The sequence below is a fragment of the Elaeis guineensis genome, chromosome 3 (genome assembly GCF_000442705.2).
Source record: "Elaeis guineensis isolate ETL-2024a chromosome 3, EG11, whole genome shotgun sequence".
Lineage (NCBI taxonomy): Eukaryota > Viridiplantae > Streptophyta > Magnoliopsida > Arecales > Arecaceae > Elaeis > Elaeis guineensis.
The window spans coordinates 17672454-17781095 of NC_025995.2; the positions used below are offsets into that span (position 1 = coordinate 17672454).

A 108642-nucleotide genomic window follows, 5' to 3' on the forward strand; every position below is an offset into this window, starting at 1 on the left:
CTTTCTTTTTATGGTGAGAAACCCTTTCTCATGCTAAAAACCTCCTCCATATCACACACAAAAAGGGATTAAAAAGGAGGTGTGGATCAAAGGACTAGATTAGATCAATCTTAGGTTTGAATTCAAATCCAATTCAAATTCAAAAATCCATTTGAATTTAATCTAATCTCATCCAAAATGGGAAGGGAAAGGCATGGCATTTTTCTTATGCAAAAGAGGATGGCGTGAGAGGGTTGTGGCGCAAGAAAACTTGCATGCAAAAAGTTAGGCATGGCTCCTTTCTAGCCATAAGAGAGAGAGAGAGTCCCAGTAGACTGGGACTCCTCCTTTTTGGTGCTCAATTATTCCTAACCAATTTAGGAATTGGTTACACCCAAGAAAGGAAACATTCTTAATCCAATTAGGAATCCAATCCCCTCAATAAGATCCTAATCTAATCAAAAAATTAGTTAAACCCAATTCCTAATCAAATCAAAAATTAGTCTCCCTTACAATTGAGTTATCTCATAACTCAATCAGATTTGATCTAATCAAATCTAAACCAATCAAAATTGAATCCAATTCAATTAGACTTGATTTCAGCCCTATTTCTCAATCAAATTGAGTCAATTAGCAATCCAATTGCTAATTAATCTTCTTACAACTTACTAATTCTTAGCAAATTACTTTATTGCAACTCTTGTACTGGATTAATCATCAATCATATTGATGATTAGACCCAATAGCAATTCATAATAGCTAATCACTATCTGATCGAATAAAGATCTCTTTTGTGTGTGACTCCATAGGTTCTATTTTGTCTGATAGTCAGATATACTGTAATCCCCATCCCAATATCATCGAAACTCCTTTTGATGTATTGAAATAATTCCAACTCTACCCATCAAGGATCATCGATCATCAAGATGATGCTCGATGAGTCTCACAATCCATCAGTGACACCTAACAGTATGTAGTGGCAACTCAGCAGAATAGAATATTGAACCTCTAAGTGCAGTTATCATGTAGTTTGATTCTTTTGTTGTGAGTCCCGACAAGATGCAGATCAAGAATAACTCATCAAATCCTTCATCAGTCATATGTCAGATTCAATCGATTCGAGTCCATGTAAAATCTTATAGAAACTCTCTTTTATCATTCACCTACCATGGCTATGAATTTTAGGACTCAGTCTCATGAACTGCATAGGATCTCTCTCTATCTATCAGGATCAACAGATCCCATCTTGATGTACACCCTATTCCTATAATGGACCTATTATAGTCAACATACACCTCAAGATTTCAAATCGTTAGATAATCAAGTGATTGTGTAGTCAAACTACAGCAACTCTATTGAAAATAGTCGAGGCACCGTAGGTCAAAGAACTATCTACATCACTGTAACTTTAAGCAAGTCACCAATGAGTGGGTAGTCATCCTAGTGACTTTTCATATTGATCATGCTCAGTGCCCTTAATCTCTATCAAGCACCTACACTCTCGCTCTAATATCCCCACACTATCAACTTGAGATTCGTCTATCCATGAAAAAAGTGATCCAAGCACCGCTCTATCTAGATCAGTCATCGTCCCCATGATGATCTATCGATCAAAAGTATTTAGAAATTAACCACTAATGATATATACCTCAAATTCTCAATTCTTAAAAATATGTATTATTGCGAAAGATTTTTGATCCTATATGGAAACAGCTAAAGCAAACAGAAGACCACCGGAGTGATGTTCCTGCAAAATAAGTTTCGATTGAAATTAACTCCAGTGAGGACCCTCTGATGGTCAAGTCAGAAATCTGACACAATAGAGGAGAGCGAGAGACTGGGAGAGTAGAAAATATTTTTTGAGGTGCACATGCGAACATACTTGGGGGTTACCCTCTTACCTCTACTTATAGAAGAATCAATGATGATGAGCCATATAGATCATGTCAATTGATAAGTTATTCTTCGCTCGTCATGCAGCTGACAAAAAGAGATGACATGACATAGGCTTAGTAAGCACATGGGTGATGCATCCTGACTTGACATGTTCAGACAAAGGTCATTATTAACCTTTTGGCCCTTCCGCATGGTGGTTATCTGCGGTCCGATGCTCGATTTCTTCATGGACATCAAAGTCAGGATTGCAATAGGAGTCTCTACTATTAAATAGAGGGCATCAGCCAAAGAGGGGGATCGACTGATTAGCTAGAGTTTATTCGTCCATCGGTCGATAGGGCTCAAGATCAGCAGTGGAGATACGGACATCAAAAGGCTTTTAACAGGGTTTTGTATGGAGGGTCAATATTATAGAGGCTGACCTCTTAGAAATGATTAGTTGTAATAGTAAAAGACTCTTGGTTCGATTAGGAGTAAGGATTGACCAAATATCCCAGAGAATAGTTACCTTTTCTAGTTCAATAGACGATGCCTTGAAGTTACTTTTAGGGGAGATCGGCCGATGAGGGGTTCGGAAGAGGATGGGATCATATGGTCGAGTTGGAGATCAGTACCGTCACTTTAGTTGGGACGGCTTCAGGAGAATTACAGTCAACAGTGAAAAGATGGGAGTTATTATGACTGTCCTGTTGCATAGAGTCATGTGAGGCACTTAAATACCTTTGACAGTGATCATGAATTGGCTTGGCGCATAGCTAGCCATAAAAGTAATGATAAGACATGATGTGGGATAGATGAGTAGAGTGACACGATTGCATGATAAGGCCTTTTGGTCAACAGGGGACTCGTCAAACATTCTATAGCTTGAACCCCGAGTAAGCATTGGGTAGGACGTGATAGCACCTAACCTCCTGGAGGGGGGATTCAATTCTATGTGGCGAGACCGAACCCCTCTCTGTGTGGCGAGATCGAACCCCTAGAGGGAGGATCGATCCTATTCGGCAGCTAATGGAGGTGAGCTCTAACTGTAGTGAGGCATCTTTCATTTAATAATTTTGTGTCATCTATTTTCTTTTCCCATAGATGGTTCTCAGGAATATCCATTCGGTGATTCTTTTAGACCAACCACTAATGAAATCCTGATGGTATTCAAGATATATCTCACCGAATGAGGCCAAGAATTTTAATAATTTTTGTTAGCCTGTAATGGCTAACGTATCACCCCCCAACACGTATCATCATTCATTAATTCTTCGGATGATTCATGGATACAATTTAAACACAACATAAATGAAAAAATAATCCAAATTTATTTATTTCAAAATTTTAATTATAAAATTATGCCTCTAGAATGTGTATATGTATCAACCAATATAGCTTCTAGGACACACATCTAACAAACTCTCACTTTACCTAAAGCCAATTGGCATGAATCTAAGCTCCATCTTCTCAAGATGAGCTTTAATCTTTTGTTGGCTTAGCGGCTTAGTCAACGGTTCAGTCACATTCTCAGTGGAGTCAACTCTCTACACTTCGATGAATTTTTTTCGAGGTATTTGCGAATCAGATGAAATCGTCACTCGATGTATTTAGACTTCTGGTGAGACCTTGATTCCTTAGCAAGCGCTATGGCACCATTGTTATCGTAGAAGAGTAGAATGGCATCTGATGGTATCACACCCAGCTCTGCAATGAACTTCTTGAATCAGAATCTTTCCTTAGCAGCCTCTGACGCAACAATGTACTCTGCCCCATAGTGGAATCTGCAATGATTGATTATTTGAAACTTTTCCAGCTAACCGCACCACCATTATGCAAGAACACAAAATTTGATATAGACTTTCTATCATCAATGTCAAACATAAAGTCTAAGTCTATGTATCCTTGTACCCACAAATCTCCTCCTCCAAAGATCAAGAAGAGATCCTTAGTCCTTCTCAAGTACTTAAGATATTCTTTACAGCAATCCAGTGTTCCTCATCTGGATTCGATTGATATTTGCTTGTGACACTCACAGCAAGAGCAATATCAAATCGAGTACATAGCATAGTATGCATGAGACACCATATAGTAGAAGCATAAGGGATCTTGCTCATATGCTGAATCTCTTCAGGTGTACTATGGCACATCTTTTTGGAAAGATGAACTCCATACCTAAAGGCAATAGACCTCTTTTGAAGTTTTTCATGCTGAACTACTTTAGCACTTTCTCTATGTATAGTTACTAGGATAAACCTAGCATCCTCTTAGATCTATCTCTATAGATCTTTATTCTTAGAATATAAGATGCTTCTCCAAGATCTTTCATGGAGAACTCTTTAGACAACCAAGCTTTCACAGAAGTCATCATAGAAATATTATTCCCAATTAGGAGGATATCATCTACGTACAATATGACGAATGTAATAGCCCCACAATAACCTTCTTGAATATGCACGGTTCTCCTCGTTCTTGATAAAATCAAATGATTTGATCGCATGATTGAATCGAGTATTCTAACTCTGAGATGCTTGCTTTAGCCCATAGATGGATCTTTGTAGTTTAGACCTTATGATCTTCATCACTAGATGTGAAACCCAGAGACTACTCCATATAAATATTTTTCTCAAGATATCTATTCAAGAAGATAATTTTAACATCCATCTATCATATCTCATAGTAATGAGTTGCTGCAACAGCAAGTAGTGTTCGAATGGACTTCAGCATGGCTACTGATGAAAAGGTATCTGATAGTCAACACCTTCAAGTTAACTATAACCTTTAGCCACAAATCTCACTTTAAAGGTCTCCATCTTTCCTCTGAATCGATCTTTTTCTTAAGATCCATTTACACCTAATAAGGATTATTCCTACTGGTGGATCTACTAAGGTCCAGACCTAGTTAGTATGCATGAGTCAATTTCTGACCTCATCGCTTCTAACTATTTCTCAGAGTCGATATCTGACATCACCTAATCATAGATTTTAGGATTATCAACATGGTCCACATCACCTGTGAGAATATTTTCTCTACATCTTCTTCCACATACCCATGTATCTTTTAGGAGGACGTATGATCCTACTGGATCTACAAGATGGAATGGGTTCACAGGCTCTATGGCTCATTGCTCTTCAGAGACACTCTCTTCGAGTTGAATTTTTCTCCCACTATCTCCATTCTGGATAAAATCTCTTTTCAATATTTGGCTTGCCGGCTCACAATCACATTGTGATCCTTCGGGAGGTAAAAATAGTATCCCAAAAATACCTTTGGATATCCTATAAAATGAGCTCTCATAGACCTAGCCTTTCACTTATCCGTCTGTTACGTTTGACATAGGTCGAACATCTCCAAATTCTAAGATAACTAAAATTTGGCTTCTTATCATACCATATTTCATATGGTGTAGTAAGAACGAATTTAGAGAGAATCTTATAAATTAAATAATTGACAGTCATTAAGGCGTGTCCTCAAAAAAATAAAGGAAGGTCAGTGAAGCTCATCATGGATCGAACCATATCTAATAGGGTCTAATTTTTCTGTTCTGAAACTCTGTTGAGCTGAGGCATTTCAGATGGAATCCATTAAGCTAGTCTATGCCATTTTTCTTGAGATAACTAAAAAAATTTTTACTCAAATATTTTCTTCTTGATCTGATCGAAGTACCTTAAGTGATTTTTTAGGTTACTTTTCTACCTTATATCTGAATTTTTTGAATTTTTCAAAGCCTTCAGATTTATGTCTCATAAGAAATACATACTCATATCATAATAAATCATCGATAAAAGTGAAGTAGAGATAACCTCCTCTGGTCGGCACATTAAATGGACCGTACACATCACCATGTACCAAAGTCAGTACCTCAGTGATCCTTTCTCCATATCCTACAAAGGGTAGCTTAGTCATTTCTTTTTGAAGGCAAGACTCCCAGACTGAAAATAACTCATCCGAGAATGAATCTAAAAGACCATCATTCACCAATCTATTAATCCTTTCTTCTCGATATAATCTAGCTTAAGGTGCCACATGTACTTTAGGTTACCTCATCTTGGATCTCTCAGATCCACCGACACTCACAATTTGCTCGGATAAATTAACTGATTTATCTACATCGACATATAAATAATAGAGACTATTGATTAAGTGACCACGTGCAACTATTTTATTTTCATAATAAATGGTATAATGGTCCTTATTGAAACTAATTTCATAATCGTCCTGTGCTAAGCATGAAACAGAAATCAAATTTTTGCTCGCATTAGGCACACATAATAGTTCCTTAGTTCTAGATAGAAATCAAATAGTAATCGAAGAGGATATGTTCCACAGCACAACAGCAACTCTTACTCCATTGCCTACTATAGTATTATCTCTTCTAGCCTCAACCTTCAATATTTCTTAAGATCCTGCATCGAAGTGCACAAATATATACTAGAATCAGAGTCTATTACCCAACTGATAGTAGAAAAAATCATAAGGTTAGTCTCAATCATGAGCTGGTCTGATATACCTTCTAAAGGTGTGTCCCTTAAATTTTTTAAGATCCTTATCGGCATTTTTCGATCTAAGATACAACCTAGCTTCTCAAAACACCTTTCAAGTTCCTTAGTCAATCTTTATAGTTGGAACTGAACAATTAGTTGATTTCTAAGATGCCGGTAGATAATTAGAGGCAGATAATTTTCTACAGAGAGAAGAAGTTTTAGTTAAACTTTTGTAATTGATTTTAGTTTATTTTAAAAAAATATTTTAAAAATAAACTTAGCTTTCACTATTTCTTCAAATCTCAACACTCAGATTGAAAAGCAGAAATCCCTTCATGAGTTAAGATTTTTAGTGGGCACTGCGGTCTCACCGACTGGCACACTATCTCATCTGATAGATCTTGATTAATGTATCAACCAATGAGTGGACAACTGTTGTCTAATACTTCTCCAACAAATTACAGTAGACTTAGTCTCTAAGTTCTGAAATCTCACCTGACAGATCTTGACCTCATTTTTTAGTTAAGTCAGATCCATCATAGAGTGCGAGTGAAGCCGTCATTGGATCCTCACCTGGCAGATCTTAGGTCCAACCCAATCTCCATCTACTATAAATAGAGTGGTTGCTTCTCCTCTGATGCAACTGAATCACTATATCCAGCCAAGAATAGTCAACATCGGAGAGGGCACGGTACTCTATAATGATGGAAGACCCCTTGACATAATATTATTGAGGAGGTTACTAATTTAGGTCTCTTTAATCCTTAATTAATCATAACTGTTATGACTAACCCTAAGGGCGTGGGCTAGTTTGAATCACCGAGCAACCACATCAAGACTAATCAACCAAATTGATCAAAAAAATATAAGATCAGTGGGGTCTCCCCTTTGCTTTTCTTAGACATCAATAAATTAGCTATGTCAGCGAACAGAATTAATTAAATAACCATCATTTTTTAAATCGAACCAAACCACTTTTCTTAGATATCAATAGGTCAATCAATTTCAAATAGGTTAGCTTGTGTAACTCAAACTCGAGTCACTGAACCAAATTAGATCTTTGAGTTAATGGATCCAATATGAGGCTGTTAATCGATGTGACCAATCTACAACTATTGGGTTGATCTCGTGCACTCTTGACCTAATCCTAATCCAATCTTGATTGAGTTGGATCAATCGCTCATCTCGATTAAACTCTATCATATACTAATCGATTATCCAAAAGTAATCAAATTATTGGACCTAATTAAACTACCCAAGCCCAAACCCTCATATTTTATACTTAAGATTAAGATCTTAAATTCATAATTTTAGATTTTAATCTAAATTTTAGATCATTAATACTTAATTTCAGATCTTTAATTCATAATTTCATATCTTTAATTAAGTGCATTATGAACATAAGGTAGTGTAGATATCGAAAATGCTTTGAATCTAAACTAACAATCTATGTATCTCATACATGATCATAAAACTTGATCTATACATGATCAAATATATCACATATATTCATCAAAAATTAGATCTAATTACATACATCTTATGTCACTTCAAATCTGCATCTCATACAATTTTTAGATCTAACAAACATGCATCTAATGCAATTTTCAAATTTATTAACATGCATCTTATATAATTTTTAGATCTAACACAACATACATCTCATGCATATTAAAATAGATTATGTATCTCATGCATAACTAAATAAATTTTAGATTTATTAACATACATCTCATGCATCATAAAATAAATTATTTTCGTAGTTCTTCTTTTTGATTCATACAGGCACTCCTTCCACCATAGTCCTCTATAGCAGGACGATCTTTATTATGAATGTCAAAGAGTACGAGGCTACTAATAATTATACATATCATATATGCATATCTAGATTATTTATATCTAATATAAAAATAGATCCTAGCATATATTTAAATCTGAATTTCAGATCTTAAAAATGCATGTGAATGGCAACCTGGCTCTAATACCACTTGAAGGATGTCGCACATCCAGAAACATGCATGCAGAAATCAGAATATACAGATTTTAACTTTTAAAAATTATGAACATAATGGAATAAAAATCTGATCTAGATTAAATCTTTTAATCTATCTAATATGCATGAAGTAAATGTAATCTACATGCAACATAATTGATCACATGCATTTAAGATGTTGAAAATAAAATCAAATTTAAATAAAATAAAAACTCGAAGATCAATCTCCATACTTTTGCATGGGTTGATGATCTCTGCTGTTGATGATCATGGTAATCCGATGAAATCCTGCAGAGCCGTATACACGTCCAGCCTCTATGGATATCCACAAAAATTTTTATCCGATCAAAAGCTTCTGACTTCACCAGGGATGCTAGCTTTCTTGCAAAAGTCATCTCCTAATAGTTGATTTTAATTTCTTCTTCAGATCTCTCAGACTCTCTCAGATTTCTAAAGAGGAATAGAAGGAAGATGAAGAAAAGATTAAAATCAAGAGAACCATTTCTCTTTTCTTTCTTTTTTTTCACGGTGAGAAACCCTTTCTCATGCTAAAAGCCTCCTCCATATCACATGCAAAAAGGGATTAAAAAGGAGGCATGGATCAAAGGATTAGATTAGATCAATCTTAGGTTTGAATTCAACTCCAATTCAAATTCAAAAACCCATTTGAATTTGATCTAATCTCATCCAAAAAGAAGAAGGGAAAGGCATGACTTTTTTCTCACACAAAAGAGGATGGCATGAAGGGTTGTGGCACAAGAAAACTTGCATTAAAAAGGTTGGGTGTGGCTCCTCTCTGGATGTAAGGGAGAGAGAGTCCCAGTAGACTGGGACTCATCCTTTGTGGTGCTTAATTATTCCTAACCAATTTAGAAATTGGTTACACCCAAGAAAGGAAATATTTCTAATCCAATTAGTAATCCAATCTTCTCAATAAGATCCTAATCTAATCAAAAATTTAGTTGAACCCAATTCCTAATCAAATTAGAAATTAGTCTCCCTTGCAATTGGATTACCTCATAACTCAATCAGGCTTGGTCTACTTAAACCCAAACCAATCTAAATTGAATCCAATTCAATTAGACCTAATTTCAGCCTCATTGCTCAATCAAATTGAGCCAATTAGTAATTTAATTGCTAATTAATTCTCTTACAACTCACCAACTCTTAGCGAATTACTTTATTGCAACTCTTGCACTGGATTAATCATCAATTATACTGACGATTAGACCCAATAGCGATTTATAATCGCTAATCAACCATCTGATCGGATAAAGATATCTTTTTTAAGTGATCCCATAGGTTCTATTCTGTCTGGTAGTGAGATATACTATGATCTCCATCACAATATTATTGAAACTTCTTTCAATGCATTGAAAAGATTCCAACTCTACCTATCAAGGATCATCGATCATCAAGATGATGCTCGATCAATATCACAATCTATCAATGATACCTAGCAATATATAGTGACAATTCAATAGAATAAAATATTAAACCTCTAGATGCAGTTACCATATAGTTCAATTTTTCTATCGTGAGTCCTAACAAGATGTAGGTCAAGGATAATCCGTCAAACCTGTTCGTCTGTCATATGTCAGATTCAATCGATTCGAGTTCATGTGAAATCTTATGAAAACTACTTTCCATCATTTATCTACCATGATCATAAATTTTAGGACTCAATCTTTTGAACTGCTTAGAACCTATTTCTATCTATCAGGATTGATAGATCCCATCTTGGTGCACATCCTATTCCTATAATAAACCCACTATAGCTAACATACATCTCAAAATTTTAAATGGCTAGGTAACCAAGTGATTGTACAATCAAACTGTAACAACTTCACCGTAAACAGCTGAGACGCCGTAGGTCCTAGAACTATCTACACCACTGCAACTTTGAGTAAGTCACCAATGAGTGGATAGCCATTCTAATGACTTCTCATGTTAGTTACGCTCAGTATTCTTGATCTCTATCAAGCACCAGCACTCTCACTCTAGTGTCTCCACATTGTCGACTCGAGACTCATCTAGCTATGAAGAGAAACGATCTATGCACCAATCTATCCAGATCAGTCAACGTCTCTATGACGATCCATCAATTGGGAGCATTTAGGAATTAACCATTAATGACACGTGCCTTAAATTCTCAACTTTTGAGAATACGTGCCATCATCTGTTAACTCTTCGAATGATTCATGGATATAATTTAAATACAACATGAATGAAAAAATAATTCAAATTTATTTATTTTAAAATTTTAATTATAAAATTATGCCTTTAGAATGTGTACATGTATCAGTCAATCTAGCTTATAGAGTATACATCTAATATACTTCACAGCTATCCAGAGCTCCTTATTCAACTGATATTTTGCTCATGATAGTCACAGCAAGAGATATATCGATTGAGTATATAGCATTCGTATATGAGACTCCCTGTAGTAGAAGCATAAGGGATCTAAGCTCTTGTACTTATTCTTCTCAGATGTGCTAGGGCACATCATCTTGGAGAGATGAACTCATGCCTAAAGAATAATAAGTCTTCTTTTAGAGTTTTTCATGCTGAACTCCTTCAGTACTTTCTCTATATATATGTTCTGTGAGAGACGAAGCATCTTTTTAGATCTATCTCTATAGATCTTTATGTTGTGCTCTAATACCACTTATTGAGAGAGGAAGAAAGAAGAACAAAGAAAAAAAATATCATAAACAAATCAAGATAATATGGATTACTTCAAGCTTACCTCCATAGAGCATGCAAGCTTCTTAATGAGAGAAAGAAAATCAAATAAATATAAGAGAAACTCATCACTTAGCCCTTGTACAAAGATCTCTCAAAAGGAAGCTCTAAAACCTCATAAAAGTTCTCTAAAATCTCTCTTAAAGCCTCTCTATACAATCAAGATGTCACCAGCTATCCAATGCAATAAATGACTCATCAATCGAAGCTATATAGGCTCCAAAATCATCAAAACGGTATTACATTAGGATACCGAGTCCAAAACAAATCCTAAATCAATTCTAGACCATCCGATAGTGATCAGCTCAAACCAGAGCCATCGGATCATGCAATTAGGATCCCCAATCTCCTGATCAACTTGGAATTTCACCATAGCCATTCGATCATGATCGGGTGTGCCACCAACCGTTAGATGGCACTCCGATCCATGGTGGACCATGCGAAACACCTAGGAAATCGGTGCCTGGTCCATACAGCCTCCCATGGACCATGCTACACGGTAGACCATGGTACACCATGCCCACTCATCCGCTAGGCCGGCTTACGTGAGCCCGCATGCTGGGTAGTGCCTGATCGGGCTGCACCTGTGGTCCTGGGTCCCTGTTGGCCTACAGGCTGGGCTTGAGCCCTGCTCTCACTTTCGTGGGTCTTCTCATGTGTATCTCCTACATCTGGACTCCGTTTGAGCTATTTTTGGGCTCGTTGGATTTTGTTTATCATCTTGAATCTCATTTTAGATTTATTATGGATCGAAGCTTGAGGTATTTTTCTCAATAATCTCTACTTTGACTAAATATTCAGCTTCTACCTATCTCTGAGAGCCAATGATCTATCTCGGCCCCTTGCCCTAGGGACACCTGCTATCTCATGGATGGACAAAAGTGGGAGTCGAGCCAGACCGCTCGATCACACCTTCGTCATGGACTATATCCATTCTGACCAAAAATCTACTCGAAGAAGTTTTCTGCGGTAATAGAAACTTCACTCTACGATGTCACCACTCATTCTCTTGAGTCTCGTATCATGTGCCCGATCCACCTCCACCTGGAGCTCCAAATCACTCTGGACTTTCTTTGACTCCTGAAGCTCCATCTCGCACTAGGCTCCCTACCAGGTAGTAATATCCTCTCGTCCTCTTTTTTTCCTCCAAAATAACCCTATCATCATGCATAATGTTAAGGATTCTATCACCAACTACCCACCTGTAGTCGTTTGAGTCCAGTCTACTCAGTGAGATAAGATTTCATTTGAAATCAGATATGTATTAGACCTCACCCAATATCTTCACTATACCATCATATGCCCTCCAGCTGACCATCCTGATGCCTCTAATCATGTAGCTCAATCCATTCGATAGATGAATAGTATCCTCACTACTCTCTAAGGAGTCAAATAACTTCTCTCTACAACCAACATGATGGGTGTATGTAGAATCTAAAATTCACTATTAGAAGAAGTAGGTACTTCATCAGATATCACTAAGACATCATCCTCGACTCACTACTGACCATCACTGCAGTAGCCCTCGTTCGATTTCTAAATTGAGGGCAATCTCTGATACGATACCCTAACTCATCACATCAATAGCACCTGACCTTGTTAGGGTCCCTTATCTTGGATCTGGATCATCCTCCTCATGATCCTCTGTCGCTCCGTCTACTGCCACCTACTCCTTCAAAAATCACCAAAGCTGAGCTATCGCTATTAGAGCTCAAAGCCTGGTTCTCCCGCTTAAGAACCTCGTTCTGAAGAATCACCATGGTGACCTTGTCTATCTTGATGGTGCTCTTCTTCACTAGAAGAGCAGTCACCAAGGACTCATATGAAAGAGAGAGCGATGCTAGCAAGACCAACATCCTGATCTTCTCCTCAACCTTCTCACCTACACTGAGAAGATCGGTGAGAATCTTCTAAAAGTAGCTGAGATGCTTCTACACACTCTGTCCCCCATCCATCTGTAGTTGGTAGAACTATCTCCAGAGAAGAGAGTGTTGATGAGGAACTTCATCATGTACAACTCCTCGAGCTTTGACCATAGTACCATTAGAGAAATCTTATCAAGTACATGAATCACTAACACATCTGTCAGATATATACAGATGGTACTCACTGTCTGTATCTATAGTCGCTCCCAGGTCTTCTCCTCCATGGTGGCCAGTTTTTTTTCGTACAAGAGAGTGTCGATCAACTCATGTTGGAAGAGCACGTCCTTCACCCTCACTTGCCACAAGAAGAAATTGCTCTTCTCGTCGAATAGGTTGATCTCCACCCTGATTGTATTTATCTACTTCATCTTTTATCTCAATCAACACCACCTCTATCTGGATCATCTGGTACCATTTGTCCATGATAATCAGGTTCTAATACCAATTATTATGCTCTAAAATCACTTATTGAAAAAAATATTACAAACAAATCAAGATAACATGGATTGATCTCAAGCCTACCTCCACGGGGTGTGCAAGCTTCACTATGAGAGAAAAAAAATCAAACAAATACAAGAAAAACTCACCATTCAATCTTTGTACAAAGATCTCTCAATAAAAAATTTTAAAACTCTTATAAAAGTTTTTTAAAATCTCTCTTGAAGTCTCTCTGTATGATTAAAATGTAACCAGCTATCTAACGCAATAAATGGCTCATCAATCAGAGCTATATAGGCTCCAGAATCATCAAAACAGTATTACACTAGGATACCGAGTCCAAAACAAATTCTAGATCAATTCTGGACTATCCGATCATGATCAGCTCGAACCAGAGTAGTCGGATCGTGCAATCAGGGTCCCCAAGCTCTTGATCAACCCAAGATTTCACTATAGCCATCCGATCGCGATCAGGTGTGCTGCTATCCATTAAATCGCACTCTGATACATGGTAGACTGCGAGAAATGCCTAAAAAACTGGTGCTTGGTCCACACGACCTCCCATGGACCGCACTGCAAGGTAGACCATGGTACACCGCACTCTCTCACCCACTGGGCCAGCCTGCATGTGCCCACGTGCTGGGCTGTGCCCACAAGCCTAGATCCCTGCTGGCCTGCAGGTCGGGCTTGAGCCCCTCTTCTCGCATCCATGGGTCTTCTCACATATATCTCCTCCATCTAGACTCCGTTTGAATTATTCTTGAGCTCGTTGGATTTCATTCATCATCTTGGTTCTCATTCTAAGCTTATTGTAGATTAAATCTTAAGGTGTTTTCCTCAACACTTTATTCTCAGAATAAAGGATGCTTCACTTAGGTCTTTGATGAAGAATTCCTTCGACAATCAAACTTTAACCAAAGTCATCATGCGAACAACATTCCCAATTAGGAGGATGACATCAACGTACAATATGAAAAATGCCAAGTACTCCCACTGACCTTCTTGAAGACTCTTGATTCCTCCTCATTCTTGATGAAATCAAATAATTTGATCGCATCATTGAAATGATGACACCATCTCGTAATAGTTTTAGAGATCATCTCCATATTCCTTATCTCCCATAAAGAATATTTTCTCTATATCCTCTGTAAGCATACCCTTGTTCTTTTTAGAAAGACAGAAGATTCAATTAGATTTACGAGGTGGATGAGGTACACCATCTACTGGCTCAATGGGTTCTATAAGCTCTATGACTTGTTGTTGCTCTTAAGAGACTTTCTCTTCGAGTCATAATTACCTCCCACTACTTCCATCTTGGATAAATTATTTTTTTAGAAAAATAGCATGTCAGCTCACAATCATAATATGATCCTCTGGAAGGTAAAATTAGTATCCCAAAAATTTTTTTCAATACCCTATGAAACTAGTCTCATAGATCTAGCCTCTAACTTGTCCGTCTATTGTCACTTGACATGGGTCGGACATCTCCAAATCTTGAGATGATCAAGACTCAATTTCTTATCATATCACATCTCATATGGTGTGGTAAGAATAGATTTAAAGAAAACCTAATTCACAATCTAATTAATGGTAAGCAAATCATGTCCCCTAAATAAATAATGAAAAAGCTAGTGAAGCTCATTATGCATCGAACCATATCTAATAGGATCCGACTTTTCTATTTTAAAATCTCGTTAAGTTGAGACATTTTAGGTGGAGTCCATTATGAGACTATGTCATTTTTTTTGAGATAACCAAAAAAAATTTTAGATATTAATCTCTTCGATTTGATCGAAATATCTTTAGGATTTTTTTGGTTTGCTTCTCTACTTCATATCTAAATTTTTTGAATATTTCCAAGGCTTCAGATTAGTGTATCTCATACATATACCTGTACTATAGACAATCAACAGTAAGGGTAATTAAATAGAGATAACCTCTTTGGACTGCCACATCAAATGGCCACACACATCAATGCATACTAGGACAAGTATCTCAATAGTCCTTTTAATATATTTCATAAAGAGAAGCTTGGCCATATTTTCTTAAAGACAAGACTCACAAACCGGATATGACTTAGTAGTTATCGAGCCCAAAGGCCCATCTATCTCCAGTTTGTTAATCATTTCTTCTTCTATATGACATAGTCTAAGGTGCCATATATACTTGAGGTTAATCTCATCACTAGATCTCTCAGATCTTATGGCACTCACTTATCTGCTCGGATATATTCACATCAACATGTAAATGATGGAGACTGCTAATCATAAAGTCATATCTAACTATTTTATTTCCAAAATAAATGGTACAGTAGTCTTTATGAAAACTGAATTCATAATTATCCTATGCCAAAATAAAAATTAAATTTCTGCTAGCAGCAAAAATATCATAACAATCCCTAAACCCATACGATAATCGCAAAGAATAGGTGTCTACGGCCACAACAGCAACTCTTGCTCTGTTACCTATTCGAAGGGTCATATCACCTTCCCTAAGCCTTCTATCTCTCTAAAGACCATGTATAGAAGTGCAAAAAGTACACTAAAATTAGAGTCTATGACTCAACTTGAAGTAAAAAAAATCATAAGGTTAATTTCTTTCAAGATTAGATCTAACATACCTTCTAAAGGTGTGTCACTTTCTTTTTTTTCAGGATTTTTAGGTATTCAGGACAATTTCTCCACTCCACAATGAGAACTGTATCTCTTGAACTCTTCAAGATCCCTAAGTGGTCACCAACATGTCTAATAACTCGATCAAGGTGCAATCAATCTTTTTTATATGGTAGTTTACTATAAACTGCTCATACGAATGAGTAAGAGATTGTCAGATCAAATCCACTTACAATTTCTTATGCATGGTCATGTCGAGCTTCTCAAACTCCTCCAGATCCTTCATAATTGTCAAATGATAATCGTAGACTGACTGTCCTTGATTCATCTTAGTATTGAAGAGTCTCTTAGATACTTCATAACACGTAGATCGGTTTCCTCACCATACAACCCTTGTAGGTGAGTCAACATAGCCCAAACAGTCTATATGACCTCATGCTAGCATTACAACTCATTTGACTTTGATGTCAATATGTTACCCCTGACCTTGTTATGATCATCCATCCAATTTTTCAGCACTTTCTATTAGTCAACAGTTGGACGGTTTGGTAAACTAGAGTTTCCTGTTCTTGACATAGCTAAGCTTCTCGGAACTCAAAATAATTTTTAAGTTCTTGAGTCAGTCCTATAATTGGGTCTGATTAGTCAATTATTTTTAAAAATAAAAATAGACTTGAAGGTAGAGAAATCTGAACAGAGAGAAGAAGATTCTAGTTAAACTTTTGTAATTGATAATTAGTTTATTTTAAAATTTTATTTTAAAAATAAACTACCTCCCATTATTTGTGTGAATCCTTATACTTCTCGGGTAAGAAAACGAGAACCCCTTCGTGAATTAGGATTCCTAGCAGGTGCTGCGATCCCATCGATTGGCATGCTACTTCATCTGATAGTTATTAGTAAACATGTCAACCAATAGGTAGATAACTCTTGTCTAATGCTTCTCTAGCAAATTACAGTAGACCTGGTCTCTAAGTCCTAAAACCTCATCTGACAGTTATTGGTCTCATTCCCTAATTAAGTTAGATCCATCATTGAGCACGAGTGAAGCCGTCATTCGGACCCTCACCTGACAGTTATTGGATCCAACCCCATCTCCACCCTGCAGTATCTCATACCAATAGAGTGGTTGCTTCTCTCATGATGCAACGGAATCACTATGTCTAGCCAAGAACAATCAACATCAGAGAGGGCACGATACTCTACAATGGTGGCAGGCTCTACGATTTAATATTAACAAGAGATTTATTGAGGTCTCTTTTAATTTACATCTCATGCAATTTTTTAATTGATTAGGGCATGGGTTGAGCTCAAATCACCTGGTAACCAAATCTAAACTGATCACTGCTGCTAGGTAAGTAAGAGATTGATGGGAGGCTCTCCACTGCCAATGGCAATAGTCTTAATTAAATAACCATTACTCAATTACTTGCCTTAGACATCAACAGATCTTGACCGATTTCAATTGAGTTAACCTAAGTGATCGAGGCTCAAGCCACTGAGCCAATATCAGATTATGGGTCATTGATTTAGCACACATGCATGTTAATCAATTTGATCCCACAACTATTGTTTTGATCTTGAGCAGACTTGACCTAATTGCAATCAATTCTTTGATTCGACTCGATCAATTGCCTATCCTGATTGAGCCTAACATGTACCAATCAAAAATCTAAAGGACTATAATCTGATTACAGATCCAATCTAGTCTACCCATGAACCCAATGTGCAGAATTTTCATATCTTGAAATCAAATTTCAGATCTGATTTTAAATCAAAAATAAATTTTAGATCTGATTGAAACTCTGCGAAACATCTTCAGATCTAAAACTAATTTCAGATTTGAAGCAAACCTGATTTATTTTAGATCTGAAATAATTTTAGATCTAAAACAACATGACAATCATGTCGAATACCATGCAAAAATTTTAGATCTAACAATTTTTAATATTTTACATCATTCTAGGACAACCATGCAGCATAACCAAGTTATACTAAAACAACCTTATGTCAGAACAATATCGAATAATTGATCAATTTCATATCTGATTTCTACAGATTAGATTTCAGATCTAAATCAATTTCATGTTCATATCAGAACCTGCCTCTGATGCCACTATTGGGTTATCAGGTCGTTACACGCATGCATTTTAAAACTTTTATTAGATCTAATTTAATTACAGTAGAAAATAAATTTAAATTAAAACTATTTTAATCTAACATGCATCAGATCTAATTTGCTAACTATCTAGGATCTATCATATGAACATGAAACTATTCAATCTAAAATCTGATCAAAAAATAAATCTAACTGAGATCTGATCTCCATACCTTTGTGGGGTTAATGAACACTATAGCTGATGATCGTAGTATACTCTAAGATCCTCGATCAGCCACACATACATCTGACCTCTATGGATATCTACACGAGGTCCTTAAATTTGATCAGAGGCCTGCGCCTTCACCTAGATGCTAGCTCCCTTGTAGAAGATGCCTCTTGATGGTTGATATTACTGATCTCTCAGACTCTCTCAAAGAAGATTTAGTAAAGGAAGAAGAGGATGAACAAGAGGAGGATGAAGAACAAGGAGATCTTCTCCTTTTCTTCCTGCAATCCATACATAAGATCTCTACACTAGAGATCTTGATGCTAAGAAAGAACTCTTCTTTCTTTTCTTTCCTTGACAAGAGAAACCCTTTTCTCTTCTTTCAAAAACCATGTCTTCAAGAAGGAACTCTTCCTTCTTTCTTCCCTTTCCATGCTCAAGAGAATCCACGCACAATTTGAATATTTTTTAGATGTCTCTCACTAAAACTCATCTAAAACCCCATGCACAAGAGGCCCTACTTTTATAGGGTTTAGGTAGTGTTTAGTGGAGTTTGGGGGTGTCCAACTTTTGGATGCCCTCCTATTTTATTGGCATGTAAGATTTCTTTTGGCATGAACTTCTTCACACAAATTAGAGGAGCGGCGTGAATTCCTTATGGGGCTTCTATATGGCACAAGAAGAGAGAATCTCAGTCAAAATGGGATTCTTTAGGAGGCTGATTAAAACCCTATTCAAATTCTAATCCAATTAGGAATTGATTGGATCCAAAAAGAATGAAATCCTAGTCCAACTAGGAAGCCAATTTCTCTTGATTAAATCCTAATCTAATTAAAATTAGATGGCACTCAAATCCTAATTAAAAATTGGTTTCTCTTGTAATTAGGTTCTTTTATAATCCAATTAAGCTTGATCTAATCAAACTCAAGTCAAACCAAATTGAATCCAATTCAATTAGACTTGATCCAAGCCCATTGCTCAATCAAATTGAGCCAATTAGCAATCCAATTGCTAATTAATCCTCTTACAACTCACTAACTCTTAGTAAGTTAGATAATTACAATAATTATATTAGATCAATCATCAATCATATTGACAATTAGATCCCTCTATGATTCATAATCACCGATAAACCATCTGATCGGACAAAGATCTCTTTTGTGTGTGATCCATAGGTTCTATTCTATCTGATAGTGAGATATACTGTAATCTCTATCACAATATCATCGAAACTCTTTTGATGGATTGGAACGATTCTAATTCTGTCCATCAGAATCATCTATCATCAACATGACGCTCGATGAGTCTCATAATCTATCAGTGACATCTAGAGTATATAGTGGCAATCCAACAAAATAGAATATTGAACCTTTAGGTGAAGTTACCATTGATTCGGTCCTTCTATCGTGAGTTCTGACAAGACGAAGGTCATGGATAACTCGTTAAACCTCATCTCTTGTATATATAATATTCAATCGATTCAAGTTCATAAGTGAAGCCCTATGAAAATTATTTTTCATCATTCACTCTGCCATTGCCATGGTCTTCTGAACTCAGTCTCGTGAATTACATTGGACTACTCTTTATCTATCAAGATCGATAGATCCATCTAGATGCGCATCCTACTCCTACAACAAACCTACTATGGTCAACATACACCTCAAAGCTCCGTATGACTAGAAGATGAGTTATGGTGCAGTCAAACTATAGTAGCCCCATTGTAAGTGACCAATGCATCGCAAGTCTAAGGACTACTCACACCACTGCAACATCGAGTATGTCACTAACAAGTAGATAGACATCTATATGACTACTCGTATTGGTCACGTTCGGTACCATTATTCTCTAACAATCATCTATCTCTCACTTCAGTATCTCCATACTGTAGACTCGAGATTTGTCTATCCAGAGAAAAGTGATTCGTGCATCAATCTTATCAGATCAATCACCATCCTCGTGATGATCTATTGATCGAAAATATTTAAAAATTAATCATCAATGACACATGCCCTAAATTTTCAACTCTTGAGAATATGTGTCATCATCCTATTAATTTCTTAAATGATTCATGGACACATGACTCTACATGAATGAAAAATTAATCTTTTTTATTTTATTCAATTATAAAATTATACCACTAGAAATGTTACATATGTCAGCCAACTTGACTTCTACGATATACATCTAACAGTCCATTAGACTGCTTAAACTATATGGATGTCTATAAGAATATTGATAGATATCATGACAGCTTCAAGAACATTTTGACAGGCCCAATAGACCGTATCCTTATTTCATAACAATATGATCAAACAAGATTTGACCATCAAGCTAATTGGAACAATTTAATCATATAATATCTTCTTAATTGGTCAATTACTATTCATATCAAAAAATTATTACTTCCTGACCACTTACAATAAATTGATTGATACATGGCTAAGAATTAATTAGTCAACTATGATCAACTATAATTAACTATTATGCTTTAACATTACATTGACTAGCATCAATTACGGTCTATATGTGACCCTTTTTTTTTGTATCTCTTAACTACTATTTTTTGTAAATAAGTTATAAAATAAAAAAAAATAACTACCAATTTTTTATAAATAAATTATAAAAATAAAAAAGACTTACTGTAGAAAATGCATTCAGAGATGTGGAGAGTGGGCCGAATGAGGGACGGATGGCGATGACACCAAGAGAAATGATCGGGTGGGCCAAAGGGAGTCATCCAACTATGGTGGGGCCGGAGGTGGGGGATCCGACTGGGGTGGGCCAGAGGTGGGGGATCCGACCAGGGTGGGGCCGGATGGGGGGTGATCCGATAAGGACACACCAGTCGATCGAAGCAGGGGCCAGATTTGGGTGATCGGATGAGAAGGTGGGGTCGGGTGGAGAGGGGAATGACAGAGAAATGGAGAACAAGGGGAGATCGATGGGCCAGATGCCGGTGATCGAAGAAGAAAGAGGCAAGGACTATCGATGAAATGGCGAACAAGGGGGTACCATGGGGTGGGGGGTCTTAACGATGAAATCGTGACTTCAAAAAATGATTTCATGAAATTCTGACTTAAAGACATGATTTCATGAGATCGTGACTTCAAGACACGATTTCATATTTGATGCCACACGTGGCATTTGCTAGGACACATGGTGCGCAGTGGGGACACGTGGCCATGAAATCATGGGTTCAATCCATCATTTCATGCTGATACAGTAGTTTTGAAAATAAGTTTGGAATGGAGGTATTTTTGAAATAAAATATTAAAAAAATATTATTTTAAAAAAAATCCTTGATTTCTTTGCTTTTTCTTTGTTTTTTAAGATGATCTATTACTAATTTGCCAAAAAAGCATAATCATTACAACTAAGAGATCAAAGACTATACAAGACAAGATTTCTTCGGCACAAAAACTAAGATTACGAAAACATAAACAAAGGTGCCAAAATGGTTTCCATCACCATATGAAAAACAAACTACAGTCATCTATTGAAAAGAAAAATAAACAAACTACACCCAAGGTATGTTTCGTACTGGAACTTAAAAGACTAATATATAGCAGAGTAAGCAGACTATCTGACTTAATTATTGCAGAGAACAACCATTAGAATAATCATCTGGAAGATATTGCATTAGGCATGAAGGGGACAATATAACATAATCGATCTTCCCAGCCAACCTGAGATTCAACCAAAATAAGTTCCCACACGAAGCTTTTAATGCACTCAGAAATTTAGCTGCAACAAAGAAAAGAGAGAATTACAGATAGAAAACTAAATAATGCACCATTAAATATATCAACACTTACCACTATTTTCTAAATTTAGCTCATAATCCTGATGGTGAATTCAAATCTATCATTGGAGAAAGGCTCGTACTATTCACTTGACTTGAAAAAATATGAGCGCTCTGATCTGCAGTAGTAGTTTTCCTGGACAGTTGCTTGTATTATGCCAGGAACTCTGCATAACCCATATTTTCTAAGATTTTCTACAATTTCAAATGCTGAGGGATTATGCCTGGTAGAACTAGTTTTCTTTTTTTTCTTTGATCCAAATGGATGACCTTTGTGAGGCTGTACTTTAGGTTCAAGAAGTAAAGGAGTAGAAGTATTAAGTACTGAGAAATTTGCTTTTGAATATTCTCCTTCTCAAAAAGAGGTAATCATTGATACTTCCACTGCAGTTCTTACATCAAGTTTCTAAATTGGTCATCTTCATCCAAGCCATCATCAAAGTTCTTAAAAGATCAGTTATCTATCCTCCATTGAGGATTATAAAGATGCTTGTATTTAGATTAGCACTAGCCACAGAGATAATAGGGACCTGTTGGGCACCTGTATCTATAATAGGGGCTATAGAGATGTCTTGTATTGATATCTCGGTGCATCTATTTTGGCGAGATAGTTTGTCTTTGAGGTAAGATTATTTTTCTCTTGTACTCTGTAATCTCTGCAATTCAAGAAAGTAAAAATCTCTGTCCTTCTCCGCCCATGGTTTTCCTCTTGTTTTAAGGGTTTTCCATATAAATCCTGTATGTTTGCATCATTCTTTGTCTCTTTGATTTCTTGTTTATTGACGTCTTGCTACAACAAGGATGCACCTCAACAAGTTGCATTTGACTACCCATCATCTTCATCATATGTGCACAAGGAAACCCCATTGTCTTTGAGAAATGTCCTTTGCATATTGGTAATACAGAGTTGGAAGATGCCAATTCATATTGCTTCAAGAGTGCATCCAAAGCATACGTGGACACATTAGTAACAAGATCTTTGAAGAAAGGAATGCGATAATGATGAGGAACCCGAATTCTTTGGCTGGAAAGTCATGCTTTAAGCTCTTGGAATTGACTTTCAATGGCAACTTTGCATGAGCACCTTCAACCTTTGAAGTCACACGATTTCCAAATTGTAAGAACTTATCCGTCCAAGCAACAATTAATAAAATGCTCTTTAAATGGAAGCCAAGTATTCTTACAGTAATTGAGAACTAATTCCTTCTTCTCATATTGCACTTCAAAATCACGTAAAGCTTCATTAAATGATGATTCATCCAAAGAGTTTATCAAATCAGTCAATGTAGATAGAAAGATAATCCAGTCTTCCTCTTTGTCAAAATGCAGCTTACAATTTGCTAGAATATTTTTCTCAATATGCCAAACACACAAGAGATTACCTGGTCTTGGAAAAACAACTCGAATGGCATTCATTAAAGCCAATTCCCTATCAGTTACAATCACAGAAGGACAAATCTCGTCCCCTAATATTTTGCTAAACATGGTCAAAGCCCATACGTAATCTTCCACTGCCTCCTTTTGCATAGAGACAAAGCAAGAGTAAAAAGATGCATTGAAACCATCCTCACATTGTAAGTGAAACCACCCTCACCGAGCTCTTCAAATAAAGCTTCGATCATTGTTCTACTGACTAAACTCTCTTTAATTATTTTAGCTTTTGCGTTGTAAACTATCTTTGATAATGCTTGCAGCTTCGGATTATCTTGCCGCAATGAAGAAAGAATTTTCCACGTACTTGCACCAGCCATACTCATTTTCCTTATGCGTACCACCTCTTCTTTAGAACAACGTCTGCAAGATGGATGTCCGACTATGTCGCTAGATGGTTGATGATTATGAGACAAGTTTTTTATCTCAACTTTCTAGATTCTGTCAATTTGCCTTTTACCCAATATCTTAAATGGATAATTTATGAGTCTAGAAGCCGACTTCCTCTTCTTTTGCCCCATAGGAAATTTGCAAGGATGATAAGTTCCTCCTCCATCGCAACCAATGGTGATATATTTATTCTTTATAGATCTTCGAATAACTACGGCATATCCTTGCGATAAAGCAAGACCACGAACAGTATCAAATAATTCATCTCGAGTCTGATAATCTTTAACCAAAAAAGAACGAAATTCATGGCAATTACCGGCATCATCTTCATGGTGTGTATCCTTTTGTTGGTTGTCCTCTATTTAATCATTAAATTTAGAACCGTGAATGACAAAAAATTGCCACACTTATTCAAATAAGCTATGACTAGTGCAAGAAGAAATAAAACAAAGGAATAATCGTAGATGCCAAAGGTTGATAAAGATTTTAGCAAACAGAGACACTTCCTGTCAACAATCATGCCAAAGATTTTCAAATGTCAAACCTCCTTTTTTTTTTAATATAACAAATAAGAGAATCAAACCTTTATATATTATATCATTCATTTTTGAAAAACTGAAAATGAAACTAGAGCTATTAGACTTGGGACTTACGAGTATTAGGTGTGGATTCAACACTAGGTGGGTAATTGAGGTCTGGTAGCAGTCCCCTAATCATTTTATTTGCTAATTGAGAATTTCAGTTTGTTGCTCTATCTTGATGATGATAACAATGGAAATGCCACATGCAAGCGCAAGATTTTTTTTTTTTACACCAGGAGAATGGGAGGGGAGAAGACGCATGTTTTTGTTTTTTAGCTAGTAAAATGGAGTTATTTAGAAGTGGCAGGAAACATGTGAGAAGCATTGGAATCATCTACACCAAAAAATAAAAAATAAAAAAACATGGAGGGCATTGTTCAAAATACAGAAGGCATAGAGCAGTGTAATATTTAATGCGGCTTAAATACCATACTAACCTTGGATGAGGGTATTTTAGCCGATCCATCGAGCATCTGATCCAATCCGATCCGAATATGATGGATTTTATCTGATCCGATTGGAACCCAGATGAATATGGATTCTAAAAAAAATATCTAAAGTAAATTTGGATTAGATATGAATAATGGTATGCTCCAATCCAAACCTGATCCGATATAATATTAACATACATCTCCTTTTGAAAATTATAATAATTTTTATATTATTTATATGCATCCAATCTGATCCGATCCACCCAATCCCTCTTACGTACCCGACTCAATCCAACCTGTGTCTCTACTAGATCTGATCGATCTAAAGCGGGTACGGGATGGATATGGATATGAGATTTCTACTTGTGGGATGGATATGGCTATGGACCAATTCGATCTTTATCGGATCCGTTGCCATCCCTAAGAGAAACTGATATCAAGTGCCTGCATGCCTCAGTCCTATCAAGCTTCTTCCTCACAAATTTCTATTATTTTTTTTTTCCTTTTAGAAAGGAGCAACCGCTTAAATTGGAATAAAGAGAAATTACAAAGTACAGAAGCCAATAGCATACTTTTCGAGATAAACTATGGTCCATTGCCTCAGCTAAAAGCACAGGATCATAGAATGAATACGTATAGGGCTAAACCCAGCTGCCATGAGGAATCAACCTTTTGTGATAGCCAATATATAGCCCCATACACCCCCTAAAGTTGCTGTCCGCTGCTCAGTCTGTGGCCATGTTTCTTTCTTTGTATACATGAGTGATCAAAACCAAAGCAAGCCCCTCTCTTCCATAGCTGGATGTCTTGTAACAGAGGATATTGGTGATGTGAGTGAACAGCAGTATTGGTAAGCGACAGTTGAGTCTTCTTCAATCCATAGACTTTGTAGATCAAGAATATTAATGGCACTATGCAATCCCATCCATACTGCATTCAATTCGGCATAAGGTACAGAGCCTAAGGGTAAACATTTCTCCCCTGATAATAGCATTCTTCCCCTACAATCACGTATAACAAAATCTCTTATTATCAGATGCTGCTGAAAGTAAATAACAGAGAGAGAAGATTTTTAAGTCTAACAAGATGAGAAGGTGTTGAGACCGTGTTCTGAAACAACCTTGAGTTCCTAGCAGACCAAATCAGCTAAGCCAAATGTGCATACTTAGCTTGCACCTACTTCTCTATCATGGCTTCAAATAGAAACTATTTAAGAGCCGATAAGGTTTGCAGCACGAACCTTGTCAAGTAATTCCAGCATTGAAAAGCAAAGGGACAAGCCACAAGTAGATGGTTGAGATCTTCAATAATATTTGCACACAGATCACAATATAGGCTCTCATCATGTAACAAACCCCTATGAGAAAGGTATCTCTATATGGCAATCGCATCCATAATAATTTTCATAAGAAATAACATAGGACAGCCAACTGCCAAACCTACCGGAAAGGGATACAGGATGATGCAATGACCTCTGGTCTCAAGAGATGAATCATATCTTTTAGTGAGACATGAGACAATAGATTGGTACTCCAAGCAACCTGATCAGGCTATGGATGATGCATCACAGGGATTCTGCAAGCCTGGCTCATCATGTCAGCTGAGAAAAAGATGGCTAGTTTCTTAATATTCCATTGTCTATCAGGGTTTAAGAGAGAGCTCACACAAAGATTGCCACAGTCAGAATTAATATTTTTGTAGGCCGGTGATTTGGAAGAATTTGAGAGATCTAGGGGGCAGTCATGATTTGAGTACTTTCACCTAATCCCACAATCCACAAGTATTGGAATTGAGTATAGAAATCAAGATGACATAGCTTGGACCAGAAGGGAGAGCATTTCGTTTGGCCACTTATAAGAAAGCCGAGAGCCATTGGAACTGTATTTAGATTGGATTACTTGAGCCCAAAGAGAGCCTGGCTGAAGAACAAGAAAAGCAGCCAATTTGCAAAGCAATGCTTATTATCTAAGTTTCAAGGAGGTCAGGCCTAATCCTCCTTCCTGGATTGGAGAGAAGATGGTTTCCCAAGCAATAAGGTGGAGGCTTCTTTTGTCAGGTTGATGCCCCCATAGAAAGGCCTTGAACTCCCTTTCCATTTTATTAATTGAGATTGGAACATGAAGGCTTGACATTGTATGGATAGGAATGAAACACAATACTGCCTTTAGAAAGGTTGCTCTTCCCAGTAGAAGAGAGCCCTCCCCTTCCAATTTGTAAGTTTGGCTGCCACTTTATCTAGGAGGTAATGAAGTCAATAGCTTTGAAACCCAATAAAGGAATTCCGAGATATTTCCAGACCATAATAGTCATAGGAAAGATGACTCGAATTTGACTTTTGATGTCCATGGGAGTATAGGGGCTAAAGATTACTAGATTTATCGATGGCTTGCCCTGAGTAGTTAAGCTTCCAAGAGTACCTTTAGGATAATGGCATTCTTAATCAAAGCTTAGAGAACCACAGACTATAAAAAAGAGGTGCGAGATATGAGGTCCTTGACTTTTGAGCTAATAGGCATGCAATAGTTGCTGCTCACTGCATCATGAAGGACCTTCGAGAGCATCTCAAAGCAAAGAATAAATAAGTATAAGGGGCATCTTTGCCTTAGCCCACACAAGGTATGAAACTAGGGGGTAGGAATGCCATTATCCAATAAATCAAATTGGGATTGTAGAACACAAGCTTGGATCCAATGACTAAATCGAGAGCAAAACCCACATTGGATCAATACTCGAATTAGGAAACTCCATTGGATCTTGTCAAAAACCTTTTCCATGTCAAGCTTTAGCATCATCAAAGCATAGTTGATCGATAAAAGTATTTGATATTAGCATCACCCTCCCACATCCATGTAACTCTAGATTTTTATCTCCATAGAACCTCATGAAGTTAGAGAATATGATGATATTGCTGAAGAAGATCCAGGAGCTTCAAATGATTATGCATATCAAGGCCTCCTTGTTTAGCCTCGAGGGTTTGAAGAAGAAAAATATCCTTTTGGAGGTTTTCAGTACTCCAAAAAATACTACCAATGCTCCTTCTACTCCATTTTCGGAGAGCAATTTTAGTATTGTGCAAAAGAAGAGACAGTCTGACCCCTAGAGAATGGTATGCCAGGCATTACCATGATTGTCTAACCACCTGATTGACACTCAGCCGAAACAACAAGAGTTTTTCAAATCTAAAAGATGGCTTGCCTTCAGGCATTCAATCATTGATTGATAATAATAATGGACAATAGTTCGAGGCAAATCTAGCAAGGTGTTGCACTTTGGATTCTGGGTAGAGATCAAACCAAGAATTGGTGGCAAAGGTTCTATCCAACCTCTTCAAGACTCTAGCCAGCCAAAACCTATGATTGCACTAGATATATTTCGATCTTGAAAGCCAAGATCAATCAAATCTGAAAGTTTTGTAAATGTTCTGAATTATCTTATATCTCTATCAGCTTTGAAAGCTTTGCCTCCTCTCCTATGCTCAGCTTGCAGGATGCAATTGAAATCACCCATAAGCAAAAGAGGATGCCCAAGAGACAAGATATTTAGCATAGAACTCCAAATGAAGCTACATTAAATCCCACAATTAACACAAAAACAACTCCCAAAACCTATGTTGGGCCGTTATGAGAGGTGACTATACCACAGACAAACTGTCTATCGACATGAGTAAAGGTGACCTCCCCAAAATTCTTCCTCTAAGTGATAATATGCCCCTGAATAGACCAATAAAGGGCACTATATAAACATTTCATTGAGGACCCATTATTCTATTGGTACAAGGTAAGGAATCAGAGGATAGCCTCATCTTCAAAATACAACATATTGTAGGCCAGTGCTATTTGAGCGTAGATTTGAAGTATTTAATAAAGAAAGATGTGGCAATATCTCAATTGATATCAGCACCCTAATTGCAAATTCAGGATCCATAAAATGGTTTAGCTTGATCTACCCCCTCTCTTGGTTAAGGGTCCTCCATGGTTTGTCCAATCTTGTCACATGCATAGCATATGTCTAACAAGTCTCCATGAATAGTATAGATAGCCTCATCTTTGAACCAGATCTTGGCTCCAGGATAAATATGCTTTTGCAAATCAATTTTATAGATAACATGCTGTAGTCCTATCAAGCTTCTTCCTCACAAATTTTCTTTTTTTTTTTTTTTTGTTCTATTAGAAAGGAGCAACTATTTAAATTGGAGTAAAGAGAAATTACAAAGCACAGAAGCCAATAGCATACTTTTTGGGAATAAACCATGGTCCATTGCCTCAGCTAAAAATACAGGATTATAGAATGAATACATATGGGGCTAAACCCAGCTGCCATGAGGAACCAACCTTTTGTGATAGCCAATGTATAGCCCCATACACCCCCCAAGGTTGCTCTTCCCGCTGTCCAGTCTACTGCCATGTTTCCTTCTCGGTACACATGAGTGATCAGAACCATGGCATGCCCCTCTTCCATAGCTGGATGTCTTGTAATAGTGGATGTTGGTGATGTGAGTAAATAGTAGTATTGGTAAGCAACAGCTGAGTCTTCTTCAATCCATAGACTTTGTAGATGAAGAATATTAATAGCACTATGCAATCTCAACCATACTGTATTCAATTCGACAAAAGGTACAGAGCTTAAGGGTAAACATTTTTCTCTTGCTAACAGCATTCTTCCCCAACAATCACGTATAACAAAATCTCTTATTATCGGATACTGCTGAAAGTAAATAATAAAGAGAGAAGATTTTGTAAGTCTAACAAGATGAGAAGGTGTTGAGACCATGTTCTGAAACAACCTTGAGTTCCTAGCAGACCAAATCATCCAAGCCAAATGTGCATGCTTAGCTTGCACCTACTTCTCTATCATAGCTTCAAGTAGAAACTATTTAAGAGCCAGCAAGGTTTGTAGCACAAACTTGTCAAGTAATTCCAGCATTGCGAAGCAAAGGGACAAGCCACAAGTACATGGTTGAGATGTTCAATAATATTTGCACATAGATCACAATATAGGCTCTCATCATGTAACAAACTCCTGTGAGAATAAATATCTCTACATGGCAATCGCATCCATAATAATTTTCACAAGAAATAACATAGGACAGCCAACTGCCAAACCTACCTGAAAGGGATACAGGATGATGCGATGACCTCTGGCCTCAAGAGATGAATCATATCTTTTAGTGAGACATGAGACAACGAATTGGTACTCCAGGCAACCTGATCAGGCTATGGATGATGCATCATAGGGATTCTGCAAACCTGGCTCACCATGTCAGCTGAGAAAAAGATGGCTAGCTTCTTAATATTTCATTATCTATCAGGGCTCACATAGAGATTGCCACAGTCAAAATTAATATTTATGTAGTCCAGTGACTTGGAGAAATTTGAGAGGTCTAGGGGGCAGTCATGATTTGAGTACTTTCACCTAATTCCACAATCCACAAGTATTGAATTGAGTATAGAAATCAAGATGACATAGCTTGGACTAGAAGGGAGAGCATTTCGTTGGCCACTTACAAGAAAGCCAAGAGCCATTGGAGCTATATTTAGATTGGATTACTTGAGCCCAAAGAGAGCCTGGTTGAAAAACAAGAGAAGCAGCCAATTTTCAAAGCAATGCTTATTGTCTGAGTTTCAAGGAGGTCGGCCTAATCCTCCTTCCTAGATTGGGGAGAAGATGGTTTCCCAAGTGATAAGGTGGAGGCTTCTTTTGTCAGGTTGATGCCCCCATAGAAAGGCCTTGAACTTCCTTTCCATTTTATTAATTGAGATTGGAACATGAAGGCTTGATATTGTATGGATAGGAATGAAACACAATAATGCCTTTAGAAAGGTTGCTCTTCCCAGTAGGAGAGAGCCCTCCGCTTTCAATTTGCAAGTTTGGCTGCCACTTTATTTAGGAGATAGTAAAAGTCAACAGCTTTGAAACCCAATGAAGAAATTTTGAGATATTTTCAGACCCAATGCATAATAGTCATAGGAATGATGACTCGAATTTGACTTTTGATGTCCATGGGAGTATGGGGCCTAAAAATTACCAGATTTATCGATGGCTTGCCCTGAGTAGTTAATCTTCAAAGAGCACTTTTAGGATAATGACATTCTTAATCAAAGCTTATAGAACCAACAAACTACAAAAAGGATGTAGGAGATTTGAGGTCCTTCACCTTTGAGCTGATAGGCATGCAATAGTTGCTGCTTACTGCATCATGAAGGACCCTCGAGAGCATCTCAGAGCAAAGAATAAATAAGGGGCATCCTTGCCTCAGCCCACACAAGGTATGGAACTAGGGGTTAGGAATGCCATTGACCAACAAAGCAAATTGGGATTGCATAACACAAGCTTGGATCCAATGAATAAATCAAGAGCAAAAACCAAATTGGGTCAATACTTGAATTAAGAAACTCCATTGGATCTTGTCAAAAATCTTTTCTATGTCAAGCTTTAGCATCATCAAAGCATAGTAGATCGATAAAAGTATTTGATATTAGCATCCCCCTCATGCATCCATGCAATTCTAGATTTTTATCTCCATAGAACGTTATGAAGGTAGAGAATATGATGATATTGCCGAAGAAGGTCCAGGAGCTTCAAATGATTATGCATACTTGAAGACATAGAATAATTAATTAACAGAGTATTTTAATACCTTTATTTTAGAGCTGCAAATTTTCTGCCTGTTTCCCTTATTGTTCCTCATTTAGACATTGTATACAGGCTCTCCAATTAAAAAAAAATTATTAATTGCACAAGTTGATAAAATTACATCAGAACCAGACAATCTTAGTGAGTGTTGGATTGGGCTTTTTCTTATTCAGTTGTTAGAGAAATTCCTACAATTTTTTTCAAAAAACTTTATCAGAACCACACTGTATGAAGCTTGACCCGAGCTTTGCAATTGTTCCCCTCCACAATGGTAGCAAGGCCACGAGGGCACTGTTAAGCCTTTTTAAACTTCTTCCTTGAGGTTTTCAAACCCTCGACATCTTCACTGGCAGTCAGGTCCGGATTTAGTGGCCTAAGGCAAGTCTCTATTGGCTTGCATGAGAAGCCTTTAGCTGTGTTGATGATGGTCAGCTTCAATTTTGTGGATATGTAAAAAGTATTCAATTTTGTGGATATGTAAAAAGTCTTCAATTTTGTGGATATGGTCCTCCATGGTTTGTCCAATCTTGTCACATGCATAGCATATGTCTAACAAGTCTCCATGAATAATATAGATAGCCTCATCTTTGAACCAGATCTTGGCTCCAGGATAAATACGCTTTTGCAAATCAATTTTATAGATAGCATGCTGTAGTCCTATCAAGCTTCTTCCTCACAAATTTTCTATTTTTTTTTTTGTTCTATTAGAAAGGAGCAACTATTTAAATTGGAGTAAAGAGAAATTACAAAGCACAGAAGCCAATAGCATACTTTTTGGGAATAAACCATGGTCCATTGCCTCAGCTAAAAATACAGGATTATAGAATGAATACATATGGGGCTAAACCCAGCTGCCATGAGGAACCAACCTTTTGTGATAGCCAATGTATAGCCCCATACACCCCCCAAGGTTGCTCTTCCCGCTGCCCAGTCTACTGCCATGTTTCCTTCTCTGTACACATGAGTGATCAGAACCATGGCATGCCCCTCTTCCATAGCTAGATGTCTTGTAACAGTGGATGTTGGTGATGTGAGTAAATAGTAGTATTGGTAAGCAACAGCTGAGTCTTCTTCAATCCATAGACTTTGTAGATGAAGAATATTAATAGCACTATGCAATCCCAACCATACTGCATTCAATTCGACAAAAGGTACAGAGCTTAAGGGAAAATATTTTTTCCTTGCTAACAGCATTCTTCCCCTACAATCACGTATAACAAAATCTCTTATTATCGGATGCTGCTGAAAGTAAATAACAGAGAGAGAAGATTTTGTAAGTCTAACAAGATGAGAAGGTGTTGAGACCATGTTCTGAAACAACCTTGAGTTCCTAGCAGACCAAATCATCCAAGCCAAATGTGCATACTTAGCTTGCACCTACTTCTCTATCATAGCTTCAAATAGAAACTATTTAAGAGCCAGCAAGGTTTGCAGTACAAACCTTGTCAAGTAATTCCAGCATTGAGAAGCAAAGGGACAAGCCACAAGTACATGGTTGAGATGTTCAATAATATTTGCACAAAGATCACAATATAGGCTCTCATCATGTAACAAACCCCTGTGAGAATAAATATCTCTACATGGCAATCGCATCCATAATAATTTTCACAAGAAATAACACAGGACAGCCAACTGCCAAACCTACCTGAAAGGGATACAGGATGATGCGATGACCTCTGGCCTCAAGAGATGAATCATATCTTTTAGTGAGACATGAGACAACGAATTGGTACTCCAGGCAACCTGATCAGGCTATGGATGATGCATCATAGGGATTCTGCAAACCTGGCTCACCATGTCAGCTGAGAAAAAGATGGCTAGTTTCTTAATATTTCATTATCTATCAGGGCTCACACAGAGATTGCCACGGTCAAAATTAATATTTATGTAGTCCAGTGACTTGGAGAAATTTGAGAGATCTAGGGGCAGTCATGATTTGAGTACTTTCACCTAATCCCACAATCCACAAGTATTGGAATTGAGTATAGAAATCAAGATGACATAGCTTGGACTAGAAGGGAGAGCATTTCGTTGGCCACTTATAAGAAAGCCAAGAGCCATTGGAGCTATATTTAGATTGGATTACTTGAGCCCAAAGAGAGCCTGGTTGAAGAACAAGAGAAGCAGCCAATTTGCAAAGCAATGCTTATTGTCTAAGTTTCAAGGAGGTCGGCCTAATCCTCCTTCCTAGATTGGGGAGAAGATGGTTTCCCAAGTGATAAGGTGGAGGCTTCTTTTGTCAGGTTGATGCCCCCATAAAAAGGCCTTGAACTCCCTTTCCATTTTACTAATTGAGATTGGAACATGAAGGCTTGATATTGTATGGATAGGAATGAAACACAATAATGCCTTTAGAAAGGTTGCTCTTCCTAGTAGGAGAGAGCCCTTCGCTTTCAATTTGCAAGTTTGGCTGCCACTTTATTTAGGAGGTAGTAAAAGTCAACAGCTTTGAAACCCAATAAAGAAATTTTGAGATATTTTCAGACCCAATGCATAATAGTCATAAGAATGATGACTCGGATTTGACTTTTGATGTCCATGGGAGTATGGGGGCTAAAAATTATCAGATTTATCGATGGCTTGCCCTGAGTAGTTAATCTTCAAAGAGCACTTTTAGGATAATGGCATTCTTAATCAAAGCTTATAGAACCAACAGACTACAAAAAGGATGTAGGAGATTTGAGATCCTTCACCTTTGAGCTGATAGGCATGCAATAGTTGCTGCTTACTGCATCATGAAGGATCCTCGAGAGCATCTCAGAGCAAAGAATAAATAAGGGGCATCCTTGCCTCAGCCCACACAAGGTATGGAACTAGGGGTTAGGAATGCCATTGACCAACAAAGCAAATTAGGATTGCAGAACACAAGCTTGGATCCAATGAATAAATCAAGAGCAAAAACCAAATTGGGTCAATACTTGAATTAAGAAACTCTATTGGATCTTGTCAAAAATCTTTTCTATGTCAAGCTTTAGCATCATCAAAGCATAGTAGATCGATAAAAGTATTTGATATTAGCATCCCCCTCACGCATCCATGCAATTCTAGATTTTTATCTCCATAGAACGTTATGAAGGTAGAGAATATGATGATATTGCCGAAGAAGGTCCAGGAGCTTCAAATGATTATGCATATCAAGGCCTCCTTATTAAGCCTCGAGGGTTTGAAGAAGAAAAATATTCTTTTGGAGATTTTCAGTCCTCCACAAAATACTACCAATACTCCTACTCCATTTTCGGAGAGCAATTTTAATGTTGTGCAAAAGAAGGGACAGTCTGACCCCTAAAGAATGGTATGCCTGACATTACCATGATTGTCTAACCACCTGATTGATACTCGATCGAAACAACTAGAGTTTTTCAAATCTAAAAGATGGCTTGCCTTCAAGCATTCAATCATTGATTAATAATAATAATGGACAATAGTTCGAGGCAAATCTAGCAAGGTGCTGCACTTTAGATTCAGGGTAGAGATCAAGCCAAGAATTGGTGGCAAAGGTTCTGTCCAACCTCTCCCAGACTCTAGCCAGCCAAAACCTATGATTGCACTAGATATATTTCGATCTTGAAAGCCAAGATCAATCAAGCTCGAAAGTCTTATAAAGGTTCTAAGTTCTCTTATGTCTCTATCAGCTTTGAAAGCTTTGCCTCCTCTCTTATGCTCAACTTGTAGGATATAATTGAAATCATCCATAAGCAAAAAAGGATGCCTAAGAGACTATTTAGCATAGAACTCCAAATGAATCTACATTGAATCCCACAATTAACGACAAAAACAACTCTCAAAACCTATGTTGGGCCATTATGAGAGGTGACTACACCACAGACAAACTGTCTATCGACATGAGTAAAGGTGACCTCCCCAAAATTCTTTTTCTAAGTGATAATATGCCCCTGAATAGGCCAATAAAGGGCACTATATAAACATTCCATTGAGGATCCATCATTCTATTGGTACAAGATAAAGAATCAATGGATAGTCTCATCTTCAAAATACAACATATTGTAAGCCGATGCTACTTGAGCATGGATTTGAAGTATTTAACAAAGAAAGGTGCGGCAACATCTCAATTGATATCAGCACCCTTATTGCAAATCCAGGATCCATAAAAAGGTTTAGCTTGATCTACCCCCTCTCTTGGTCAAGGGCAGTCCTCCATGGTTTGTCTAATCTTGTCACATGCATAGCATATGTCTAACAAGTCTTCATGAATAAGTTCTTACCAAATAGCCTCATCTTTGAACCAGATCTTGGGTCCAGGATAAATACTCTTTTGCAGATCAATTTGGACATAGACATGGGTGAAGCCCATTCTTGAGCAAGCTTCTGTCCATTCATCCTGATAGAGGGGTCTATCCACAATAGACACTATCTTTTTTATCATCTCCTTATCCTAGAGCTCAAAGGGTAGGTCCGAAAGTCTGATCAAATGGAAGCATATCAGATCTGATCCCTACCCAACTTAAACTTAGGCCTCCAGCTTTCAAGAGCCAAAAGTTGTCCCACAAGAGTCCAATGCCCTTTTGATAGAATCCTGGCTTTGATCTCTTTGATGGAAAAAAGAAGAGAACAAAACCCTCAGAGAGAGGTAGAACTTGAAATTCCCCTTCAACATTTCACTTAGTTTCTCAAGAAGTGGGAGTTTCCAGACTAAAATCCAAACTAAAAAATGAATCCTCCATGCATCAAACATGTATCGCATTGTCTTAGTGAGGAGCTTACAGCGGAGCTCTATTTCAGTCATCTACCATCCATGCTATCAGTGACGTGGACTGTTCTGAGTATTGTCACTAAGGCTTGGTATTCATTTAGAGCTATTAGGTTCATTAGGCTTCTAAAGTATTCCTTTCAACTATTCTGCAGAGTAAAACTTCGGCTTACCAAATCATCCTACCAGAGAAATAGTTGCTACCCATTCCCTACTATCACAGTTTAGCACCGACAAAATAGACTAAATACATTTAGCACTCCTTTCCCGAAGGATGAGGTAATATTGTTGTATTTTGATGGCTTTGTGGATAGTTTGAGTAGTATATCTTCCTTGCTAGAGTGCACCAAGATTTTCGATGTTCTGTGTTGAACTTCTACCACCATTTATTAGTAGGGTATAGTCGAGGGTTCAGAGATTAGATATGCCAAGGCCGTCGAGTGTTTTTTGATGGCTTCTATCTTTTGGGCATTCTTTTCTAGTGGTGGTGTGTTGTGACTTGCTAAAATCTATTAACAATTTATTTGAAAAATCTGATAGAATTGTGCTAGATCTTCTATAGACCTATCCTAATCTTAGCCCAAAACCCATCTATGGGCATGCTAGCCTGAAAGACCTCCATAGATTCTTTTTTTTTAATTTTTTATACAATCTCCCAAGATTTTTGGGCTGAGAACATATTGGATTGATATAGCCTTACTCAAACAGACTACCCACTCTATGAATGCAATGGAAAATTCAATTCGGGGGTGTTTGATTGGGAGGACTAGGGGTCTGAAATCGAAATCGGAATGGGTAACTCCCATTCCAACCGTTTGGTTGGAAGGAGTCCCATTCCAATTTCGATTTCAGGGTGGAATAGAAATGGCTCAATCTATATAGAACTCAATCCCTACTCTCCTCTGTGGATTCAAATTTTCATTTCAATTTCGATTCCGATCACGAACCAAATGATTTGGAGGATTTGGCCATTCCAATTCTGATTCCGATTCCAAGCTATTCCGATTCTCATTCCCATTCCGATTTTGGTTACGAACCAAACACTCCCTTCATTTCTACTAGAATTTCCAAACTTATCCTAAAATAAAAAATCCAGGGAAGAAAATAGAATTAAGTATTGAATATATAAAACCCCTGCACTCCTATGTACAAGCAACTCTCTTGATTAATGAACCATATTACAGAAATTTTAACATTATCAACCAAAAAAATGATCATAAATGTTTTTATAATCAATTTAAATAAGTTTTCTTAAAATATGTATATATGATCGGTGGTATGATCAACTGGACTCAGTTATTGGATGGGTGATACAATGCCTACTCTTGTGACTGGCTGAATGTCCAGTTTGTTCTCAAAAAAATCACTTCTAAAAAAATGTTGCTGAATTGTTTTGAACCATTCACTTTTCTTCACCACATGGTTGCATTTTTGGTCATGGTAATGATTCTTTGATCAATCTCAGATTTATTTACTCTTAACCCTGAAATTTAACAAACATAAAAAAGATAACCCTTAAATTGCTTGGATATATATATCTGAGGATGTTCTGCAACTTTCTCTGTTGCCTTTTTATCTTTCTTAAATTGCTTGTGGTTTTCTTTCAAAAGTTTATTAATTTAAATATACTTTCTTTTTCCCATCTTTCCCCTGGCAAGGAGGTGGGTGTTTTGATCATCTCACTATACTCTGCATTCTATCATCTTGCCTGTGAGCCACATGTATCATCCCCCCTCCATATTCCTCTAATTTCTTTCCTTTTGACTTGGGGCTAGAGAGGACTGAGCACAGCAGCCTATCTCCATCTTCTGCCATAAAGACTCCATAACCCTGCTCGGACTTTTTTTTAAAAGCATGGTTTCTATTGTCTCTTATGGGTCTGTCTGGATGATTGGGTCCAAAACCTCTACAAAATTTATAGATTAAGTCAGTACAACCATCAAAAGATAAGTTAGACCTATATTTATACATACCCAGAACTATTTATTGAGGGGACTGGTCCACAGAAAAAAGATCTCAGTAGGTTTTTTTTTTTTTTTTTTTCTCTCAATGGATTCAGATCAATCCATTCAAAAGGTGATTCTAGGCACGTGTAAGCAAAGGCCTAGCTTTGCTTATGATCTAAGCTTCTAACCATCATATCAGCCTAATCCACAAATCTTATAGAATTTTGATAAAACCATCCAAACAGACCCTATATATTTAAACAGTCAGAACTTGCTTTGTTATCCTCTAATATAATGGCAATACTTTCCAAAAATTTTTAATACTAGGGAACGAAACAATGGGCTGGGAGGGCTTGGCTCCAATACAACGGATGTTTAAATCTCAAGGCCCTGCCAAGCACAGTACGAGGACATGGAAAGCTTGGCCAGGCAATTCCTTCAGCTGCTTGAAATTAATAATTTCAAAAGTATAGAACAACATGGTGAAAATAGTAGTACAGATGGTGGAAAATGTAGGCGAGCAGAGAGCAGGACATGACCTTTGTAGGGAAAGAACCTTCTAATATATTGTACCAATTAATAAGCACTTTGGACTTGGGAGGGTACCAAATAAAGCTCTCCTAATGGCTAGTTTGGTCGTAGAGGCATCTCCAACCGCTAGATAAGTACTGTAGTTGAGCCTAAGTTAAACACTGAAATAATTTTGGAATAAGTTAAAATTATTAGAAGTTACCGGTAGGCTTCTCCATGCACATAGCCTGCGTAGCACGGCTCATGCTAACTTTATGCACAGCCTGGCCGGCTCAGCCGAGCATGTTTGCGTGTGGTGAGTAGTCCAAAATCCCTGATATCCAATTAAAATCTAGAGCCGATAAAATATGATTTGATCCATCAATTTAATCTATATTCGATCTGTCATAAACGTATCTAAATTTAGACTAAATGGATTTGAATCATAAATAGATCAACTTATTTAACCTGTTTTAATATTTGAATCAGATTTAACTTTTAGATATCTGATCCGTGTAACCCATTTAATATTCAGATCGGATTGAGTAAGATAATCTATTTAATTTATTTAAAACTTATTTAACTTGTTTCTGACCTATTTAACCCGGCCTGTTTAACATGTTTAACCGATTTAAAATCTGCTTGACATATTTAAAATCTGTTTAATCTATTTTTGATCCATTTAATCCGATTTATTTAATCTACTTAACCTGTTTAACATATTTAACTTAATTTGATATATTTAATAAATGAGTTAAACGGATCGAATTGAATAACTTGTTTAATAAACAGGTTAGATTCAAATTTGAATTTTTAATCTATTTAATAAATAAATCGGATTTGGATTGATGATTTTCCGACCCAACCCATATTAATCTGACTGATATCCGATCTGACCCGACCTAATTGCCACCCCTATTAAAACCCACTAACTGAAGAAGTATTAAACATAACACTACTTGCATTAGTCTTTCCTAAGACTTGATAGAAACTACTTTGGCCATGATGGATAGAGCTAGAGAGGATCCAAGAGTAGGATCTACTATATTGGAATGTCGAATTGTAAACCGAACTTTCAGAAGCTATCACTTGGTCATAAGTTTAGATCATCTTTTTATTTTTAAATTAGATAATTTTTTGAGCTTTACAATATAATGCTACCCTTCAAATGATGTAGTGGACCAAGCGAAGATGCCAAAATCCTATCATTTAGGCCCTAAAAGGGGCCGATAAAATTGAAATTTTTCTTTCAAGAAAGAATTTGATTAGATGTATTTTTCAATCTGAAAAAAATTAAGCAACACAATTGAAGGCAAAATTGATGTAGAATCAAGATTTATCTCATATAAAATTTTAGTTGTTTCATGTTTATTTTCACTACTAATAATTATTTTCAAAAAATTTAATCCATGAGAACTAGAATGATAGATCTCACTATTATAAATATAGACTATGTATCTCAATTTATAATTATGAATGAAAGAAAAAAAAATGGATCCTATTTCTACCAAATTTTCTACTTCATTTTTTTTTTTTTTTTGAGAGATTAGAGTTATGCGGATTGAAAGAATTCTTCTTTCATGCAAATCAAATCAAAAACCTAAGTTATTGAACTAGTTGAAAAAATAAATAGTTTATTAAATGAACATATTCAATAAAAAATTAGAAAATATTTAAATAATTAATAATCATCTAACATGATGAGCGTTGGACTCTTGAGTTCTAACATTTGTCCCGTTGGTGTGCCAAGCCACCAGCCTACCATTTTGGTTTTGCCTATTATTTGAGCCCTTTGGACTGGATGTATTAATTGCAAGCCTAAAGCATATCACTTAATTCAATTCTCAAGCTCACTAGACACTAGAAGCTAGTTAGGTCGCAAGTCCATCTTGATTAATTGTAAAAGATTAAGATTAAAGACTTACTGAATCGAACTCCAAATCTAAATTGATATCTGGTGACTTAAATGAGATCACCAAGATGATCTTAAATTACTGACGATCTTATCTTAGGATAATTTGATCTTCGATGATCTAAAATTACCGTACTTGATATATCAATATACTAATTTTTTTCATGGGATAGAGAAATTTTTTTTCTAAATTAAAGTTTACAATTGCTATCTTGAGATGATCTTAAATATTGGCATCAAAGATCAATTTCTCACCTCAAGCTATACGGTGATTTAAGAAATAGGATTGTGTGTGTTTTTTGTGTGTGTGTGTGTTTTGTGATCTCAACACCAAAGCCAACATCATTTTTTATTCTAGGATCATCATGCAGTGCGAAATGCCCCCTAAAGCTATCTTATGGAGGTCAACGAGGTGGGTGGGTGCCACACCGGTTGACAAAAGCGGCACTGCGTGCGATAGCGGAGCACCCCATACTCATCCTTGTCACCGGAAAATGATAGCTTTAATATCCCCGCAAAACAGAGGTGCCGTCCTCCCACCGCCTGCGACTTTTCTCCGGGAATAGGCGAGATTCTCCCATATTCGTCCCACTTCCCAAAAACAAATGGATTCTTCCACTTCTTCGGAGTCCTTCGCTATCTTTTTCTCGGTGGTCGAAGAAGAGTGCGTGAGAAATGAGGAGGAGCTCCTCCGACGAGGAGCAGCAGGTGATCTCTGAAGGAGGGAGGGGTACATGGAGGCACGCGGCGTTCCACGTGGCGACCACTATCGCCACGCCGGCGGCCTATGCTCCCTTGCCCTTTGCTCTCGCATCCCTTGGCTGGCCTCTTGGTATTATTCTCCTCTTCCTTTTTCTCTTCCTGATAATTTGTTGACAAAATTAGATGGGTTTACTACCACATCAATCCGACCTTAGCTCAGTTGGTAGAGCGGAGGACTGTAGTAGTTGAGCAGGTTAATCCTTAGGTCGCTGGTTCGAATCCGGCAGGTCGGATTTTCCTTTTCCCGGGAATCTTTTTCTTTCTTCTCTTCTTATTAGCTCTGTAGAATTTGTTTTTTTTTCTTATCTTCTTTTCTTAGAAATGCGAGGTACTGAAGTGAAGATTTCTCTTTTTCTTCCTAATAATAACTATTATAAGTCATTTTCTAATTTGAATGACCAGTTTAAAATTTTAATTTACATGTATGACTTGTTTTTTTTTTTTTTCTTTGTTCTTTTCTTAGAAATGCGAGGTACTGAAGTGAAAAATTCTCTTTCTTCTTCCTAGTTCCTAATAATAACTATTATAAATCATTTTGTAATTCGAATGACAAGTTTAAAATTTTAATTTACATGTATGCTTGTTATTAAAGCATCAAGCACTGTGAAGGAATGCATTGTTGTTTCCAATTGGCATCAGTGATAACACATTGACTGGCAAAATACAATAATTTAAGGACTAGATTTTAAACTTTTGAGGTTATCTTCTTCCCAAGGAATTTCCTACATGAAAGGAAAGAGAAAGAAAATAAATATGGTTTATTGACCTGGAGCATTTGAAAAAAATAGTTCAATGAACATTAGATGCAAGGTGAATAATAGACCATAATAGGACTAATAGTAAAAATAGTTCACCTGCATTGAGATTCTCTGATTCGGGCCTTAGCCTTATACTGGTGTTGATCTTTATTCCTGATCTACTTACATTTGCTATGGATGAATAATTGTTGAAAATAAGGAATTTTCAGGATATGATATCTGCAGTTGATGGTATTGTACATGCAAACTAACATTTAGGAAGAAAGGCTATTGAGAAGAAGGGTCCAAACATTAACAGAATCATAATATGTACAGTTTGTGCAATTTAATAAGGAGTTAAGAGAGAAATGATGATTCAGAACTCTTGCTCTGTTACTGGGTAATGGATTGTGTTGAAATGAAATGAGCTGGATAAATGAAATGAAGAGCTGCTGCATATGGCATACCACTTAGTATTGACTCTTGAATAATGACTCTATATGATGATGGTTCATTGCTTTTAGCAATGGAACAGGTTTATGCTCATAAGTGGGCATCACAACAATGAGACCATTAAGGTGGTAGTTTGGTAAATGGTAATGGCAGAAAGGATAAGCTTAAGATTGAATGCAGCAGAGACAAATGGTCATGCTGGTTATAGATGAGTTCCTGCATTTATGATCATATGGGATGGATACTGAAGATCAGTGGAAGCTTTCATAATGAGGGCTACTAATTGCCAAAAGGCCAAGATTGGATGGCAAGACCTAAGATAGTTAAATGAACAAGTTTGGAGAAACAACTGATAAATCTTGCATTGCTAGATAGACAGCCCTCAAAGGGAACGGTGAGAAAGAATTTACTAGTCTAATTTAAACCTAGTACTTGGCTTTATGGAAACTGTAATTAGCAAACATTGTCCCAAATGGATTTCTCTACTGATATTCAAAAGCGCTATACTAAGCCCCCAGTAAGATGGTGCAGATCGGATCTCACAGCTTTTATACAGGTTTTGCCAAGTAGCTTTCAATGCTTTTATTCAAATATCAGCCCTGTTCTATAATTGATGTTTCGCCAGTTCTTGTTGTCATCCACATCACTTTGCAATACCAATTTTTCATCTTCCTTCAAGACATGTACACCTGGTTTCTTTCTTATTTTCTGACTTTGAAAAATCAGTCATCCTATCTTTATGCAGCTATGCATGCCCAACATTTAAACCCATGGACACTATCCTCTTAAGCAATCAGTAACGACATGAGTCTATATATTTTTCCCATCCTCCATTCTACTCTAAGATATATTAGATTTTCTTTTTCCAAAATGATCTTGATTCCGGTTGCTAGGAAAAAAGTTGACAAGGATATGATACTAGTTGCACTGATCCTATTGAACGTAGATCCAAGAACACAATTTATTAGAAGATGAATCTCCAATCTGAAAATGCAACATTAAGTAGTCTTATATTCCTGAAATATGGGAACTTCGATTGCTTGATTCTTCATGAATCTCTTAATTTCCATTAAGTGCTATAACTTTTTGACTGAATCCTTCATATATTCGGTTATTAGAAGACTAGAATTAAATTTTGGCCATTCTGTTTTTAATTCAGGTGTTTGCTGTTTGGTTGGTGGAACACTCGTGACATGGTATTCCAGTTTATTAATTGCTTCATTATGGGAATGGAATGGAAAGAAGCACACTACTTATCGTCTACTTGCAAAAAGTATATATGGTTAGTTCCTCTTCATTAAAAAATTAAAGTCTTTTACAAGGATTAGTAAATTAAAGAATTTCTTCTTGATTATGAAGTAAACTAGTGAAGTGTTTTTTACCATTTTAATTGCTTTGTAATCTGTTAGTTCCCTTAAGTTGTTAAAAACAGTGATGTGTTGTCTTCCAGAAAAAGACCATCATTTAATTAGTCTTAAACACTTCCCCACACCACAAACATATGCATATGCACAATGTAATTAAAAGAAAGAAGAGCTTCATAGTTTGGCCTCTATTTACTAGAAAATAAAGAGGAAGAGGGGAAAGAATGAGGAAAAAAAAACAGGAGTTTGAGAAAAGGGAAGATGAGAATTCATATGATTGATATGGTATAATGTGGCTCATAATCTTTTGTATCTAAGCATGGGTTATACAGCTGAAGTCTACTCCTCGTATGGCTAATCGTACACGTAAGATAAGAACATTTTTCTCTTGCGCCAATGACTAAAGGTCCATCTTTCCTCACTTGTCTGTGTTCTTGAAACTTTAGAAAGAAAGGTACCAAAACATACTTGTGTTGGGTTCCGGCCACGCAGCGGAAAGTAATTTTTAATTTTTTTAAAACACTCAAATCAATAGCTTTATCAAATAAAACTATTGAGCTGAACCCAAAACCCTAGAATCACCTTGTCGAATATGATCAAAGAAATTCAAGCATGCAAAGAGATAGAATATTATACTTTAACCAAAATAGAAAATGGCACATAGGTGTTCTCCACAAGACCCCAAGGTAGAAGTCCTCCAATGGTGATCCACACGGAAGTTGGCCAAGTCCTTCCCAACCGGTGCGCAGCGGTAGCCTTGTCTTCTCAAGAAACTGTCAGCTTCTAACTTACGTCACGATCGCACCAAAGCCCAGATGCTTTTGATCTTGCCATCAAAATGACACAAGAAGACACTCTTCAGATATCATATGGCCTAGGATTTAATTTTTGGCTCCAACACATGAAGGAACCAAATCCTAAGACACTCCAGCAACACTTGCTGAAAATCTCACCACTCTTGTGGAACTTTTGCCACTCAAATTCTCCTCTTTTTGTTTCTCAGAATTTTTTCAGATTTTTTCCTATGATTTCCACGTTCTTCTCTCTGACTCACCCAAAAATCTCAGTCAGAAGCCATCTGGGGCATCCCCTATAAATAGGGACCAGGGGACGTTACATGGGATGAAGAGGCGCCAACTTTTGGCGCTCCAACTTCCCACGTGCCAAATAAATTCACCGAGTGAATTTTTGGTGATTCAGATACTTGGAGCAGAAGACTCTTCCTTCTCTACATGCCATAAAAATTTCATTAATTTTTGGTGTTAAAACATAGGATTTCTGATTTATCTTCTAAGGCAACTCGTTTAATAAAGATCCTTCTTTAAGAAGGACTTTTTATTTCTCATGTTGATTTGAGGTGGGCAGCAATTATATTTTTGCATGGCTTTTGGTGAATGTGGGAGTCTTTCTCCACTTAAAACTGGTCTAAGTTGGATAAGGATCCAATCCAAATTGACCCAATCCCATTAGGTCAAAGCCAACTGGTGTAGGTTAGCTTAAATACTTTGAACTAAACCAATTTGGGAACTTGGATTAATACAATATGCTAGCATATCAAATTAACCCATAGAATTTATATTAAACTCTAATTAAATCAGACCAAGATCAAATCCCAAAGTGTGTGACCCATTGGGTTCCAAATCTAGCCAGCATGGATCTGAACTTTCGACGTAACCCTAATCCGATGAGATTAGATCACCGAAGAGTCCCAATCAACTTGGAGTCTTTCAAATTGATTCCAGAATCAAATTCTTTCAATTTTTGTCAAGTCCACAAGTCAAGATTGATGTCTAGCAATATATCATGACTATCCGAAAGATTTGAAATTTTGGTGAAAAATTATCAAAATATCCTTCATGGTAAGTTTCATGTAATTCAATCTTCAATCAAACAACATCCCAGATGAGCTGTGGGTATAAAAATATGTCAAACTCAATCACTTACTTTATGTATCTCGATCTGAAGGTGATGATTCAGTTGATGATACATTAAAAAATTTTTCTAATTATCACCCGCTTTGGTCAAAGACTTTCAGAATCACCATTCTATAAGATCACATAGGATGTTTGCTCTCCTTATTAGGAGTGATGATCCCTTATTGAGCACTCACAACCTCCATACATACTTCACCATATCCAGAACATCCCATACAAGGATCAGAGAACCAAGTTAGGTAGTGAACTAAAATATGAATCTATATACACAAGGTACCATGGTGACCTCAAGTCAAAGGATCACTTACACAACTCCCACTAGAGAATTATCAGTTGAATATAAATAAGACTCCATCTAATTATTCTCTCGCAGGTCAATTCAGTGAATTATTTCTAATGAGCATCCATATCTTTGTATTAGTGTCACCATACAAGTAGTTGTGAGATCAACCACCCTCATTTCTGAGCATACATATGATATGCCAGTCTTACCGTATCATTAATCCCCGACTCAATGTATCAACGACTAAGAATTTTTAGATCAGGGCTATCAAAGATTTAGGTCTCACTGGCGTGATCTCATCACGGTCCTAAAATCATTGTCAAACCTATGGGGTTCATTATAATCTTAAAATTAATAAGATGCAGCATATAATGAATCAAAAATTTAATTTTATTAATAATATTAATGTCAATTATATGAGTTTGAAAAATAAATTACAATAAACACCCTATCGCATCCCATATGCGATTGGCTTGTAGGGCATAATTCTTTCAATCTCCACTTGCACTAAAGCCAATTGCCCCTATGCTTGATACCTATGCTATCTAGATGGCGGTCAAACTGCTGCATTGATAAGGCTTAGTGAAAGATCCGCTATATTGTTCTTGGTGTCAACTCGCTCCATGATCACATTGCATCTTTCGACTATCTCCAAACGAGGTACAACCATCTTAGGATGTGCTTGGATTTATGATGAAATCTTGACTCTTTGACTTGAGCAACTGTCCCAATATTGTCACAATAAAGAGGCACTGATTGTTCAATCCTGGAACCATATCCAACTCTGTGATGAATTTCTTATCCAGACGGCCTCCTTAGTAGCCTCACTTGCAGTAATATACTCAGCCTCAGTGAACGAATCAACAACAGTTTTTTGTTTGAAACTTTTCCAACTTACTGCACCACCATACAAAGTGAACACATATGCAGATATTGGTTTGCTATCATCCGAATCAGATTGAAAATTAAAATCGGTATAACATTCCAGTTTTAAATCAGATCCACCATATATTAGAAAAACATCTCTAGTTCTTCTCAAGTACTTGAGTATGTTTTCACAGCTTTTCAATGATCCTCTTGGGATTACTTGAAATCTGCTTACAATGCCTAAGGCAAGTCTGGTACATAACATAGCATATATTATTGATCCTACTGCGAAGCATAAGGAATAGAACTCATTCTATTTCTCTCTTCAGGTGTCTTAGGAGACATCTTCTTAGAGAGTTGTATGCCATGACCTATGGGCAAGTAACCTGTTTTACTTTCCTTCATGTTGAACCTCTTCAACACAAGGTCAATATACCTAGACTGGGACAAGCCTAGCATCCTTTTCGATCTATCCCTATAGATCTTTATACCAAGTATATAGGATGCTTCACCCAAGTCTTTCATGAAAAATTTTTGTGATTGCTAAGTCTTGACCGATTGCAACATCGGGATATTATTCCCAATGAGCAGTATGTCATCCACATACAAGACCAAGAAGACAATAGCACTCCCACTACTCTTCTTGTACACACAAGGTTTATCCATATTTTTGATGAAGCCAAATGATTTGACTGTCTCATCAAAATAGATGTTCCAGCTCCTCGATACTTACTTTAATGCATATATGGATCTATTCAGCTTGCATACCTGATTTGCTCTCCCACTTGAGACAAATTCCTCTGGCTGAGTCATATAAACTTCTTCTCAAGATTTTCATTGAGGAAGGCAGTCTTAATATCCATCTGCCAGATCTCATAGTCATGGTATGCTGTAATAGCAAGTATTATCTGAATAGACTTGAGCATGACTATCGACGAAAAAGTTTCTTTATAATCAACATCTTATTTTTGTCTGAAATCTTTTGCCACAAGCCTGACCTTATAGGTCCTATCTAGCCATCTGTTTCAATCTTCTTTTTGAAGATTCATTTGCAGCCTATTGGGATCATACTCTCAGGTGCATCAACCAACGTCCAAACTTGGTTGGCATACATGGAGTCCATTTCAAATTTTATGACATTGAGCCATTTGTCAGAGTCACTACTCATAACAGCTTCCGAATAGGTCGTAGGCTCATCATTCTCAATGATGTGGATTGTGTTGTCATTCTCAATGACAAATCCATACCTAAGTGGTACACTACGCACTCTACTCGACCTTGAAAAGGAGGTGTGTGTACTGGCTGCCTCAACAATGGGCATATCTGGTTGAGAACCATCTGATGAATCTGGATTAATTGTAAGTTTTGAACTTTCTCAAGTTCAACAGACCTCCCACTGCCTCCTTCTTGGATAAACTCTTTTTCCAAAAAAATGGCATGCCTACAACAAACATCCTTTGTTGAGTAGGGTTATAGAAGTAGTATCCTATACTCTCCTTGAGATAACCTACAAACCTGTATTTTTCTGATCTAGCATCCAGCTTATATCCATCAATATTTTTTACATAAGCTGGGCAGCCCCAAATCTTAAGATGCTTAAGATTGGGTCTTTTTTCTTTCCATATTTCATATGGAGTGCTTGAAATAGATTTCAAAGGTACTTTATTTAAAATATACGCTGCAGCCTCGAGGGCGTATCCCCAAAAAGATAATGGAAGATCCGTGAAACACATCATAGACCGCACCATATCTAATAAGGTGCGATTCCTCCTTTCCGATGGAGTATAAGGAGATGTCTATTGAGAGAGTATACTATTTTGTTTCAAATAATTGAGAAACTTACTAGACAAGTATTCTCCTCCTCGATCCGATCGAAGAGCTTTAATACTTTTATCAGTTTGTTTCTCGACCATTCTTTGATACTCTTTAAATTTATCAACGGCTTCAGATTTGTATTTCATTAAATACACATATCCAAACCTAGACATATCATCAATAAATGTGATGAAGTAAGAGTATCCACCTCTGGCTTGAATCGACATTGGACCACACACATCAATATGTACAAGGTCCAAAATGTCACTCGTCCGATCTCCATGTCCAGTAAATGGAGTCTTTGTCATTTTTTCCATAAGGCAAGATTCACAAGTTCTATATGATTTATAATCATAAGAATTAAAAAAATTATCTTTGTATAACTTGTTAATCCTTGACTCATTTATATGGCCAAGTCGGCAGTGCCAGAGGTATGTGACATTCACATCCTCTCTCTTTTTTTTCTTCATATTATCAACATGAAGCACATTATCATTAAATGAAAGAAACATAAGATTATTATCAATAAAAGTACTTTCATAATATTCATTAAAAAAATATATAGAACAATCATTGTTCTTTGTAATTATTTCAAAATCTTGTTTCAATAATAATGGTACAGAAATAATATTTCTAACAATATTTGAAATATAATAATAGGTCTTTAATTTCAAAACTTTTTTCGAAGGCAACTTCAAAATTCTGGTTCATACGGCTTCGGCTTGAATGGACTCTCCACTTGCGCTGAATAGCTCGAAGTCATCTTTATTCAGATTCCTTATTCCTTGTAGACCCTGCAACGATTTGCAAAGGTGTGAACCACAGGCGGTATCCAATACCCAAGAATCTGATATTGAAGTACTTAATGATAAATTGTTTGTATCATATACAAACCTTTAGCAACGTTTGCTGATTTCATGGTTACAAGGTACTCCTTGCAATTTCTCTTCTAGTGGCCCTTCTTGCCACAGTGATAATAAGTACCTTTGACGGAGACCTTCTTCGCCTTTTCTTGGAGATGCCAGTCTTAGGGTTCAGCTTTTTCTTAGAACCCTTCTTCGTCTTCTTCTTGCTGATCTTATCAACATGAAGAACCTGAGCCTTTTCACCCTTAAAATGGCTCTCTGCTGTTTTTAACATATTCAGCAGCTCAAACAAGCTGATGTTCAGTTTGTTCATATGATAATTAATGACAAACTGAGAAAAGGAGTCAGGAAGAGACTGCAGGATCAAATCCTGGCTCAGTTCACCATCCATAGCAAAACCCAGCTGTCCCAGACGAGTGATCAAATCAATTATCTTTAGGACATGCGTTTGCACGAAAGAGCCTTCAGTCATATGGCACGGAACAACTGCTTTGATATCTCATATCGAGCAGTTCGATTTGCTCCCCATATAACTCCTTAAAATTAAGGAAAATAGAGAGAACGTCCATGTCCTCATGCTGCCTCTGGAGCTCATTCGTCATGAAGCAAGCATGATACATTTGACAGTCACACTGTCATCTTTCCACATCTTGTATATGGCCCTTCTCCTCGAAAGCATCTTCCCCAAGAGAAATTGGAGCAGATGTATCCAGAATGTAGGAGACTTTCTCCTGAGTGAGAACAATTCTCAAGTTTCTTAACCAGTCGACATGGTTGGGTCCGGTCAACTTGTTAGTATCTAGGATACTCTAAGGGACAGTGAGGATGTCATAAGTATAGTTAATCTACAATGACAAGAACACAATATAAGCGGACAACTCATGAGATATTCACAACTAGACTAGGATTTTATTTAATTGTGTCTTCCACTATTTTATCGAACTTCATAGCCTCAAATATGAAAATCGAGAAACATACTAATATTCTTAGCGGGTTGAGATCTCTATTCCTCACAAATACTTTGTGGATAGCACAATAAGTATTCATGAGTTCAAGAGTAGGTAACTCTTTACCAACTATACCTTTAATTCTCAACATCTTTTATTCTGGCCTCTAAATCATATATAGTCTTGTGGATAGCACAACAAACTATAGTGTTCTAGTTAAGTTGACCCTTCAATCCCATATAATCATACTTAAACAATGCTGCCATTATAGATAGCACAACAAAGCAACACTATTCAAATATGCCATAAGCAACATATGCACTTGATCAACATCATGTCAATTTCTATAGTAAGCCTTATGGATAGCACAACAAGCTCACTAAGATCTTGACATACTCTATCAACCAAGTTTGAAGGAAGCCCTTGTAGTGTCTACATCACTAATCAATCTAAGTCCGAAATTCAAAAGACCAAATTGATCAGTAAGTACGTGGGAGGCTCTCCGTAGCTTTTCTAGACACCAACAGAGTTGGTCAGGCCAGCATATGGACCTAATTAGAAAATTATCTTTCACACTTTTCTCAACACCAATTGATCTTAAGAATTTGACTTTTGATTTAAAAATGAATCCCGACAGTACAACTTAATATAATTTTACGAGGACTTTAAACTAATCTCGACACATCCTAACTATATAAGCGCATAAAATTACACTACAAATTATGCAAATTTGCATGCTTCTACTATTCAAAATAGCAATCACATTATTATGCCAAAAAATATATCAGGGTGCAATCAAAGTCATAACATATGACTAACAAATTCATATAATATAACATACTCTAATCTATATAGGCATGCATAACACCCTTATTAGCTATACATCGATTTAATCATCATGCAAATGATAATAAAATTTAAATTATCATAAATTTATAATTTAATAATTAAAATTTAGAATCATGGTTAACAAAAATTAAAAATATTTTTTTGAGTTGGAAGAATCGATGCAAAAACAATGCTATATTTTTGGCAGGATATGAATAAGAACAATTCTAAGCTACTATATTGCATTGTTTGATCGAATCAGACAAGGATGGTTCTGATACACTATTTGGTTCCATCCACGCAGCGAAAAATAATTTTTAAATTTTTTAAAATACTCAAATCAATAGTTTTATCAAATAAAACTATCGAGCCGAACCCAAAACCCTAGAATCACCTTGCAAACATGATCAAAGCAAATTCAAATATGCAAAGAGATAGAATATTATACTTTAATCAAAAAATAAAAAAATGGCACGTTGGTGTTCTCCACAAGACCCCAAGATAGAAGTCCTCTAACGGTGATCCACACGGAATTGGCCAAGGTCCTTCCCAACCGGTGCACAGCCGCAGCCTTGTCTTCTCAAGAACATTGTTGGCTTCTAACTTGCGTCACGATCGCACCAAAGCCCAGATGCTTTTGATCTTGCCACCAAAATGGCACCAAAAAGATACTCTTCAGATATCATATGGCTTAGATTTAATTTTTGGCTCCAACATATGGAAAAATCAAATCCTAGGACACTCCAGCAATACTTGCTGAAAATCTCACCACCCTTGTAGCAACTTTGCCATTAAATTCCCCTTCTTTTTTTTTCAGAATTTTTTCAGATTTTTTCTATGATTTCCACGTCCCTTCTCTCTAGCTCACCTAAAAATTTCAGCCAGAAGCCATCTGGGCGTCTCCTATAAATAGGGGACCAGAGGACGTTACATGGGATGAAGGGGCGCCAACTTTTGGCACTTCAACTTCCCACGTGCCAAATAAATTCACCGAGTAAATTTTTAGTGATTCAGATACTTGGAGCAGAAGGACTCTTCCTTTTCTACGTGCCATAAAAATTTCATTAATTTTTGACGTTAAAACATAGGATTTTTTATTTATCTTCTAAGGCAACGGGTTTAAAAAGAGCCTTCTTTAAGAAGGACTCTTTATTTCTCATGCTGATTTGAGGTGGGCGGCAATTATATTTTTGCTGGCTTTTGGTGAACGTGGAGGAGTCTTTCACTTGAAACTGGTCTAAGTTGGATAAGGATCCAATCCAAATTGATCCAATCCCATTAGGTCAAAGCCAACTAGTCTAGGTTAGCTCAAATACTTTGAACCAAATCAATTTGGGAACTTGGTTAATGCAATGTGCTAGATATCAAATTAACCCATAAAATTTACATTAAACTCTAATTAAATCAGACCAAGATCAAATCCCAAAGTGTGTGACCCATTGGGTTCCAAATCTAGCCAGCAGTGGATCCGGACTTTCGACGTAACCCTAATCCGATGAGATTAGATCACCCAAAGAGTCCCAATCAACTTGAACTCTTCCAAATTGATTTCAGAATCAAATCTTTCAATTTTTGTTAAGTCCACAAGTCAATATTGACGTTTAGCAACATGTCATGACTATCTGAAAGATTTAAAATTTTGATGAAAAATTATCAAAATACCTTCAGTAGCAAGTTCTCGTGTAATTCAATCCTTTAGTCAAACAACATCCCAGATGAGCTATGAGTATGAAAATATATCAAACCAATCACTAATCTTTATGTATCTCGATCTGTAGGCGATAATTCAGTTGATGATACATTAGAAACCCTTTTCTAATTATCACCCTGCTTTAACCAAAGACTTCCAGAATCATCGTCCTATCAAATCACATAGATATTCGCTCTCCTTATTAGGAGTAACTAATCCCTTATTGATCACTCACAATCTCATACATACTTCATCATATCCAGAACACCCATACAAGGATCAGAGAACAAGTTAGGTAGTGAACCAAAACATAGATCCATGTACACAAGGTACCATGGTGACCTCAAGTCAAAGATCATTACACAACTCCCACTAGAGAATTATCATTGACATGTAAATAAGACTCCATCTGATTATTCTCTCGCAGGTCAATTCAGTGAACTCATTCTCTAATGAGCACCCATATCTTGTATTAATATCACCACACAAGTGGTTGTTAGATCAACCACCCTCATTTCTGAGCATATATATGACATGCCAGTCTTACCAGTATCATTGATCTCCAACTCAATATACCAACGATTAGGAATGTTTTAGATCAGGCTATCAAGGATTTAGGTTCACTGGTGTGATCTCATCACGGCCTAAAACTATTTTCCAGACCTATGGAGTTTATATAATCTTAAAATTAATAAGATGCAGTAGATAATGAATCAAAAATGTCAATTTTATTAATAATATTAATGTCAATTACATGAGTTTGGAAGATAAATTACAATAAAACCCTATCGCATCCCATATGCGATTGGCTTGTGGGACATAATTCTTGAAATTTAGAAAGAAAGGTACCAAAACATGCTTGTCTTATTTAAAAAAGAACAATTTCCTTTATTGCAACTCTGTCTGTCTGTCGACCTGCCTAGTAGAATAAATATTGAATTTTATAGTTTTCTTGCAAAATAAAGTAGGAACTGTTCTTCAAGTTATTAGGGTTTTATTTGGGCTTCAATAACTTAAGTAGGTTACCTGTCAACCACAGTAGCAGGCCAATTGGGATTTATGTCTTTACTGTCATGTGATCATGATTAGTAAATATTTTTTGTGAGGATTATAGACATCCTAGCATGCAACTTAGGGTGAATCAAAACTTTATGAAGCATGATTAATTGATTAGGACCCCAAATCTTATGCAGTGGTATTAGGTATGGTATTGATCATTCTCCCAACTACCAACTGGACAAACCCTCCTTTTGAAGATTTTCTTCAAATTTTTATTTCAACTTGAGTGGTGTTCATAATGCGTCATCTTATCTTGATCTAACTTTCTACTTCCTGAGCAAATATTTTGTGTACCCAATTTGGACATAAGAATTCCATTGTTAGATATAACTCCTTGCAAACCTAGAATATACCAAATGAACCATATCTTAATTTCTAATTTCTCTTCTTGAGACTTTCCAGTCTGGTGAACTTCTGCAAATTAACATTAAGCCAAACAATGAGGATCTGCTGGTCTCCATTTGCTTAACAATCAAGGTACAATTAATTTGACATTGAGTTGAGAGGCATCGAGATTAATATTCTAGAAATCTTTCTTTTCATGGTACTTTTGGAGTTTGTGTTGAAGCTCAATTCACAGTATCTGAAGAATCGTTGTGCATTAGTGAATATTGGTCATGAACACAATTTCTGGATGCTGATGATAAACAGAGCATCTTAGGAAATCAAAATTCAAATGATTTATATTATATCCAAAAAAACTTTTATTGTTTGGCTTGTGACCTTCAGTCTTATAATTAGTTGAAAGTTGTCCTTTTGAACATTATGACTGAATGATCATGATCTTTAATAACATCCTCTCTATATGAATTTTGAACCAAAGGCACATTGCAAATGTGCATGTGGAATGCAGCATTATCACCCCATTAATTACTCTTCAATGCATACCAAGGTTCATCTTGGTACTGGACTCTTATCGGAATCATCCTATTATAGTATCAATATACAATATGGTATAAAACAGCAAAGCATACCAAGTGTCGATATCGTACGAGATTGTTATCTATTCGGTAGCGGTATGGTAGGTACGACACTGATCAGTCCGACGAACCATTGCTTACAATTCCTATATTCCTAGCTGGGTTATTTTACTATTCTTGAATAAAGTGAGAGGTTTTGGTCCTATCATACATATATATATATATATATAAACAATACTCTGTGAAGGAGTATTGGAGTGTTGCCAACTCAGCTTCTCAAATGAGTTTTGTTGTGCCATCTGGAAGGAACACCTCATCACATTAAATTATGTTATTAATGTATGGTATTATTATATTCTGACAATTAAATCCTATTTATATAGTAGTTAAGAATATGAAGTGATCCTAAGAAGTTGAATGAATATTATTTTATTATTTAGATATAATTTTTTTTTCAATCTGATCAGATCTAGAAGAAAAATTATTTTCATACATCCGACCTTGTGCAATGCGTGGATCTTTGACTAGTTATGATTTATAATGAGAAAAGGCCCTCTTAATTTGAGCATTCATGTATGCAGACTTCGCATTTAATAGCTATAACATATAATAATGAAAAAAGCATTCCTTGGTAGGATTATTGGATACAAACTTTAAAAAAAACTTAAATGTTCAAAATATTTGATATCATGTGATTCGTAGAGATAAATGATTAGTAACTGTAAAATAGAATAATATTTTAAATATCAAAACATAAAACAGAAAATAATAAACTCATAATATGAAATTTATTCTATGAAAAATTTAAAAAAGGATAAGTTAAAGATTCTTATTAGTAGTGGAAAAGATAGTTAAATAAAAATATATATAATTTTCATAAATAAAATATGGAAAAGAAGTTTTCTAAGAAAAAAGTAAAAGCATAAATAACATGAAATAGATAAAAATAGAGAACTTTTTAAAATGTAATTTAGGTTATAAGCAGCATATGAGATGTCATGATGAAAAATATTTGTTAAAATTACAAATATATTTTAAATAACACGAGAACGAAAATGTCTATCTACTGAAGTAAAAAAACTTGAAGAAAAAAATAAATTTATTTAAAAAATTAAATGTATATTTTGTATTATAGTTTTTAAAAAAAGAAATAGCAAAATAAAAAAAAAAATTGGATAAGCATTCTGCTCAAAACAGGGAAAGAGAGGACTGAATTAAATATATATTTTGTATGATATTTTTATAAAAATAAAAAGAAGTAGCAAAATAAAAAAAATATCAGATAAGTATTTTGCTCAAAACAGGGAAAGAGAGAACTGAGGCAAAGTAGAAATAGAGGGATGGTTGTTGGGTTATTTAGAGACAGGTTTAAGAGTCCAAAATATTGGGAGAGATAAAGAAAAGATAACAATTGTTAAGAAGTTGAACATCTTTTTAAGACTGATAGAAACATGGAGAGGGAGGGTAGGGTTGTTTAAATGGACAAGGATAGCAAAAGAATACTTGTATTAGGAGATTTGAATTTGAACAAAGAAGAATTTTTTTTCTTTCATATTTACATATGCTATTGATTCTATTTAATAAAGTTTTATATGAATAACTAATTGAAATTCTAGCAAGGGTCAATTTTGATAGACCTAAAACCTTCATTTCAAGAGCCATGATTTTATATTGTCTCTCTGTTTCTCCACTGAATGTATTATTGTTCTTCTAAGGATCCTGGGGTTATTGGTCTGTAACACTCTTTCAACAAGTGGCTTCTTTGGGCAATAATATTGCTATCCATATTGCTGCTGGAAGCAGTCTTAAGGCAAGTCTGCCATATGATATGATGCATTTATTTATCCTAGTGGATACCAGTTAACTAACTTGAATCATTTCTGTTTTTTCTCAGGCAGTGTATAAATATTATCACAGGGATGGTACTTTAACATTACAGGATTTCATTGTTTTCTTCGGGGCCTTTGAGCTACTTTTATCACAACTCCCAGATATTCACTCACTACGGTGGGTAAATGCCTTGTGCACATTTAGTACCATAGGCTTTGCTGGAACAACCATTGGTGTGACTATATACAATGGTAAATTCATTATACTTATTTGCTCTTTGTTAATTCACAGATATGACATATTAGTTCAAATCAATGAATACAGCTTAACTTTGCTCCCGTACTTTTCAGTTTAAAGTGCTAGAATTATCATGTAATATGATTTGCCTTTTAGGATCATTATGTTTTTTGAAGTTACTATTAACATTTTTTGCATTGGTAGCTACATCAATTGTAAATTTACTTCTATATTGAGGATATTTAAGCTGGCAGGAACTTCTAAAGGGCTTCTCAATTATACTTTCTAATTTCTATATCACTGTTCAGCCAACAAGGCTTGCCATATGTTTGTATTCGAAAAAGAAACAAGGGAGCATATATGAACTCCGATATACATATAAAGGGAAGTTATGTCTATATAAGAATACCCTTTTTTGTTATGTAATCTTATGATTACTGATATTCTGATACATTTGCCAAGGGCATGCAATGCTGGTATATTTTTTATAATTTAACCAAAAAGTTAGTATCCTAGTTACCTGTGAATTTCTACATTTTCTTTTCTAATCTCAAGTTCTACATGTTTAACTTATGCCCTACTGAACTCTTTGCTCTATTTTTATTGGTACCCTTTATTACCCTTTACATCTCCATTTCTATCTTATGGAATCCTCATTATACTAGGTATCTACTACTTAGAACAACTACTAAGTATATACTAGGGAATCTCAAGAACTACAACTAAACTACTTAGGTTCAAGCATTGCCTTTACGGTTGTCTTTCTGTTTGATAACTATTTTGACTTAGGATGATCCTGTTATAATCCTACCGAGTTTTACTTCCCGTCTGAGTGGATGGATTTGATGCACACACGAGTTGTGAGACTGATACTTAAGCATTTCTCAAAAGGAAAGAAAGCACAGAATTGGGTCCATAGTCCATAGCATACCTTGACTTCTGAAAGCCGGCTTCCTCCCAAATAGAACGATAGCATGTGGAAGATCCATGGATACTGAACTACAATTTTCTTGAGGTCCGAACCTTGTGCATTTACTAATCTCTGCAAATGGAACTTACATTGACATTGCTGTGGTGAAACTGCGGGCAGGCAACCAAACCAACTGCAGCCAGTGCAACCACGCAGCTCTCATTAGATTAGCAACCTGAAAGGAAGAAATGAAAAGCTAAAAAACTCAAAGAATGGAGACTGAAGGTGGCAGGACAAGACATCATGCGGTGGGAAACTTTTTTTTTTTTTTTTTGGTTTCATGGGATTGTATTATATAAACAGGAATGTATCCTTAAAACACTGCATTAAGTGGCATTGCTGTGGTGAAACTGCTGGCAGGCAACCAAACCAACTGCAGCCAGCGCAATCACGCAGCTCTCATTAGATTAGCAACCTGAAAGGAAGAAATGAAAAGCTAAAAAAACTCAAAGAATATAGACTGAAGGTGGCAGGACAAGACATCATGCGGTGGGAAACTTTTTTTTTTTGGTTTCATGGAATTGTATTATATAAACAGGAATGTATCCTTAAAACACTGCATTAAGTGGAGTTCAACAATTATCACATGAATCAAAGGAGTCAGGAATTTATTTCAAAAAATAAAAATAAAAATCAACTTAAGAAGCACTTCAGGTATCAAAACAAGTAAATAAGGCAAAGATTGGGACCAGAGGAGGACAGAGTGGATAAAACTAATTCAAAGACATCAGACATCTGTTTGCCCTTCATGATCACTTGTGGATGGGACAATTGTCATTATTTCTGCCAAAATGTATGGACCAACAAAAATATAGCACCAAGATGGTCCAATTATTCAAAGGAACAAAGAAAAAGTAACCTAAGGGACTAGAGGAGATGAAAACAGGAGTATATGCATTCTTAACCCAAATAGGGGAAAACTCAAAAGAGAGTAAAATAATAAGAGTTCACCAATTTTTTCACAAGAAATAATAAAAATTAAGTTGTAAATTTCACAATGAAACCGTCAAAAGGAAGATTCAACATAAATGAGATAATGCAGAGACAACACAAATGACATTGATATCAAAAAGAAGAGAATACAGAACCTCAGTGGTGGTGGCAGGGGATAGAAATAGAGAGAGGGGGGGGGCCTAAGATATGGGAGAGAGAGAAATGGAGGGAGAGAGGGGAAGGGAAAGAAAATGTAACACTAAGATAGGAGAGATGGAGAGGAAGATAGGATTGGGACCAAAGCCATGACAGAGGATAGAAATGGTATGTAGAAGATATGGATGACCAAATGCCATGTGCTATGCTGCAAATGTACTGGCACTCTAAATAGCATCAGCAAGATCACCAGCAAAAGGAGGACAATAAATCAAGATTTTTCGTATCGATCAATACTAATGCATATTGAGTACCGTACAATACTAGTATCGAACTTATACACAGTACGGGGATTATACCGAGTGTCGGAATGCTGAACTGGCCCCCAGATTAGGTGGACCAATATAGTAATATGATGGTACCTATAGGAGGTTTGGTACCGAGACAGCAAACCTTATGACAGATATCCAATTTTTCACATGCGGGCCTTGGAAGTTTTTTTTATCCTCAACAAAAACTATTCCAGCTCCATCGTCTCCTTCCTCACTCTTTTTGTGTTCTTCCATCCATCTCGCCCCCATCATCTCCATCTCCATTTGAAAATGCAGATTCCCACGTAGCTTCATCAAGTCTTCACAAGCCATGGAAACAAGAGATGGGGCTACAAGAGTCCAAGATCTTTGAAGTTAATTTTGTCTTCTTGGTATCATTTCTGATATAAGTGAAATTTTCTCATGCCTCAAAATCAGGCATTTGGAGCATGGATTGGGGACATGGCAAATTGTCCCAAGGTTTGGCTTTTGTTTCGAAGATTTGAATGTTATGAACTTCAAACGGCAATCATTATGTTTGAGCAACTTCTTGTGTCTATCTGTCTTCTCGTGCACATGTATACCATGTACATGTATATTGTGTGCATATGAATTGGTCTATGTATGTATATACATATATATTATGTCTCTGTTGTGTGCGTGTGTGTGCATCTGTGTGTGTATGAGAGTGAGAGAGAGAGAGAGGGAGATAATACACAGTGTAAAGAGAAGAGTTCACACCTGCTACAAAATCTTAGAACATATTGTGAACTAACAGTGGTATAATCAATGTTGCTGTCTTTTTACTCTTTAGCTTGACTATCTCGTTGATGTTGAATCCTGAGGTTGTTTGCTCCTTTGTATACAATTGCAAAAGGAAAATGTTGGATACATTTGTGGTTTATAGCACATCTAAACATGCAGGCTGTGAAACTAGTAATCCAATGCCGTAAAATTTAATCAAGAAACAGTAGACAGGACAATAGATAATTTGATCTCCAAGTTTTCTTTATGATGGTGGTTACCAATTTTTACTTTTTTCTGTAGGAGAAAATATTGACAGGAAGTCAATCAACTACACATTGCAAGGGAGCACTTCATCTAAAATTTTCAAAGCCTTTAATGCTCTAGGTGCGATTGCTTTCTCATTTGGAGATGCAATGCTTCCAGAAATACAGGTGGAACATCTCGGCATGATATTTTCATCAGCATTTTCTGTTTCTGGTTGCATTGAGCATATTTTTTTATCAGTAAACCTAATGATCTGCATTTTACTGCTTAAATTGTTGTTGTCTACAACTGAAGAAGTGAGCTCAGCAGATTGTATGCAAATTGAGCAAATCTAGTACAATTTGAGAAGTATAATATAACAACCAAGGACCTCATCCAAAAAGGCTAATCGGAATGTATTATTTGGATTCCTTAGTCCTATATAAGTACTCAAGATCTTTCCAGCGAATAATCAATATAGGACTAAATACATGTCCACATGGATCCTCACATATAAACTTTATGTGAATAAGCTTGGCTATAGGAACTATATTGGAAACTAGCCATAATAGTGGCGATGCTGTATAACACATTAGTGTTAGTACGTAAAATCTGATGGAAGAATTGTGTGTCATCTTTTATTAAGAAAAAGAAAGATATCATTATTTTTTTTTTTTGAAAAGTGTTGAACACTTAAACTAGATGCCTCAGTAACTTAAAAGGAAAGTTCAGCTATTATATTCATGTCATAATATAGTTTAGTTGAATGATGTCTCCTATATGTAATTAGACACATGTATTACAAGAGAAAATGTCATATGTTTAGCATTCATGGCCTTACAGCTGCCTCAAATTATGAGTCTTCTCCTTTTTTCCTTTTGATTATCTTCTTTTTCCTTTTATTGGGATTTGTCCTAATGCAACAAGAAAGAACTAAAAACCAAGGTTTGCTAAACCATGCTGAGCCGGTCAGTTCGAGGCATACTGAACCAGACCAATCAGTAACCAGCATGGTTCAATTCATCGATTTCAAACGGAGGGAGAGGGAGGAGGGAGAGGAAAAGTGAGAGAAAGGGAGGGAGAGGAGAGGGAGAGGGAGGGGAGAGAAAGAGAGGCCATGAGCGAGCAAGCGAGAGAGAGAGAGAGAGAGAGAGAGAGAGAGGGCTCAGAGCACTCTTAGCTTGTCGGCAAAGGGTCCCTCTATTTTGAAACAAAACAGGGGATACCCTGTATATATATTTTTTTTGATTATTTAAAATTGAAGTTGGCAAATGGTAAACTATTTGTTGATTTCAATTTGAAATCTGCAAAAAATTGAAATCAACAATTGGTTTGCCGACTTAATTTTGGTGAAGTTGGCAAACCATTTGCTGACTTCAGCTTGAAATATTCAAAAAAAAGAAATTGGTACATCTTGGAATGGCACTGTTCAGACCCGTACCATATTGTGCTAGTTGCTGACCGGTACAAGTCCCAGTATCGGTTCGGTGAACCTTGCTCTAAGCTGAATTAGTAATACTTGTATGAGATCTTAGTTTCAAATGATGTGCTTGTGATGCTATTCAGATATCTGACATTGGTTTAGGTGCTCGAGCATCAAAAAAGAATTAATGGACACATGAGCCTTCAAGAAACTAGACAGCAGAGTGAAATATCTCTAAATTCAGTAACTATATGTTTGCAACATTTTTCAAACAGGTGACCAGAGTCTCAAGTCTCCAGTTTTTTTGGGAGAACCTTCAAGAATTCCAACATAGGAAAACAAATAGTGTATCTGCAAATGTGTTTAAAGATCTTTTCGTATGTATATAACATATAAGCAGTTGAACCAACTGTGGTACAATTTGATAAATGTGACCTTACCAAATATTATGTTAGAGTTGACTATTTTACTGAAAATTGAAAGAAGGTGACATAGAATAGTGATAATATCATGGTTTATGTGATGAAATCTCAAGGTATATGGACGAAGTTGAAGTGTACAACTTCCTGACTGGTCAAGAATCGAAAATTTAAAGCATCCAGATAACAGTTAATGTTGTTTTGTTATTTTTATAATGAATCTGGTATTCCAATTTAAGATTACATGGACACATGCTAACTGATGTCAATTGAATGCATGATGTATTCATTTAATAATATATAAATATGTGATTCTCTTCCAGAATACTGTAAAGGAACCTGCAAAGAAGAACATGTACAAAGGTGTATCAGCTGCATATGGGATTATTGTTTTGACATACTGGCAACTGGCTTTCACTGGTTATTGGGCATTTGGGTCTCAAGTTCAGCCTTACATCTTGTCCTCCCTCACGATTCCAGGATGGACCATTGTCATGGCGAATATATTTGCTGTTATTCAAATATCAGGATGCTTTCAGGTACTTTCCCTTCATCCCTATGAAAAGATAAGTTAACACATATGCTTTTCAATGAAGTGCAGTTTGCGGACAATGCAAGCAATTTACAACATATATGATGAATTTTTTTCACTTTATACTTCTTTGGAGATAAGCAGAATGGTCCCAATTGCCATCTATTAGACCAAAAAAAACAAACAACCATTCTCACACGTATTCTGACATATTTTATATTTTCAGATATACTGCAGGCCAACTTATGCATATTTTGAAGAGCGAGTTCTGTCTAAAAATACAACTTACGGCATGCGCATCCAAATGCTCTATGGAGACTTGCTCTTACCTCAATCTATATGGCTTTGATTACTCTAACTGCTGCTGCCATGCCGTTCTTTGGAGACTTTGTTTCCATCTGTGGAGCTATTGGGTTCACCCCTCTAGATTTTGTGTTCCCAGCCTTAGGTTTTCTAAAATCTGGAAGAATGCCCAAGAACAGCAGACTAAAACTTCTGGTGCAGATACTAACATGCCATTGTTATTTGGTTCTCTTTTGTTGCAATACTGGGTTGCATAGGTGCTGTGAGGTTCATTGTCATTGACATCAAGACATACAAGTTCTTCCATGACATGTGATCTTATATTTTAGCTCATCCATGTCCCCATCGCCAGGGTGTTGATTAGCTTTCTGGATTCTGGGCTTAAGCCTGCAGGTATACATTGAGTTGCAAAACATTTAAGTATGATGTAGCCCTTAAAATATTTTTTAAAAAAAATCTTTAAACACTTGCAATCTATAGCCTTTTAAGTAGCCCAAGGACACATCACTTTCATTATATCAAATATTTCCACATTATCTTGCCTATAGGTACTTAATATAGTTTAGTGTTGCAGATTATGCTGTTAGACTGAATGGCCGTGAGTTGGACACTTCAAATTGATTCCAGACCATGCATGGAAGTGTTTGATCTTACCAAAGCTTGTTTGACTAGCTGGGGAATTCAATTTAAACCTTATTATTTGTATTGTTTAAGTTTTTGAGATAATTGTATTATGTAATTTGTTTTTTTTTTTTTTTTTTGGAGATAATTGTACATGACCATCTTGTTTAATGAGGCTGTGATTTGTGAAGATATGCATCAACAAATGATTATATGAAATCAATTACTTTTCTTGTCTTCTTACGTAGTCATAGTCCTGCAAGTAGAATCCAAATCACATGATTGAGTTGGGTGATTATGCAACAAGAGGTGGTGCAGCATAGCTGGATCAAATTCAACGGGCTTATCTAAAAAGCTCAAATGGATGGTGAACCTAATGAGCATCCTATAGAACACTCATCTTGATTAGCAAGTGGGCCTTCTTTATTTATTAAATGATTTGAGGAATTTTATGGTAGCCAATAGCATGCCTTGTTTTCTAAGGTGTTGGTTAGCATCCATAGCAAGTCTCTATATATTAACCACAGAAGGATTCTGGCTAGACTCAGCATGTTTTGTAGCTAGACAGACTGATTCTGTAAATTGTATTCCACCAGAAAAATTGAGTAGAATTAGAGCACATATTGAGTCAAGACAGTAGTGCCATGGGATTCATGGATGTGAGAGGCATTACAGTGAGTAACAAGAGAATATCAATGAGATTGTGCAAGCAGTGGTAGTTGCCTTGGTTTCTTTGATTTCTTTGTTGCTATTCTTTTTTTAATTTGTGGTACAGATTTTGCAATTTAATTTTGTAATTTTTATTTCTTTATATTTTTATTAGAACTTTGAAATTGCTTTTTAATTGATACCATATTTTCCTATGTTGTACTTTTAGTGTAAATGTTTTCCTTTTCCTTTACATTTTTTTCAATCTTCCAATTTTTTTCTTTCTTTTTGTACATTATATTTGTAAGTTTTATTTTCATCTTAATATTATGTTTAGTTTATTTTATTTTTGCTCATTTGTAACATAATTCATTGAATCATTTGTACTTTTTTTGCTGACATTGAGTAATGCGCCCTCCGGATATTCGAACATCTGATGAAGCTCATATCACCCTCTAATGCTATTCATGCAACAATAAGCCACCATCACCTGGGCAAGAAAGTCTAGATTCTTTAGTAAGTTCTATTTCTTTTCCTAGACCTGTATAGGACTGTAATGGACATTACAGTTTGATCAAATTGATCTAGGAGTTCCCTTGACTATATCTGTTAGACAGTTTAGTTATTTTAGTACCAACAGGCCATTTTCACATGCATTTTAGCAAATTCAGGGCATGCTGAATAAGGTTTCAAGGGTGTGAAGTAGAATGTAGATACAATGAAGGTGGGTTTGGGTTTTATCTTTTAGACAAAAGAATAATTGATCTTCACGTCGGCCGTTGGATCAACCCCTGTGCACATCTCGAAGCAATCTAAACTTTTTCATCCATCGATCTTGAAGCGACCATCGCACGATCCAATGGTGGATTCATGCAAAGGAACGGAATCTTTCTTTCGTGAGATGGACACAACCCCTGTCCGATGAAGATACATTCAAGGGAATTTTAACTTCCCAGGGCATTTTAGCCGCTCTCACAGTGCATATAATTTTACGCCCGTTCCTAGATACACAGATGAGAGGGAAGATGGGCACTGGGTGTAGCATCAATGGCAAGTAAAAATGAATAAACTCTTAAATGAATCAAAAAAATAATTTGGCTCCAACACACATTTGATAGCCTACAACACTGAGCGACAAGGAGTCTAGACCAAAACGAAGGGAGCAGAGAGAAAAAGATCCATGTTTTTGTCTCACAAATTTAAGTATGACTTATCAAGGCTTGAGAGCTATCATTTGGTAGTTAATTCTCAGGTAACATAAATGAAGAAAGCCTCTAAAATTCATGCGCACTGTGAAAATATCAGGTGAGGCCAGAGGGCCATATTTTATATATGAAATTTGTTCTCTAAAGTCAAATAATCAGACAGCACAAGTGGAAATAAAACAGTACACCCATTCGATTCAACACCACATCATTATACCATACTTGCTTTTCACTAACTCACCGAAGTGACTTTTTTGGGGCATTTCTGGCTAGCCTGCTCGAATTTTGGATTTGATTTAAGTAATTAAAATGATAATTTACATAACAATAATTGTTTATAGCTGTAGATACATGATCATATTTCTTCCACTTAAGCCCCATTGGTTAGAAAAAATGGGCCATATATACAGCCTATCAGCAGCAGTTTGTCATTCCAGTTTGCTAATGCTGGATGAAATTCGTGGATGAGTGGATGAAGTCAACTGAATCTTGTTCATCATCTTCAAAAATATTAGACTCATCATCTGCATCACTATCACTATCCTCATAATCGTCGTCACCACCACCACCAGCCCCACCATTGTCGGCATAATTTTCAACCCTGCCATCTTCATCACCATCAATGTCAACAGCAGTATTGAAGGTATGAAGATAAGCCTCATCATCCTCATCCTGCAAATAACCAAAATAAGAGGATCACTCTTTGGCTATTCCATTTGCTTAACAAGCAAAAGATATGCTAGAGTTAGTCTTTGGTTAAAAATTTATATATAGCTCGAATTGGTCCACTGAAAAAAATGACTGGTGGAGATCAAGTATGAACTGTTGCAAAATATTTGGCCCATTTGATAGAGTGATTTTCATGCAATCAGCTTCCATTCTCACCAAATTAACAGCTGATAGCAGATGCAAGTATATCTACCTCTGTATCTTCATCTTCAGTGGAATATGCAGAGTCCAGTTTGGCATACAAGTCCTCATCCCCTTGGTCTTTTACATTGTCCATTTGGACCTGACATAAATGAAATTTCTTAGTGAATACACCAAAAATATTTAAGTATCCAGATTTTAACAAGAACCTCATATTAGAACTTAACCATAAATTCAGCCCATACCAGTTCAGATCTTAACTGCTCCACCCTTTTCTGTAAATTTGAGATATGATGACTAATAGCCTGTTCGAGAGAAAAAATTATAGAACATCAGAGCACTCCTGAGATATAAACCTGTTCTTTGCATATAGCAATCAAAATTATGTGACAATTTTTAACTGGACTCACTATTTTGTTTTTTCTTCTTTTTTCCTATCACATGTTCACGCTTGCATAGCTAAGACTGTTTTTTTTTTTTTTTTTTTTTTTTTTTTTTTTTTTTTTTTTGTGGGGGCGTTGTGGTGGGGTGGGGTCTAACATTAAAGCTTACCTCATGCCTTTGAAGCTCTATAGACCGTGCTAGAGCTTTCCTTTTAGTCAATAAATTCTTAGGTCTCAAGGCAGGAGGTCGCTGATAGTCCTTTCCTCGGTACACAATAATAGCAAACCCCTTAGATACCTTGTCCACAGACACTAAGACACCTCCACTCTCAGATTCAAGTGATAAAGCAATGTGCTTAGCCTGTTCAAAAGTTTTTGTTTTCACAATGACTTTAACAAGTTCCCTGTACTTCCAATGCAAATGCATGTTTTCCACCGTACCAGCAAACACTCCTCTCCTCCCTGAAATCATTACCATAATTAGAACATAGGATAGATTAATGGAAAACAAAAATTTTTGCAGATGATAAAAAGTACAATTACATGTATGGTGTGTGCGTGCGTGCTGTGCGTGGTGGTGTGTGTAAAAGAAGAATTATAAGTAAATGTACATTTAAAAAAAAAAATCAAAAACTTTATAAATAATTTGTTACTTGTCATCAGAAGAAAGATGAATGCATAAAACATGAATAGATCATACATATTATCCTCTGAAAACTATTGATCAGGCAAAATATCCTTTCTTGGCATGATAAGCAAGATTCTGCCTAAGTCTGAAGAACAATGACATCATTCTTTGAACTTCCAGCTCTGAAGTAAATAAATGCATAGACCAAAGAGAATATTAGCTGCAGTTTTGGTGCAAAAGTTACCAAGGAGCAAAAAAGCCTTCATCCTTAACCCAAGCTTGCGAAACATAAACCTCTCCTCATCAGTTATGCTTTCAGGATCTGCAGCATGTTCAGCTGGCTTCAGGGATTCTTCCACTTTGGATAAAGCTTTTTCAGCTTTCATTAACCTGCGTTCAGCCTGTGCCAAACAAAATATAAAACAACATTAAGTCAGAAATACACAAAGAAAATGCAATGTGATTCAGAATTAGAGCCCAGAAAATTTTTATTTCACCAGATACATGAAAATTGTCCTTGAAACATGTTTGTACAATTAAATCTCCATGTCCCTTAAATGTGCTTCATAAAGAAGATGCTAATTGCTGTTCTTAAGCAGTCTAGATAACTTCTCATTTGTAACATCAGAGAGAACATAAAAAACTTCTAGTATTCTTCTAGAGTGCTGCCTGATCTAAGAACCAAATGAAACCAGCTTATGTTGGGTAACAGAAAGACAAAAAACAGAAGGACAAGACGACATTGATATGATCAAGCCATATTATATAATTTGACTATAAAAACCCTAGTGTATTCCTTATTTCAACAAAATCATGAAGGGCCAGCTCAATCTACATGCACTGGCTCCATTTTAGGCTGGGCAATCCTAGAATAGACAAGACAGAATATGCAATACCAAAGAAAGCCAGTATAGCAGGCTGGAAATAAAGTGATATATAAGAGAATATAAGAAAAGATCTGAAATTTAACACAACTCCATTCGTGTTATATTGCAACACCAACAGAAATGTATAATTTAATATGGTCTATGGTTCATCTTTGAATGGATTAAGATGGACCCAGCTATAAGTTTAATTTAGGGTGCCTTGTAACTCTAAAGAAATTATGGGGACCACATTAGATTTCCTATTAATGCCTTGTACTTGGGAGGATTTCTTTACGGCAATACTCTCATTTTTGTTAAAGCTGGGTTTGATTGGAAAAAAATTACAAAGATCAAGTTGTTTGATGGATATTCTAGGGTCTGTTTAAAATCTCACCCTTCCATTGTAACTATATTCTCTATATCTACACTCATCTGCATCAGGTGATATCTAGACTATCTTCCTCTAAAGCTACCTAGTTTATGCCACTGCAGGTTTGCATATGAAAGCGGTTAACAGATGGGAATCCTTATGATGTGTGGTCAAATGCAGGAGAAGGTAACAAGGATGGATTATTACATAGTTCTAACAGGATGTAAACTTCCATTTAGCAATGTTTCCTCCTTTTATCTAACATATGTTTCAATGTAAACCACTGATGGTAGAGAACCCCAAGATACTCTGATAAAGAAGCAGGATACAGAAGCAAGTTCAACTGTGGGAGTCAAGAAGTTAGAACCTTTTAAAAAAAGAAAATAATGAAAAATGAACTGATAAAGCCTGGGAAAATTCGACAATATAAAGTTAAATTACATATTATCAAGTGATGTAATCTAACAATCAGGCTGATTTAACTGGTTTATATGTGAGAGTAGCCGGCTATGTTTAGCACATGGAAATGAACATAGATTATAGATAAAAATAAAATATTACATAGCACAATCTTAATACTGTCCACAGGATAAAACTGCAACAGTTATCATAATAATGGGCTTGAAGCATTAGAAAATGGTTGCAAGTGCCAGTTCTGAAGGTGCTGTGGTACCCAAAGTGGAATCTTCCGCAGACAAGCCAAAGTACCAATTAGACAAGTACAATGATTTCTAAATATCAAGTGTAAAAATACCTCTAATCTTCCATTTGTAGAATTGGAACAGGACTAGCTATGATCATCTTCACCAAGGTAAGAATCATGGATTCTCTTATATCATGTCAAATATTGCACATAAATATGACTTGAGCAAAAAGGTTCATATATCCTGTAATACAATGATAGCTCATGAAGTAACCTATCAGGGGGATTCTACATTGGAAAGCTATCTAATACGATCATACAGGAAAAGAGTCTGAGAGTCAAAGGTAGCAGTTCTCAACGTGCAATTTAAGGTAGTAAATTGAAACAAGGTGACTAGTTAAGAGAAAATTCTTCAAGTAGAATCAGCCACCTGAAACGACAAAGGATTCAGTTTAATTCTGCAAAGTTCAGGGGTACCACCAACATGAGATGAATGGGGAAGCATGAAGCAGACACAATGACCAACAGGTTACGGTATCAAAATATGGGACAAGATGAGAGCCCCTTCAAAAGTAACTTTCAACCTACTTAATTCTGAATGGCCCCTTCATCTCCAGTTCCACCAGCAAAAAGATGACATAGTTTCACAAGAAGCATGTAGTCGTATGCGATTGAATAGGGAAAGATCAAGACATTTAAACTCATTCTACTAGATATATAGTTCGCTCCAAAACAGCATATGAGATTATATCTTGCATTTCCAAATTTATACAGTAACCGATATGAATTACACTGCACACCAACTAAAAGAGAAACCACAAAACCTTTTCCAGACAAAATGCAGATTCAAAAGCTTTAGGTAAGCAGGATGACTCCTCAAAGACAAACAAAGAATAGGTGTGAAAGGGAAAAAAGAAAAGTAAGTGCTGACAACAAGTTGATTTCAAAACTTTAGTAGTCAAGTTCCCTTTGCTTCTTAAATATGAGCTTAAAATCCCAAAGCAAAAAATCCAAACAAAAAACAAGGAAAAAAAACAGACACCCCAAATGGTCTTCAGACTTAAAACTTTGTGATGGTAAGTTATGCAAGAAAATTTTCAATAGCAATAGAAAAAAGTATGTCCTTGTCACAGCAGTAATCAATAAGATAAGATGAACTGATGACATTCATAAGAGAGTGCAAGGCAACTCGTTCGTTGGATGACCATGAAAAAATAGGAGCACAGTTCAATTTGTCAATGTCTAGTCACTTTTAGTTGGTGAATCAACAACAATCAGGTCCCTTGCAATGTTGCACAAATGTTAGCCACAAGGACAAATGTTTGTAATTTGTCCGAAATATAGAGTTTAAAATATAAGATGCATTTATTCTAGTGAGAATATTAAAACAAGTAAATTCATATTTCATATTGTTTCATTTAAAGAAGTACCAAGAAGATCTAACACAGCTAGTTGGCAGGATTTTCCTAAAACAAGACAGAGAGATCCACAAAATCATATTATTACTTGTTTTAGTGAATAATGCAAGACCAACTAGGGAAGGCCTGCATAGGCACAGGTGGACCAATGAAAGGAATTTAATTAGGACTGATGATCAGGTCGCTTGATGTCTTCAACCTGTATACAGGACCTATGATAGGAATTTAATTAGGATTAGGGATGAACAGATTGCTTGCTAACTTCAACCGGTATGAAGGACCAGTGATGGATGTTTGAAATTAACGCCAAGTAAAGGTCAAATAAACCTGCCTTATGAATTTTGTGATGTGAAAAGACAGGAGGAATAAGGTTCTCAAAGCTTTTAGTAAAAAAGAGGTTCTATGATTGTTACATATCTAAAATTCAGAAAGCAGAGCATGTAGAAATCAGAATAAAAATGATATGAGTGAAGATCAAAGAAGCTAGAAGACTAGAAGTCTATAACATAAATTGCCGGGGGAGACTTCGGAAGGGCAGGTTGCTAATAGGCCTTCAAACTGTCATTCTTGTCCAAGTTACATTGAGATCAAGAAATTTGGTTATTGCAGGAACTTCTTCATGTGCTCAGTGCCTTGCAAGATTTTAGATAAACCAGGCATGCTGGAAGTATTTAGGGTATCTTACCCTTAATCTTATAATGCTCAGGTAAATATTTCAAATTTAGGATACTCACAATAGAAAGCCTCCTCTCTAGCTTCCTCACAAGGTCAGCATGCCTTGCCATTTCTGCAGCTCTCATCATTTTCTCCATATGATCTTGGTCCAATCTATTCCCCCATCTGGCATCAGCTTCCAGAGTCTCTCCAAGAGTACCAGCTGTCCCAGGTTCATCAGCTATTTCAAAATTTGAAACAACTGAAGAGGAGGCTCTTAGTCGGGCTTGCTCTTCCTTGTCTTGTAGGGTCTTAGCTAATCTTTCCCTCTCAAGTAATGCTTCTGTCACTTCTGGGGCCAAGAAATCCTTCCCTCTATAGAAAACAAGGTAATCCTTGTTACTAGAAAGAATCATACCCCCTGTTAATTTCTGCAATTGATAATAAGAAGAATTAGTACAACCTTTTTTGTTTTACAATTTGCCCAAAAAAAAATTCAGAACAAACCAGTGAAAAGAGGAGAAAGACAAGGACAAGTCACAAAAGATTGAACTTTGATAGCAAGAAGAAAAGAGACAACATAACAACTAAGAATGCTGCAATGAAGGCAAAAGTGCAAAATAAAAGAAAATGCTAGCCTTCATATTCCCTAATGGAAGATGTAATGCTCTGAAATTTGATCAATCTTGGAAAAGCATGACTCAGAAAATTCATTAAACAATCGGAACGGGGTTTAACAATCTTTTATTTTCTTTTAAAAAAGATGTCAAGAACAGGAATTGGAGTAAAATATTTTCTTTTCAAATTTCAATATGGTATCTAACATTAGAGAAAATTTTAGACAGTCCATTCCCAAGCAGTATATTTGCTTCCTTGCCCATGTAGTTGTTTCAAACTTGGTTGCTCCATGAAGCAGACTTTCGAAGTTGTCAGCTTAAAAAGTGGACAATTATGATACTGTATGCAGAATATGCAAAATGTATGAGAAAATTTTCAAAATTTTCCAGTACACTTGAGGCAATTGTGAAAACATGGAGAAATTTTAATGCTATATAATTGTTAGTTTTCTTGTTGAACCCTTCTCAAAAGTGATCTTATCATAATTGCAATGGAAACAAGGTGATCAACTACAAATATGAAGCCACTATGAATGGGTATAGACAGGTGTTTTAAGGGATCCTAGGCTATTGATAGTTTTATGAGGATTCATTGAGCTACAATAATGGTTAGCTGGAATCCTCTAAATTCTTTTTATTTTTTCAACTGGAATCAAAGTAAAAACTATGGGTGTCAGATGAAAGTAAGGTAAAAGGTCCTAAAGCTTTATTAGAATTTGGAAAAGCCATGGAGTAGGACTGGTGATTTCTGGTTCGACTGATGTCCGACGTATAATAAACAAGTTTGGATTTGGCTAAACAGATTTGCATCATAAGCAAGTCGATTTGTCTTGACCTATTTATTAAATGGGTCGGGTTTAGATTTCAGGATCATAACCTGTTTAACCCGTTTGATGTTAATTAAGTCAGGATGGGTTACACATGTTTAGCCAGTCTGTTTACCTGCCCATGAAGGACTGAACCAAGCTCGTGCCCATGCCCAAATCTGACTGCTCCTACCAGCTACATGTTTACTCCAAAATGGCTTCTGAGAATTCCAAGACCTTCTAGAGTTCAAATAATCGATTCTTCCTCTTCGTGGTTAGGGTTAGGGCTTCTCGGTAAACAGGAAAGCATCATTGCCCGGTCTCTTTAAGTGGTCACTATCACCTGGTCTTTGTCGCCCAGTCATCGTTGCCCGATCACCACCGTCCAGTATCTTTGAGTGGTCTCTAGTTCCCCCACTCTCTAGCCACAATTCACCATGGCTACCTCTCTCCAGAGCTTCGCCACCCTCCAAAACCCTGGCCCAAACCCTAGAGACTCTAAGGCATCAAGGTGCAGCAGGCTTTCTAGCGCCTTTCTTGCTCACCCTTCTTGTAGCCATTCCTCCCTATGGGGTGGGTCTGGCTCAATCCTCCCTCTCTAAGAGAAGTCTCAGGTTGCATCTCATCACAGTGGAAAGATGGATCTCGAGGCCCATCCCCTTCGCAGCTTCGCATGAGGAATCAATGAGTTATTCTTGAGAGATCTCCACTGTTTCTGGAGCTTGCTCGGTCCTCTGTTCTTTTGAGATATTTCCATTGTTTTTAGTGGTCGCTCTCGGATATTAATAAACAAGCCAAGTTCAGGTTTGGGATTTTTTGACACAATTCGTATAAGACCCAACCCAATATGATTGCCACCCCTACCATGGAATAGAAAAAAGAAAGTTATTAATTGGAGTTATTAAGGTGAACCCTGACATCCTTAATTTAAAGGTTTGAATGGAGCCATCAACAAGAAAAAGCAAAATTGCCTCTCAAAAAAGGAAATAACAACTAAAAGTAGTCAAATTAGGACTCCTCTTATCCCTACCATTCGATAAGTATCTAAAACATTACAAAAATCCTAAAGTCAATCTTATGGGAACCAAAATTTCCCTAACATATTATGTTATCAAAGTAGGGCACCTTTGGATTCAAAAAATATTTACGGGCTCACAGAAGTCAAATGGAGGACTTGGGTACTTCAATGAAAAGTCACATATATATTTAATTAAATACTTGTCATATAGTAATTAATTTTAGAATTAAAACAAAAGTGTGTTGTTTGAGTTTCTATGGTATTCTCTAATACCCAAATTAAACTTACAAGTTGTAAAAACAAACTGGTATGCAATGAAATGATAGGTAAAAGGCTACAAAAACAAGGTTAAATTAGCATTTTAACAAATGAATAAAGTTAATTAACAGAGGAATCATCACCAAGGATGAGCCTCAAGTTGAAAAAAAAATACATTCTCTGCAAAATGAATAAGAAATCTTTAAAAATCTGCAAACTAAATTCATATTTTCCCTTACATTGGTACGTAAGAACTTAAAAACCAACCCCAATCTTAATACTAGAGGGCCAACATTTTTCTAGCTGAATATATAATCTAAGTATCATTTCTTTTAGCACTTCCCTCCCCACCCCCCACCCCCCTCCTTCACAATAGAGTTTCAAAGTTACACAAATCTAATAGGTAAAAATTACTAGCTGAAGATTCACATTAAGAAAACACATCAAAACTTAATTATCACAAGTCAACTCACAAAAATGACCTAATCAATAGATATGAGAATTAAAAGAAATGAGAACTGTAGCAAATCAAAATGCCAAAAAAATTATTAGAGTCCATATGAATTCTTAACCATTGAAGACCTTTGAAAATCTGTTGGAATATTCCTTCTGTAATTGGATGGACTAGGACATAGGTTCCTCCACAAACAATCCTTCAATGATATACACTCCTTAATTTTCCAAGAGGATATTTTTAGCATCACAAATGGCAAAACCAGATATTTGATGGCTGAATCTCCACTCATTTGTTCCTTAAAGCTAGAATTAGGTGTTGTCAACTTTTGTGAACTTGATAACTTCTGTTCTCACTTATTAAATCATTATTTATCCTTAACTAATAAGTGGGTCCCATAATTTTAAGCATAATCTGAGTCTACAAAATAATATTATTGATTCTACTTATTTCTCTAGGCCAACTAAAATCCAAGTTGAATCAATTCCCTTTTTTTATTAGATTTTCTCTTTCAAGTCCAAGTAAAATCAAATTCTGCAAAGACTACTAAAGTAAATCATTTATTGGACCTTGCTTGCTCAGTCCCTCATCCAAAACCAAAGTTGATAAGTTGATATATAATTCTACCAAATCAGTTTGTTGATTGGACAACATGCTAGGGAATTTTAAAATGAAAAAGATCATTTTTTTTGTATTTTTGGAACTTTTATTGAGGTAATTCTTAGAATGGGTCCTAGCGAGATCCGCAATCTTGGTATCAGATACCTTATCGATATGTTATCAGTTCAATGTGGCACCAATCAGTATGGTACAAAATGCACGCCATACCAATACAGCTCTCAAGCCATTTTTCTCTCTTTTTATCTCAGTACACCTTGATACGGGTCAAATAGTCGTATGGAGCCTGTACTGAGCCGAATACTATTTTTGTATCAATTCCAACCTGGTACAATGCAGTATGTTGCTAACCAAGCAGCTCAGGGCCGTATAACAGTCCATGAGTTCATGGGTCTTAGAGTTCTATTTTAAGTGAAAATGGCATAAGAGTATATATATATATATATATATATTGGGTTGGACAAGTCATGAAATCATTATGTTTTGATTTTTGAATGTTTTAGATGTCCTTCCATGTACATTCACATGCTATTCCAATTTTTACCTTCTTAGGAAAGATTTTAAGGATTACTTTCTTGGTCTTTGAGGATCTTAGTTTACTTGAAAATCAAGTCATATAAAACCATAAAAAGGCCTGATGGCCGGCCACTAGTGGATGGTACATGAATTATTTGAAAGGAACTGAAGATTTGAGAACAGGTTCGACCATTTTATCCCCTCTTCCTCGTCCTCCTCCTTCCCTCTCTCCCCTCCTTTTCTCCTTAATTCTTTTCTATTATTTTTCTTTCTGCTCATACCATGTTTATGCTGCACATTGTTTTCTGAATTTCAGTCATACATCAACTACAGACTCTCTCATTTATCCTGGAACCCTTCAAAACCTAGTTCTTCTTCTACTTTCCCCATGACAAAATGCTAGAATAGGTTTATTTGACCTTTTATTTGCCCTTAATCTCAAAATTTATCACTGCTGTCCCATATACAGGTTTAGGACAGCAAACATCCAAATTATACCTATCCCTAATTTATTTTTTCCTAGGTCCTTCCACACAATGCAGGCCATCTCTAATTGGTCCTACAATACAAAGTTCTACAAATCCAACCAAAATCAAAGTTGAGTAGCCCTTCGGTTCTCTAATTCCACTAAATTAGGCAATCGAACTTAGCCCTCTAAGACCACTTAATGAATCCAGGTGACTCAGTACTCTAAGACCACCAAAATAAATTATTGAGGGTCCTCTATGATCGTTAAGCAAATCCAAATGTATCAGTCTGAGCTAATATTAGAGTGATCTTCTGTAATCGTCCATATTAGGGACCTACTGATGAACACTTAATTTAAATCATTAAAGGCACTAAATATTATAATAATTGATATTATTTTATTGAAATTTGATGCTCTCTGGTCTATTTTGCAGGTGATTGGGAGTTTAGATTCATACATTCAAATTGAACTCAAATCGGCTCAGATTTGAGTGAACCAGGCAACCAACTCCTATTTCAGTGTGAACGTGACTTAAAGATCAACGGATCAGAAGAAACCTCTCCAATCAAGGATCCAGATTAGAAGATAAATGAAACCAAATGTGAACACGACTTATTGATCAACGGAGGAAAAGTAAGAGACTTGATCTAAGGGTCCTTATTCACGCTCTCACCTTTCTTTATGAAACCTAAATTCTCTTGCACCCCTATTCATGAGAAATTAGCCGCACTAAATTCTTTCCTTTCTTAAATCCCAAGCCCCATTCCCTCTTCTATAAATAAGCCTCAGCGCCTCCTTCTCTTGGCATCAAGCCAATCCTAAGTTTTCTTCAAGCTCCTCTCTCTTCCTCGTTTCATAAGTCTAAGGAGGTACTAACCCTAGCACACCTTCCATCAAATCTTAGGAGAGATCTTAATCCTAGTGTCGCTATCCTTTCTCTTCCATATACCCTCTTCCATCTATCTTTCTTCTTTGGAGTTCCTAGACCAAACCTTTCAGCCATCCTGCTGCTGTCTGCACGGAGGAAGACGAAGGATTCAAGGAGGCACATCCCTATCAGGTGCAGCGAGAAGATCAACTTGATTTCGTTATTTTTGTATCGAACTTTTATTTCTTTTCCAATGTATGCTTTTTTATTTAATCAATAAAAAATATTTTTATTGCAATCTCTTTATTTCTTTCTTAGTTTCTTGCAATCTATTATTCTTTTCTTTTATGTTTTCAAAATAATCGATCTAAGATCCCTGCGGATACAATCCCGACTCATCCTATCTACATAGTAGTGAGTAGGGTTATTTTTGTGTGCTACGACATGCATCAAATTTTGGTACTGTTGCCAGAGATCTTGGCTCGATTATTTAAAAAAAATAAAAAAAATCAAAAAAAATATATTTACTACTTTATTTTTCTAGTTGATTATTTTCTTATTTTGCACTCTTATTTTTCATACTTTATTTTGCTGATTGATAATTTATTTTTTATTATTAATTAATTTACTTTAATTGCTTAATTACCTTCTATTTACTCTTTTTAAAATTTCTGTCTTATATTGCTTTTCATATATGGTAGATTTACTGCTCTCTAGCTAGATTACTTTATTTGCATGCATAAAAAAATTTTCTGCTTTCTATAGCCTAATGATTTACTGGATTCCATAGCTTAGAATAATTTACTGCTTTATATAATAAGTGATGTTCTGTTTTCTAAGTAGATTAAACTCCTTGCCTTTTATTTAGATTACGTAGTTACTTTTATTCTTAATTATGAGATTATCTTATTTGCATAGTTAAGTAGTTACCTTATTTATAACTGCTCATTATTCTAGTGATTTACTGTTTTTCATAGTTTAGAATAATTTATTGTCCTAAAAGTAGATTTGATTTGTTGCTTTATTTGTAGGTTACCTACCTGTCTTTTAATCTTAGCATTATTTACTTTCCATTTAGTTAGATTTACTAGATCTTCTCATACCTAATTAACCTAATTTAAAACTTACCTCTTATTCTTTCTTGCTTAAAGATAACATAAAATAAAAAGAATACAAAGACACCACATAACACTGGACTAATATAAATAAACTAATTAAATCTTAAAAGCTACTTAACATTTTGGACATCTTTTCTTTTTGCATTACATATTTTCATAAAACACTTTAAGGACACTTAATCCAATTAAACAAGATAAGGTGGAGATTTGATCACCCTTCCTTGACCCATAAATCACAATCCTGCATTTGCATTGACCTAAATCTCTAACTTAAAATTAATTAGACGTTGGCTCCTAAGGACTCTCGAACTCAGTAGGACAATGAACCCTAAAAATTAGACCGGTTCAAGTTAGTCATTTAACTGATGTCTAGAAAAGTGGTTCAGAGATTACATCCTGAAGGAAGGTGGTTCATTAATTGGTTCCATTCGCTTATTTGACCAACTCAGTGGTGTCTAAGTAACGGGAGGACCCCCACCAATCTTACACTTATCTGATCAGTTGAGCGGCTAGTCTGCTACTTGGAGTGCTCAAAAGTGACCTTAGCAGTTAGGAGCTGTCTAGATCTAGATAACCATAGTCAGGATTGATTAATCTACTTGACTTTAACTAAAAACATCAAACCTAATTAATTCTTCTCTCTCGTCTTAGCCTTAGATTCCTTAGGTTCTCTTCTTTAGAACTCTTTTCTCTCTTCTCCTTTTCTCCTCCTCTTTTAAAAAAAGAAAAAAATTGCTGAAATTAAAACTCGATGAGATTTTTTGGGTGAATGCTAGAACCAAAATTTCCATACCGTGCCGAACCGGCCGGTACACCCTGTATCATACCGAACAACGGGAACCGACATGATTCGGCTGGTGAATTCAATACACCGACGGTACGGAAAAAAAAAGAGAAAAGTGAGAGAGAGAGAGAGGAGGAGAGGAAGGGAGGTGGGAGCCGTCGGAGGCCGATGGTGGCCGGCTGCGCCGTCGGAGGGCTTCCGAATCCCGTATCGCCCGATAGAGCTTTCAAGAGAGCGAGAAAGAGCACTCGAGGGAGGGAAGGGACCTACCGGACAACGGCACCTCCGTCATGAGGCCCCCGGTGGCCGACCGACGTCGACGGCCTTAGGGCGGTCGAGCGGGCGGAGCCCCTCCGCGGCTTCGTCCCCTTCTTTTTGAAACAGACGACCATCTGTTTTGATTTTTCATTTTTTTTTTGTTTTAAACTTATGAAGTCGGCAACCCAGTTGCCGACTTAAGGAATTAAAAAAAAAACAAAAATCGTGAAACCGGCAAACTATTTGTCGCTTCACTTAAAACTAGATTTTTTAAAAAAAATTTGCGAAACGGAGACATGCCCCTATTTCATGCCCGTGACGCCGCGTGCGTAGACTGCCCCTCCGGTGCCAGCCAGAGGCCATCCGGTGGCCCCGCCGGCTCCTTCTCCTCCCTCTTTTTCTTTCTTCCTCTTTCTCTCTCTCTATTTCTCTCTTTCTCTTTTTTTCTTCCGGGTCGGGTCCGCTTGCCTTTGTCGGTTCAATATGGTACGAAACATACCGAACCGTACCGTTGGCCGACCGATATGACCGACGGTATCGATTCAACATACTTTGGCTAGGACGTCGATCATCACAACCTGATTTACACCCACTAACCTAGAACTAGAAAGAATAATTCGAACAAACCGAGTCAAAACCATAGATCCAAATCAAGTGACTGACCCACCACGACAATTGAGGAGTACTTTACTCCCTCATCTTATATCTACTCACCATGTATCTAACCTCCTCCTATGGAGCGGTACAATACAAAATCAAGTCCAGCATTATTCAAATGCTACCATCATTTTATGGACTGTCGAACGAGGACCCGTACAAATATTTGGACGAATTTCTTGAGATATGCTCCAAGTAAAAATCCAAAACTTCTTCGATGATGCCCTCAGGTTGAAATTGTTCCCTTTCTCACTTAAGAACAAAACAAGCATTGGTTAAACTCTCTAGATTCTATAACTATTTCAACTTGGACCATCTTCAGAGAGAGTTTCTCAAGAAATACTTTTCAATTGGAAAAACAAACCAAATTAGAAAAACCATCACAATTTTTTCCCAATTGGATGGTAAACTTTTTCATGAGACATGAGAAAGGTTAAGGGACCTCATTCGTAAATGCTCCTACCATGCTGTCCCCAAATAGCAACTTTTCAGTATTTCTATGATGGTCTATCGGAAAAACACCGACAAATAATCAATACATCGTGTGGTGGGACATTCATGCTAAAAAGTGAAGATGAGGCTTGGCAGCTTTTTGAAACATTTAGTGAGAACTCCCTGCATCATATGTTTGCCGCCTCTAGAGAACAGCCCATGCTTCAACAAAAAAGAATGGAATCTATCAGATTGAAAACATCATGGATATCCAAAGTAAGGTAGATGAATTGTCCCAAAAATTAGACAGTCTCCTGAATACTGGACACTCCCCGATTCCACCTAACCCAATTCAAGATGTTTGTGCGTTGTGTGCAAGCCCAACCCATTTTGTTAGTGAATGCCCAGCTGCACCTCAATTTCCTAAGTTTGTGCACGAGCAGGTCTAGCAAGCTCAAACACAACAAACTCGTAGATCAGGAAATGATCCATATTCAAACATAACCCCGACTGGAGAAACCACCCAAATTTTTCTTGAAAACCAAGCCAGTGGTTGGCTCTGCTGTACCTAGATCCAACTATCAGGACCCGACATATAACATGACCATACCACCAGTTCCAAAATACTCCCGACCATCTGCCACCGGTCACAGCTCAGCTTTTAAGGAGAAGATTCTAAAAGCGCCAGAACGATTAGAAGTCAACACCCAGATCCTTAACTCCCACACACAATCCATTGCTAAGCTAGAGACTCAAATAGGTCAACTAGCAACCGCATTCAGTAGGAGGGAAGGAAAAAATTATTTAGCCAACCTGAGAGCAACCCGAAAGGACAATTCATGGTTGAGAGCCCCAATGCCCCAGAAATATTTTCTAAACACGCCAAATCAATCATGACTCCGAGAAGTGAGAAGATCATTGAACACGTAAGTAAAACCAATAAGACCAACTCTAAACCTCTGACCAAGCCCGAATCACCCAAGAATAAGGAGAATCCAACAGTAGAGAATGAACCAACTGCACCGGAATCACCTTACCTAAAGCCCATTTTCGAGTGCCCTAAAAGCCCCTACTCCTGTGGATAAGGAGGAAGATCGATGAGATGTTGGAATTGTTTAAGCAAGTCTAAATTAATCTTCCCCTTCCAGACGCAATCAAACAGGTCTCAGCTTACACAAAATTTTTGAAGGAATTGTGCACCCAGAAACATAAATCCGGATCACAACTTCCAAAAAAAGTATCCTCACCGAACAAGCTAGCTCTGTCTTCCAGCACGCTACCCCTTTAAAGCTTAAAGATCCAAATGCCCCTATCATTTCTTGCATTATAGGGAACTTTCAAATTGAACAAGCTTTCCTGGATCTGGGGACCAATGTGAACCTTTTACCTCGCTCGATATATGAACTTTTTAGGTTCGAAAAACTGAAATCCATGTCGGCACTTTGCAGTTAGCTGATAGATCAATTAAGACACCACGTGGAATGATCAAGGATGTTTTGGTCAAGATAGATGAGTTATATTTTTCAGTTGATTTTCTAGTCCTTGACATGAAACTGAATGGCAATCCAAGGCAAATTCTCATTATCTTAGGCAGACCCTTCCTAGCTACGACAAATGCATGCATCAATTGTAGGACAGGAGTCATGGATGTATCGTTTGGAATAAGAAACTGAGACTGAATGTGTTCGGTGCATCTCAGGGACCATCAACGGATAGTTGCTTCGAAATAGATACATTCGAGGACATCATAGAGGAAGCAACATCAACAATTTTTACACATAATTTCCGAGACACTCACTTGACGCACTTTGGAGTGGATGACTATGATATGGAGGGAGGTAGCGAAGAAGTAAACATTTTAGTTGATACATCGAATGTTGAAACTACTCTCCTTGGACAATCAAGTACGAGCCATTGCCCGCATTAGCCATACACCCACAGCTCCGTCATTAGAATCACCACCTATATTAAAATTGAAGCCACTTCCAGGTGCATTCAAGTATGCATTCCTAAGAACTAATGACACCCTTACAGTGATATTGCATCAAACTTGACCCCAGATCAGAAAACACAATTGGTTGGTGTTCTGAAGGAAAACAAAGAGAATATCGACTAATCCATTGCTGATCTAAAAGAAATTGATCCCTCCATCTGTATGCACCATATTCATTGTGAGGCAAATGCCAAACCCCATCGAGACATGTAAGGAGACTGAATCTGAACATGCGGGAAGTAATGAAGAAAGAGGTGGTAAAATGGTTAGATGCTGGAATTATCTATCCCATATCCGATAGTAAATGGATCAGCGCTACCCAAGTAATACCTAAGAAATCAGGTATTACTGCGGTAGAGAATGAAGAAGGTGAATTGCTTCCCACTCGCACACCATCTAGTTGGCGAGTGTGCATTGACTATAGGAAACTAAACGCCATTACTAGGAAGGATCATTTTCTATTATCCTTTATCGATCAAATCCTAAAACGGCTAGCAGGTCATCATTTTTTCTGTTTCTGGATGGTGATTCGGGGTACAATCAGATACATGTATTTCCGGATGACCAAGAGAAGATCACATTCACTTGCCCTAATGACACTTTCGTTTTTGACGTATGCCGTTCGGGCTCGGCAATGCACCCGCTACATTTCAACGATGCATCTTGGCCATTTTCTCGAATATGGTAGATAAATATCTCGAAGTATTCATGGATGATTTCTCCGTATTTGGAACCACCTTTGAGGATTGTCTCCATAACCTCTCCAAGATCCTTAAGCGCTACATGGAGACAAATTTGATTTTAAGTTGGAAAAAGAGCCACTTCATGGTTCGAAAAGGAATTGTATTGGATATATTGTTTCAGAAAGAAAGATTGAGGTAGACAAAGCCAAAATCAAAATCATCTCAAAACTACCACCCCCCATTTCGGTTCAACAAATACGATCCTTTTTAGGTCATGCTAGATTTTACAAATGCTTCATCAAAGATTTTAGCAAGATATCGAGACCTTTGTGCAATCTGCTGGTCAAGAATACGCCATTTGTCTTTAATGAAGAATGTCTACAAGCCTTTCACACGTTACGAATAGTCCTAACAACAGCACCCATAATAAAACCCTCTGATTGGTCATTCCCATTTGAAATTATGTGTGATGCTTTCGATTTCGCAATAAGGCCATCTTAGGTCAAAGAATCAACAAGAAGCCGCATATGATCTATTACGCTAGCAAAACTCTATCCGATGCCCAATTGAACTACATCACGATGGAAAAAGAGCTACTAACGGTGGTATTCGCTTTTGATAAATTTCATTCATATCTGTTAGGATCTAAGATTCTAGTGTATTCTGATCATGCAGCTCTGAAACATCTACTCTCAAAGAAAGATACTAAACCGCGATTGATCAGATGGATCCTTCTGCTTCAAAAATTTGATCTAAAAATCCGAGACAAGAAGGATTCTGAAAATGTGGTAGCTGACCATATTTCTAAAATCTTAGTTGATCACAATGGGTACAGATGAGATCAAGGAGAAATTTCCTGACGAACAACTTTTTGCAACCTCCTCTGACCAAATCCCATGGTTTGCCCACATCATTAACTACTTGGCAACAAGGCAAATTTCTTTCCATGAGATAAAATAGGAGAAGGATCGATTTTTCTCACAGGTCAAATATTATTATTGAGAGGAACCTGAATTGTTCAAACGTTGCCCTGATCAAGTAATTCGACGCTATGTCTCTGAAAGTGAGTATCAAAGTATACTTATCTTTTGCCACTCTCATGCATACGGGGGATACTTCAGTGGGAAGAGAATGACCGCGAAAGTGTTACAAAATGGGTTTTATTGACCGACATTGTTTAAGGATACACATAAATTTTGCCTTGAGTGCTTGCACTGTTAGCAGACGAAGAATATTTCTAAAAAAACATAATGCCCCTATCCCCATTTTAGTCGTGGAAGTTTTCGATGTTTGGAGAATCGATTTTATGGGCCCTTTTCTCCATCCTACGGATACGAATACATTTTGATTGCGGTAGATTACGTATCTAAATAGGTTGAGGCTATCACAATCAAGACAAATGATCACAATGTGGTAATCAAATTCATCCAACAGAATATCTTAAGTCGATTCAGTTGCCCAAGAGCCATTATTAGTGATGAAGGTGCACACTTTACGAATTGACACTTTGAAAGTTTAATGAAGAAATACGAATCACTCACAAAGTTGCCACACCATACCACCCCCAAACTAGTAGCCAAGTAGAAGTCTCCAATAAAGAGATCAAATGAATTCTCAAGAAGACGGTTAGGACGGATCGAAAAGATTGGCCTAAGCGATTAGACGATGCATTATGGGCCTACCGCACTGCATACAAAACCCCGATAGAAATGTCTCCTTATCGGCTCGTTTTTAGAAAAGCCTGTCGTCCGTCAGTAGAGCTAGAACATCGTGTATTTTGGGCTATAAAGCAGTTCAATTTCGACATAAAAAATGTAAATAATAATAGAAGATTACAATTGAACGAATTAGAAGAGCTACGCAATGAAGCATACGAGAGTTCACGAATTTATAAGACTCGAACTAAGGCTTATCATGATAAATACATTTCACGAAAAATGTTCGAACCTAATCAAAAAGTGTGGCTTTATAATTCAAGGTTGCAACCATTTCTGGAAAACTCCATTCATGTTGGGATGGACCATATGTCGTAACTCAGGTGTTCCCTCATGGAGCAATTGAAATCAAAGATCCTAAACAGAAAAATACCTTCAAAGTGAATCGTCAACGATTGAAACATTATGTGGATGAAATCAGAGATGGCAAGCAAGTTGACTCAATTGAATTACAGGATCCAATCTACGATGGAACTTTGACTTGGTCTGACTGAAAATCTTAAACTTAGCGCTTGTTGGGAGCAACCCAATATTTTATTTTTCAGTTATCCAGATTTTTTTATTTTGTAGAAATCTAATAAGGATGACTAGCTAAGTTGAGGGAAGAACATTATCAACATCTGACGAGGGCTCTTAGAAAACACAAAAGAACCTACAAACAACAACAAATCAGGTGGTATCCCTCCTTTTGCATTTTTTTTATAGTTTTTCTTTTCTTCCATTGGAGACAATGAAAATTAAGTTGAGGGGAGAATAACTAATTTAATTAAGTCCTCAAGTATAATCAGAAATAATTAGCTTTGTGTATCTGAATTTTATCTCGATTTGAAGTTAACTAGGCATGCAAAAAAATCTATTTAAAAAAAAATTAGCATTTCTCACTAAGTAACCGGATCCCTTCGCTAAGTAAGCGTTGTTATTCATGTCAAAAGGAGAGAATGTGAAAAATCTCTTGTAAAGTCAATCTTAACTCGTAGCCTTTTTGACTCGAGTCAGTAAGCCTGAGGGGTGTTTTTACACCTAATGCCCTAAAGCCAACTGATTTGGAAGTCAATTCATTGGCCTAAAGCTCGCTACAATAGTCAATTAGAAATTTAAAGGTTAGAACATTGCACCGACTGTACATATTTGAAAAAAAAAGAGAAGAAAAAGAAGAGAAAAAATAAAGGGAATAAACTGCAAAAAGATAACCCACATTAAGTTAGAGAACTTAAAGAATAAAGTGGAGAGTTGGTGAAAGGACTCTAAAAATTTCTATGGCTAATACTCAACCACTAATTGGGTCGAATTGATAAACCAATGAGGTACCTCTTTAATGGTCTGGCTGAATATTAACTGCTTTAGGAGTGTCTAGGATAACTTTCGATTCAAGGACAATTTGATGCACAATGCTAATTATCTATTTTACTCGAGGAGAGTAAAGTTCAAATTGGAGGGTGTGATGAACACTTAATTTAAGTCACTAGAGGTACTAAATATTCTAATAATTGATGCTATTTTATTAAAATTTAATGCTCTCTAGTCGATTTTGCAGATGATTAGGAGTTTAGATTCATACAATTCAAATTGAACTCAAATCAGCTCAGATTTGAATGAACCAGGCAATCAACTCCTATTTCAGTGTGAACGCGACTTAAAGATCAATGGATCAAAGAAACCTCTCCAATCAAGGGTCCAGATTAGAAGATAAATAGAACCAAGTGTGAACACGATTTATTGATCAACGAAAAGAAGCAAGAGGCTTGATCTAAGGGTCCTTATTCACGCTCCCACCTTTTTTTATGAAATCCTAAATTCTCTTACTCCCCGCACTAAATTCTTTCCTTTCTTAAATCCCAAGCCCCATTCCCTCTTCTATAAATAAGCCTCAATGACTCCTCTTCGGCATCAAGCCAACCCTAAGTTTTCTTCAAGCTCCCTCTCTTCCTCTCGTTTCATAAGTCATCATAAGTCTATGGGAGGTGCTAGGGTTCATAATCTAAGGAAGGTACTAACCCTAGCACGCTTTCCATCAAATCAAGTCTAGGGGAGGTACTAACCCTAGCACACTTTCCATCAAATCTAGGAGAGGTTCTAATCCTAGTGCCGCTACCCTTTCTCTTCCATATACTCTCTTCCATCTACCTTTCTTTCTTGGAGTTCCTAAACCAAGCCTTTCAGCCATCTTGCCGCTGTCTGCATGGAGGAAGATGAAAGATTCAAGGAGGCACATCCACTATCAGGCGGAGTGAGAAGATCAACTTGGTTTCGTTGTTTTGTATCGAACTTTTATTTCTTTTTCATTATATACTTTTTTATTTAATCAATGAAAAATATTTTTATTGCAATCTCTTTATTTTTTTCTTAATTTCTTGCAATCTATTATTTTTTTTTTATATTTTCAAAATAATCGACCTAAGATCCTTATGGATACGATCCCGACTCACCCTATCTACATAGTAGTGTGTAGGATTATTTTTGATGTGCTACGACATGCATCACCTACCATGCCAATAATTTATCAAAAGGGTATAGGGTAAGCACTCTATCCATGTCAGTTAGCCAGTAGACATCACTATATTGAACTGTATCAAAGCATTTGAAGAGATATATTCCAGTATAAACTGACAGGTAGATATTCATGCTGCACATTTCTTTCTGGTTACAAATCCATGCCAGGCATCCTAAAAGACTTTCTTGCTATTCAAGACTGCATAAATCCCCCCCCCCCTCCCCAAAAAAAGAATTTTCTGTTGAGTCAGAAGATGGAAATTTTTAAGAACATAAGAGCTAAATCTAAAATTAAACACAGTAAAGGACAAACTTTCATTGTATTATATATCAGATATCATGGTATCCATATTATACAACCTTTTTATGGCACTACTATACATAAGAATCCATTATACTAGCATTATGCATACATCATTTCAAAGTACTAGTACTATATGCGAATCCGTTGTACTAGCATTTTGTGTACATCAGCTACAACTTATTGTCAATTTGTAAACAAAGTTACAGATTGTGCATAATTTTTATCATACATAAATTATATTTCTGGCATTACCTGTAAAATTGGTTTGTATGACAAATTATTTAACTTTGCAATGCACTAGTCAAAATGAAATTAAGACAGATATCTTGAATGATAAATGTTTCTAGATTTATAAAGGTCAGTTAAAAGACATAACAGATACTGAAAACATGTCTATGTGATGGCAAAAGGCAGTCAAAAATTAAAAATCAAATCTTAAAACAATATAACTCAGATAGCTGCATTTAATGTGCTGGTTGAAAACTTCTTTTACAAACTAGTGTAGCTTTCTGTGCCACTAGGTGCCAAGGGTGAACACAGTGCAACATTATTTGCATACTGCTCACACACTGAAACAGCATAAGCAGGATACAAAATCTATAACCGTTGCCTCTAAGTCAATTGGTCAAATCAAAGTACGCATTGGATGCAATCGAACCATCACTGTAACAAATTCTCTTAGTTCATTGATTAAATTAGACTAATCTTAGTTTTTTAATCCAACCAAACTAAAACAGATTTAGTGCTCCGAGTCAATTGAGACAAATCATCATAGGGCAAAGTTCTCAGAGTCCAATCAAATCATCAATGAGTTCATTCCTCTGTCCCACTGAGAATGTCAAAATGGGTTTCATGGGTCCAATAGAGACTCCTAAGGATCAAATCAGAACACCAATGAACCATCAAACCTTGATTTATACTGGACCTTCAACTCCCTATACAGGATAAAACCACCTAGTCCCTAAAAATAGATTTGGCCTCTAAGCCCTTTAATTAGATCCCACACCCACTGCTTCACAAATATATCTGTCCATATATTGATAAAGAATGGGATTATGCCCACTGTTAAGCCATTCAAATGTGTGAGCATTTGAGGACTTATGGTGTCTTTCTTCTGTTATGTTTTATTTTCTAATTAAAAAGTGTCTCCATAAAGGAGATTCCTTGTTCTGAAAGGATAAGTAATAGAAGGCTCTGGGCTCGTTGGAAACCCCAGACCCATAAACAAAAGTCCATCTCTTGTCAGATAATTTGTATAAAACAGATAAATTCAACCATTTGTTATGAATACATTGTGTTGATATTGGCATCTTTCTTTTTTTGATCAGGTTGTCATTAATACCAATAACAAGACTTTACACATGACACAAATTATATGAGTCACAAAGAGTGACATATTGCATGGGCACAAAAAGATAATACGTGAATCCAAAAAATGAACCAGACCTCCTATCTGCAAGCACAAGTCAGTGACCTAACTAGTGCTCCTTGGTAGTGCTTGCTAATTTGCGCCAACCAATTCTTAAAAAAATCAAGATTCAAAGCAGATATCCAGAGTTAGCATCTTGAATTGTTCTTGTTATGATCTCCGATACCGAAGAAGATTTTGGGCCTTGAACACATTACTCATCTATCTCAACTCCATGAATTAAACAAATTATTCAGTCACAAATATTAATTACACTAATATCCATCTGACTATGTTCAGTTCTGAAGTCTCAGAATGTTATACATTCTCAACTCCTAGACAAGTTCTCACATTTGCTTGTACACTATGGAACATTCAGCATTAACACAATAAATCCAGGAGCTGCAAAATTCAAAAAAACAATTAACATCCAGAATCTTCAACCACGAAAGCATAGGTCAATTTCACTCACAACACCTATGAAAAGAATCCTATTATTCTAGATAATTCTAAGACCCACTTTCCTTACTTCCCTTACAACAAAGTGGCAAGATAGAGCATTTTCTTCCCCATCTTCTGTTTTATCATATAGACTTTAATAACAAGTTACTTCCTTACATACAAATAAAGAATATTTTGTATTGATGATGAATTCCAACAAGGAAAAACAGGGTGCCAGTTCTCACTCAAGAATCAAATTTATTAATATCTAAAAATGTCTCACAATCTCCTGAAAATTTGTCCAGACATGCAATAGATAACTGCATATTCCATAGCCCTCTTTCATCAAAAAAGAATATCCAATGTCTGTCATATAAATGAAGAATAATTTGTATTGATAATAAATTCCAACAAGGAAAATGAGGTGCCAGTTCTCACTCAAGAATCAAACTTCTTAATATCTAAAAATGTCTTACAATCTCCTCAAAATTTGTCCAGACATGCAATAGATAACTGGAAATTCCATAGCCCTTTTTCATCAAAAAAGAATACCCAAAGTCCTATTCATGACTCAATACAAACTGAAACATGGTAGAGACAAAGAGGACCCTCTTGAACATCACCATTAAACAAATTTAAAAGAACATAAAAGTCAAAGGATATCCTCCAAAGCATCCAACCAAACAATTAACTATTTTACTTACATCTTTCCCATGCTAGCCTAAAGGGAGAGAAAATCAAACAAGATTTGTGATGCAAGGACCAAGCTCAATGACTGGAAAGCTTTAGATAGCCTCACAATGGGAGAAGCTGCAACAGAGATATATCACAAGTTTTATGACACAAATAGCTTCAATTCCCTATATGACTGCAATACCAACACACAATCATATTCAATAGGATGCCATTTGGTCATTGTAGCTATGCATCTCCAACAATGATCATCTCAAATCTTAGGTTCCCAATCAAGCTCCAATTACTGCAACTAACCCTATTTCCATATATCACTCATAATTTAGAAGTCAATTATCATAAGCAAAATGCAAGAAGATCACAAGAGCTCTTTTTATCCTTGGCCAAAAATGAGTGCTGTCCCAAAAAAAAATATAGATATGGACTATGGAGATAAAAAAGAAAACCATGAAAGTCAATAAAAGTCAAAGTCACTACATCAACTTACACTAAAAGGTTGGTTGTAGAAAAGTTATGTCAATTATATTTACAGTTATAAATTATTAAAAAGGGCAACGAGCCAGACATAAATGGCATACAGTTTTCTAAGTATGGTTACTTAACATAATATGTTAATTGCAATTAGTATTAGAGAAAAGAACATGAACAGCCTAGTTCTTGATGGACAAGATATGGGATTAAACAACAATCTAATTTGCCAGAAGGTCAATAAAAAGTTTTGCACTATTTATTTAAACAATAAATTAAGAAAGAATGGAAAGCTTTGCCGATTTCAAAATGAAATGGAACCTCAATTGATTACTATATTTCTTAAAAATATCGTTTAGCCTATAGATAAGCTGTATTTGAATAATAATTTTCCCAAGAAAAATTCTAGTAGGAGGAGATATTTGAGACATACTTTTATTTCTTCAGCCATTCTTTCACTCATCGTAAGTTGTACCCCACGCTTCAAAGCAATCTTTGCAATGGAACTTTTCTCCCAGAGCTTCACCATGGCTGCAGCAACCCTTGATGTTGCCTACTTCTCCCTGAAGATGTTTACAATGCATATCTAAGAAAGTGATCATCTCAACAGCCCATCAATCAAAAGCAATTTAGAAAAGGTATCTTACCAAGGGCAAAATGAGGAGGCAATAGCCTTGCAAGCCTTCGTAATGCTGTACCTTCCTTCAGACCAAGAGTACGTCTGACTCCATATGGGAGAATTCTGAAAGGGGGCTTATATCCAGGAACCAAACTTGGAAGCAAATCAGCATCCACAGGTAGTGGATCAGATCCTGGCCAGTCTGTGTAACGAGGACCTAGGCCATCTAATAGCTTGTCAATCTCACGTTCATATTTAATTTCTGCATCTGGTTCAGTATCCTTTTTCTTCTCAAGTGAAGCTGTCGAATCTTCTTGAAGATCTTGTACATTATTGCCTCTACCATTTGCTGTGGAAACTCCAGTTGGATGGTAGGTACCTTTGTTGAATGTGTCCACAGCAGATCTTTGGACATTCTGATACTGTCTTTTTTCTGGTAGAGGATCTCATAGCCTACACCCCTATATAAAGAAATAGAAGTCCCTGACCTCCATATCACCAGACCTCCTGTTTTTCTCTGATTATCATTGGCAGATAGAAATCAGAATGATAGAAACCAGCATGCTGGGTTGGAACCATTTCAGACAAGTTGAACATGAAAAATTAGAAAAAGACATCAATAGATAAAGGAGCGCGTGATGTAATGTGATAATACTGGTGAAAGTTATCAGATGCATACTAACAAAATGCTTGGGCATGACCATACACTTAATATAATGAATCACTAAGGTCATTAAGAGACTTAAGCAGAGCAAACAATTGTTAAGAATGAAACAAGAAGATAGAAAAATATGAAACATAAAGATAGAAAAAAATAAGTATTTAGCAAGAAAAAGGAACATTTATGACCTATTCTTACGGATCTACAAAGGTCAATGATTTTGCTTGCAAAACCTAGCAGGTTAAGGTCACAGGGAAGCAGAACAACAACATCTAATTTCTGGGTGCTCAATTTCCAATCAAAGAAAGTTTCGTTGACTATACCATGTAAAATTGTCCACAAAAACCTCTTTCTCTCTGAAGATCATGTTGTTTTCTGTTTTAAATAAATATTCAAGTGCATGAATATGTTATAACCAAGACAATTACAACATCAAACACAAGAGAAACTGTGAAGAGGACAGGCAGGTTTTTTTTATGTAGACAACCATCAGTTAAAGCAAGACTTTTCATCCTCATCAATGCTCTGAAATCAGTAATGAGTTGTTGCCATCCCCAAAATAAAAATCTGCAATATGACCTCTCTCATCATTGTCACTATGCTCAAATTTCACCATGAATTTTTCTCCTCCTTAGAAAGAAAAACTATCATTGTCCTGCATAGTAAATGTCATTAATTGACATATCAAGTACTCCTATTTATATATCAACATAAAAATAATGATATAAAAGAAAAGCCTAATAAAAAGAGGTCTTAGAATTTTTCTTTTATGATCGTTCAGCCCTAAGGATGGTCAGATGCATTAGCCTATCCCCCACTGGATCATCCCTGGACTAGGCCATAACCACACCCAACTGCACCAAACAACCCTGAACTGGCCTAGGCTGCACCCTTTGCATAGCATGATTGCTGAACCGCCCTCTTGGGGGCACAAGCAGCGGTTGCCCTCATTTGAAACTCCACAGAAATGCACAGACCTTCAAACAAGGTACTACTCCTGGTGAAAAGGTAACAGAAACAGACATGCAAGTAAAGAGATTTATGTACTCAAAGCATATCAAGAATGAATCCCAGCACCGCATTCACAAGTACATGACTTTGTATGAGGGATAAGTATATGAGATTATATCAGGACCATGCTAGCATAATATATCAAAAGAAAATTGTGGCTCTCTGTAAGTAATTGGGGCTGTTAGGATCACTATACCAAATTCCAAAGAGATAAATCTTACACACAGGTGAAAACACAAATTTCAATAACAAAAGTAATATTTGATGAATATCAATGAAAATTAGGCCAATGGATCACCTCACCAAGCCAAGAAGTCTATGAGCCTATCTCAAGGCAAATCTAACCTTCCACATCTACAGAAAAATGGCAACTTCTATAACAAATCACAGCTGAAATCTATTAGACTAAGGATTCAGAAGGTATTATTGCTATCCTCCAGTTTTTGACAATCAATGCACACTTTTTATGAATATTGATATGTCAATGTGTCTCGGCACCGACATAAGAATCAAGCGGATCTTTTATATCTACATAAAAGTTGTGATCTTCTGTACCTAATTGCAGCTGAACCATATCAGAATTAGGATTCTGAAAATGTAAGAGCTACCCTTTCTGATTAATATTGATGAAGACAGCGGCACTGTGTCTTGGCTCCAAGCTGGAAGATGAATGCGAATAAAAGACAGAAAATCTCATGCACATTAAAACTATGCATTTAATAGATATAAGTGAAGTTTATAACATTAGACAAAGAAGTCTCAGGAATTCTAAGACACTGTCTCAGCTTCAAATAAATATTCTCCATTACAGGAAAATTGTGATTCTCCATTAGAGGAAAACTGGTTAGGGCTTAAATCTGTTGGAACTAGAATTCTGAAGAAGTGTAAGATGAATTCCTAGACTGTCAAAATTTGGTGCACAATCATATAAACAGAGGATTTCAAATGATTCTAGACTACCAGTTTGGAATGGTCGCATCATTTTGTATTTATTATTCTTTCACAACCTCGTATCAAAGTCTAGTCAAGAAAAGGAAGTAAAGGTAAACCAATTGATGTCTAACCTCCAAGATCTCATGAGTTCGTTTCATGTTAAGTGCTGGAGCCCCCTCACACTTAAGCCTCACTACCTCCGTGGTCTTCCACTGCTCGTGAATCAAATCCACGATCTCCTTCGTCACTCCTGCACCTTTAATCTTCGTCTTAGACTTTATCCTCACTGCCATATGCCTCAGCCTCCTCAGCTCCCCTTCCGGGAGCGTCAGCTCCGCCAATGAAGTCTTGCTCCTCCTCTTCCGCGCTGAACTCCCCCCTCCCACCCCTTCCTTGTTCTCCAAACGCTTCTCCCATGGAAACCGGACCTCCTTGTTCAAATCCAACGACAGTCCACCGCTCGAGTCAGGCAAAATTCCATCTTCCGCGTAGAATATGTCCTCCACGGATCCCTTCTCCGGCAAAGGACTCTCCTTTCTCTCATCGGAGTCATCAATATACCCAAATTTCTTCAGTTTCTCAACAATCTTCTCCATCGTGCTACTCCCAGTGCTTCTACTGGTGCCCACCACATCGTCGTCGCTGGAAATACCCTCCCGGTAATCCAAGACGGCTCGAGGCCGCTTCGGGCGTGTCAGGAAGCGGGATGGGTGCCAGCTCTTGATCCAGGTGCGCCGCGATGAGAGGTCCTCGGCCGGGAGACGGCGGGGGCGATGGCTGGATCCGGAGAAAGGAGAGGATTTGGCCGCCGGGGCTTGGTCGTGGACGGAATTCGCAGAGAAGCGGAGGTTTTTGGGGGGAGCGGTGGAGGAGGAGCAGCGGAAGAGGAGGAGGCGGGGGGATTGGAGGCGGGAGAGGGAAGCGTGGAGGGAGTCGAAGAGGGGGGCGGGGTGGAGTTGGAGGGTAGGAGCAAGTGCCATCGATTTGGAGGAGAAAGGAGTACAAGCCTTTGTGATTTGAAACGAGGGGCGTTTAAGGGGTTGGGAGTTAACGACTACCTTGGGCTCAACAACCATGAAAAAGATCCTAAGCAAGAGTCGTAGCACCCCGGTAACCATACCATTGCATGGCTCAAGGCAGCAATCTTCGATAGCGTCGGAGAAAAAAAAAAAAAAGAAAGAGAGAGAGGGAGAGAGAAACAACAAGAACATTCAAAATCGTCTGTCTTGTGCTGGACATGTTGCACTGAACCATGAGTTGCCATAATCCTCGTGACCAGATAATCTAATCAAAATTTTGCTTACACCTTGTTATATGCAAATGATTTATCAGAGAGTATTGCAGTGACGCACGGGACCCCACGCATGAAAGAAGGATTCTTATCTTCCTTCGCACGAATCCATGATTGAATCATGCAATAGTTGCTATGAAATATGTGTAAGAATATAAATGAGGGAGTTTGGAGTGCCTTGAAATGTGCATAGGATGTTACCCAATAATTTGAGGTCCCAAAAGAAGATCAATCATTCTTTTGCCTGAAAGATAAAATTCGAATCTACTATAACTCACCTGTGGAATCACTGCTCAATTCATCGAGCTTATGTGGTAATCAGGGTTTGGTGCAACATGCAGTAATTAATATGTCCACTTACTTCAATGAAGGCACTCGATGGAACGAAAACGGACCCACTCAAAAATCTTCTCGGTTCAACACTGTTATGGGTTCCTCAATCACAGGGAGATAGTGTAATCTTTTTGAAAGATAATCTGAAATTTTTCCTCTCATAGAAAGTGAATATTTTCAATTGGTTGTCCTTCGATCATAGAATTTCATGATAGAAAATTTGAAAAGAAAAAGTGGAATGCACCACCATCTTCAATCTTGAAAAGCGATATCTCCAACATAGTGGAACGCACCCCCCTTTCCCCTCCAATCCTCCGTCAAAGAACTTTGACTAAGGTGGAGACTTAAGATATCAGATAAATGCCAATGGCTAGCTTGGGATTGTTTATTCTCAATTAGTTGTTGGACTTTGTGGATCAAATAAAAGAAAATCTTGAAATAAGAAGCCACACCTCCAATCTCCTACTGTAACAAGCATAGTAGTTATTGTAAGATTGGACTCCTACAGTGAGGGATAAGCTAAAGTGACAATTGAGGCACTGTGGTGTTCACTCTCTGATGAACAGTGTGGGATAGCTCAAGACTTTTGAACATGAGAGTTCAATCTTGTTAAAGATTGAGAGAAAGCTGTTTCTCTCTTCCAAGGGGCAAATCACGTTGCTTGACTATTATAATATAATCCAACTTTTAAATCAATTACGTAGTTTGTATTGGTACTAATGCCCAATCTACTTTATCTGTAGATTTATTGTGGAACCTACTAGTACCTATTACTAGATCAGGCTCCCGAACCCTTATCTTGTTAAAATATTCTCTTTCTTAGTAAAAAACCTTGGATGGGCCACCCTCCCTCCTCATAAGAAAAAGAGATAATTATATTCCTAATCCCTGAATTAAGTCGGATTTTCTTAAAATATTTGTAAACTATAAAAAGCTAAAATTTAGCCCCTGAACCATTTGAACCGATTTAATATTGCCCTCAGATGCGATTCTGATGGGTTTCTCTTATCGAAAGTCTAATGTGGCAAACTTTGATACTTATGTGGAGTAAGTTTTGCTTACATTGCTCAAATCAGAACTGATGTGGCTTAAAAATGTTTAAAAAATACTGATGAGGTGGCTAAATTCCTAATTTCATTTTTTTTCATCTATCTTCTTCTCATCCCAAAACCCTAATGAAAAAAAAAGGGAAAGCCCTCTTCCCTCTATGGCCGTTGCCTCCTCTTCCCCATCGCCCCATCTCTCCATGGCCCCATCCTCCTCCTCCCTCCCAATCCTTTCTTCTTTATTTCTTACCATTTATCTCATTGAATTCTTCCTACCTATCTCTTCCTTAGATCTCTCATCTCCCATCTCTCTTTTTCTCATCCATAAAATCTCAATAAAAAAAGAAGAGAAAGAAGGAAAACCCTTTTCCCTTCATGGTCCCATCCTCCTTCTTTACTTGATTTTTCTCCTCCACTCATCTCCTATTGTCTTCTCCCAACACCTTTCGCCAAGTTGGCGTTGGTTTCGTTATCTTCTTCTCTCATTCCAAATCCCTCTTTCCTTCATTGCCCCATCCTCTTCAAAGAAGAGATAGAGATTGGAAGCAATCAAAGAAGAAGAAGAAAAAATATGGTTGAGAAGAAGAAAGAATCATTATTTTACCACATCAATAATTTTTTTAAAAATTTTAATTCCACATAAGCACCACATAAGTACCAATGGTTGCCACATTGGATTTCTAGCTTTTAAATCAATCACGTAGTTTGTACTTGCAATAATTCCCAATTCACTTTGTCTGTAGACTTTATTGTGAAACCTGCTAGCACCCCTTATTGGGTCAAGTTCTCAAACTCTTATCTTATTCAAATATTCTCTTTCTTAATAAATAAATCTTAGGTGGACCACTCTCCCTCTTCATAAAAAAAAAAGCCTCATCCATTACTTATCAATCCATAAATTCTATATCAAACTAGTGAACTACGCAAAAATCTACCGGTAACTACTTACTCATTTTTTTCTTTCATCAAATAGTTGTGGATCTACAAACTAAGATTGTCTATACTAAATTTGATAAATATATTTTTATTTTAAAATTATTACTATAATATTTCTTTTTTAATCACTATTTATATTAAACAGCCAATGTAATCTAAAAAAAAAGAGTCACTATAATGGTTTTTGCATGGGGTTATCTCAATAGGTAAATCTCATGTGCCTGATAAGCTTCTATTCTTAAAGGATATAAAAAAAGTAAGATAGAAAGGGGTTTAGGTGCGATCGAGATAGCAACTCAAGATGTTGCTATCCCACACCACAACGACCACAACCTCGTAATCCCTTATCTTAAAGCATTCAATTTCCTTTGAACTCTTTCTTTCCCACATTACTCTCTAAAAGAAAATAGAATAATAGCAAATCAAATATACTTCCATCTTGAGTCACATAAAATAACAGATTTTATTTGAAATTGAGTTCATGGAAGATGGTCTTGCGTGCATTCCCTTCTAGCGCCAAACTACCTTCCTTCCCAAATTTGGCAACACTGTCCATTAGACCATTACTTGAACCTTAAACTAAGGTCATGCAATCATGTATTCAGAACCTCATATCATCTTAAGGCCTCAAGATAGAGAAGAACAATTAAGAGAAATAAAGATGAGATAAACAAACTAATCAAAAGCGTATTTAGATGCTGTAGTAGAAACCCCATCCTTCCATGATCTTGGTATGTCAAATAGAAGATGTAGAACTAGCCATATTTCCTCCATTAAAAGATATGTTATTTTCAAGTAGCCATATATAGCCTTCACCAAATGGCCAAAATTAAGATTTGTCAACCATAATAAAGTGCTTTAGAATAGAAACCTTGGACCTATCAAGCTAAAGATCTTGAATTGACTAAGGAAGAGAAGTGATATCCAGCTTGGTGCTAAAATATTTTTAGATAATTTGCCATGGTACAATATTGTATTATCAAACAAGAGAATGTTTTTTTCTCCATGGGAACAAAGAATACAAGAATTAGCATGAGGCCATCACTTTTTACCAAATTATCAGTGATCAAAATTTTATTTTTAAAACCAAAGATCTTGACCCTCTCTAAGGTAGAAGTTTTCATATAATACCTTTTTGCTAGAGTCATCCAAAGTCAAGAAACTTTTCGAAAGAGATTATTGAAAAGGAGGCTAAGGAATTCCATCTCCAAAAGAGCTAATCATGATTATTTGCAAATGAAAAGCTTTCAAAAAAAAAAAAATACAGAAGAAAATCATTAGACCACCTCGAATAGGGCTGGAAGTGGGCTCGGACCAGCCCGAGGCCCATCGGGCTGGACTGCTTCAGTAGGCTTCGGTCTCGGCCCAAAACTATTCGGCTGGGCTGGGGCCCAAAAAACTAGGCCGATTTACTTTCAGGTCGGGCTCGGCAGACCATTGGCCCGACTCGAGCCCGCCCGGGCCCAAGCTCGAAGTCGGGCCCGATATTCCTTCCACCCTTCAGCCCCTCCTTGCCTTTGCCTAGACTCCGATACAATCAAATCGGAGTCGATGGAGTGGGAAGTCTCTCTCTTGATCGGAGAAAACTGCTGTCGGGAAAAGATGACGAGCTGATGTCGGAGGTGGAGGCGACACGAACTTGGCTATGGGAGATGGCGGCTGCGGTGGAGGGAGTCGAAGGCATTGATGGTGGCGGAGCTCTTCGATCATCAGCCTAGAGGTCTCAATCTCGGAGCACCTTGTTCGGATCCTCTCGGAAGGGGTTCAAAAAGATGATCAACTTCAGATTGCTCGCGATCCGCAACAAATCCACCAGACGGTGTCCCAGATAGGCTCCGTCAGCATGTTGGGTGACGATCTGAAGCCGTCAGCCGTGATGCCGCCGTAGGAGCTCTCGACAGAGGGGACACTCAGCGGCACAGTAGTGGGAGCCTTCTAATAGGCGGCGTTCTCATGTACTCCTCCATTCCCCCGCCGACCTCCCCTTCCCGCTCCTCCCTCCTCTCCCTTGCCTCCGACCGTCCCCTCCCCCGCTCATCCCCTCCCTCCGCAACAGTCTCGTCCAGGCCTGATTGGGTTCGGACCTTACACCTTATACAGATTTAGAATCGGGCCAGCCTGATTGGGTTCGGGCCGGTCTCGAGCCTGGGCTCGGGCTCGGGCCTGTATTTTTTCAAAAAAATCGACTTAAGCCCGCCCAAAGCCCGAAAATTTTTTTCAGGCCGGGCTCGGACAGGGGTAGAACCTGAGCCTGCCCGGCCCAGTTCCAGCCTAACCTCAAATCAATATTTCTTCTGAAAAAGGCATCAAAATGAAGAATTATCCCAAGATCTGAAATAGGTACCTGAGGATTGGCTCTAATGATGGCAACTCCAAACCACATAAATTTTTATGTTTCAAATTAATTATCCTAGTGGAAGTGCTTGGTTGTTGTGATCACTTCTAAAGAAAGGACCATGGTAGCGGTCCAAAGTAGGTTTAAAGTCATTACTAGCTTTGAGTGTTACTTAGGATATCTATACACCATCTTTAAGTAGCTCAAGGCCAATGACATATTACACTCTCTCAAACAAGGTCTCTCCCAGGTCTATTATCTCCAAATCACAACCCCAATGAGTATTGCTTGTCCCATACACACTTAAGGCATATAACTAATAGATGTATTACTCTTCAGCATATGGTCTAAGATTTGATTGATAAGTAGTTGATTATGGTAATTCCTCAAAATCCAAGCCAACCAGAATTCAGAACAATCTATTACCAATGATAGAGGTTATGGGCTTCACGGGTAGTAGATCCCCTTGATTATATTCAGTATGCCCAAAATCCAATCAGGAAAGCATAGATAATTATCTTTTGTTTGCTAGCTAAGTAATGCAGCACCATTGCTCACTGTCAAGGTTCATCATGCTGGTGTATATCATCCTATATAAGCACTTGGTATTGATATCGAATAGAAATTTGTTATAGGGGTATATCGGTCTCAATACACCAAACCAACCACCATATCAAGTATACCAGCACTGATAAGGGATTCGATACTAAGGTGATGAATGTTGCTTATTTTTGTCCATGCACCAAGAATAAATCTTGCTAATGCATGTTTTTATGCATGTGAGCTTTTGATTATTTACTGATCATTGATGATGTTAAAAAATTAAACTATCAATTTGTATATGCTAATAATTGATACTATGGTCTCTTTGCTATCAGGAAGTTAACAAATATTTATGTTATTGTCATTCATTTTTTGTGCAACTAGGACGAAATGGTGAACTAGTATAACTTTTTGTTAGTTTGTCCTTTTTTTTGTAAGAAAATATAATTTATTAAAACAGCACAACAGCAACAGTTTATATACAACAATAGCCTGTGAAACATACACACAAAATACAGGCCACGTTGAGAAGAGAAAGATACAACAACAGATATTGGTATGGGATACAAAAGGGACTGATACAAAAGAAAATAAGAAAACCATATACAATTAGAAATGCATAACCTAATAATCCGTATAAGCAAGAACCAAAATAGCAATAACCCAAAATGAACCATGTAACCAGTAGGCAGTTCAGTAGGTGGAAGAAGTATCCGAAAGTAAACTGATGAAGCCAGAACCAGTTGAATTAATAGAAGACTATAAAAGGAAAAAGGTTGTGTAGACAGGTATCAACAGTAAAAACGCACTTGTGTAAAATATGTTAGTTTATGCAGCAGGAAAAAATAAGTTTTGTAGATGAGAATTCATCCAAAGAAGAATGAGGCTTGTACACAATATAGAAAGTAAAGCTCTAGTGCCCCAAATCTGTATATAAATAAGTTCATAGAGTGCAAAAATTATCAAGCATTAGCCCACCCTATGATAAGAAATTCCATAAGCATCAGCATTTAATATTTGTAAGGCAATAGTATCTAGATAAACAGGATTATCAAACTGAAAATCCATAGTCAAAGCCAGCCAGACAAACTAATCAGTCAATTGATTAGCTTCCCTGTATGTATGTGAAACAGTAAATGAGGAGCTGCTCCTTCGCAATTGCTGTAAATCAAGCATAATAGGATTAGCATCATGTTTGTCATTATTTGAAGAGGAAATCCAAGAGATAGTAACTTGAGAATCACCTTCCATCCAAATTTGTGAGACATTAAAATGCAAGATTGCTCTTTAACATCCAGCCAGGCAGCCAAGAACTCAGTCCAAGGCACGGAAGGAGAATAAAAAGATTGGCCTCTAGCAAGAAGTAACTCACCCTTATAATTTCGTATAACAAAAGCTGTCGCTGCTTTATCTTTGATCACTGATGTATCAAAATTAATTTTGAAAGTGCTGATAGGAGGGGGTAACCAAGCAACCATAAGAGAATGTGAGATAAAATGAGAAGAGTTAGGTCTACCCCAGTGCTACTATAGTATGGCAATGTGTGATGAAATTTGTAGAGAGAAAAGTTGAGATAATGTGCCTAGACTCCTCCCTGATGCATATGTAACCGAGAGATGAAAGATGCTTATCGTAAAATGCTCTGTGGAGTAGAAGATAACTAAGAAAAAATTCTAGTACATCTTACCTGCCAAATCGACCATGCTACACATGCCATCAAACATTTTAACTTATTCTCTACCATATGATTAGAGAGATATTCTATGAGTCTTGACAAAGAAGAGGAGATCTGTATTTGATGGTAATTGCATGCCAAGAGCTACTAGCAAGCATTAGAAAAAGAACAAGAAACTATAACATGATTATAATCCTCTATTTGTGAGGTGCATAAATCAAAGCGTGCAAAAATTCTGAAATAATATGTCTTATGCAAGCTTAGCCTTATAAGGAAGTCCATCCCACCCGAGCCTCCACCGAAAGATCTTCACTCTAGGAGGGACATTCAGCCTCCAAATCATTTACATTGGTATTGGGAGTTCAATTGATGGGACGAATGAGAAAGGTGAGAAATGTCCCTTAGAGTAATGAGAGTAGATTGAGTTGAGTGCAAACTTCTGATCAGACCATAACCCTGAGAAACAGGAAAGTGTAGTATCTGCATTATTATCTCAGAAGAAAACAAAGATTATAAAAGTATAGTATTCTAATGTCTGTGTGCTGTCAGTAGATCAGCTACTTTAAGTCCGTACTTTATAATGTTACATTGATAAAAGTGGGCCATGCATTAAGAGGAAGGTTGCTAATCCATGGGTTAGTGTACACATTAACATTTTCCTCGGATCCAATGATCCATTGAAACTGAATGATAGTTCTACCAGCTTCAAATATTTTATGCGAAATCTGAGAGTAATGCACCGATGGCTTATTATATGTCCATCAGAAATCTAAAAATTTATACTTAGCCCAAACCACTGAGCGAATAATGATTGTGGTTGCAAGACAAGCAGAGCAGCAAGTTTAGAAAAATAATATATTCAAGTTTGCTGTAAGGATCTGAGACCCAATCCACCAGAGTACTTAGGCAAACAAACTATCTGCTAAGCAATTGGATGAAAACCCCTCCGATCCGCTGAGTGTCCCCAAAAAAAGGCATGAAATTCTTTTTCAATTGCATCAAGGATTGATAAATGAACAGGGACTGCTGAAATAACAAACAATGAAATTGAAGATAAAATAGATTGAAGTAAAATAGCTCTGCCAGCCATAGATAAATATTTTCATTGCCACTTTCAATCCATTTTGATACTTTATCAATGAGGAAATGAAAAGCTGATTTTTGGAGAGGTGTGGGAGATAAAGACACCCCTAAATATTGCCATGGCCCCCTAGCTTCATGGATATGGAATAACTGGTGGATGAAAGATTTAATTCTTGATGGTGTGATCGGGCTAAACATAATGTGGGACTTGGAGTAATTAACTTGTTGACCTAAGTGAGCACAATAAGCATCAAGAATTGCTGCCAGATGATAAACTGCATTTTAAAGAGTTGCATGAGCCAAAAGAATGCAATCATCTGCATAAAATAAATGAGAAAAATAGGGACCATCCAAGGTCTATATAATCTGAGTAAACCAGCATGGATAGCTGAGTGCAATAAAGCTGAGAGCATCTGAGAACATAAGATAAATAAGACGACAAAAGGCATCCCTGACAAAGTCCCCTAGATGGAAAAAAGGAAGTGGTAGGGGCTTCGTTGATCAGCAAGGCAATTTGAGGAGAAGAAATATAGAGATCCATCCATTTAATAAATTTACTTGAAACCTGAATTATTTTATGATCTGAAGAAGAAAGGACCAACTCGCTCTATCATATGCTTTTTCCATATCGAGTTTCAATAACATCAAACATTTTAATCTTGGTGCCTTACTGATTGAATGCGTAAGTTCTTGAGCTAAACTATGGTATTCGTTATAGATCTCCTTGCTAGAAAAATCCTTTGTTCTTGGGATATGATAGATGGCAAGACTTGCTTCAATCGATTAGCAAAAATCTTGACGATAATTTTATAGATAGTATTACATAAACTTATCGGTCTATAATCTGCTGGTATGCATGGATTACTCTTTTTAGGAATCAAGATAATATATGTGGCTGTCCAATCATGCGGACAGGTACAGAAATTGAAGAAATGTTGAACAGCAAGGATCACCTCAGCCTTTATAATAGACCAATAGAATTGAAAGAAGAAGGGGGAAAGCCATCTGGCCAGGAGCCTTATCAGGATGCATCTTTTAAGTGCTAAATAAACTTTCTCCTCTGTAACTTTTTAGTTAATGAAGATTGCTGAACAGAAGTAAGAGAGGTAGAATTGATAGGTACCTGGAGGGGAGGCACATCTGTATCTATCGACTAGTGATCTTTGAAGTGAGAGGTAAAGATATGCTAAATAATTATAGGATTAGTTATGCACACGCCTTGATAATTGTTGATCTTGAAAATCTTATTTGATCTATGGCGCAACAACATGGATTTGTGAAAGAAGGCATTATTAGTATCAACACTTTGCAGCCAAGAGATTCTCGATTTTTATCGCCTTAGAAGTTCTTAATGATAAAGGTTACAATTATATTCTCTAAGAAGGAAGAGAAGCTGATCATGTAAATTAGAAGGCAGTCCCCCAGAAGTAGCCTCCATCATCTGAAGCTAATAGATAGAATCATAAAGAGTCTTGCCAGTTATAAAAAGATTGTCCAGCTTTTTCTTCTATTTTAATAGAGCATTACGCACTTGCTGCAGTAATATAGATAGTCTGAGACTAGGATCAATAGAGTCATTACAGTGCCAAGCTTGCCTAATCATCTTTGGACAGGTATCATAGGTGGTCCAAAATTTTTCAAACCTAAAAGGTGGTTGACCTTTAATAGCAGTATTTTGAATGTGGATCAAGATTAGACAATGATCTAAAGCACATCTGGGAAGGTGATCTACTCTAGATTCAGGGTATAGATCCAACCAGCTAGCCTAAGCAAAAACTCTATCAAGACATTCCCACATGTGAGCTAAACCCTGCTGGTTATTACACTAGGTAAATAAGGGACCCTGAAAATCGAAATCAAACAGAGCAGATGATTGCAAGAAAGATCGAAATTACTTAATTTTCTTGGTCAGTTTGAAAGGTTTACCCCCACATTTATCTTCAGAAGATAAAATACAATTAAAATCTCCAAACAAAAGGAGAGGCAATCCTAGAGGTAGAACTGAACTAATTTGAGACCACACATACCGACGCTCTACATAGTTCATACTAGCGTACACTACTCCTACTAAATAGGTGGGTTCGTTAGTTGTAGATAACACTCTAAAAATAATTAGATGATTAGCATAAAAAAAAGTAATTTGACCTAAGATTTTCTTCCAAGCAATAATGATACCTTTTGACAGACCAACAGAAGGAACAACATAAAAATCCCACCTAGGCCCAAGTATGCGAGGCAAAAAAGGCTGGTCAAAGTTTACCAATCTGATTTTCAAAAAATACATGACATCCAGATTATGTAACCGACTAAGATTTTTAACATAATTACAAAAGGAGGGCTTCCTAGCCCCCCTTACAATTCTAGTTTAAGATCTACATTAGGAAGGTGGAGGGTGTTCACTGATGGACTCTTGGTCCATCACTTGAACAGACGAACTACTTGATGGTTCAGCTTGTGATGGCAGGGATTGAAATTTCTTAGACTCATGAGAATCTATGTTATAGGTGAGTGTGATTTGTAGATGTGCGACAATAGATGCATGAGATGAGGAAGAAGCATTGTGTAATACTAGCATTTTCTGTGAATCATCTTTTGAATTTTGAGGAATACCCTTAGAGTTCACCTACTTCCACACCTTGACAACTGAAGTTTTTGATGTAGAAGAAGTAGTTAAATTACCAAATGACTTCTCAGTTTGGATGGTTAGACTTGCAACTTCTATCATTGCTGTGGCATGAGGGGGAGAAATTTCACTAGTAGAACTTTGCTTTTTGGGTGAAGCCTATTTTTGTTGACCTTTGGATGTAGACTGATCAGAATCAAGAGCTTTGAAAACCATTTCATCAGCAACATCCATAACTTGGGTTGCTTCATTCTTCTCAGAGTTATTACTCATTAGTGGAGAGAACTTAGAAGGATCGTCCTGTATTATAGAGTTCGGTTAGTGCTGGTCAACCACTACCGTAAGTTTAACTATCCTCTTGGGAATAGACCAACCAGCAACATCCCGCTCAGTTCTAGGGATACTTTTGGCTGCAAGTATAGGATCAGACTGGGTCATCAGAATCCTGGTTGCTCGGATCCAAAGACTAAATGTGAGATCTTGAGAAGTATGCGACCCCGAGCAATGATAGGTCTCCAAGGTGACCCCAATCCTTCCGCATGCATAACAAATGTTTGGGAGCTCTTCATAGATAAATGGTTGCCATAAGAGCGTATCATGGATATATACCTTGACCCCTAGGCACACACGACTATTTAGATTTCTTAGAACACATACCCTAGCATAACTCATACGAGTAGATGAAATAGTCCATTCATCTAGATATAGTGGTTTTCCTGCTGGAGCCACAATTCTAAATTTTTTTTCAGGATCCCATAACTCAAGTGGGAGATTTGGCAATCTCACCCAAACCCTTATCTGGGAGACACTATCCTTACCAGGTCGAAATCTTGGTTGCGGGGGTTCTAGGGATAACAACTGACCAGCAAGGGACCATGGTCTCTTTTCCAAAACTCTATCCATAATTTCTTTAGATGGACAGTGGAAGAGAAAAATGCCATCAGCCACAGCCGAAACATTAGTGTTGTCATTTGTTATGTAAATTTAGTGCTATAATTGAGTACAAGGAGTTCTTGATCAAGCCCCTTGCTAAGCTAGAAGAGGAGGACTTCATGATCAAATTTTTATCTATCTCTTATGGTTTGTCTATCATTGTCAATAAGATTTATAAGACTTCTTACTTCAAAAAAAAAAAAAAAACAAAAAGATTTATAAGACACCTTGCCAAACTAGATCATTCTTAAGGCATTGACTAATCAATGATATCTTCGGTAGCCATGCAGATCATGTGTATGAATTCTTTAGGATGACTAGCTTAGAGAAGCAATTCTTTTTATTTTGTGTAGGCCATGTAATCACAAATACAATCCAGTGGAGTCTGGAGAGACCATAAGCCAGCATTTTAATTCTATGTTGAAGGAAGCATGACTACATAGTGATGCTAGAAGGCAAGGTTCCCATGCATTCTCCAGCAAGCGAAAATTCTCACTTCTACCCAGCTTTTAAGGTAATATTTTACCATTTGTTTCTTTTTTCTTTTGAATGAACTCAAAAATTTTCATGATTGATAACATATTTATTATATTGAATGCTATTAGAGCAATTGACAGAACCCATATCTCAACCACGACGTGCAAGAGCAAACAAGTGTAATATCAAAATAATTATGCAAGGGACATCTTGGAATGTGCTAGTACGACAAGATCATTGATCCATAGTGCAGCAGCTGATATCATATAGTCACTACCCACCATAATCAACATTGAAGAAGAATACACTCACTTAAGGAACATAGCATAGAATATCTTTGCATCCTTAAGCATTGTTTCAAATTTCCTCATTAAGACCATGTCCTTTCAAAGTGCAACACAATATTATAATGGCAGGATGTGTTACTCACAATTTTATCAAGCACAACCAAGATGATGACAAATACTTTAATATGAGAACTGATCCAATGCCACCTCTCATCCACATGGGTGACTTGAAGGTGCAGACACCCATGCATCAATCCTTGAGCTCTAAGCTTAAAAATTTAATTAAGGACATGCTCCTCAATCATAACCTTCTTGCTTTTGGTATCACTTTATCTCATTAACTCCTTTCCCTTGTTTTGGTTAGACAAATATGGATCAATATCACATATTCAATTAGACCTAAAATGACCAATTGCATTAGATAACCCATTTTCCTGTCTTCAAATTCTAATTAACTTATACCTCTTCAATTCAACCAATCCTGATCCATTCCTATCTAACTCATTCATCTTGCTACCTAATTTAGTCACTAATTGTTCAAGCTTAGGTTCTATTGAGCAAAATCCATACTAATTCCATCAATAAACCTGAACAGGCTAACTTGAGTTCCTGTGATTTAGCTCGATCACTAAGTCGATCCATCTCTTTCTTAATTTCCTATCAGTTCAATCTTTCCTCACCCTCATAGATCATTTTGGGGTCTAATAAGACATTCTCACACCTAATTTGATCAATTCTACATATGCAAGTCAATTGGAACTGATTTAGTTCATTTTTGAGCCTAAACTTGATGGAATTTGAAACAATGTCAAACAAATTGAGATTGGGCTCATATTTGACCCATGGACTTCTTCCATAGCCTAGGTATCCTCGATAAAGTTTTACATTTTTTGAACAACTCTGCCTCCACTAACAAAATCATCATAAAGATATTAAAAATCCATCCAAAAATATCATAAATTAGAAAAAGGATGAGAATGTCAAATAAATCTAATGTTTTTGAGCTCTAATTAACTTTTTTTTCCTAAAGTCAAAGGAAGAAAACATTTATAGTCATCTAGGAGAAAATATCATATCCCTTAAACCAAGTCTTGATCAAAGGCTCTCCCTTGGCCTATCATTGGATTTAT

The 108642-nt window shown here is 36.8% G+C and overlaps 2 protein-coding genes and 1 non-coding gene across 3 annotated transcripts; 2 read left to right on the forward strand and 1 right to left on the reverse strand.

The window, feature by feature from the left end:
- Positions 1-41201: 41201 nt before the first annotated feature.
- On the forward strand, positions 41202-64170 carry LOC105042185 (GABA transporter 1). Its single transcript, XM_073253686.1, is given in 10 exon segments — positions 41202-41555; positions 43835-43957; positions 56964-57062; positions 57147-57329; positions 60733-60863; positions 62841-63056; positions 63276-63348; positions 63351-63561; positions 63563-63745; positions 63927-64170. Coding segments are annotated over 9 exon segments (1299 nt in total). The 5' UTR covers positions 41202-41398; the 3' UTR covers positions 63669-63745; positions 63927-64170.
- On the forward strand, positions 41631-41718 carry TRNAY-GUA (transfer RNA tyrosine (anticodon GUA)). The gene is given in 2 exon segments: positions 41631-41667; positions 41683-41718. It is a non-coding gene; the product is annotated as a tRNA-Tyr (tRNA).
- A 1750-nt stretch (positions 64171-65920) lies between the features above and the next one.
- LOC105042166 (CRM-domain containing factor CFM3, chloroplastic/mitochondrial) lies at positions 65921-94974 on the reverse strand. The gene is given in 11 exon segments (XM_010919277.4): positions 65921-66498; positions 66749-66838; positions 66942-67001; positions 67249-67541; positions 67952-68108; positions 71739-72089; positions 91160-91266; positions 91269-91289; positions 91374-91787; positions 91790-91862; positions 94082-94974. Coding segments are annotated over 11 exon segments (2646 nt in total). The 5' UTR covers positions 94931-94974; the 3' UTR covers positions 65921-66267.
- Positions 94975-108642: the final 13668 nt, after the last annotated feature.